General features: G+C 42.7%; 2 protein-coding genes and 1 long non-coding RNA gene across 6 annotated transcripts in view; 2 read left to right on the top strand and 1 right to left on the bottom strand.

Annotated features, from left to right (window-relative positions):
• Positions 1-1,112, top strand: part of PPA2 (pyrophosphatase (inorganic) 2) — a 35,042-nt gene extending 33,930 nt beyond the window's left edge. For all 3 annotated transcript variants that reach the window (XM_017833540.1, XM_017833536.1, XM_017833538.1), the window contains one exon: positions 930-1,112. In XM_017833540.1, coding sequence (XP_017689029.1) covers positions 930-958 — 29 coding nt within the window. In that variant the 3' untranslated portion in view covers positions 959-1,112. The remainder of the gene's footprint in view (positions 1-929) is intronic.
• A 4,476-nt stretch (positions 1,113-5,588) lies between these two features.
• On the top strand, positions 5,589-9,013 carry LOC108506479. Its single transcript, XR_001877775.1, has 4 exons — positions 5,589-5,708; positions 6,484-6,601; positions 8,198-8,421; positions 8,909-9,013. It is a non-coding gene; the product is annotated as an uncharacterized LOC108506479 (long non-coding RNA).
• Positions 9,014-32,471: 23,458 nt separating this feature from the next.
• Positions 32,472-104,135, bottom strand: TET2 (tet methylcytosine dioxygenase 2). 2 transcript variants are annotated; one of them, XM_017833534.1, is made up of 10 exons: positions 104,029-104,135; positions 52,786-56,170; positions 50,648-50,738; positions 47,049-47,142; positions 45,765-45,973; positions 44,826-44,976; positions 43,039-43,128; positions 40,333-40,470; positions 38,548-38,908; positions 32,472-37,234 (listed from the first exon to the last, which is right to left on the bottom strand). In XM_017833534.1, exons 1-10 carry the CDS (start codon positions 104,056-104,058, stop codon positions 35,817-35,819), a joined length of 5,967 nt encoding a protein of 1,988 aa, XP_017689023.1. In that variant the 5' UTR covers positions 104,059-104,135; the 3' UTR covers positions 32,472-35,816. The 2 variants fall into 2 exon arrangements, with proteins under 2 accessions (XP_017689023.1, XP_017689024.1); XM_017833535.1 differs by having other exon boundaries at positions 35,762-37,216.
• Positions 104,136-144,179: the final 40,044 nt, after the last annotated feature.

The following is a 144,179-nucleotide window of genomic DNA, read 5'->3' as shown; positions in this document are numbered from 1 at the left end:
CTGTCATATCATATCGCCTGTCCCCTGTTAAATAGAATGTAACAGAAATTCATGGATGGTTTGCGGGAGATTTCTTTTGAGTGAAAGTGTAGTCCACATAAAAAGATGAGAAGACAAAATTTTTCTGTCATTGATTATGCTAGGCAAATGCATGACATTTATCCTTTTAAAGCAGAGGAGATAGTTTGCTTTGCCTTAGTTTTTGTCATACCTCACAGTAGCTAACTAATCAAATGAACAGCTCCTTTTCCCAAAATTGGCATAACCGTACCTACTTTTCAAGTGTAAGTTCTAAAGACAAAACTTTATCTTTTCACTGTTATGACTATTTTTCTTGTTAACAGAACATGTGTTTTTCTTTAGGAAATAAGAATGCATCCTACATTTTCATTTTTAACTACTTTAAAAAAAATTTTTCTACTGGCAGGAACTATAGAGAAGGCATACATTCTTTTTGAGATGGAGGGAATTATGAAAACAGTAACTCAAACTTAGTCATGAGCCGAGTTCCAGATTGTGTACAAAGTAATATCTGTGTAGTCCATGTCATGGAAAACAAGTTGCATTCCATTTGCTTTTATATGGCATGCCAATAAATAGCATTTATTTACCAAAGTATTACATCTCAGACCTCTGACAGACAACTGAACATAATCTGCCTGGTCTTTGATGTTTTCCAGAGATGGTCACAACAATGTTGTAACTTATTGCAGGATTGTTTCATCCAAACTAATTGTTAGAGTGAACAGATATTATTTTGGGGCCCTGCTTTGCACAGGCTGGGGATAGAGCTCACCCAGGGGGATTGTTATGGGAGAGGAGGTAGCTGAATGAAAGTGGAGAATATTGCTTTTTCAAGTGTTTGTGTCCGGCTGGTTGTATAGAACTCATGTCACTCTTGATGTACTTTTTTTTTTTTGTTGTTTTAGTTGATTTCTGGTACTTTTGTCCCAAGTGATCATCAAAGTCTTCTGGAGGTGCATCATCAAATCTTAAAGTCGTCCCTTTTTTTGAAGATGGGAAAGAGCACTAATTGTTGGATTCCTGTTGAAACAACTTTTCAACTTGTGTAAACCTTCTCTCTTGTAAATAAACACTGCCATTATAATAAATGTTTCCTTTCCATGTCTATCTTTGTGTAGGGTGGAACAGAGGGAAAGGAGGGCTTGCTTGTTTGTTTATTTCTGCATCTCAGAACTCCAGAATTGCTTGTATCCACTCATGAAGTGTAGTATTGAATGAGATGGGAGATAAGTTGTCTTCGACCTTGTTCTCCAGATTTTGGAATAATCCAGCCATCGAGTGCATTGAAGACTGTTAATTTATATCTTAGGACTTTTCTGGCCACCCTGACTTTAATCTGTTTCAAGTAGACAGTAATCTTTATGTAATAGGCTTAGGAGTTTACCATGTTCTTTGATAGGTGACTATTTCCTGAGTTGTATTTACTTTTGTGTCCAGTTGTCTCTGCATGCTTCGTAGAGTTATGAGCAGAGCATACTTGCTTTAAAAAAAACAAACACAACATCATTCCAAAGATTAATTCAACTAGGAAGGGCTAATGCCATAACAATTGAAGTAAGGATGCACATGTGCTCTCTGTTCTGCATCCTGTTTTGATAAGTTGTGTGTTTCATCATACAGGAAGGATTTTCCTTATGGAAGGCTTCCATTTTTAGAATTGTGTATGCTTTTGACAGTTGTTCATTCAATGAGACAAGCTTAATAAAATGTACAGAACTAAGTTTTGTACTTTCATGGTAAAAATATCTGCCATTTTTTCCTACTGCAGGATTATATCTGGCTTGTCTGTACGACAGTGTTCATTAAAGACAAAAAAAGCCAACTGTTAAGTAGAAAGAGAGGAAATGATAATGTAGACAGACAACTTCATCCAGCTTGTTACTGAGACCAAAGGTGAGCATTGTCTGCTTTGTACAGAGTCGGAAACAAAAGGTTAATACTGCTGACATAGGAGGGAAGTGGAAGATAAAGAACTGAAAAAGTTATGCTGTGGCTTGCCATGGAGGACTAACTTTTCCTATACAAAGAATAAGTTTTTAGTAAGAAAGCTTTCACCTTTGGAAATGTTTCTTTGATTTTAGGATACGATATCCCTGGTTTAGAGACTCTTCTAGTATACTGTCTAGTGTATAGGCACCAGTCACTTCAGAGTTCTCAGTTTGGGCCACAGCACTTAGGAGCAGATGAAGTTCTCCCATCTGCATAGAGCTCTGCATTGTTTTATACACAAGAGTTCAGGTGTGGTATGAAAAATGCAACATAAATCTCAGATATTAAGGACTACTCTCATTTTTTGTAGTCAAGGGATGTGTTGCATCTAACATACCTTTACTGTACTGATTTTCTGTGTTTATTTTATAGTTTAGAATTCTATGTGCATGCAGCATTATAGGTACAGTCTTTCTTAAATAAAGTAAATGTTTCTTGAGTGCCTTTTGTTCACATGGAGCCTCTCAGGATGAGTTTCCTCTTGTTAGAGGTGAGCTCTTGTAGCTTGCACAACAGCTCCTGCATTTGCCTGTATGGCACTACACCTTCGAGGCATACTGTGTTATAAAGTACCTAAGGACAGCTGGACAATAAAGGGCACTGTGTAAAATCAAATTATCTTCCCTATACAGTGGTCACTGCTGTCCTTTTTTTCCTTTTTTTCCTTTTTTTTTTGAAGTTACTTCATTTTTACTTCAAATAATTTTAGTAGTGGTTTTTAATTTCTAAGTGTATTGCTGGAATGTGGTTATGAATTCGGAAGGAAAAATAGATTTCTAAATCAGATTAGACTTTGTGCAAGAAAATGACAAGGAGTACTTGGGAAAGCTGAAAATTGAAGTGATTGGAAATGCCTAATACTACCATAAATTTGAAAATGTTAAAATATTTCTTACATGTAGAGTATGTAAATAGATGACTGTCATGCTGAAAGTAGTCTGAAGACAAGTGTTTGTGTACATTTTCTGAAGATTTTTCCCAAGTGGGATATAAAGATGTGCTGTTACACATAGCCTTGCTGCTAGAATGCACTGGATGCTACTAATGTGGATCTCAGAAATTCAGTGTAATTAAATAGCTGTTGAGAGAATGTCTGCTTATAAGAGGATTAGAGGAATGGGACAGAGAAATTAGAATATTATTTTTCAGATCTCCTCAGGAAAAAGAACAGTCTGTGCAATAAACACATTATTTTATTTTGGCTGTTTTATATTTGTATGTTTGTATTTATATGCCTATATTGTTGTATTTAAAATTAGTTTCACTGTAGCAGGAAGCTAAGTGTAGCAATAGTTCTATGAAAAGAACTTTTTCATATCTGATACTAATATCTTCTGTAAAGAAGAGCATGGAGAGAAACATTTTTTTTTCCTTCCAGGAAATAAATCCATCTTAACTGTATTTTTTTCTGTGTTGAACATATAATACACGTACGTACTTATTTCTTTAAAGGATAATTTTTCATCTTGCTTTCCTCTTTTTGTGTGTTTTGGAGAGAAAGGAGAGGTTACCTTTTTTCCTCCTCACTATTGTGACAGTGAAGGTTCTTTTTACTTATATAATTAGCTGCTGCTCAAAGTATTACCTTTTACTGGCATGGAGTCCAAACATCAATCCTCCCAGTGGAAAGTGGGGTTTGAATTTTACTTATGTGGAAATAATGTTCATTATTCTTTATAAAGTGTGAAAATAAAAGGACTGTGAAAATAGCGTGATATTGTCCCTGTTAGGATGTTATTTTCATGCTGTTAGTAACAATGGACATCCTCTGAAACCCCCCGGAAGAATAGGAAGTAATTCTGAAATATATTTGGGAGAACTGTTCATAGATGTTATGCAAGGAGATGTTATGCCTTACCATAACTTGTCTGTGGTTACCATTTGTGTTAACGCTTGAGAACCACAGCAGAAAGCAGTCTTAAGCTGACCGAAGTATTATTTCATGCTTCTCTTTGCTTTTACTGGGATTGAATCTTTGTAATGGCTTGTAGTTCAATTTTAGTCCAGTGAGAATTGAACCCCAATATTAAGTCAGTAGGGTGTAAAGGTTGTTTTCCTGCCCTTGCTATGAAGTGTAAGATGATTTCCTGCCAGGTTTGACAACCTGGGTTCCGCTCTCTGCAGACAGGAGTTCTGGGACTTAGACAACGAATAGGAAAAAAGTTGGCTCGAAGAGGACAGAAAGAATATAAGGCAGATCTAGGAGGGTCAGGTGAATAAAAGTAATGAATAGAAACCTAAAGAGGAGTGACTGAAATGCTTTAAAACAGTTATGCCTAAATGTTAGAGCAACATGTAATAATGCTGATTACATGTGACTGGAGAGGTCAATAGGATGCATTTGCCAAGGAAGAAGAACACTTCCCTACCATACAAAAGTTGAAATTGCATCCCATAAGTGCTCAGAAATAGTACTTTAATCTTTGGTCTTTTGAGTGAGGGAAAATAATGGAAAACAGCAATTGCATTTATTGTTAAGTTGACTTTCTGAGAGTCTCTTGGGTTATGCAGAGATGACGTGGGTGCTCAGCAGTGCTGACGACTGATCCACACACAGTTGATGATTTCTCACAGCTTACTGTTACTGTTCTGTGCAGCAAGTACTCTCTTCCTGAAACTACAGATGGGGGCTAGATGGTAGACTGAAAAAAGCCAAGCTCACTGCAGTAGATTGTCGCTTTGTGATTATTTGTCACCTTTGGCTAATTAACTCTTTGCTAATTCTTGTGGCAGAAGTTTTTAAGTGTTCTGCTGCTGTAGGCAGAATTCAGGTAGTGCTGCATGGTTTTCTTTTTATTTTCATTCTCGATCTGCTGAGTTAAAAATGATTCAGTCTTGTCAGTGATTCAGTATGCTGGGTCAAAAGAAAGATTTTTGTTGATGATTTGGTCTACTTGCAAGGATCATAAAAGGGTTTCGTTTTGTAAGGGAAAATGCAGAAGCCAAAAATAATTTCATGAAGAATATGTCTTATGTGCCAGAACACTGCTGTCCATCAGCTTTTTCCCATAAAGTTTGTAGATTCTTCACAGATGTCACTAAATTTAATTCTAACTTTTTTGTTCATTATCTTTGGAAGAATAATACTTGCATTACCCAAGTGTTACCACACATGTGCAAATTTATGTGTTCAGTTGCATGCCTTGTGGTTTGCTTCTGTGTATATATTAATACTTGCCTGGAAATTAGGGGTTTTTTTCAGACCTGAAGATCTGGTTTGGTGTGCAGTGTTCAGTTCTAATAGATCAGTGTATGGTCCTATAAGCTTCTCTTTTGGGATGAAGAGAGTAAGTGTAGTTACTGAAATGGTTGCACTTCGTAGCTGTTATTGGCTTTATGCTCATTTATTGATGTGTGTATCAGGATAGGGATATCGGAATGTTAGGAAACTGATTTGTCTGTGACTGACTGCTGCCTGCTGCTATTATACCAACTACAGGTTTGGGGATTTTCTTAAGCATTTTGTATTTCACATTTTAAGTATGCTAAAGAGTAAACATCCATCTGGTGTCAAAAGCCTTGGGTTGGAATACAAAGAATTAACTTTAAATTCTGCTTCTCCTTAGGGTATCTTGTGGCCTTGGGCAGGAGTAGAAAAGTTTCTTTTATCAGTGGTCTGATTTCTAACAAAGACTTGTCCCAGCACTGAAGAGGGGAGAAAAACATAGGATACATCCAGCTTTGTTTACAATGAGGTTAGCTATACTAACAGGCTTTCTGAAGGATTGACTGAAGACTCAGGCTTTTCTAGTCAGACTGATCTGCCAAGGGTTGTTTGATGGGGTAATTATCTTAGGAGTGAAAAGAGCATCAGTGGTGGTAAAAGTTCAAGGTGTAAATTGGCATCTTTGTCCTTGTGAGTTCTTTGGGAGACTAGACTCAATTCTTAAGCAGGCCTTAAAGTCCCCTAATGGACCTATTCATGGTGGTTTTGGAGTGCAGAAAAGCCAGTTTCAAAGTGTAACTCGTGACCACCTGGGAGTTCTGAACATTTTAACTGTAAATCATAGGAGGCCTGGGAACAAAGCTGGTTTAAGAGTCAAAGTGAAAATATCCTGCTATTCAGAAACCTACTATGTAGTAAAAAAATCACGTCTAGCTGAGTGGCATTTGGCAGCCTGCTCTCCATGGAGAGCTGAGATGAGAGGGAAGGCACAGTCAGGTGAGGACAAAGTTCCCCTGACAGAGCTGTTCACTGAAATTTTACTTCTTGTCTCATTATTGCCTTGATTTAACTAGATTATTTATTCCTTGCCTGTGACAATTTGGGAACAGAGAGTTTAGGAATTCCTAGCTCTTTACTTGGGCAGTTTTCTGACTGACAAACCACACTAACCTCTCCCCCTTTTTGTATCTATAAGTAGGGATAGTATCTGTTTATGTTACAGTAATGTTGTGGGCATTAGTGGCCTAAAAACTTTAAAGGTCAAGGAAGTCTTATTACTGACAGATGTCTCTCTGACCCTGTAGGTTGGCAGCACAAAGCTTCTAAGTGTTCAGACAAGAGGAGTTTTGGAATCCTGTCAAAAAAACGTTTCTATAGCTCTATGTATGTGGAAGGGAAATCCTGGAAGAGAAAAGAGTCAGGGTAAGAGCTATTGTGAAGTGCATATGAAAAGAAAGTTGTAGCTAGTCATGCATCTGGGAGAGCAAGAAGACAGAACAAGGAGACACAAATGTGGGAAAGAAAATGGCATCTCCTGTCCTAATTCAAAAAGAAATTTGAGATTTGTGTTTCTGTGGACCTAAGTGTCATTGGAACATCTTTATCTGTTATCTACAAAGCCTGTAAAGGTGTTCCTCCCCAGTTTTGACTGCTTTGTAAATGATTCACTTAGCACTCTATCTTGAGCTGGAATGGTTGGAGAGACCTTCAACTGAAATGAAAATTAGCCTTAGATGTCTCTCTTCAATTCATACTTCTTGGAAGAAGTGACGCAATTCTTGAAAGTATCATAATGATGTTTCTGTGACATACAAGCTCTTTGTTATATATATAGTATAGCTACTCTGAATCATACCAATGTGCTTATGGTCTGCCTGAAAGTATAATGTATGCAAGTTGCACAGCATGTGATGTTTTTCACTGAACATGTGATCTAGTGATCTCATGTAGAAGAAATTTTTTCAGAGAAGGGAGAGAAATAGATATGGGGAGATATGCCCTTTACCAAGAAGGGACCAAGCAAACTGTAGCAGTTAGTGAACATATGCACACCAGCTCCTAAAAACTTCAGGTTTTTTTCATTTTAACTTAAAAGCCTAATCCCTTTCTAAATATAAGCTTATTAAAATAAGTGTAGCAAAAATGGTTTCTTTATGATGATTAGTTGTATAGTGAATAGTTGTAGCTGACTCATTCCCATTTCTCTTCTGTAATAATTGGGGTTTGCTTTCTGAATTTTTAAATTATAAATTTTCCTATTTAAAAATGTCTATTTTTAAATTATTCATTTCAAAACCATGTTGCACTGAAGTCTTCTGACCCATCAGATGACACAGAGTATACATAAAAATTAAATGCCTATTCTGTATAACAAAACTAGGAAGCTATTTTTTCTGATTTTAAAGGTGCTATTTTCTAGAATATGAATAATGAAAAAACCTAATTTTGCAGCCATAACCATTTTCTGCATCTATGAGAACTTACAATCACGATCAGAGGGCATTGTAGTAGGTACATCAAAATATATATAGCACCTCAAAGAGCTAACATTTTAAGTATTAAAAAAAGATCAGATATGGGAGAAAAATTAAATGCTATTCCTGTTCTGCCATTGAGAGAACTTGAGGAGCAGTGAACATTAGTGGGTTACTGAGGGGCAGTGGCTGGTATGTGAAGGAGGAGAACTCCAGAGACTTACCTTACCCATCAACTTCTGTGCTACTGTGTCATGGTGCTGTTGTTTTGACAGTTATGTGGAGGAGAGTGGCTGCTTGTAACACAGTCATGTAAGCAGGACTCAAGTTTAAGTGTTAAATTAGCATGCCCTAAATAGTAAAAATGTAGGATATTGGGACCTTAAATCCATGCTGTTGTATCTTCAAGTCTTGCTCATCTACATAGCACATGTTGCTGAGGTGCAGAAAAACAAACCTTGTGTTTCCAAAGGACATAAAAGTGCGACTCACCTTGAGGAAGTATTTTTCCCTGGAACTAAACCCTCTTGTGTCCTTTTGTCAGCTGAATCCTAGAGCATTCATGAACGACACCAACCAACATGTAGTTCTCTGACACGGAACCAAACTGTGAAGAGCTACTGCCTTCCAGGAGTTAAGTAGCACCACTGGAATTGCTTCTGCAAACCCTTTGAGCTGGTGTTTGGAGATTGCTGACCTACCCTGTGTTACTGTAAAACACTCCTACATCACTGACACAGAACTCTCACCTCACACCTGGTGGCAGGGGTAGGAGGTTAAAATCTTTTATTACATGAAGAAACTTCTGCACATAACACAGACCTACTGTGGTCCTGTCTTTCTTCTTACTTTCAATCTTGCATGTTGATGAAAGTATAAACTAGAGGCAATTCCTTTGGCAGGGTGACTGAAAATAATTTGGATGATGGGACTGTAGCCATCTAAGTTGAACTATTCATACAGTCCAAATAATTAACTATATTTTTAGCAGTTTTCCATTAATAAGAAATTCTGTTGTGGGAGTCTGTGTATTTAGGTTTTTATTCAAGCTGATGATGTTTGCTTCAGTAAAAGTGTGGTGTTTTGGACCATATGCTCAAATGTTAACATGTTTAATGCCAGCAGCAGAATATTTACATTAAAGGACATGGAGCCAAGTTAAACTCAATTGCAACTTTATTCACTGGATTACAGTGTTACCAGCAAAAAATAGCTGTGATATCTTGCTTTTTTTCCTCTTTCATTTTTCAAACAGGCTGAGGCAGATCTGCCCTTTTTGGAAGTTGTGTTCTAATTACTATTTTAAGCCCTAGTGCAGCAGGGTAGAGGGGGAATGCCAAGAGGTATTCTGCTTGAACCTGAAGCTCTTGAGAAGGAGGGATAGGAAGGTAAGTATATGCAGAATTTTATTCCATCCTCCCTCTTGTCGGGGGATTAGAAAATGTTGCATGTCTTTCTTTTGACCATGCACAATTTAGCTATGTTAAATTAAGTAGTAGTTCTGGAAGAGAGATTTTATGGGTAAGATTGAGGCAGTTGAGTAGACTGTCCCCAAAAGGCTGTGGATGCACAATATCTAACTGTAGCAAATGTCCCATGAGCTTTCCACCTCTCAGATCAAGCTTTCAGAGATTTACAGTTTTTTGACTGTGTAACTGAAGCAAGGGCATTTTGATAGAAACGGCCAACAGAGGGATAACTAGACTAAACAAATCAGCAGGTTTGAGGAAGTGGTAACTCTGAGCAAGGCATGGTGTGAACAGTTAGTGATGGACATCTCTTCTGCTCTGTTGCAGCAGGGGGAAATGGTCTGTTCATAGATCCTGTCAGAACTGGGACTGCAATGCAGGAGTAGAAGCTCTGTACGTTGTTTTAAACATTAAGGAACGGGGTGTTACCCAGTGGAGTCACTGCTAATGGTAGGATGATGTGACCATGAAATGCAAAATTTGAATAAGCACTCAGCCTTCAAAAAACCACCAAAAACCAACCCACTAACAACAACCTCAAACCCTGGATGACCAAAATGCCAGTTTGGAAAGAGGATCAGAAAAGTCTTTCTTTTTACAGTTCCCCTTTCCATCTGAAAAAGAGAACTATCTGAGAAGCACAGAAAGGAGAAGTTCAACGGAACTTTTATGGTTGGTTTATTGGCAAACACTTGGTCATTTTTTTCCTTCTTCCCCCCCTCCACCCCCTTTCTTTTCCCATTCTGAAGTTGTTAATTCTAGCTAGGCCCATTTCAGATGTTCTGGGAGAGGGCTGACAGGAACTTAACATCATAGTATGATCAAGCCACAAGTGATTCCAGCAGAAGATGGACCTTTGTCATCCCATGTGTATCTTGTGTGAAATATGTCTGCTTTTAGAGGCATTTTGACTTTTTTGTTGAGATAAGAAGGCAGCAGAAGGGATGCACAGTGGAGAATGAAAAGCTGAGGAACTTGCACAAAGGAAAATTTGATCTGCCGTGTGGATTAGACAGAGCTCTAGACTGTTTTCTCCTTGCTGAGCTTATGTTTCTGGAGCCAGGGACAGTGAGTGTTCAGGCAGGGTGAGGGCTTGTGCACTCATTTTTGTAGAGCACAGATTTGTAGGAAGAGTGTTGGAACTGGAGTTATCTGGGTGTTCCAGATGAGAGGAGTTGATATGCACTATGGAGGTGATACTGATGAAAACGTGAGAGAGATCAGGGTTCTAAGACAACTGTGGAGTTGAAGGAAACAAGTAGATTGTGAGGGATATTTTTTCCCACCTTGTGTGTTACTGCTCTGATTTTATATTTGTGAGCATGAATGAATGAAAGAGGTCTCTCTTTCCCTGGTTTGTTTCTCAGAGCCTATCAGTTTTTCTGTATTATTTGCGAAACCCTGTGACACACACTGACCACAGCAGCTTGTTTCTCATTCTGAGAACATGAGGAGACTGTGGTGAGGGGTTAGGGAGGTGGTATCCTCAACCTCCCCAGGTTAGGGGGTTACTTTAGGTCCCAACCACTTCTGAAAGGAGGATATTCTTAGGGGGAACAGTTGATTAATTCACTGCTTAAAACCATTCAGCTCTCAAGCAATCTTGTGTTACTTTCCTAGTTAGGGTGTCTTCTCAAGAAAATATCCTGTATGATGCAAGCACTGACCCAAGAGGAAAAACAGTAGTTGGAAATGTTGGGAGAAACAGAAGTACTTCCATGTTTGCAGAAACTTTTGGTCATGCATTTACCATGGTTTTCCAATTTTTTTTAGATGTTTGTTTCCCCCTGTATTCAGTGAGTTTTCCCAATTCCTTGTATCGAGACGATGCTTTATTTCCTTGAAGTAGTGACATGTGGAAATTGGTTGAAGAGCACAGTTCAGTGGTGCAGGCAAATGAAAAGAAGCTCAGGCCTTAAGGAAATATGTTGGGGGGGAGGGAGCTGCGGAAAGATTAAGTTAAAATGAAAACATTATCCAAAACAAACAGTGAGCTTCAGCCTGAGTTAATTTTCCCTCTTGAAGTAGGTGTGAAATTGTCTCTTGCATTCCAGGTCCCAAATTTAAAGTGTGGTCATGCTTTGTGAAACTGAAGACGCATTACAGATGTTGATTTCTATACGTGATTTAGTGGTTACAGCAAGTGGCAGATTTACAGCATCACGACTTTCAAGTTTTATTGCAGACTGAATCATTTAGTGACCTTTGGGTGGCTCTTGTTAAACACCTACAAGCTTGGTCTTGAGCAGTGAGGAATGGCAGCTGCTTCCCTGGGCTCGCCCTGAGCTTGGCCAAGACCCGAGCAGAGGGCAGAGCTGGCGCCCCGCACTTCTGCCTGCCATCAGCAGGGGTAGCTAAGCTGCTGCTGCCCGGGCAGTCCTCTTCCCTACTTTCCTTGCTCTTGCTTGCCTGGCAGAAGGGGCCAAGGCAGTAACCACAGAGGTTCTCCCCCTCGCTGCCTACACAGGGATCAGGACAGGAAAGGGGAAGTGGTGTAGTGTGTCAGCTCAGAGGACTGCTTTCCTGGAAGCATGCTGCTTCCTATGGAAGTGTGCATGGAGATGGGAGTTACTGTCATTGCTTTTTCTCCACCCCCCCCCACCATGCAAAACTTGGTTGAATGTCCTGAAGTTTGCTTTCTTGATGTTGGAATGAGATTGTGGCAAATGCTGCAATACTCTGAATGGAAAAATGCCATTTGAATCTCTATGAGACTTCCATGAGAAATGGAAAGAAGGAGGGTAAGATGAGGGAAATGACAGCTTCATCCAGATTAGCTTCCAAATTAGTGCCACATGGCAGTCAGATGACTCTGCACAGCTGCATGTCTGCAGTCACATTATCCTCATCCTCACTAAATAGTTGTTGGTTACTTCAGGACAAGTCAGGGAAAGGGAAGGCAGAGAGACTGCTGGACCCACTGTCATGTGGCACAGGAGAGTCTCTGGTGCTGTACTTCATGCTGAGAAGTGAAATTAGTGAATGGTGAAACAGATACCTTTGTGCACAGAGCCTGATTCTGTGAAAACCCAGGCTGAGAGGGCAAAGCAGCAGAAGAATTCTTGTGCAGATGAGTAATTGCTCAAAGATTGCTAATTTCCACCTTCTGCATTGACTTTTATCACACAAAGAGATGTGGTGGCAGGCCTGGGGCTGCTGGCAGGCACAGGAGGAAGCATTCAGCTGCATGGGCAGTGTTTACCGTCCTCATTTCCTCCAGAGAAACAACTGTGGGCGGGTCTGGTTTTAGGACATATCTCTTCAAACTGGCTTTGCACATCGTGCATGGTGTGGAAACCACGGCTTGGGAAGTCCTGACCTAGATGAAGGAAAGCCAGTGAAATTAGCCTGTTTGAAACTACAGTGCCACAAGTGCTGAACTCTAAAAGGAGTTGTTATCAGTAAGGTGCAGGAAGTCTATAGTGGTATTCCTTGTCTGATTATTTGAGAACTGCTGAATTGGACATGCTGTTTGCATTCTCTAAACTCAGTCCAACCCAAAATGCAGAATGCAGGTAGAGGAGGGAAAAGCAGACATTGTTGCTGTAATCCTTTTGCCTCATGGGATGCATCAGAAAAGGATGGAAGAGGCATGTATGGCTGGATGTCGTGATGGAGCAACTCTTGGAGAAAGTGTATGAATCTGAAAGTCACAGAATAGTTGAGACATCACTTCCGGTAGTTACAAGGAGAGAGGAAACTGGAAGAAGGGGTCAGACCCTGGCTAAAGGCAAGTCCTGTGAGGCAAAGGATATCCTCAAGGGATGCTGCCCTACCGGCAGCCGTGGCCACTTCTATGGAAGGGCAGGAGTGAGAGGCTGCATAATATTTCTCTGCCATTCTGGAAATGCTCCAAGACTTCATGACCTTATGTTGAATGTATTTAAAACAGCACTGGTTCTTTCATGAGGCTGTTGTGGTATGCCTACCCTGCTAGTTTTCATGAAAGGCTGTTATGCTTTGGTAAAAGAGGAGGGGGATTCTGTGAAATTGAAAGATCTCAAACAAGTTGGTTGTGAGCTCTGCAGTTTTTTTTCTTCTTTCTTGAAAGAACCACACCAAACAAACCTCCCCAAAACACAAGAAAACCCCCTAAAAACAAAAACCCTGAAAACATTGAAGAATTATGAAATGTTGAAACCAAGCAGCTGTTTTTTCAACTGTTACAGGTATTAAACAACAGCAAGAAAATCCTCTGCTATGACCTGTCATTGGAAATAATCCTTTCTTGATCATGCTGAACAGCTGGGTTCATTGCTTCTCCTGCAACTGTAATCTTCAACTTCTCGACTTGTTACCTGCACAATGATTCGTCAAAATGTTAAGCTAATGGTATGAAATGCAAAATAATGAAATTGCAGATGTTTAAGTGCATCCTTGGGATTCATAAATTATGGGAGCTACAGTGAATTGTTGTTAGGAATGAATTAGGTGTTTGGAAGTGACCTACTTTGAAGATACTTTTCCTTTTTTCAAAATGCTAAATGCTTTTGACCTTTCTCCCTGTTGCAATGCAAGTGACCACCTAATAACACCACTTCAACATTGTTCCTTTTTTTCTGATAATAAATAACATTTACTTTCAACTGTGATACTTTAATTATGCAAATCAAATTCTCACTAATGGCTTTTTTCAGACCCCATAAATCTGCAGTGTAATTTTTTCCTTAGTAAATAGGTCAGGGGAAATGCAGCACTGACAAAAGTGCGGGCAGATGCATTTTGGATTTGGTTTAACTACATCTATGCTGTGTAATCACTTAAAAAAAAAAGGCGAAAAAGCAAAAAAACCTGGTAGCCTGTATAAATGTTAAGAAATGGAAATCAAGATTGGAATTACTGTGCTTTCTATTGTTAGTGTCAATAAAAGGACTGTTTAATTCACTTTAGAAATATCAGTGGAACCAATCCTGAAAAATCTTGCTCTGAGAACATCCTGTAGGCTTCCTTTACTTGGACACCAACATGTTTATTTCTGGCTTGAATCTGCTTATTGTTTAGATTAAAATCTGCTTTGCATGGTCAACATAGTTAAAAGCAAGCAGATTGCCTTATGACTCCTACAGTATCAACATAAGAATAATTGCAATCACAAATAAAAGGGCAGGAAATAACATGCATTACTTGAAAAAGAACACATAGCCTTCATGTTCACAGATTTTTAAGGTTAACAGTTACTTTCCCTTCTTTTCTCCTGTTTTCAAATCAAAACTGAATCATATCCCTGAAAAGCACCAAAACATCAGGAACAAGCAAACCACCCCAGAAGCTGAGAAGCAGGCAGCTGTGATTTGTAATTGCTGGGACAAATAAAAATGGACTTTTGTTATGTCAGATTTCTAGAATCATATTTGAGAATTGTACAGTGATTGAATTGTTGCTGTGTTGCAGAAATAAAAGCACAGGGACATACTGAGGCAGAGTTGCCAGAGCCAGACAGACCAGAAACCCAGTGCACTGCAGGCAGGTTTAAATTCAGTATGCAGCAATACAAAGCAATTTCTGGATGATGTTTATACATGTACATCAGCCAAGGCCACTTCAGCTGGGTGGGAGTCTAGAAGATAATATGAGAAGTGCAGGGTCATGTAATGGGGACTTGGAAGGAGCATAGTGCTTAGCACCATCCTGTATGTTGAGGGTTGTGTGATAGCTGTAGCCAAAAAAGGTGCATTTGAACAGAGAAGATTAGATATTCTCCGTAGTATGCTTATACTTTACCATCTTTCTGGCATTCTAAGTTTTTATAAAGAAAAATGGAGTGTAAGAGCATGAGACACCTTAAAGAATCAGTAGGTGAATACCAGTTCTTTGAAGATAAGCACAGTCTGTCTCAGAGGACTTGTTGATTATCCAACAGCAACTTGATCTCGTGGTCTGTTGGTTCAGTGATTTGACACACTGTGTTGGCATTGTTATTTAGGGTGTTTTATGTAAACCAGTATGAGCTGGTTTATCCTGGTTAGAGTGTAAGCTAGTTCTCCCATTCCTGCAACTGAACCTAACAATTCCTTTACGGTGACTGCTTTCCTTATTTGTCTCTGAACTCTTAACTGTGATCACAAACAAAACAGCTGTGACCTCTGTCTTTGACATGAGGTTGTCAGACTTTTCTTAATACAATACAAGGAGTACTGCCTTGCCTGGCTTTGGATAGCTGTTCCCCATTACCCTCAGAAATGAAATCATCTTTTTAGAAAAGTATGGTAGTATCTGAAGAACCATCAGTGTTTCTCAGGTTGCAATCCTGGATTGCTGGTCAGCCATAAAACATAGGGCATTATCCCAGGAAGGATAGAAAGCAAAACACTAAAATTGTACCATGTGTGTGCTCTCACATGTTTCAGCAAGTCAACGAAGTGGGAGAAAATGGGCAAATCAAAATAGCAGATGTACAGAGTTTTAGCTTCTTTTTTTGTTGGGAGATTTTAGTAAGTAACAGGGAAGCAAGCATGGCCTTGGATATTGTTTGTTTAATTTTCTGAAAGGGCAGATAGTCCTAGGATTTATTTATTTCTCAGTTGTTGGGAAGCACTGTGCTTGGACTCTTCTGGTGGGTCTGATTATCGTAGACAAGAGATGCCGTCTCTCCTGCCTCTGATCTGGACCACGGGTGTTGCAGGCACTGGTCTGAAGGAGGAACTACTACAGCTCCTGTTGCAGCCAGCTGTGATCATCTAAACTTGGAAACTATACGATCCTAAGTTTTTGTACATAAATCCTTGGACTTGGACAATCCTGCTATTGCCATTCTCAGAAACACCTTTGTTTTCTTCGGGGCTAAGTGGCGTGGCATGTCTGTCTCACCTGAGCCGTAGACAGGCTGCTCTCCCTGCAGTGCTCGATCCAAGCAGCTTCCAGAGTGGTCTTTTTACACAATAGCTCATGGTGTTCAGTTCCCCAATTTCTGAGGAAATTCAGCCCTTGCGAAACTGAACAGATGGATCTGAGTTCCAGCAAGTAGACGCGGAACTGTGTTTTATTCCCACATCCTGAGCGAGTGCTCTAACCGCTAAGGAAGGGCAAGGAAACTGCTGCTTCCTCTGGTCACGCCGTGTGTTAAGGATGTTGCCCTTCCTCATGAGAGCAAAGAGGTAGGCAGGGCAGAGCAAAATGTGCTGAACTGCAGATGAAAAGAAGGGCCTCCTCTTGCCCTGCATGAAGAGCCTGAGCCCTCTGAAGAGGTGAGTTTAAGGAGCTCCTTCCTCTCCGGTGCTCCCTGGTGCTGGTTGAACCAGCTTATGGTGCAGTGAGCAGTTTGCATGGATTGTGCTCTGGAGCATCAAGCCCTTTCCTGCGCATTGCACGGGGAACCTACTTGCCGAAATCACAACTGTTGCTTTTGCTGCAAAATCTAGAGACTACAGTAGTTCATGTCCTTTTGTGTAGCCCTGCTGTGCCAAAAACCTAGGTCCACAAATAGATTAATAGCTTAATGTCCTTAGGGGACATTAACACCACAGTACCCTGAACGTATGTGCTTGTACAGAGGAAAAGTAGCATTTGGCACTGCTTTCTTCCCAAACCCTCCTCCCAGCAGGCTCTATATTAAATATACATTAACCCCCCCAATAACTACACAATTATGACAGTTGAAACAGAATTAGAGGAGCTAACATAAAGCCACACTCTGTGTCCCACCTGCACCGCAGGCTGCTGGCAGAGCACCTGTCTGTCGTGATTTGCATCTGTGCAATGGTTTCTTTCCTGGAAGAAAAAACCAAAAAGCAGCCTTACTTCCAGCCTGCTACCCTGAAAAGCTTATCAGTCACAGCGACAGCAGAGGCATAGCGAGGAGCGCTTCTAACGTGTGCATCGCTTTGCTCTCAGAAGCATCGATGACAGTGCTGACAGTCAGCTCCCTGCATCTTGTTGCACTTCTGCTGCTGGTGGGATGTCTACCAGCTGTTACTAAAAAAATCCAGCTGTAGCATGAGCAAAGCATGCACTGGTATTTGTGTGGATCTAACAATCAATTTCTTAGTCTTCCATTTGTATATAAAGTACATAATAAAATAGTTGTACAAGAAAAAAAAAAGGTCCAGTTTCTCTAGAAAGCTCGAAGCTCTCTGGGATGGTCTAACACCCTGAGTCCTGGTGATCTGTGCATTAGCATCATTCAGGAATGGATGGCATCTTTCTCTTGAATAAGCAGCAGGCGTAGCAGTAGAAATAAGAAAAAAGTACCTTTCCAAATGCCTTGTATAATGTATTGGTGGATCTGGACTTTCAGCATTTACTCTGGTAGCCTTAACTCTAAAAATTCAGTGTGTTGCATTCCTTGTTTCGGATGGATGCCTTCTCTCTTTCTAAGCTAAGACCAAGCACTGAGGCAGTTATAGTTTAAAGATAATAATGTCTTTAGTTAAATAAACCTAAGACTGCCATTGTTTTTAAATGTAGCTCTAACCCATTTGTTGCAAATTATGACTTTCTCTGTTTGCACTGCTGTGACTATGCTGGTTCCTGATGTGGGCTCATTAATAGATTATTTCATTGTTAGCTGTAGGTAAAGCTTTGACCTAGAGCTGATTAGGGAAAAGAACTTCTGTATCTATTATCTTTTCTCTTTCATAATTATTATAATTATGCTTCTGTGCCCCAGACAGCAGTCTCAGACAGACTGCTGTGGAGCCACAGAAACTGTCTGGACTCCCTGAATGGGAGTTTGCTGTTAAGCAAGAGATGGCTGGGTTCTATAATGTCAGGGAAAAGCTGAATTACAGCATTACACAGAAAGTAACCAAACCAGTGGAGAGAGATTTCCCTTCCTCCCCACCCAGTTAAATTTAATTAACTGGTAGGAATGCAAAAAACAGGTTCTGTCATTTCCACTTTTTTAAAGATAAATTGGCACACCTATGAGACAAAATCAGTCAAGGGCACAGTTTATAGGCATTTCAGTTTATAGGTGAAAATGACAGTCAGTGTTGCAGAGGAAAGCATCCAGCTGAAACTGCTCTGGTTTCGACACAATACTATAGCTATTTAGTAATGTGTTCACCTGCTCACTGTTGGCTTGGGCTGGTTGAGAGTGTTTGCAGCTGGGCAGAGTGGGTGTGACTGGGGCTAGTCCAGCACTGGGGTGGGGGCTGCTTTCCAGGAGTGAGAAGATGGTTTTGCCTTCCCAGAGTTCACTGGCTGCCTCTGAAGTGAGGTTACAAAACAAAAGCAAAGGAAGGGAGGACTCTTTTCAAGGTAGATCATAGGAGCCTTTAGGGGAAAACAAGGTAAGGAGGTGAATTTGGTTTAGTACCTACTACTAGAAAGTCTGGAAAGCACTGAGCAATGTAACTGGCAAGAAATTCTGAAGCTTAAACTTTGAAGGAGTTCAAGTGTGTGTTGGAGATCACTAAGAACTGTCCTTTTTATTGCCTCTTGGCCCTCCCACCATGTTTTCACCTTAGAGTACAAGTTATTTTTCTTTGTAGTGCAACTGGACCAACAAGATTTAGCAGAACTGTTGTTCTTTACAGTCATCTTGGGTATCATTGCTCTAGTACAGTGGAAGAATAATTCCCTTCATGAAAGGGCAGCTGTGGCTGAAATGCAAAGCTTAACAGAAGGAGAAAACAGATTGTGATAATGTGAGGCAGTAAGTACAACTCCTTCCATGGGCTCAGGGCTTGGAGTCCTCACCTAGTGCATCGCAGTGGAGTTCTCCAGTGAAGTGCAAATGGGTAGTTGTTCAGTGGAAACAGCCTTCATACAACCTTTTGAATTAATCTTGCAACCTCAGAGACTTACAGTCTGAGTGCCTGTATCTCAAGTGGAGAGGGAGGCTCTAGTGTTTCATGCTCTTCTCCATATAATGATAAATGCATGAGCAGCTGCTGGGAGAGAGAAGAAAGCTCAGGCTCTGGGATACTGTTGGCTTAAGTGTTAAGATGCTTTCTTGGGAAGTAAGAATTATAAATTTGAATCCCTTCCAGAACAGAGGGGGTTTAAGGCATAATCTACTACATCTCAGCTAAATGCCAAGCTAGTTGTGGTCTGAAGGCAATGACTCCTCCTCTTAAAGTAGGACTAGAGGCGTTTTCTTTTAAGCAGAGGATGTGCATTGTGGACCAGTGATGCTGCTTCTTAGTAAATGCCTGAAGGTCCCAGGGAGGCTGTAGAAGCTTCTGCCAGGAATCCTGGGCTGTGCCACTTGTATGCCCCTGCATCTCCTTCTGAGGAACCTGATTGTCTGGACTTTGAGTAAGCTCAGTGATTCTGTTAACACAGTCCCCAGCTCCACTCAAGGAGTGCTGCCTGTGGAGCTGCTTGAGTCCCTCTGTGGGCTGAATTCCTTGCTATTAGCCCTCAGCACTGTCAGGAAAGAAAACATTGAAACATATGAAAGTACTTTGACATAAAGTACCTGGCAACTGACGGGGTGTTTGATTTTTTTTTTCCCCCTTGTTTTTACTGTATAACTTCTAAAAAAGTAAATTAAAAAAATTATTAAGTAAAAACATAACCCAGTTGGGAAATGATAAAACCACTCTGGGTTATGCTGCTGTGTTGTGCTGTGGTGTAACTGTCCACATTTTTTCTGTGTTCCACATGTGATAAAATGACCCTGAGGGAGGATAGGGTGTCTGTAATACCGTCCCGGCCTTCTTGCCTGGAGGTGTTCCATAAGCAAACCCAGAGATGAGCCGTGATGTGAGGTTTGTCATCTGTTACGTTGGTGAAGCAAGGGAGGGTGTGTGAGGCTCTGATTAAAGTTATTGTGAAGCACTGTGAGACAGTAAAAGGTGTGTGAACCTTGTTGGGTTTTCGGTAGAAAAAGAAAAGTTTCTTGACGTTTGGACGAGTCTGCTCCTTCACTGAACCATTTTTGGGCTGTGATTAAATGCTCTTACAGCTAACAATTGTCTGATTTTTTTTAATAAAGCATTGGTAAGACTTTTGTTAGTGTAATAAGTAACACATTTTGGAAGTAAATATGTGATTGAGCACAAGAGCTTGTATGTCCAAGCTAAGTCAGTGTCTTGGGGCCCAAGAAAACAGGTAAAACCACCTGTCAAAAGGAATGATACTGTTTAATCCTGGGTTAGCAAACAGAAATTTGAGATAGTAAGCAAACAGCACTGCCTGCATCTGTAAAAGTTTCAGGCTTCAGCTAGATTTTTACTAACTTTAAGAGACCCCGTTCCCACTAAGAAGCAGGAATCGGCTTATTAATTGGCTGTTACTGACCTTTCTCTCTGTTTACTCATGTTGCTAATGCTTTCTGTGCATTACAGAAGAAATCACAGTTTACACTCTCTTCCTGTGGAGCTGGCAAGCATTTACCTAGCAGCGTGAAACCCCTCCCTCCAGCTGATAAGGAGCAAACTGTGTTAGGAGTGCAACTATTCAAACTGAGACAGCTCCCAGTTCTGCAGGGTGGAGGCTTCGGAGTGCTCATTAGCAATGGTATGTCCCCGATCCGATGGGGACAAGCCCAGCAGGAGTAAGGCTGCCACAGAGCAGGTGAAGGAACAAGATGATCTTAACCTGTTTACACAACTTACTGACAGTTTACCAACCAAATAAATAAGCTTGTATGCTGCCTGTATCCAGAATGAGTCAGACCATTTTACAAGATGTCTGTTTTGGCTACAGAAATGCAGGTGTTTTCTTCTTGTGAAAGACTTCAAAAAAGAGTGAGACTGACTTGCTTCTAATGTGTGTGGAAGTTCTGGCATTCACTCCTGGGGTTTCCTTACCTCTTGTTTGCTTGTTACCTTACAGTGTATTACTTTTCCCCCCAGATTTTCTGCATAAAATTTATTTTTATTAGCTATGCAGTCATCATGCCATCTTCCAGCCTAAGGGAATTAGTCATCCCCAGCTCCATTTTTCCTTTCTTATTTTCAAGGTACCTTAATAAAAAATGACCCCCTGCTTTGGGTGTGGCTCCCATGTGAGAGCACTTGAAGAGATTGTTGTTCGCTGAGTTCCCTTTCAAAGTATCCAAAGTGAGGGGCTTTAATTCATATATTTTGCTTCTCTTAAAATGAAAGACGTGAAAGGGTCACAATGCATATCAGTGAATTTTGAGTCTTATATAGCATCCTGATTTATATCCTGTTCCTTGCCACTTTGTGAGAAAAGCTTTTCTATTAATATTCTTACAGGTTACAACTATTTTTTTATAATACTGGTTTCTGTAGGCATGGTAGACAGGTTGAGTTGCTATGAACAGAGGTAGAGAGGATTGAAAAAAAAAAAAGAGTAGGGGAATAAAGAACGCCTGTAGGTATAATTTCTGATCTTTTGGAAACACTTTGAGCTACAAGCACCAAGAGATTGGCATTTCAGTGGCTGCAGAACGTGGTATGATGTTCCCTTCCAGGGTCCTGTGTGAGCTTCTGTTGAAGTTTTTTGTTAATTTTTTGGAATTAGTGTGGATGGTCATAGTAATAAACAGGAAAGTATCATGAAGGCATAAGCAGGTTTTTTTTTGGTTTTGTTTGGTTTTTGACTGCTGGAGGGCAGTGCACAAGCATACAGTTTATTAAAATAACCCTCTGTGAACAGAAATAACATAAAGACAAGTAGAAATCACCTAATAATTCTCAGAATGGCTTTTTGTATTTCCTCTTAAAGTTTCTTTGCCAGCTGATGTGTTGAGTCTGGGTGGTGAACCTGACAGAAGAGGGGAGAGCTCTGAAAGGGTGCTATAGCTCCTGTGAAGTTCCAGTCAGCATACACTGAGGTTTGAAGGTCTGAGACTACTGAAGGATGAGGAAAGCATGATTTCTTAGTAGATAGAAGAGGTCTTGTAACTGATGCATAAAAGTCTGAGTAATGGTGCTGACTAAAGACCCTGGTTATCTTCTCTATTAGAAGAAATCTGTTTCTAACATGTTGGGCAGATAGGTCTCTTCAGCACCTGAAGATGGATGCAGAGAAGCAAATCTTCAAATCCCTAGGGGAAGTTGGAAGCTGCAGAAACTCATGGGACCCTGAAGAAAACTGAGACTTTTTGCAGTCATTGTTGATGTCTTGGTACTCCCATGCTGCATGTGGTGCCAGCTCTGAAAACTGTGTTCTGGTTGCCTGGATCAGTTTCTGTGCTATTCCCATGGATCCACTTTCCACCCAACCTCCTCCTGCTCGGTTCCCAGGGGCATGCTCTGGAGATGGCACTATCTGGTCACAGCTTGTGTTCAGGTCCCTGCTCATGGAGGCCCGTGGTATGAAGGAGAAACCGATACTCAGTAGATTACCTTTGCATAAATGATCCTCTTTGTCTTGGCCTGACTCCTGCATTGCAACAGGCAACTGTAAAATGGCATCCACAGCAAAAAACAGTTACAATTTCTCTGCCTGTCCTTCCACTCCTTCCTCTTCTGTATTATGGCAGGATTATGCTGATTTTCACTTTTTCTGTTGTGTTTTTTTTTTTCTTTTTCTATAAGGGGAAAGTTGAGATGGAACATTTTCCTTTTTTTAGCTCTCTCAAGCCAATCTTTCCTCTCTCACATACGATCCATTCAGAAATCCCCAGTCCATATCTTGCTTTTATTGGTAGCAGTTACCAGATGGTGCTTCTAGTTCAGTACAGCTTGTGTGCATCTTGGAGTAAAAACTGTGGTGAACCTGGCTGGAGTTCTGCAAAGTTTGCCTGGTTGTTGTACTGCTGACAAATAGGCAAGGGTGAGTGTGGTTCACTCGCTTTTGTGCAAGTTCTCCTACCTTCCTGGGTACTCTGAAGCACTCTGCAGAATGGCTGCATTGTCTTGCCTTGAACTTTTCCACAAGTCCTATATCCACTGTGATCTTAGTGCTTTAAAAGGTTATTAATTGCCTTTTGGGAAGAACCTTTGGAGAACTAAGCTGTTGTGAGAGTTTCTTGGAGTCTTGAAAGGGCAAGAAGGTCAGGGCAGCACCATCCTAAATAGCTCTCACAGGCTGAGCTCAGCCTTGTAAGCAGTGCCCTGAGAAAATTGTTCATTCCATAAACCATTTCCCAGAATCTGTACTACTTAAATCCCAGGTTTTGCAGTGTACCTAGACTATTTTGTGAGCAATCAAAAATTGCATAAACAAGTTCTATCATTGTAAATCTGTAATTGGGGAAATTAAAAAAGAAGTTTTAGTAAGTATGGAAATAGATGTTACTGTAGTCTGATCCACAGTTAGACTGCACTCAAATACTTTCCAAAGTGGCCAGCTGAGTGTTGGATAGTTAATGTGAGATGTTAAAAAGTAGCTGAAGTACCTGCTTATATTCCAAGAATCAGGTGGCTTTAAAAGGTTTCAAGCTGTGCACGCTGAAAACCTGGGAAGGCTCCAAGAGTTTGTAGCATTTCTGGCCATGTACTTTCTATAGACTTAAAGATTTGCTTCATTCTTTCACAGAAAAATCACAGAATATTCTGAGTTGGAAGGGATCCACAAGGATCATCGAGTCCAACTCTTAAGTAAATGGCCCTTAAACCGACCATGACAAAGGAGGAAGTGAAAGTGTTTGCTTTCTGCATATATGGACTTACACTAAAGGAAGAGAATTTCAGTATCTTCACCTCCAATTATCTTACCCCCAGTGGACAAGAGAATGCATTTGAGTAGAAAATACCCTTTGCCCCAGGGTAATCAGCTCATTAGAGATCATGGGTGATTAGTTTGGGATAGGGCCCTTCTGTAAACCAACAGCAAGATGCACTTGTTGGCTTTACCTTTGGGACAGTTCACTGAAGGTCGGTAGAGTTTGCTTGCAGGCTGTTTTGTTTAGTGTTTTGTGCCGTTATTTCTGAACAAGGCAATACAGCATGTCTATAATGCTGAGAGCTAATCCTTTTGTGTTGCTCCTGCTGTCCCAGACAACTAGAAGCATGGTTTTTGAATTGGGTGTCACTTCTCCACCTGAAAGTTGATTCTGGCTGGTGGGTTTTGGTTTTTCCCCCTTGCAGCTAGCTATTACTTGATGTGATTAGAATCGAAAAGGAAACCATTTTGTATGGGCTTTTACTGGGAAAAAGCAGTAAGCAGATCTGCATCTCTGGTTTTGCTTTTTTTTTTAGTGTTTTGGGCTTTTTTTATTTTTATTTCTCCAGACCTAACAGAACCTTTCCCATCTTTTGATGCTGCACATAGGATTTTATGAGTCATAATGAAATATTTTATTGATTATATTATGAAAAATCAATTAAAAAGTTGCCCTGGCTGTCAATTTTGTGCTGCCTACTCTGTGTGCACTGGCAGGTTTGACTGCTCACCATTGTGAATGAGAAGAGAATACCTTGGGGTGCCCAATTATAGCAGCAGTGAGAGGAAATTCAGAAGAGTAATTTTGGCTTCCTTCATTGCCTTTATGTTGGCCTCTGAACGAGTGGCCGTTCTCCTCCTTTCAGATTTCACAGCAGTGAGAGCATTAATGGCAACTCTGTGCAATTTTGACTTCTCATGTCCATGAGATTGAATCAATGCTTCTCCTTCCACATTTAGTAAAACAATTTTACACGCGTGCTGAACAGCTATTCTTGCCTATACCTGCTTTGAGATGGGCTAGATGAACTGGAAGATTTTATAGAAAGCCATCTCTTTCATTCCTTCTCCCTCACCCCCCTTTTTTCTTTTTCTTCTCTTTTTTTTTTTTTTAAGTAAACTTCAGATTGACAATGGAACAATTCTGTAAAGGGAGGTATTTTTAAAGCAAAGATGAGGAAAAGCCAAGTGTTTTAATAGGGCTTATCTCATAGGGGTGGAAGTTTAAAGCAGGAAAGAAGAAAGTTAACATAAACAGAAAAAAAGAAAAGCATCTGAGCTCTCCCCGTTCAAGCATATGAAATTCAGGTGCTGTTACCACAGTATCTGAACACTTAAATTATTAATGTATTTATTGCTGTTACATTTCTGTGTGGTTTGGAGGAGACCCTTTTGGAAGGGAACTGTGACCCAGAAACTGAATTTAGGGGCTTGGATACCTAAAGTAGGTTCTAAGCAGAGTTTAGATGCTGAAATCCATGACGGCAATCCGTATATTCCCTGCTCAGTCACTACCTACCCCTGGAGGTGATGAATCTCCCTGACATCTATGAACAGATGGATTCTGCTTTTGCACCTGCCCAGGGCTGCTCAGAATGGGAGTCCCACAGCACAGCTGTGGACAATGTGGACAGTAGGGATGTGTGACCTGACCCCAAAGCAAAGAGTTCCTCTGCCTAAGTTCTGATCAAAGCACACTCATTTCTTGGGGAAACCGAGCTCCTGACAAGCATCACACCTCTGTTTGGGCCACTTTTAAATTGTAGCTGGGGAAGGTGCTTGCCTGTGAAGGCAAAGGCAGGGGTCAAGTGCTATCTCTGAGCACTGTCTTTTAATGTGCTGTTTAATATTAACATCACATCCATAAGCAGAAATAAGAACAGGCAGCAGAGCTCTTCTCTACTACCAAGTCATGCTTCTCCTTAGGCATAGTTGTCTCCCTCTGGCCCAGCACATGCATTATTATAATTTGGATTGAGTGGCAGGAGGAATCTCCTTCCTTGAGGACGGGCATGTCTCAGACTAACGCTTCCATGCTCTCTCGTGCACTGAAGGCTTGACTTTCTTCTGGCAGTCATTTAAAAATGGTAACCACGCTTCCTAACAGGAACCCAGATGTGTTTTGGAAGATGTTTGTGTGTGTGGCAGGGGAGAGATCCCTTTCCAGCCTCTGTGGCAAGAAGTTGTGTAATGTATAATCTCTCTTCTTATCTGTAATTGATCAGTGTTAACTGAACAAGCAAGAACTTTGTTTGCTCTTCTCCAGGAGTTTGGGAATACTTGCTAGCAGCAGGGCCCTCCATGGATCAAACAGTGTGCTCATTGCTTAGTCTGTGCTCTAGAGCCAAGCAGGCAGGCATCACATATGCAGCAGATCTTTGGTTAGTGTTTTATCAGCACAAGTGTAACATATAACCCTTCTGGAAGAGGGTACTGGCTTTTCTAGGGTGACAGTCCATGGCTTTCTCTTTAGGTAAATCTCCACAATGTCATTTAACAGCCATGTGTAACTTGTGACTATCAACTGGCAGCAAACTACTTTCTTAGGAACAGGAATAAAATGGCTGCTCATGTTCCCAGGTGGTCAAAAATGTCAGCTGTACCTGACTATATGCAGGGGAAGGAATAACCCCCTGCACCAGCACAGGCTGGGGGCTGACCTGCTGGAAAGCAGCTCTGCGGAGAAGGACCTGGTGGTCCCGGTGGACAACAAGCTGTCCATGAACCAGCTGTGTTCCCCCGTGGCCAAGAAGGCCAATGGTATCCTGGAGTGGATTAGGAAGAGCATTGCCAGTAGGTCGAGGGAGGTGATCCTGCCCCTCTACTCAGCCCCAGTGAGGCCACATCTGGAGTGCTGTGTCCAGTTCTGGACTCCTCAGTACAAGGGGGACATGGAGCTCCTGGAGCAGGTCCAGTGGAGGGCAACAAAGATGATGAGGGGACTGGAGCATCTCTCTTGTGAGGAAAGGCTGAGGGAGCTGGGCCTGTTCAGCCTCAAGAAGAGATGACTGAGAGGGGACCTCATCAATGCCTACAAGTGTCTGAAGGGAGGGTGTCAGGAGGATGGAGCCAGGCTCTTCTTGGTGGTGCCAAGCAATAGAACATGAGAAACTGATGTACAGGAAATTCTACCTGAATGTGAAGAACTTCTTTACTATGCAGGTGACCAAGCAATGGAGCAGGCTGCCGAGAGAGGTTGTGGGTTCTCCCTTGCTGGATATATTCAAGAAGAGTCTGGATGCAATCATGTGTCATGTGTTCTAAGACCCTGCTTGGGCAGGGAGGTTGGACCAGGTGACCCACTGTGATCCCTTCCAAACTGACCCACTCTGTGATTCTGTGATACTTGTACTTAGCTGTGTATTTGGGTAGTTCTATAGCACTTAACTGCAAATGCATGAAGAGAGCACATTGGAATATTTGTTGGATTCATGGAAACTTGTCCTCTTCAGACTTTTTGAAGTTTTCTTTTTTCCCTTGCATTTACAATGTGGTTTTTTGGGAGGAGTCTAAGAATGTGTAACTAAGCTGCTTGCCTGCCTTTCCCAAGGAAGCAGCTGCTGCTGTGCAGCAATAGAGAATGTGCTGGAGGAGGAGGTGGCACTGTTTTCTTCATGTAACTGGCACAGCTGCAGGAGATCTGAAACCTCGTGGCTACACTTGACCTGGTTTCCTTGTCAGAAGCACATCTGGTTTTCAATTTGATTTAACCTGGAAACTGTGCTCTGCCTGCACTGGGGCCAGGAGCCCTGAGACACAAATCCTTCTGTAAAAACCGGTGTGTTGCTACTGGGAAAATTATCAAGAGAGCAGATCTAAAAAATTTCTTCTTGGTGGTCCTATGAGAGAGGCTTATCTTTGTCTTGTCACCTTACATGGCTGGGATTTGTGCCTGGCAATTCGAGTGGTCCAGGAACTGTCAGACTCCCTTCTCCTCCTTTGGTTTGGCTGGTATCCCCTGGCATCTCCTCACAGTGTCATTGGCCTGGTACAGATGAGTTTCCTCTGTGCTAGTATTTATTGCCTGGCATTTTGGACAAGACGAGCCCAGAATGTCCTCTGCGAGGCATGTGCGCTGTGCCATGGACTTAGTCCCTGTCTTCGCTGGAGCAGCTCAGTTGAGGAGTTTCTGGAGGGTGCTACAGGAGCTGGGTCAAGGTGGAAACAGGCTGCTCTTAGTTGCATCCTGCACCAGAGATGTTGGAATGCTGTGGTACAAATGAGCAATCATTTTCATCTTCAGAGCTGGGAGAATAAATGCCTGCAAACTGCAGCCCTCTGACAAAATGCCTGTTTGTTTCTGGTATGGAGAGTGTTAACAGCAGAGAGACAGAAGGGGAGATTTGCCAGGGTTACTGATTATAAGAGTATAATTCCTTGAAGAGCAGGCAAGCTCAAGGTTTTAAAATTCTGCCTTATATGGTCCCTTCCAGTATCCTGTCCTGCCTTAGGAAGGCTACGTGGATGCTGCAAAGGTTCAAATACAGATCCAATATGTGGAGTCTGGATATTTTAAACCAGGGCCTGAACTGAAGGACTGTCATGCAAAGCAGATGTACCCCGGGGGGTGGTGGAGGAGGGAACAGCTAATAGATGTTTTCCCCTTGCTTGACATCTGTCACCTCCCCCCATGCCAACCCTTCCTCTGTTTATAGCAAACCATTTGCTCCCATTAATTAGAACTGGATTCCTGCCATCTGACCAGCTTTATGCCTGTACAAATATCAACAGAGCCAGGACTACACAGGTGGGGAGAAAGGCTAGTCAGAGGAGATCTGTTGCATCTGTTTGGGGAGGGATAGATGGGGGGAAATGCCATCCCCCCACACCCGCCCCCTCTGCTTTCCAAATCAGGCACATTAGCCTAGACAGGCTACAACAATAATTGAAATGCAGACTGGGAGCCCCAGGATGCCACTTTCCCCATTCCTTTTCAGAGCAAACTGCACTTTAAGCCATCCCCTCCAGTTAAATCTCTTTACCAAAGTGGTCTGTATGAAGGCTTACATACAAGATGATAATGGTGCTGTCATTTTTACAAATAATCACAACAGGAGCAGAAAAATAAGAGGAAGATGATTACGCCTGAAAATCCAAATGAAGTTCCAGTAGCTAATGCAGTGGAAACTAAAAGGAAGCTGAACAACAATCCCAAGCTGTTCTTGCCAGTCACTAGGCTGATTTTTTTGCTGTGATTTAGGAGTGTACAGCTGTGTTGCCATGACATTATAAGGAAGTGTACTTAGCCCGGGATGATTTTCCTTGTGTAAAATACTATGAAGACAAAGTACTTGATTTGTTAGTTGAAGCAAACCTTGAGTGGAAGAAACAGGTTAACCTAGATTAGCTTGGCTGGGTTGTAAAAGAAAAAAAACCTGAAAACTCTCCCATGGCCACCTTCAGCAGTAAGAGCTCTGGTTCTGCTGGGGTTATGAGTCAAGAGGATGGCACTGGTCTTAACACTGAGAAATAAACCCCATCTTAAAAGGAAGTGGAGCAGCAGGCTCTTCCCCCACTCCTTCAAATAATGATGGGAAGTACTTCTTTATGTGGCATGAGAAGGATTGGGTGATGTGATGTGCCTGTGTGTACCCCAGAGTACTTTAAGCCTTTTACATCCTGAAAGATGATACTCTGAATCTGTTCAGGCATTGAGGACCTGAATGCCAAGGTTTTGAGTACTCCACACATCCGAACTAATGGCAAAATGGTGTGGGGGAGAAAGAATGGTGCCTTGCTCCTGCATCTGAAAGAAACAGGTGCAGGCTCCAAGCTTGGAAGGAAGGAGGAGATTTCTCAACAGAAACACTTCAGGGATGTTTTTACACCATGCTGTAGGAAGTATGTAATTCCTTTCTCCGTGGCCTGGTATCTGGGGTTCCCTCCTTTGTGTTCCCCTGTGGACAGGGCCACCAGCCCCTGCTCTGCTGCAGGGGGGCTGCAGTGAGCGTGGTGCTCACCTGGGGCTCAAGTGCCTCATGTTGCAACGTGCAGGTCAAGTACGTAACTTCAACCTTTAGTGTTCTCTGTTGATCAGAAAGAGCAGAAAGGACAGCAGTAGATCTTTAACAGACCTTTTCCTTCTTTCTCACATTCGTACCCCAGTGCAAGGTTTTCCTTCCCCCTGAAAACAAGCTTTTTTTTTTTTTTAAATCAGTGACACTTTCTGTGTTCACTTCGTGTGTGTCAGATATTCCCTTCACTGGTTAGAGGTGGGGCAAATAAAACATAGAGCTGACTGACTTATCTCTTAAGGTCTGCAAGAATCTCTCCTAGCACAACATTTGCACTAATTAAACTAACTTAGGGAATAATTTACAGGTCAAAGTAAAGGGACCCACTTAATGCAGAAACTTAGCAGAATGTCTCAGAGAGTGATGGAGGGAGAGGGGAGAGCTGTTAATTGTAGCTCATGGGGTGGTGGGGGTGAAACTGCCAGTCCTCTGAGACAAATTGGGCGTTTCCTGAGTGTCTCAAAATTAGCAGTTGTGTCTGCATGAGGTAAACATACTTGAGTGTAACAGAAACTTGACAGATGCATGTTTTTCAGGAAAAAAAAGAAGTTACTTTGTCAGTTAAATAACAGAGTATTAATTTACTGCTGAGATGCTGATATGTGCCAGTTCTAGTATCTGTGCTGCTGGACTATCATCAGCTTTTACAAGTTTGGTGCGACATTTGTCGTGCAAGTGTAGGTGTAAGGAGAGCTCTGCTGGAGGTCCGTGCTCTTGTGAACAGCCTCCGGGCAAGAGTGTGTGCTCCTAGAATCTGTTTTACAGCCAGGTGTAAACCACAGGGTTCATGTTTAAATCCAAGGTTTTGTTCCTCCGCTTTGAGTTTTACCTAAATTGAAAAGATTTGATTTTTAAATATTTCCAATATGAAAGTGTGTTGAAAGTGTACATATGAAGAAACCACCATTACCCACTAGTCAATCCCCACCTTCTTCTGTAAGGTGCTTTGCTGCTTCAAGAGAGATCTGTTTGTTTTTCCTTTGCTCCCTCTTCCGTGTTGGATGCTTTACTGTATCTCTGAGTATCATCACCTGTTGCTCTTGGGGTTTGTTCACTCTGGTTTGGCTTGTCACCACAGGCTTGTCAGTTATTCCCATAAAAAAACCTGCATGGTCCTTTGTGAGATGACAAAAGGCAGAAAATGACAGAACAGACTGGGAAGTGAGGAGCGAAGGTGAGGCAGAAGCTGCCTGAAGGCTCGGCCGGGCAGCCCCAGTTGTTACTGACGTGCGGTGGTTCGGGTAGTGACTGTCGGCGGTGCCTTGGTCACGGCCACCGGCGGCACACGAGCGAACTGCCCCTGTCTCTGGGAGAGCCCCTGCTCGTGGGAGGAGCGCAGTGGGCACATTTGGCTCCTCAGTGGTCTTGGCCGTGAGCGTGTTGTGCCTGTGTCAGCAGCACCTCTGAAATGAGATCTGTCGAAGTGCACTGAGGAAATTATGTTGAAAGGCAGCCGATGGGAATGTTCATTAATGGCAGGATTCTTTTCCAGGGAAGGCTAAAGGGGTGCGAGACCTCTGTTAAAGCTTGTGCATCTGTCGGTTCCAGCTGTCTAATGCATGAAAGTGCACCTGTGCACAGAAAAGAGCAACACTTGGCTGCTGCAGTGTGCTCGCCTGCCTCAAGACATTTCCATCTGGGAATATGCTGAGAGCCAGGGGTGAACATTACAGGTCGCTGAGTTTTAAATCCCCGTGTCCCCAAGACCCTTAGCACTTGAATGTGCATAGCAGGGGGGCTTTTCCCAAGGTGCGTGGCATTGATGGATGGGGTAACAGGGGCTGACAACAAACTCGAGCTCTTAAAAAAGAAAGCTTGAGAAGCTTTTAAGTACCAATTGTCACAGAAACATTTTGCTACTGTGGAGAGTAATTTCTGTCTATTCCCACAGAATAGGATATTTCAGTATTCAGTCCTGATATTCCTTGAAGCTAAACAATGGGACCATGAAAACAAGCTTTTGTCTGATGCCTGCAAGAATGTATGTCCTGGTATTGATTCAGACACACTTTCTTATTGCTTCTGCTTTCCTTTAGCTTATGTGTGATTTAGATTATACCTGAGGTTTTAGGTTTTTATAATTTTGGTTTTTTTCTTAATCACAGAATAACTTAGGTTGGAAAAGACTCTTAAGGTCAATAAGTCCAACTGTAAACCTGCATTGCCAAGTCCACCACTAAACAATGTCCCCAAGTGCCACATCTACACGTCTTTTGAATACCTCCATGGATGGTGACTCAAACACTTCCCTGGGCAGCCTCTTCCAATGCTTGACAACCCTTCTGGTGAAGAAATTTTTCCTAATATCCAATCTAACCCTTCCCTAGTTCTATTTGTTGGAGCATCCTGCCATTTGGGAGTAATTTGAAATCAAGTAGAAAATGCATAACCAGATAAATACCCCAAAGCAACCAGTGAATCCCTAGAGTCTCCCCTTTGTCCTGGCTCTGCCAAGTGTGTATTTGTGGCTGTTACGTGAGCAGCGGGGCAATTCAACAGCAAATACACCATATTCATTTGTGTACACAAACACCAATAGAAAATCAGTAGTGACACTCTACTCCCTCTTCCTACTCACAAAAATACCTCCCTCCTTCACTGTAAACACAGATTTTAAGGAGCAGTAGCCTGGGCTAGGTAGCCTGCGCTAGGTAGCCTGCATCCCAACCTGTTAGAGTCAAAGCAGAACTAGGAATAAATGTGATGCCTAGACTGCCTGTTTTGGAGTCCCGAGTGATGCATTTTGTTTGACTGATGATTGAGCTGAGGGAGATGGAGGTGGGAGGAACTGATGTGGGGAGGTGGGCCTGCTTTGTTGTTAGCTGATAAAAATTGCAAGGAAAGACAAGTTTCTGCAAGACAGACTTAAAGTGCATTAAATAAATATAAATTTTATTAAAAACACCCACATCTCAGCGTTATCAGGAATGATATAATAATAAACAGCTTTCAAATAACCTGCATTACATTACAATACTTACAGTATTTATAACCATCCTCAGATTCTTTTTATAGACATACCAAACATCTCATGAAAATGAATGAAACTAAAGTAAAAAAAAAAAAGTAGAACATAAGCATAGAAAATGCACACAGAAGTTCATTACCTTAGTGTCAAACTGCTAAAGTTTCCTACACAAGTTAACCACTAGCTTTAGAAGTGAACTTTATACCGCTGTGCGTCAATCAAGATGAAAAATTCATTCAAGTAAAGTTGACACCACTCAGAAGCATCTTCAAGTATGGCTATAGTCAACCTGATAATCCTATACAAGCAACTCTGTCTGCTTTGTCATTCGTTCCAACTGAGGCAGGGTTCTGTACACCACAAATTACAGCTCACGTATGTACAATACAAAACCGATTCACCAACCAAGCTTCCTGTTCCTGCTGCCAGCAGTTTGGCAAATGACGGTGCACGGCACATTAACCAAACATCTACTATGGATTACGTGAAGTATATAGGACTTTAAAAAAATCACCAAAAGATGAAGATACATAATGATTTAATTAATCTGACATATAATCATTGTTATTTTTTTTTAAAAAAAAGGCAAAACTTTTGTTTCAATGCAGTGGGTAGAGTCACAGAGTGAGAATTAAAAACCAAAACTGCCATAATAAATATTTGACCATTAAACCCAAAGGCCTCCTTTGATTTACTTGAGTCAGGTTGTGATTCTTTTAGTTAGAATTTCTTTCGACCAAACTTTATCTTACAGTATATTGCACAAGATATATCTGGGACATGGAGGTTTGCATGTTTAGGGAAGCCCTTGTACAGACTGTACCTTTTTATATTTTATTTTATTTATTACAGTATCCAAGAAGCCTTGTTTAGAGAGTGACTTGAACAACTCTAGCAAACAGTCACTTGCCAAACCCCTGCCTTACATTTTTCCCTTTAATCAGCTCAGTGCATTCTACTTTCTTTTTGTTTATTCATTTGAAACAGTCAAAACATTCTAAATCTCTTAAACACTTCCATTACAATAAAAAGAGCTAACGAATTTACAAAATTAGTTTTAGTTACACAATACATGTACAAGAAAAATAAGAGAAGGGATTCAAAAGAAAAACATTAAATCCCTGAAAAAAAGAACAAAACAAAACAAAAAACCCAAGAATAATATATTTAACCTACAACAGCTTTACATACACACAGGTGACACGTTGGCATAGGAGAACATGAGCTGAAATATCCCTGAATTTTTAGAACCAAAAAAAAAGTAAAAAAAAAAAAAGTTGAAATTCAAGTTATACTTGCTAAAATGTCAAGTATCAAGAGTTTTTTTTTGTTTAGTTTTTTGTTTGTTTGTTTTTTCAAAGGCTGTTGGGGGAAAAAGATGGTATACAATATATAAACTTTCACACTCAGTTCAATATCCTATTGCCAAACTAGTGTTGAGGTATATGACAAGTAGGAACATCACTCAAACCTTTTAATGTATTTTTAGCTCACATTATGATATATTTGTAGCAGGCTGAGTAGCACCATGATGTGAATTCAGCTCAAAACCCAAATATATATAGATTTAATATTTTTACAGTACTAAAATACTAAAGCATTGCGTTAAAAAAAGTTTTGTTTACAATTTAATTTACTATACAACTCTCCTGCTTTTTTTTTTTAATAGAAATTAATGATTTAAAACCACCACAGCAAGCCAGCTGCCTATTTTTTTTTCTATTTAATCAACGGAATCACGCAGAACTAACCCTGTTTCATTCATCTTGTGTAGGCATCGGTCTGCTCAATCTTCCTGGAAAAGAGGACACTTGCACCGAGAAATGACTTGCACCACAATGTACATAATTATCAACACAAAAGCAATCTGCCATTCGATATTTGGGGAGCGTACAGATCTCTAAAAACAGCAGAAGCCCAAGCTAACTAGTTGTAGTTTGTCGCATGCTGCTAATTATTACCTGTGGTTAATATAAAATTCTTTCCTTAAAACTGTACATATTTGAGCAATGAACTTGTCATAATAATTGTAGAAAACAGTTTACAGTATAGCTGTGTGAGATGAGCACCAGAAAAAGATGTGTTTTGTGTACTAAAGTATTCCCTTATATCCAGTAAGCCCCATTTTTATCATAACTGACTGTATTAAAAATGGATATGTAGCCCACTAGCAGATGCATGGCTAAACCAAAAGTATTTAAAAGCTTTTTTAGTTTAAAAAAATTATCTTTGCATTTTAAAATCAAAGTAAACTCTTTTTTTTTTTTTTAATGTCTTAGTACCTTAGCATTGTTCAAGTTGCCAAGCTTAGGTAGACAAAGTGCTTTTGAAACACTATTTAAAAAAAAATATCTCTCTCTATATTTTATTGTCCTTTTCTAGGACTTGACTGGATGAGCAAAATCCAGAGGTCTTTGTAATTCCCATATGTTAAAAAGTAAGCTTATTTTAACACCAGGTAAATTCAATACATACATGAATGAAAAGGTCCTCCCTGTTGCTGAAGAACAGTTGACTACATCATTGACATTTTGTTAAAAGGCATTAACTGTTTGACTGATAAAATAAAGACACCATTCTCTTAGATAGCACCATGGTTTTAGAATATTCGAACAAATTCAGTGTTTTGCTGTCTATTAGTTATGTTTTATACTTACCTACTTTGTTAAATAAAATCAAAAGACTAATAAGATTACAGTAAAAACTGCATGTTAAAAAGCCATAATTCCAGTATTTCAGTACATCATAGATTCAGCACCAGATGTTATTTTAAGATTCCTGCAGTTGTAATACTACAGTATTTTTTTTAGGGTTTTTTTTTTGCTCCTGTTTCATGACTATGCAAACTTGATGACATTAAAAGTGGCCACAGATGTGCAAAACTGTAAGAAAAAAAAAATCCATTTGCAGATTTTCTCTTTCAGTAATGGAGCCAGTGTTTTCAAATGTAAATTGTGAAACACTTTTTTGTTGTTTGTTTTTTTGTTTTTGTTTTTGTTTTTGTTTTTTGCATAGGATGCTTTGGTCTTGTTTCCTACGTGCCATCTGTGACCACTTAAAAATCAGTGGAAAATAAGTGCGCTAGTGAGATTACCTCTTTTTGCTGGTGTGGTGAGGCTTTTTCCACCGATGAGTTCCATAAAAACACTGTTTTCTTCTCCACCCTTGCCTCCCCCAAAACCTAAAGAACTACTACCCTACTGACAAGGTATTTTTTCGAATGAGGTAACCAGCAAAGGTGTGAAGTCAGATATATTGGTTGTAAGGCCCTGTAACCCGTGTAAAGGCATATGGAGATGTAGTTACTGTGGAGTCTGTGGTGACCGACAGTGTCCTTTGTGCAAGAGACTTGATGAAGCGCACGTACGTTGGCTCAGAGGGTTCGTGTGGCTCCGTAGGCTCCCGCTTCGCTTTTTTGCCGTAAGATTTCTGAGGCACATAGTCTGGACCGTACTTCTCACATTCCTCTTCCTTCTCTCTTGCCTTCTCAGCCATCTTTGCCTCCCACAGAGCCAGACCGTGTTTTGGCTCATTCATGCTCTTGTGCTGGTAAAAGACAAGGGATATTCTGGTGGGATGGTTCCTGTTGGGGTTTTTTAAGGGAGTTGTTGCGTGGAGCTCACGTTTTGCACACTCTATGAGAATTGACCCATGCGATGGAGCAACTGCCACTCCTCCAATTTCTGGATCCAGAAAGTTCTGCTCACTATCTGACCAGACTTCATCGGGATCCTCTGTTTTTTCTGGATTCAGCACATCAGTTTTATCTAAACCACCCTGGGGAGTAGTCCTGTCATGGTTTTGACCTGGAAGCATGTTAGACAAACCATTAACTGCATGTGAAATAATTTCATTATCCTTATTTTGGAGGTGCAGTGAATTAGGAGGACTACTAAACATACTTGGAGCAGAATGGTAGTCGTGTGGTAAATGAGGAGGGGGTTGCACGTGATGATGTTCACTTGTTTTACTCGTGGAGGCATAATCCATGCTCGGGTTACTCAGATTAGATTTTAACCTTGAGGCAACCTCCATAAAATGACCATTGGCCTCATGGGTGGAGTAAGAGGAAAAAGACCCTACGTGGTGTACATTAGGTCTAATGGTGCAATTACTGAAGGAGTCTACCTCCATATTTTGGTTTCCATAATTCAAGTACTTGGGACCAAAACTCTGGTTATTCCCAAACCTGTGCTGGTATAATGTTTGAATGGGTGGTAGACTTAGTTTAGACATATAGTCTTGGCTCTGGCAACTATAGAAGTCCATGTGCTGATGCTGGGAAGGGTAGGAGCCCAAGTAAGAGGGGCAGTTGTCCATAGGTATGTTTCCATTGCATTGGTAGGGTGGATATTGGTTATTTTGACTTAATGATCCCGAATAAGGGTTCATGGGACTGGAAGAATTCAAATAAGACCCCACAGGCTGTGATGAGGTTGTATAGAGGTTCATGGGACTGGACCCTCTGTAGGGATCTGAAGTGTATGATGAGTTTGGATAAGCATTGGCTGAATTAGGCAACCTTACATAGAGATTTGCAGAACCTGAACCCGAGTAAGAATTAATAGGATTTGACTGAGAGTTGTTAGGGAGAGTGCGCTGTGGATGTTGCTGCTGCTGCTGCTGCTGTTGTTGTGTGGCTGGTCCTGAAAGACGTAAAAGATCTGTAGATGTGAAAAGGAAAAAAACAAACAACCACACAACAAACAGCTTTAGGAAAAAAAAACACCAAAAACCCAAACAACAACCCAACAAGTAACATAGTTTATAAGACTTTTCATGACATGTATCTATGAAATATCTAAGAAAAGTATATCATATGATGCATTAACAGAGACTCCCTTTCTCAGACCTCAAACACAATCCTTTAATTAAAAAGCCGAATAAATACTAAGTCTACTCTTCTTTTTTGGCAAATATCCAGTGAGATCAGATGTTAGTGGCAACGGGGAAAAGAGGACAGTGCAATCTGTTCAGAGTCACATGCACAAAATCCAAAGAGTTGAATCATCTTTTAAGTCCATGAAAGGGGGCATCAAAGTGCTCCCAAACAGCCGTGCACAAAATTACTTCCTTTCCCCCAAGAATATCTAATTCTTCTCATCTATATGAATAGAACTGTCTTTAAAATATGTCCCTAACTTTATGTAAAAAAACAACATTCACTGATAGACAGAACAGTGCAGTAATAGGTGAGATTAACTGAAGTTGTAAGAGCAAAAATATAATTCATTAAAGTGCAATGCCATCGTTTAATGGTCACAACCCTATCCTGGGTCATGGGACAGCTGACTTCTATTCATAGGTATTTCAGTGACCTTCTGGGTGGCCTTGGATGTATTGCTTTTTTCCTCTCTGAGAAAACTGCTGTAACAATAAATTAGTCCTGATGAACCCCTTTGCTCAGGACTCTCAAATCTACTGATGAAAACTGCCAGGGATTGTTGAGTGGATTTTTAAACTCTTACTCCACTAAGGAAAACCTGTTTTGCTTTTGGTCTTGAGGCAGAGTATAAATACTGGTAAAGAGGTTATGCTTGAATCCCCTCAAATTAGGAGGTTCTCTGTTACAGTGGCAGACATCGAGTGATGTGTAGGTCATTCTTTCTTTGGCAGCAGCATCGCACACTTCTCTTCATGGCTTCTAGCACTACTAGTCTTTTAAAGATACTTTACAATACACTGGATGACAAGCAGAGTTTGCTTCCAGATTTCTACAGGTGTTAACTATCCAACAGTAAAGGATTTCTCATTGCAACTTTTCTTTTTTTTTCTTCTCCGGAGTTGCACCAAATTCAGCACTCTAGTATTTATAAATATACATTATTGATATTCACTTTCAAGAATTCTCTTGCCTTTTTACTTCAATACGTTCTTGGGCTGAATAATGGTTTTCTTGAGATTGATTACAAATGGCCCTGGTTTCTAGGAAGCTTACCGCTGTTGATAAAGATCCTGACCATATTCACGTGTTTACCTGCTAGCTGCTTTGCATGACCTCCCACTTCAGAGTTGCCTTGCTTGTTGCGTGCTGCAGCAGACTTCTCTCTCTCAGCTTTGCTAGACCCATTCTCCAAGGAGGAAAGCTTTTCTGCAGCTGCTTTCTTTGCTTCCAGCTTCCTTTGCCGACAGGTCTTAACGGGCTCTGCTAACATCCTTACTTTTCGGCGAAAGGAGGTAAGGACCTGGATGCTGCCGTTCCTCTTCTTCTCCTCCTGGCCTTCAGCACTTCCAAACTCATCCACATCAGAGACTTTGTATAACGGGAGCACGTGGAGCTGCTCATCTTCTGGTGTTTGGCCAATTTCACGATTGTCTTCTCTAGTTAGTGTGCAAACCTGTAGGAAGGGTGTATTAGAGATCTGAAACACTGTCTCTGCATTTTGCCTTGCCCTGCCAGTGTCAGCATTGGCATCTGGCAAGCTATTTGTAAACTACAAGTTTCTGTGCAATTTATGCATATCACAAGCCTGCAATTTCATTCCTTCCATTACTCTGTTGGATGGTGTTAAGAGAAACAGAAGGTACATGTATCTATTTCTTTTACTTGTGCTGAAATGGACATTATAGTTAGGGACTACCCTCATGTGAAATAAACTGTAATCCATCGTGCTGTGGCCAGAGAGCTAAAGCAGTGGGACCTGGGACTTTGTACTCACCTGAAGATTTTTTCACTACAACACATGAGGTAGCTACCTATTAGAGATAGCGTGCAATATAACATACTGGCATTGTATTTCATTCCCAGTCAGTGGTAGCTTCCAAGACTTTGCGAAGGAGCCAACTACTGTAATGTTAATAATAAGATTTAAGAAAGTTACTGTTGTGTCATGCAGCAAGCTCATTGTGTTAGTTCCAGCTAAAACAGGTATTGGGTGGATCTTGGTGGAAAAAGATGCTGATGGACATATTCTGTGGCAAAATCATTACATCAGCTGGTTTTAGGAGGAAAGTTCAGCTGGAAATGTATAATGTATTGGTGGTGATTAACTTGACAATTAAGTCAGACCCTGGAAACAGGAAAAATTTAGTTGGAATTAAAGAGGCAGATGCTCTATTTGGTTGTAATAAGAGCTGCACTGTGAATCTAGGTAGTTGCTTCAAACTACAACTATGATGATTACTCAAAACTGAAGAGTATTCTTTCTCATATTTGCCCCAACTGTATTGTCACAGAGATAGCAGGCAAGGAACAGAAATAATCCAGTACACATGGAAAACCAGCTTGCTTTTCTAGTATCTTCTACAGCCTTTGCTGTACATGCTAGAAATCAGAACTGAAGAGAGTAAAGAGTGCATGTACAATGCAAAGGATGGCAAGTCTTGCAGACTTTCTGCTCATCCCAAGCAGGAATAAAATTCAAAACTTTCAAAACCCTCTTGGAAAGAAGTTGTTTGTTTCCACTTTATTAGTAGATATAATCCAAAGTTGTTAGAAAAGAAGTATTTCAAGGGGACAAATATAAACCATTTTGTGCCAGCAACACAGAAACAGCCATTTCAGCCCTGTTGAGATCTTCTTTCCATTGTCTTCACAGTTCCTCTTTCACCAGTTCTGTATTAAACCTTTCTTTAATACAGTATCTCAGTTGAAAGAAAAATTGTGTAGGGGATAATAAGCTAGCTCAGTTATTGCTTAATGTTTCTGGGTTTTTTAGCAATCTGCATTAGGCAGGCATAAATTTAAACAGGCGGGAGATAACGTGTTGAAGACACGAGGTGAGTGCTGGAGTAAGGAGGCTGTTACACGTCACAGACTTACCAGTGTGCTCCCGTTCTGCATGTTGTGCAAGTCTCTGTGAGCATGAGCACAGAAGTCCAGGCAGGCAGTGACCCCTGAGAATGGGCGACCTTCTTTTAAACCCAGGCGACACTCAGGTGCTCTGTGTTCGTACTCGATCTGGAGAGACAGGACAGGTTTCACTGCAGCCAAGCTGGATGCTCCAGAATTAGCACCCAACTAGCAACGAATGCTCCGCTGTGACAACGTGCAGGTCTCCCTAACGTCTTGGAGGTGACAACAAACAGATCTTGAAGGCACATCAAATGAAGCAATTTGATGGCAATTTCGTATCCATGCTTTATTCCTCACTGCTTTGTTCCCTGTTACCTTCTCTGGCATGATTGTGAAATTAGCCAATAATACTTTTCCTCATGTATTACTTTTGATTTTCTGCCAGTGGTTGGTGTTTTAACATGACAAATGCAGCGCACAGTTTCCGTGACTGGCACTGTGAGAGTGATATGATTGTGTAGACTGGAAGTATACCAAGCTATTAAGGGAAAATGGCTGTAGAAAACTGACTTCAGAATTACTTCATGAAAAATAATAATTTGCTTTTTGATTTGTAATATTTTGGCATGCTAAACATGTATTTCATTAACTTAAGTACAACTCTAACCCCTGACTAAAAAGAGAGAGAATTCAGTCCAGACAGTATTTTGTACCCATGCACTCATTATTAAGGAGATTTATAAAGAATTCATAATGCAACAATAAATCTAACATAAAAAGAAAGGATTTTTTAATGGAAGATCAAGCCTTAGAAAAATGATGGTTTCATATTTTATTTAGAAAATTAAAAAAATGAAACCACATTTGTAAAATGCTTTGCTGAAATTCCTGAATCTTTCAAGTGAATACACAAAACATCTACACTTAGTGCAACTTAATGGATCCCATTTTAAGTTCAGGTTAAATCAGTAAGTTTTGCCAAGTCTTGATTCAACATCACTAAAAATACATTGTTTGCTCACACATTTAATTTTTAAATTTGAATTATTTACTTCCCTGGAATTTGAAAATAAAAGCAGAGCAAAACTTGAAATGTGTAAACTTCTTTGGAATTAAAAGTGAGTGGTCTGAAATGTTAGCCAGACTATAATTGTCTGATTATACTATATTGGTGCAACTGCTCTCTGAGATGTTGTGTTGGGTCCAGTTGGGAAAGCAGACCCTTTAATCCAGAAGCGGTCCAGATTTGGATTAGAATATATCCAAGAATTTGAAATTTCAGAATTTAAAGAGTGATTGGTTTTAGGGCTTTTTGTTTTTAGAACCTTTTACAATATCATACAAATTAGAACTTGATAATCTTTCTTTAAAGCCACTGACCATAGCTTGATGATGGTTTCCCCAAAAATACAAGATTTATGGGAATCTTCTGAAATAGGCCAAACTATATACATGCCTTATTACATAAGGTAAAAATTGAAGCTTGTACAAACATGTATTTTCAATAAATGTTGGGGAGGACCACAGCTTACTTGGAGAAAAGTTCTCTCGTGAATTTTTGTGGGAAAAGAAAAGCAGCCCAAGCAAAGAACCATTTTATTGTTCGCCACCCCCTCATTTTTTCTTCTTCCTCTTCCTTTTTTCTCTTGCAGAATGTCTCTCAGATATTTGGACAGATAACCACAGCTAGTGGGCACACAGCCATAGTTTTCTCCATAGCGAGTCTTCAAATATTATCTGATCAGGTAAGTAAAGCTGGGTAAGTCTGTACCGAATCTGCTTACCCTGTCTAGCTGCTACTAAATATGCAGTAAAGGAGTGAATTTTACAGTAGATAATAACGGACAGTTCTGCGTTCGTTTACTGTTTCTGTTACAGTTGAAAATCTGTCTTGTGCTGGTTGCATAATGCTGTCAACAGGGAAGCAAGATGATGTCACAGGTTGCAGTAGATGTTGATAGTTTGGAAACTGTAAATTCTGTGAGTGTTCATAATAGTAGGGAACCCGAGCAATGAAAACGAAGGCTAGCAGTTATATGTTTGCAAGTGGTATGTTGTCAAATTTTGATGTAACTGTCTGAAAGACGTTTGGTAATGAAATGTAGATGAGACACAGCCACACTGGTAACATCATCAAGGCTCTGAATGTGCTTGTGTCTGCAAACAGTTGATACACAGAAAATACACGCGCACAATCCCCTCACGCAACAAGGCTGGTACAGGCACTCGTGTGCGTACACAGGGCTCAGTGTTCAAATATAAAACTTCCCTTAAAAAGCATGTTTATCATGGCTATTTTGGTGAAAACTAAATTCATCTGCTGCTTGAGAGAGCAGAAGTTAAACTGTGGCTTCAGGACTGGAGTGCAGTATGATGCACTGCCTTCTGGCACTGTTGCCAATCTCACGCCATCTTCATGGCAGTTTTGCTAGTTTAGGTGGTAACTCCTGCTAAATCCAAAAATTTATGTGTTAGAGCTGAAGACTGAAGTAATTTTACTGTGTTGATGTAGCGAAATGATTAGTTCTATTTAGTGGACCAAATTCTGCTAGTTTTACTTGTGAAAGCATTTTTAGTGGAATTGTTCATTTCCATTTGTCTTTTCCCTCATGACAAAGAAATGCTGGCACAAAATATACATAATGGTTTGTTGCAAGGCTGAAGCACTAGGAAGTGTGGTAAAAATCAGGTTATTTCCATGACTTCTCCATTTCCTTTTTTCCCCTATCATACCTGGTTGTTATATGCATCGGGTGCAAGCTTCTTGTAGGTGGGTGCCATCAGGGTTGACAGATTCTGCAAATTGGATTCTAGTTTTTCTTCCTGTTAGGAGATGAAATAGAATTCAATGACATTTCCATACTGTATGCCTGGGATCTAAGCAGTTAGGCTCTTTACACAATTATGTTTACTCTGATGCTTGTGCAAAGGTCTAGACCATTATCATTCTTGATTAGACAGTAACTGTTGTGAATCTCCTTTTAATTTTATTGTTCCACAGCCCTTAAAGGAATGAAGCAATTAAAGCAGAGTAGTAGGATCTTTGCAAGAGGATACTGTAATCATAATTTGTTCTGTGTTAAGAAGAATCACATTCTTCATCATGAAGGTGTTTTAGATCTAACTGTGGTAATCCTCATTATTCTCCCTATTGGAGTTTTGGGAAAATAACATCCTTCAGAAAGCTTGAGAGATATAACATCAGAATGGTCCATCAAGTAAATCTAGCTAATTTAAGAGTTTTGCACATTGCAATGACAGTACTTTGAAACCCTGAAATATCTGTATGTGCAGCAATTTAAAAATATTGTAATATTTCAGCCTTCAAAAACTTCCCAGTTCTTAAGCAATGAAGAATCACGGATGCATCTAGTAATTGGTGATATGGAGGTAGGAATTACCACATTTCTTTTTTTCTATAAGATGTACACTCTCAAAATAAAAGACTCTTTAAAAATAAAGAAATCTAATAACATACTCCAGAGTTTTTCCCTATCCTCTCAGGATGAGAATCCCAAATTCAAACCCTCACTTTGCAAGGCCCTTATTTTTAATTTCAAGTGCATAAAGAACAGTGGCATATTGGAGTGATATACTTGTTTTTAGGAGTGTTTGTATTTTAGAAGGGTGTGAAGAACTGTGAAAAAACAGGTTTCAGAGAGGCATGTGTTTGGTTTGTAGCTCCTACCATGGGACCATATCCCAGTTTGTGAGTCTAAAATGACATTATGAAATTGTCAAAAAATATCTCGCTGTGACCTTGTGGCTGCTGCAGGAATTTGGAGCTTTTATATGGCCTGTAGGTTACCATTTATTAATGTAACTTCTAGTTTTTATTGGTGAGATTCCTATTTGTGCTGACTAAATTTGCATGTGTTTTCCAGAAAACAGACTGGGCCACTGGAGCTTCACATGAATCGCTGGAGGTGTCCAGGAGTTGCTGCAGTCATAAGTTTAGAGGTATATTGTGTCCAGGCTAAGGTCAATGTCTGTTACTCTGACGCATTTTAAACATGTGCCAGTTTGCTGTGACACAGAGTCCAGTCTGGAAACATTCAGTGGGGCAGGACTGTATGTAGAATGAGTCTTCCCATCTTCTTCCTATTATCCTCTCAGAGTTTCATCATGTTTGTCTCCATTGAACCAGTCTGCTCTGGTTCCCAGTGGCAGTGTCATGTGCCATTAGCTGGTAAACCTTCCACGGTGCCACTGGGGAACGCCCAATTGCAGGGCTAATACAGCCAGAATTATTCAGGCCGTGCCCTCTCCTCTAACTGTGAAAGCCTGCAAACATAGTTTCAAGTCTCAGGGCTTTTACCAGCTGTCAGAATTTGGACAGTCAATTCAGCTGGCTCAGTGACTGAAATCAATCGTTTTTGACTGGCAGTTATTTAATTATCCTACTTATACACCATCCAGGGAGGCCTCTGGCCCCTGCTCTCTGGTACTGTATCTCTATTTACAGAGTGACAGACAACATTTCCTTGCAAACGAGGCTCATTTTAGAAATGGACACCAACCTCTTTTGGGTCGTCCCCCATCAGCTTAAACTTTCTTGGAATCTTGCTTCTGGCAAACTTACAACCATTGTAATACATGCTCCAGGAGCAACCAAAGGAAAATGAAGCACCACAAGTTTCAGGGTCCAGCCCTTGACATGCACAAGTCCGTCTAGAAGAGAATACAGCTGTTAGCAGCAGACAGGTCACCCTGGAGCATTCCCGCAGTGGGCATCGGCGTTCTGCCAGCTCTGTGGGGAATCAGGGGTACAGATCATCTTCCATCAGTAAAAAATGAAGAAATGGAAAAGGGAGGTGTACACACTATAGCAGAAAAATTTATCATAGTGAATAATTTCATGGTTACAAAGCAGGGTCTATGGGGTTTGTACACTTCTGTGAGAAACTGGGCTTTGCTTGGAAGAGGATATGTTTGTGTGGTGCCTTGTTAGGTACTGATATTCATGGCACCTGAGGGGCTTATGCTGACAGCACTGCAAGAATGTGGGAGCCCTCTGGCAGGGGCTGAGCAATAATTTTTGAAATATGACTCTACCCATGAAGTCAAAGTAACACACAGTGACAGCTATGGTAATTTTGGTCTAAATGTTCTTCTCTCTCAGAAAGGCATGGGAAAATGATACAGTGCAATTTGCTTAGACTGAGGCTGGCTTCTCTAGGCTTACAGTATGATTCAATGCATCTAGCTTTTATTTCAGGGTTGAAGTATCTGCTATCCTGGCCCCTGCTGAGATGCTTCACAACTCTGGGAAGATGTTTTTTCCTATTTATAGGAATGTTTATTTTGCTTCTCCTACAAGGTTTGTGGGCTTCCAAACCACCTGAAATAGCTGAGAAGGTTATACATGTTTCAGGGTAATAGCATGGGCATAGGTGTTGGGTCCGGGGCTGACGATGGTTTGGTGCAAGTTTGGTGAGCACCCCCTTTGCTCCACTTACTCCTCGTTTAGGGCACACCGCCGGTTCGTGAGCGTGCCGTACTTCCTCAGGGTGTCGGTGAGTTCGGAGTAGAGCTTGTCAGCCAGGCTTGTTGGGATTCCCTCCCAGACCAGGATGAGAATCACGATCACGGCCGTCTCACACGTGTGGCCTGCTCGCTCGCGCACCAAGCAGAGCAGCTTTTCCTCCTGACTGCTTCTGCGGACTACCTGCATGCACAGCAACACACACCCCAGAGCCCCAACACAAACAGTGCATTTCTTAATGGGTAGAGCAGGAGAATTGGACACCTCAGCATAAGTGCGTGTGTGTGGAGGTTACTTCTACTTTTGTCTTCCTCTTTGTTTCTGGCACTTCGTGATGTAGGCCAGGGCTACCCTTTCTGTTTAACGAAGCTGACTCTTAAGAGGTTGACTGATGGCATGGAAAGCCATGGTGGTGGAAAACAGCTTTGTAAAGGTATTCCCTATGCTCTGATTCAGCAGGAGTACTCTCCTGAATCTGTGTTATGGTTGTGGCCCAGTTTGATTGGTGAGCAAAAGGAAGTGAGCAGTGAGGTGTCTCCCAGCACAGAACTGGATTGTGGACACCTGTTCTTAGGACATGGAAGCTCTCTCCCCTTCCAACTTAAGCAGCTAAATTTGTAATCAACCTCACTGTTTTGTGACTCGGTCTTACTACATATAGACATTACAGTGATGAGAGGAAAGCAGTAGATAATTTTAAAATAAGACAGGATCCTTCCAGTAGCATAAGCAGTAAGAGCATTTCTGAAAAAAAAGGTGCAGTCTGGCATGCATAAAGATTATAATAATGCATCAGTTTTTCCTCATCTTGTCTTTCCCCAGCCGATCCAAACCACTCAGTAATTTGTGCCAAAGTACAACAGTGTTTGACAAGAGGATGCCCTAACACCTCTCTCAAACTGGGAGTATTTTAAAATACCCTATTTTAAAAGCATTACAGTGTGCACTTACTGGACATACTTGTAAGCTAAAATTAAACAGCAATGCAAATGTCTGGTGTTGTGAATCTTAAATCTAAGCAAAAGTGCCTTTTTTCTTAGGTTTTCATATCTTTAAGCCACATTTTAGTCTCGCTATTCACCGTGCAACAAGTAAATGGAGTGAGAGATGGGTGGGAGCAGGCTACGGGCATCCTGTAGTACTGCTGCCATCGAGCTATTTTAAGTTTCATGGTGTCAGCTCACAGAAGGACATGTCACTGCTTTCAGCTTACATAAACCATCATACTGAACTGGATTAATTTGTGTACATCACTTACCCATTTAGCAATTGGACATCCTTGAGAACTTTTGCCTTCTTTCCCAGTGTAGACAACTCTCTCAATCCTTATAGCTTTACCCTTCTGTCCAAATCTTAAACAAACAAAAATATGTACAGTAAGCAGATTCATTTGGTTCTGCATGAACACTAAAAAGATGGAGCACATTTGCCAGTCTTATGTTAGAAAAATAAACTATTAATTACAGGGAAAGGTGTGCAGTGTGGTTTATTTTGCTGATTTTAGTAGAGTAGTGTATTGATATATTAAGAGAAGCAAATGTCTTTATATATCACATGCATGGGTAAAAATTTTCAATATTACATTAATATTCCCAAACTTCTTTGGAGCATTTGTTATAGATGACATTTTGAAAAGTGGATTTTTTAAAAAAAAAAAAATTTATTTTGGTGAGGAATTTTATATTTTTCTTTTATTTCTGGGTGAAAGTTTTTTCTCTGAAATGTACATAATTAAGTTGTCATGGAACAGCTGGCATGCAATAGTCACTCTACTGATTTTCTGTGCTTGTTTCTGGCTTAGATAAAGTGTGAATCAGTTAAATCATTAATTTGCATCATATCTATTTTATTTACTTCATCATCTGCTCATAAATTGTTACTTATTTACTTCTACCCGACTTCTATACTTCAGTTAAGATCACAAGGTGCCCTCAAATGATGCCATTTGTGTGTGTCTTTTAGTGACCAAGGGGGGCAAGCTCAGTTCTTGCTGAAGCTTTTAGTCAAGGTGATTATGCTGTCAAGGCAGAATCCAGCTCCATGTGCAAGGAATGCTGTTACCCAGAGCAAATGGGATCTGCTTTCCATGTCCTCTAATGGATCAGGTGGAAATATGTGGCAAACACCAAGTGAAGCAAATCTTAACTCAGTAACAAGTGTCAGACCTGTTAGGCTGTTTGCATCTCAGGTCTCAGGGGAGGCCAAGAGACAGAAACTGCAGTGACTGCAGCGTTACAGACTGAGCTGTGAATTACTTAGTGTTACAGACTCAGCTGCATGTTGTGGACTGGGCAAACTGCACTTCCATCACCATTTCTTGAATTCTGCCACTCTCATTGGCGTTACCCTTTTCTTTTTAATAGCCAAGAGTGGAGACTAAATTACAGTCTCCTTGTTCTTTGCCTGTTACCTATAAAGCAGTCAAGATAGTTCCTTCCTGTTATGCAGCCATTTAATGATGCCTTGGGAACTTCTGACCTTTTTTCCCTCTTGTTTTTGCACTAAAATCTTGGTGACATATTTAAGGGTCAATATTTGTATTTAAAGTTTTGTCCTGCCAAGGAAATGAAAAATGCTTATTTTTAGATGTGATCTCATTGTGAAGTTTCAGTGTCACAGGAAATTATACAAATAAAATCTAGTTGTAGTGCACATGTTCTGCAGGCAACTGTTAGGTCACTTTTTCCTACTTAGGCTTGCATGTTAGTATTTTTTTGCTTCTTTAATTAACCACATTAAAAAAACATTTTTAAATCTTAACATTTTCTATCAGTTTTCTCATCTGGATTGCAGGACAACTGTGCAGATGCCTCTATAGAAACATGTTGTACATTACACACTAGAAATGAAATGGACTTTGTCTCAAATATTTTCAGCTGTCACAAAGGAATTTGTGCCTGATGTTTGTCATGCTTGCTTTCAGGCAAAAGCTGACTGGCTTTAAAACTGGAGCAAAACTCACTGAGCATGAAGTAGGAACTGGGAGAAGGAAGAGGTAAAATGTATGTATCCACTGTGGATTCTGCAAGAAATTAGTTCTGGTATAACTAAAATATTAATTATAAGTCTAAATCCAAATCCTGGTTTGTTTAGCAATGCTGATACCTTAGAAGTCAATCCATATTCAAGGGAAGCCAGGTGAAAAGTACTTCAGTTGTGATTAGTGTCACCAACTGCACACATATCTTTATAATGAAGGCTTTTTTTTTTTTTTTTTTTTACTTAGGGATACAAAATTAACTGTTGAAGAGTTCTGGAGCTCTTCAGTCAGGGAATTACACAGTTCATACCATGTGAACAGTTGAAAATTAGCCATTGTTCAAGTGGCAGCCGCTATACTCTCCTGAACCTGGCTGAGAAGATGCATGCTATCTACAATCTCTCAGGATTTCCTTCTGCCAACATGAAATGAAATGAAAAAAAAAAAAAGAAAAAAGTGAAGTCAATATTAAGGATGAAAAATTACATTCCAAAGTAAAAAAAATGAAAGAGTTTCATCTCTAATAATTGATGTTATGACAGGAATGACTTTCCTCTTATTTATTATTTGTAAATACTAAAGAATGAACCAGTCAGTGGGAGCTCTGGAGATAACAAATTGTAAAGAGCTTCTCCAGAGAGTCGGTGTTCACCCTCTTTTCACAGAAAGAAGCTGATTTATGTAGCTTACATGCATCTGAGCTGCTCTCAAAGCTAAAAACAATTATTGGGGCAAGCCCTGCCCAGGAGTCACAGGGAAGGAAGTACTAAGAAAGAGAAAGGACTTTAGAACTTAATCTGAAGGGTTTATAGGCTCCAAGTGGCCCATGGTTGTACAGTGATGAGCCAAGCCAACAGACTTTGCTAAGAAATGGTGCTCCTTAGCTCAGACACAGCAATGCAATAATGCCCAGTTGCTTTTGGTTCTGCAATTAGCTGCAGCTTCATTGCAGTTCTGGAGTCCAAATTTTTAAGGTAAAGGTTCCCATCTGTCTCTGACTTACTGAAGTTTTTTGTTTGCTTCTTTGTTTAGGGGGAAACTGAGTTCCCAGATACCTCTAAAAATCTGGTCATTACTGTGTGCCCACCAAAAGCTACAAGTAATGCAGAATTCACAGGGCAGAAGTCACTTTTCTGAAAGCTTTTAATTTAAATACCTTAGAAAGGGTGATGGTTTTTGCACTTAGTGTTTTTAAATAGCACAGATCATGTATCTATTCTGTGCCTTTAAAAATTCCTGATTTGGTTGGCATTGATGTAATAAATACATCACGGGATGAAACATGATAACAGGGATTGTCCTTAATCAAGATAAGACTGGGTTTGTGCAATACTACAAAGAAGGGGATGTTTTTTCACAAAACCACTTATCGATTCTTGGGCTGAAATCCTATCCAACAATTTTGTGGCACTCCTCTGGACGTGACCAAGTCAGATTTAGCCCTTTAGGGATGTACTATATATTTAGTAATTTAGTGAGGGGGAACTAATGTTGAAGTTTGGTGTTCTGCTCTTCATCCTCCTTCTACATTCTGGCATTCTCCTGCCCAGAGGGAACCACCAGCTCCATGCCCGCTTTTGCAGCCATTGCCAACCGTCCTGCTTGGCAGACTGGCGAATACTTGTTCCGGCTTGGCTTTGCTGGCGTCTGTCTCAAAGTGTGCAGCCTGTGCCAGCCAGCAGACTATTAGCCCTGTCAAATATTGTGACTCTCTGGTGAATAGCACAGTGCGTCATGTTGGCAACACTGGAGTAGCTAAGCCTACAAGTAATTACTTGATTTGCAGTTGTTTATTTCTTTATGTGCAAAAGCTGGAAAAATTCTGACATCCACAAAAGGATAAATGTTAATCTGCTCTGTGCCTTTGCACTAATTACCTTTCTTCCATGATTTCTCTAATAGCTGCCACATTAGGACCGGCTCCTAGATGGGTATAGAAAGGACCTTCATCTTTTTCAATAATTTGCTCTGTTTAAAACAAAATAAAGGGTTATTACTTTGAAGCTTAATTCTTTAATGTAAAATGTCACATTGCAAAGCTTACACCTAGCTTGTTGGAATACTGCTGTATGGGTCTGGGGTCAAAGTTTTCAAACACTAAGGTCTAAAGTATGCCCATGCAATTTGTACAAGACATGCAAAGCACATGGCTAATCGTGCAAATAGCCGTGATAGGGACTGTGTGACCTTTGCCAGCACAAACAGTCATTTCATGTCTCAGGCTCTACACTGAAATTCAAAAGGCGTTTTCCTGTTATCAACAAACAATTGTTTCTCCTTCTCCCACTTCCTCCTCTCCCAGTATCTAAAAAGGAGGATAAATGGGATACCAATGGTAAATATTGACGTTACTGAGCTGTACAGTACTTGTTTTTCAGCAGACATGTTACAGTGTAGGAACCTACAGCTTGAGAAAGTGGCCAGTAAGGTTACATAGTGAATTCCTGCCACCCACAGAAAAACTGTGAAATGAAAAAAACAGTTTGCTGAAAGAAATCCTGCACAAGGCTTGGTCAAAATGCTCGTATGCTAAGAATGTGGCCTCAGTTTTCAGTGTGTAGGTAGGACCATGCCATCAGTCACAATACATGCTACATGTTTGGTTTGATACCAGGAGGCAGGCTCCAGCAGTGAGAAAGAAATGGCCAGGCTCTGCTTGGGATCAGGAGATGCTGGAGCTGTGCTGCCTGATGTCTGAACGTTGCCTTTATGTTTTCTGTCGTGCTAACTCCAAGAGCTGGACGAGGTGGTGCTGCTCTTGATATACAGCCTCGGGAAGTATGACAAAGGCATGCTATAAACTTGAACATGTCAGTGGGGGGATGGCTTAATTTAATCTTCCTAAGGGCAAGTATTGATAGGAAAGAGCAATGGAAATGATTCCCAGAAAACTTGTGCCAACTATATGGGAGAAATTATATAAAAAAAACAACCAACAAACAACTGTGTTTTCAAAAACCTAAATTTTAGAGGTTGTTTCTTATAAAACAACAAGGAACAGCAAGGAACTGGCTTCCAGTTTTCTTCCTGGTAGCTTTGGAAATACACTATCTCCTATTTTTGTTCCCATGGATCATCTCTGAGACATAGCCCCAAGCAAGGTCCATTTTGCAATTCTGGAGGAGCATTGATTCAACTTTCCTCTTTTATAGTTGGTACAAAATCCAAGTAACTGAAACTATAACAAGGATTTTTATTTCCTTCCCCCCCCCTTTTTGTTGCTGAACCTTTTGTCTCAGCCTGAATAGTTTATCCACTAGAGTCTGAAAGTGCCTGTTAGACCTGGCTGTGTGCAGTGTCAGTACTGTATGGAAGCTCAGGCTATGGGGCCATGCCTATCACTCTACTTTGCTTCCCTCTGGTTTATTTTTCCAGCTTTTGGAGACTGGGTATGCCTATGAAGAAACACTGAGGGTTCCCCTCACTGCTTTCTTTGGTGCTGCTTGTGTAGCTTCTCTAAGAACTGCTGATCTCTTTAGCCTTACAGGAGACAAGTGCATGAAAGAGAGGATAAACTCTTGCAACAAGTGAGGAATAATCTGACATCTGTTTTTTTGCTTAGGCTTTGCTGAGGGAAACTTCAGCAATTTCACTATTAGAGCAAAAAATGGCATAAGGATCTCAAGTTTTGGATCCAGGATATGTTTATAAATGCTATCTCTAACCTTGACAAATAAATTAGGTTATAAAGTTATGACCTACTTTTTATCAGTATGTTGTTATTATGTGTCTACTGCTCAAGGAGAATGGATGTGAGGCCATAAGCATTCTGACTGAAAAATCAAATAGGTATTTGCTTTATGAAACGAGAAAGGGCCCATGCGTAGGGTTGGTAAGTGGAGTAGGGATAAGTGTATAAAATTCTAGTTTTGTAAGTCTTCCCTAATTACTGTTCTAAAAAAACCCACCCAAAAAAATCTTGCAACAAAAACATCCAACTAACCCCATGATCCCAACTTGAAGGTTCATTTCCTTCCTGTGAACTAGCATGTTTTTAGTACATCTCAGCACTTACCAACACAGCTGCAAGATGGGAAATCATACTGGGTTTTGGCAGGTGTGTCCAATAAATTTTTTACAGGAGTATCCAATAACTTGGAAGGTGAGTCTAAAAAATTATTGAGAACAGTTCCAGCTGTTCTTTTGGTCGGGGTTTTCTCAGCAGACAAGTTTGCTTGCTGATCTAAGATTGGAGTCTGAGTGTCAAAATCTGCAGCACTGGTATTTCTTGACAGAATGGTAATAGGGCCTGCTGTTTCAACCTTCACTTGTTTGGGTGATTTGAGAGTAAAAGTCTTATGATCAAACAGTGATTTGACCTGTATCTGTTTTAGCTGCTGTTCCATTGTCTCAATGATGCTCTTTTGTTGCATGTTCTCGCAGCCAAAGTGCTGATTCTCTTGTTTAATTGTTTTTTTCCACATTTTGTTTTCCAGCTGTCCAGCTGATGGACGCATGCAGACATTAGACTTTGTGCCAGCCTCAGTTTTGATAGGCTTGCGTGCTGCACTGGGACCAATCTCAGTTTTGGGCTGCTGGTATGCTTGCTGCTCCTGTTTTTGCAAGAGGTGCCACCTTAGAGCAGCATGCTTTTGAAAATCCTTAGGAGTCTGGGACTGCAAATGACAGCCTCTTTGATCTTGGGAGTGTGGGGCAGTTTGGCTGTGTGGTAAGTACTGCTGAGGAATCTGTGGAGCTTGTTTGCTCGGGAGGTCTTGGTTCAGACTAGCACCATAGCATTGTGATGGCTGGAGTGGCGGTAGCTGTAAAACTGAGGCTTGTTGTGTCCGTTGCTCTTGTTCTTGAAAACAGTGATTCACATCTTGCTTTGTGGTCAAGTCATTTGAAAAATACTGAACATGTTGCAAGTCCTGCATTTTGTTGGCTCCAAAGCGTTCTGTATTGGCGGCGCTTCCTTTCTTCTCGGAAACCAAGTGCATGTTGTTTGGGCATGGGTGCTGGAGACTAGCCTTTGCCTTCTGAGTGTACAGGGGAGCTTTGTTGTTCATGGTACGCACCTGCTCTAGGCCTAGCTGAGGGTGAGGCAGTGGGAATGCACTTGATTTCATATACTTATTCCCAGCTTGGAAAGATTCCTCTACTTTAAGCTGATTGAAGGATGTCCTGTCTAGAAGCTGCTCAGCATTGGTTTGGGAGTGGGATACAGTTCGGGGCAGGTCTTTATTTTTCATTTGCAGAGACTGCTGATGGTTTGAGGTTACCTGTGGACTGCATGGCAATTGCACCCGATGTGTCTGTTTTTGAAGCATCTGTTGCAAAATGTGTGAATGCAAGAACTGCCCATTTTCCCCTGGCTGGGGATTCAAGTGCTGCTGTTTCAAGGGGGCTCCTAAAGGCTGTTCAGCTTGTTTTTCTGGTCTTTCCTGGAAATGGAGCTGCTGTGGAGGGTGTTGCTGCACTTGGGACTTGAGTAGGGAATCCACCTTTGTGAGCTGTGGCTGTGGTGAGTGTTTCTGGAACGGCAGCTGCTGGTCAGCTGGGGGATGCGGCTGCAGCTGGGAGCTCTCACTTTTGTACAGTGAAGGAAGTTGTTCCTGTTGCATTATCTTCTGGATCCGGGGCTGTCCTGAAGGCCCCTTTAAAGAATCAGGACTTCCAGCATACTGTTTTGTGTAGACTGTTTGGGCTGTGTTTGGCTGGCACTGAAGAATTGATCGCAGTAATGCTTCGCTGGGCTTCTGGGGAGGCTCTCTCTGGCGGAACTGCGTGGAAACCAGTTCTATCCAGGCTGGTTTTGAATATTGTTGAGCCTGTTGGACAGGCTCTTTCACTTGGTCCTTTTCTTTGTCGGGAGGAGTCTCAGGTTCTCTCTGTCCTGGGAAATGCTGATAGTGTTGTTGCAACTCACCCTCACTTCCGCGCGCGTGCAGGTTTTGGAGGGGAGGTTCTGACGCCAGCGTCACTTCTTCAGGGCACTGCTGAATTGAGGAGGCCACAGCAGCTTGTGGGTTGCTTTCACTGACACCTTGTTGTGATGTTTGTGCCTGCTGCAGAAGTCTCTGCTGAGGGTGAAGTTGTTGTTGGCTGAGGTTGGGACTTTCTGACATTGGTCCCTCCTGTTGTCCTTCATTCTTTATCTTCCCAGGAAGAGTTTCACATCTGCTGTCATAGGAATGGTGTCCTTCTTGCACCACGGCAGACAGTGCACTGTTCATTTCTGGAGCAGGAGGAGTGGAGGAATCGTTGTGAAACGTTGAGTTCTGTGTAAAGAAAGCACCATTATTTTCTGCTTGCTCAGAGTACCTTTCCAGAGCAGTGCTCTGAGCTTGCAGGTTACTGCTGGAACTTAAAGAGAGGTCTTGTTTGGGAACCTGCCCTATGCTTCCATGAACGTTACTGCTTCCTACGGGTAACTGGTGTGGATCATAGCCTGGAATCTGTTGCTGTAGCTGTAGTTCTGGTTTCTGAAGCAAACAGCTTCCCGGCAATTCAGGTGGTTTACTGGAGTCTTCTGTGTTGTAGACCTCAGTAACCACTACAGCTGGCACTTGAGGCAGCTCAGAGTTTGAGGTCTGTGGGGAAGTGATCTGCCCTGAGGTATGGGATGAATGCGTTGTCTGATAGGACAACTCATTAGTAGCCTGACTGGTAATGGCATTGATATGAGATGTGTTCTTCTGCATTGCTATGGAAACATGTTCTGGATAATATTGAGACAGTGTTTTCTCCAGGAGTTCACCATGCATGCTTTCCATGGAAGAGGCAGAAACTGTAGCACCATTAGGCATTGGCACTGCCTTGTTCTTAAGTAGTAAGACAATGTCCCTGTTGTGGCAATGAATGTTTTCCTGCTCCTGCTCATCCTGAATCAGGAGGTCATGAGAGTTTTCTGAACCACCACTGTTGTATCTTGCAGATGGTATCAAATCTGAAGCTTCATTTTCTTGTCTTGTAAAACTCTCAGGTTTCTTCTCACTGTAAGAATTGGAGACGCTTGATTTTTCACTGTTATCCTCTGGCTCAGCTTTTTCTCCGTTTACCTCCTTGTCTTGTTTCACTTTTTTGCTCTCATGAAGTCCATACAGAGAGGGCTCACTAAAAGTGCGTTTTATCCCACCATTTTGCATATATTTGGAATATACTTTCTTGTCTTGTAAAAGGTCGGGGCTCACGCGGTTGTTTGGACTTCCCTTCGGGTGGGGCACTCCATAGTTGCTTTTAATGGATAGCGGCTTGTGGTCTCCGTTTACTTCAACTCCAGGCCTCTCTGCTGCTGGACTTCCATTCTGTAGCTTCACCGCAGAAGGCTCTGGCTGGCACACGTGAGAAGGCTGTGGTATTAGAAATGGACTCAATCTATTGCCGTCAACATGGTTGGTTCTGTCCTGTTCCATCTGGCCTGCTCCGGGGCCATCCACAAGGCTACCCTCCAAATGTATCTGAGGGAGAAAAGAAACGGGAGAGAATCCAAGTCAATTTTAGTTTCCACGGATGGACAGCCAGTTACCAACAATTCCTGCAGCATTCAAGCACCCGATGCCCCGACCAGCTCCCATACACAACGTGAGCTTGCAGGCTCACCTGTAATAGTGTTTCACTATCCTACTGCATTTTGCAGCCCATGTCTCCTTTTTTCTTAAAGGCTTATTCTTGAAGATGAAGAGTAAAAATACAGAGAGGCTTCCTTACCCCCATTTAACACACAAGCAGACATTTTACCAGAAAAAATATCTCATAATGGTGCAAAAAATATTCTCTGCTTTTGAATGATTTGCACAGACTCATCTGTCATCACATTTTGCCCTTGGTAAGGCAGAAAGTCATGCTGAAACCATGGTTCCCAGACTTGGTGCTAATCCCTTCATTTGATTAAGTGTGCCAAACCTCTTTTGTCTGACTTGAAGGATTATTGCCACCAAGTTTGTCAGTTAGAGGCGAAAATGTCCTTTTTTTAATGTCCTCAGCTGTCTGACAGGGTCTTTTAAAACTGGCATTCCTAAAGAGCATGTAAGTGGCACAGTACACATTAGAAAAAGCCATGCTTGACTGCTGTCCATAGGAACTCTTACAGTTCATCAACACCTTGGTAGTATTGGCAGAAACAAGCTGAGTGATTTCTGAAAGGTTTGGTGGAAGTGGTATTTTTTCAGGCATTAATATCCTTTAACATTTACATATAGACATCACGCATGGCTTAAACTATGCATTTGGGTTTTGAACAGCTGTGAAGCTAGCATTTCTTTCTTCTTTGTTTGGATGGGAAAACCCATTTTCTCATATACTCTTTATATTTTATTTACAAAGTGAAGGTTTTAGCTGGATAGAAGTACTGACAATGTGCAGTCAACAAATTCCATATAATGACAAGCTAATCCTGTTCACATGGATCTTCCCAGGATTCACAGTCTCAGTTAACACAGATAAAGCCCTTGTTTGACTCTGCTTGTAATTTATTCATTGTTGGCTTTATGACTCCCAACCAGTCACAAATGACAGAAGACAGACTAACAGTGGGTCTTACAGATGTGAGGTTGCACAGAAAAAAATTTGGACATGTAAATGGCTTTGTTCTGAAGCTTTTACTTTTAGTTTGCGTAAAGGGGAATCTGAATGGTCCTCCATTCCCACATCCCTGGTTGGACTGTCAAGTCAGGAGAAACACTACATGTGGCTGGTATTGCCACGACATAGGAAGGGCTACTAAACTGAAAAAATTCTCCCATCATGGTTGCTCTGCTTATGTATTTATCCTACATTAATATTTTTATGTTATTAACATGTAATTTTAAATGTTATTTAAATGTAATTTATACCGTTTTCAGTGCAATATTGCTTTAGTCAGTTGAGTAATATGATTTTAAAATGATTTTAAAAGTAATACTAATTAATGAAATTTATTTCATCCAACAGACTCCCCTCTGCTTGCAGCTCTGATTTCAGTAGCAGGATAATTCAAATCTACATTTTGACTGGCAAGCACCTATACAATGACCTGTATTCCCTTCCTCCATATCCCAAACTTGCTTTTAGATTTACTTTTGACCTCCTGAAGTTCTTTTTTGTTTTCTTCCTTTACTCTGTTTATGTTTTGTAAGACAGAAATAGAGAAGTTCTCTCTGCAAGTAAAAGTACTCCAAAATAGAGTTTTTGCAGGGAAAGCTAAGAACAGGGAGATGGAAAAGAATGTTTGTCAACCTGGCCTATTTTTTTGACAAAGTAAGGAAGGCTTCTTCCCTTCTAGATATATTTCAGTATATTTCCCATCCTAGCTTTATAGTACCACAAGACATGAGCCTGTGGAGCTTTCCCAGGGAGATGATGTTTCGTGTTTAGCAGAAAGCAGTGTGAAAAGGATTCCTCTGATGTGTCATTCTAGGCCAGGCAGCAGAATGATGCTCCCAGAGTATCTCAAAAATAAAACGTCAGCCTAATTTGGAAGCCATTCTTTGCCTTCACACCTTTCATACCTAAAAATTGCAGGTGAACCGCAACTCAGACACGAGTGTGTGGGCTGCTGTATTTTGCAACTATGAAATGAAATAAAGGGCATCATAGTAATTAACACTGTGCTGTCAATCTGATTCTACAAGATTTAGTCCCTTTTAAAAAGTTTTAGTCTGTGCGAGTGAGCCATGACAAACTTTCTCTGGCCCTCAAAGTCTGCCTTGCTGCTTGTGTTCTGGTGTATCCTGTGGGTTGCAACTAAATTCCTTCTGATAATTCCCAGGCAATCTTTCTTTTCAATTCCTTACTGATAGGTAAAAATACCTTTTTGTTTAGAAGTGGGGGCTCCCCAACTTCTCTAAACTTAGTTTGCAAATCTCTCAAAGGAGCACATCTGTGGTCCAGAAAAGAGTCTTAGGTTCATGCTGTCCTCAAAACCCACAAGGTTATCTTCAGTGTGTGACATGGACTATTATTCACAGTATTCTCAAAGACTTCATGGTATTAGTCAAGCAGTTCCCCCAAATTCTGACCATCTCCTGTAAAAGGCACTGGCATTAGGTATTGCTAACACCATGGGAATAATTTGGTTAAAATACGAAGTCCATTCTTCCATTAAAGTGCCATATTTGCATTCTTTGAAATGCATCTAGGATTATGGTGACTTTGCATTACACTTCTTTGTCTCTCTCTCTACACTCAAGTATCACTATCCTTATGTGACACCTGAGTACAAATCTTCCTCAAGCAGCTACAAATCACAGCAATAATTTGTAATATAGAACTGGAAAAAGATAAATGGCAATGATACCTTTATTACTGGTTTTAGCGGGGACACCATGAAGATATTCTTACAGCTTACTACTAAGTAGACCTGGCTGCTCCTTAAGTCTTTGTAGTCTTCCTGATAATTATTGTGGGGTGAACTCTCTGCCTCTCAAAGTAAATCTACCTTTCCCTACATGTAGCAGTTAGTCTTTTTTCTCTTTCCCATAACCGTATTTTATCCAGACCATTTGGAAGCTCCACATATTTTATTTCAGCTATAATCCATTAGAAATTCAAGTCACATCAGCAGCATCTGTGAAACAATTACTGCATCTAGGACTGACTCTGCAGTCTAATCCATCATAATTATGACTGGCCTCTTTGAAGATGCCACGATGCGTGACTTAAATATAGCACATTACTGTGCAAATGGATCAGCATCTCATCCCACCAATATGCATTCAAGTTATAATTCAGACTACCACTCTTTGATTTTTTCAGAAGCAATTGATGTATGTACATTTATTTCTTGCCACAGATGGGGCACAAACTGGAAATCAGGTACTGAGCAAGAGTTTGAGATTTTTTCATAGTTTGTTTTATGGGCAAGTTTGGCATATTTTTACCACCTCTTACCAGTACAATACTGTGGAATGTGTTGTTAAGAGAGCACCATACACTTCTGCAGCAACAAACGTACTCTAAGTCGTCATTTTCTTTCATGGAAAATCCTTTACTTTTAGCCAGTTCTAGAGGTTCATACCTTATTTTCTATAGCACCCGTATGTGGGGAGTTTGTGAATGCAAAGCAGCTCAGATGAATGAATGGACAAACAGACCCACTGCAGGGGAGTACAGTCTTCTGCAAAACTAGGCAAGATTCCCAGGAGAAAAAGTAGGTGGGGGGATGCTGTGGTAGAGCACTTGTGGCCCTGAAATGATCAAAAGTTGGGATGTCAGATGGGTTGTTTCCCCTTCTGGGGTTAGCTCAGATAGACATTTATCTCCTCAGAGGTTTTTCTTCCCAGTAGAAATATACCTCCTCAGATCATGGCTTCAGCTGACTTGTGCTCAACTGATTATCAGGATGAGACTCAGGAAAGCAATAGTCAGACACCTGGAAGCTTGTTGATGGCTCACTGGGTTGTTCCTGGAGTGGTGCCACAGCCTCTATCCTGCTGGCACCCTTCTGCCACTGCCGGATGGCACAGAGGTCTAAACTGCTTCCAGACAAGAAACCTCTGTAGCACTTTCTAGACAAGAGGTGAATTTACCTTTATGTCTTGCCAGACTCCAGTTTGGCAAGTCGTACTTTCTGCTTACACTCTCCTGCTCCTATCATCTGTGTAGAATAGCTGGGTTCACTTGTGGCTTGATTTGCTATGTGCTCTTGTGCAGTTGCGTCTCTCCTCTGAAGCTTACGCCTCTGGCAAAGAGTTCTAAATCCTAAACTTCCAACACGTGGAGTTAAGGGGTTTTCTTTTCCTATTTAATTAATCAATGAAAATTTGAGAAAAGCACGAGTGGTTATTCCTAAGTAAGGACACTCATACATGATATTATCAGAAAGCTCAATATCTGCTTTTAACCCTTAAATCTTCTGGACGTGCACACATGTGAAATTGTTTCTGATTAACTCTGTGTCAAAGTTTTCTCTAATTTAAAATTGGAACAACATGTGTAAGAAGTTATAATGATGCTCAGCACAATGATTTGTGGCCACGTGGTTATTGTGGGATGTAATTTTTCTCTGGCCTATCCAAGTACCAGCTGCTGCAGCAGTGCCCCAGGTTAACACCTGTAAGCAGATGCCAGTGTCCCTAGAGGAGAAAAGATGAGCAGGTTACTCAGATGGCTGATGGGTGACATAACACATCACACCTCCTTATTAATGAGACATTCCCATTATTGCTGGGATAAAAAGTTAAAAACTGGGATATAGTTTAAGGATTTCCTGTATGTTTTGCACTTAAGGTACTCCAAGTTTATATACTGAAAAACAATACAAGCTTCCACATGGAAACTTTAGGGCAGAGGCAAGAGCAGGACAGATTCAAGAGACATTGCATTCATACCCAAGGTGAATTGAGGCTCTAAACCCCATAACATGCCCTAAGGATTTGCTCTGCTCCTTACCAGCATCACTGCTGCCCCGCTGCAAGTGTGCTGGCTTAGGAAAACACAGTGAAACTTCAAGGCAGATGTAAAGGAGGCCCCAGAAGGACAAGGACACTCTGTTGTTAGCTGGGCTATATGGCTTACAATAGAGTCTTTTTGCACTACATTCAGCTGTTTCTTCATTTGGACAGTTTATTTATTCAGGACATTAGCAGTACTTTGGAAAAAACTTGCATAAGGATGCCATGCCTTGCCTGTCCCTTGAAGATTTTTAGCTAAGGCTATATTTCTTTCAAAAATATCTAAATATCTGAAATATCTAAAATATCTAAACTTCTTATTGTAGCTCCAAAGAGCAGTTAAGGGGTTAATCTAGAAATTCCTGAAGGAAACTGTGACTGTATTCTGCAGGAGGTCATATTACATGAATATAATTGTCTTCTCTGGCATTTAGATCTATGATAATCTGTGTCAAACAAAAGAAAATGTGGGATGGATAAAATTTGTTATCTAATTTATGGCTAATTTAACCTTAATTTACAGGGGAAAATGGTGACTAGCAAATATAGATATAAGCAGACATAAGGGAATGAAGAGCATGGGATTTGTGACATATGAGGATTAATAATTCATTAAATCTTATCCAAGCCAGAAGCTTCATAATTCATGCATTTTTAAAATCAACTAGTGCTAATCCCCCCCTCAGTTTACTGACATCAGTTCTTGCATTTCAGTGATACAATGGTCTAACTGCAAAAGCACTTGAATTAGTTAGATTTTTGACCTTAATACAGAGGGCATCATAGTAAAGATAAATTGCTCTGCACAGTGATTTCCCTTTGCTACATTATACAACCATCAACAAGACTGGATACTGCATAATATCTACTCAGATGTGAAAAATGGCACTATTCTAACAATAGCATAAAATCAAGAGAAGTAAAAATTAAATGCCTCTACAATACGGGTGAAAAAAACAATTATGCAAAGGAAATTAATTCAGGAATATAAAATGCAGTAAATAGAAATAATAATGATACATCACACAGCTCTCCAACTCCTATTTTTTATGATTTATACCCTATACAAACTTTGTACCTGACTGTAAAATGTAGCACTTCCAACAGAAGAACACAACTCTTCAAGTAGTTGCTTGTAATGCCACCATAGTGTGACTAAATCAGAAATGTTTCCCAAAAGGTGAAAGTTTAGAACCAGGTTGGATTTAAGAGACAAAAGCACCCTCTCGCTGTAATAAGCAGATCATTCAAGATGAGGTTGGCACCTATGCTTGTTCTTGCCAGTTGTAAGCTGTTTTCAGTAGTTTAGGTTAGAAATGTGGTGGATTCAGATGGATTTGCTCCCCCAGTTAACCTCTTTGACATTATCTTGGCTGCTGGTATGCCAGCATACTCTAAGACCAGTATTGCTCAATTTCTTGAGCACCACCTTGACTATTAGACATCTTTAACAAATGGTCAGGGAAGCTGAACTAAAACACCCTTTTGTCTTTGCTGGTTTGAGAGTCTTTGCATCTGATGATTGTAATATGAAGGCTGTGGGAATGAGAGTTACAGCTGTAAATCCCAGGGGGGCTCAAATAAATGTGTGCTGAGTGAGATCCTTCTATGCTTGGGTATAATGAGAAACTTCTCTCATATGCCTGTGACATTTGGACCATCAAGACTGTTTCAAATTGTGACCCACAAAGGGTATCATTTGGGTAATTCCCCAGTGCCTATGAATTCAACATCAGCAAACATGCTGGGGCTGGAAAACAGAACCAAGTCTCTTTTTTTTCTTCATCTCAGTCAGTTACTGTGCTAGGTTAGGTGTGTTCTGGAAAGGCTGGGCAGTGTTGTCAGTGTACGACTGGTGCTTAGACCTGTTTTTGATTTCTGGAGAAATGCTGTAATTTGAGGGATGATTTTCCTCTCGGTACTCAGGTACCCCATGTGTCAAATGGTAATGATGATACCGGCCGCTGATTAACATCAGCTCCCCGAGAGCAAGAGCTGACGGCTCTCGCTATCCCGGCCGAGCTCCGCAGTCCATGAGCCTCTGGTGAGCACGCCAGGATAAACAAGCGTTGGTGGCTGAACCGTCCTTCAAGACACACTTGATGTTATCAACCTGCTGTTTAGGGAAGGTCACCAAGAGGTCAGTGTCATCATTATCTTCCAGTTTCTGTGATCTTTGTCCATCTGGCTTCAGACCTGGATACAGCATGGATTTCTTGGGTTGATGACTTCCTAACACCAGTCAAAGGTCAGTTATCCATGATGATTTCATCACAGCTTTTGGCAGAGTGAAAAGCCACTGGAAGGAAAAGGAAAAACCACTGTCAAGCTGAAGATTTCAGGGTTTCATCGTGTTGGGACAGTAACATTAGAAAACAGGAACAAAAACGGTCCTGTTTGGCATATGAGTGGAAGAACTGATAGAAGGGAGTAAAATGTTGTGGGCTGCAGTGTCCTCAGAAAACCTGTTTACACAGCTCTGTTTTCCATTATCCTTTGAACTTCAAATCCTGTAGGTCTCCCAGTTCTGTTGAAAACAGAATTTTTGATGAAATGCAGTTTTCTTAAATTTCTTCTCCAAAAGTTGAAGGTCGTACTGAGAGGAGAGGGAGGAGAATGCAAAGAGAAGGGTTGATGACTCCAAGGATTACTCTCACTGGTGCTCCTGCACATCCAGATGATAAAGCATAGCTTTCAGCCCCTTCACTGGCTTTGCTATGGTAGTAGCCTTTACACCCCTCTACACATTCCTCCTCTGTTTTTCTCATGCTTCTGCCACACCTAGGCTGGGATCCTGTAGTGAACTCAATTTTCAGCAACTGTGCTTTGGGAAATGAGAGGTAGCAGAGGCAGCTCCCACACTACACACTGTACACTGTGCATGCCTACGTGCCCCAGGGGCAGGTGCTGGGGATCCCTGCCAGGGGCGGTGAGCCACGAGATACCTCGTGTCCATATGCGAAATGCTGCATGCCACTGCATGTCCTTCTGGGGATTTGCTTCCAGACAGTGAAGGTGGAGAAGCTGAGCCAAAACAAGGGTACCTGCTTTCGAAAGATCTTGTGCTGTTTTAATTTTTGCATGGTTTGATTTAAAAATGTGTTTTCATGCCCACTTGTGATTTAGTTTTATTCCTTCCAATTTGTGCCTTTCACGACTTACAAACAAGACCAACTGCTCATAAACACATGGAAAAAATAGGTTTGTTGGTGCCGTGTTCCTTGGCTTCAGGGCAACACTAGCCAGACACATACCAGTCCACTCCAACCTGTTTTCAAAAGTCTCTAATGATGAGGGTTGCATAATAACACACAGTTACATGCAGTACTTTATTAATCTTACTTATTAGAAAGCTTCTACCATTTAAAACATAAGCTTAGACCGGCTCATCCCATCTGCCACAGACATACGGAGCAGGTTTTTTTCCTTCTGTGCTACAGCTTCTTTCTCCCTATGTAACTGAAGACTGTCATTAATGCTCCCCTCTTAGACAGAATAAACAACCCGGTTCGTGACATCCGATCTCCTCCCTGGGTGGATCTATATCCATACCATTTGTTCCCTGACCAGATGCACAGAGGTCACAAAGCAAATCCACAGTCTGTTCTTTGGAGGCATTATGCACATGCCACAGTCTGCTAGATTTTCTCCAAATTCAGATGTTTGATATACAAGCAACTATAATATGTGCCTATATAATCTTCCAAATACCTGTATGAATTACCTTGGCTTTCCCCCCAGTAACTAAGATCAGTTTTATTCCTTCACTGTGTAAATCACTGAAATCAAAAGAACAGGCTTGTTACTTCTAACAGAGCATTACAGAGGAGGTTGTTTCCTTAAAACCTGACTTCCGTATGCTGAGGCCTGTGAGCTACTAGCACAAACATATTTTCTGACTCCCACTGCTGCTGAGGAACCACAGAAGATAAGAATCTAATGCATTTTTAGAGGTCTATTAGAAGGTGCTCCCTAGAGCTATGGTTGCCATTCAGCTTCTTTCTGCATTCGTGTGTGGTCTTCAGGAGCAGTCTTCATGTGGGTTATTGCAATCTACACGCAACAATGGCATGGATTATTGTGCTGAAACCCAGATCTGAAAAAATAGTTACAGTTGCCTCTCCAGATGTTAAAGAGATGAAAGACAAGGTGCTTTTGATGACCAGAGCCAGCTGACAACCTAAGAGCAGTCGAGGTCTAACCTTGATAAAAGCACAACTCTGGGAGAGGAATGAAACATGGGAGCCGGCACTGCCTTGCCACAGTTCTAAGCACACAAGAGAGCTTGGCATGAGTACTGTTGACATCCCCTTCAGTTTTAGGTTGAAGACGTGGGACAACTTTTCACTTTGAATAGTCAGCATAGAAACTTGGAAAGAACTTGGTCATTGGCTAATCTCAGATAAAAGGGCCCAGGCCCAAACAAATTTTAAGTCAAGAAGACACCCAATTCACACCACCAATTCAGCATTTATTCAGCCTAGCTTCTTAAGACTGCCTTGAAAAACAGATTTTCTGTAGTTACCATCGTGGCTACAGTAAGTTCCCCCCCTTTCTAATTTTAGCTTTGTATCACTTGCAAGAGAGTTTTCAGGTTTTTCTTTAGAAGGCCACTATTAATCTTGTTCTGAGAACTAAGTGATAGGCTCCAGTTCATGCTTCTACACAACTGAGGCCATTTCCAAGTACCTTTTTATCTTGTTATATCCTTGCTTCCAAAGAATGTGGGGTTAATGTTTAGCCATTTAAAACTTCATAAAATTTAAGTAAAAATGGGCAGTGTATGGGGAGTTTTATGTATTTTGTGGCAAAAAAACATTTAAGAGAACTACTAGAGAAAAAAGCTTATTACAGGGAGACAGGCTTTTTCCTTTCTATGGAATCTCCCTTCAGTGTTTCAGGGAAACTGGAAACCAGTAACAAGCCTAGATGTTTTGAATGGGATGTTTGCTTAAAAACACAGCTCTAACATGGAAGTTTCTCCCTTTAACCAAAAGACTGGATAGAAACTTGGGATTCCTGTGCCAAGAAACAGTTGGGATCTCAGAACATGCAGGCATCCCTGCTTTAATTTCCAATAATTCAAAGCAACATTGTTTCTCCTGTTCAAATTTTCTTCCTTGTGGCGAGATGCAACATGAAGAGGCAGAAAATTCACTGCTGCCAAGCTAAAAGGAGCGGGAGGAACTGGCAGATTGTGTTTTAACTCTCACTACGACTTTTAGACTCCCACAGCTGACACTTGGAAGAGCGGTGTTTGAGCAGTCCTGAAGGGAACTGCAACACTTCTCTCTCTGTCCTTCCTTTTCAAATATTTTCAAAGCTTTGAAAACAGTCGGTTGTTCTTCATTCTGGCAACGCGCCATTTGCTGCCGGCTCACATCAGTTCATGGTCTTCTGAGGTATCCAGTGGCCTGCATGGATTTGAGAGAGTTTGAAGCTCTAATGAAAGACCTTTGATATTCTGGGATATTTAAGAGACATACAGAAACGTGTGAGCTAAAAGAGCTGTTGTCAGTTCCCGCAAAGCCCACTTCATATTCCCAGTCACGAGATACTGTTTCACTAATTGATTATTGTCTGTCCACAACACAGTCATGCTCTTAGTGCACAAAAAAAGCACTGTGGATGAAAAGCTCGCCATTATAAAGTACACACTCAACTGGATTTAGAAAGCTGGGAACTACAGACAAATGTTAAGATATGGGACTACTTTGAATGAAACTCATAAATCATAGCTGAGACTTTTTTTTCAGCTTAAGTAAACTTCTTTACTACAGATAATGAAAATTAATGGAAGCCCTTTAAATGCCTCCCTTCAGTCTTCCTAAGAAGACCTAAGCAGGTGAACTCTCCTCAAAAGGGTGAGGTGACTTTTTGTTCTTTAAATCCACACCTCTAGCAATGAGGACCTGATCCCACAGGTCCTCTAGAACTGCTCCTAGCTGGCAAGGTTATGCAAAGTGTTTGCCAGGCTAGTCCTTCAGCCAGCAGCCTAACAGCTGCAGTGGTCTTAAGCTGAGGAATGCAGGTGTAGGTAAGAACGCCTTGCGTTGTGCTGGTTGAGTTCTGGTTGAGTTCCCGTAAGCGTATGGGTGTCATTGTAGGTGAAGTGTGATTGCACAGTGCAGTCACTGCTTTTCTTGCCAACACAAACCTACACTCCCTCTTTCACCCCTGCCTTCCCCAAAACACACCAGGGAGAGAACAGTTTGGGGGCAAATCAAGGCTGATAGGCATTAAGCTCTGATATATGCAACAGTTTTTGCTCAGAAGAAAATAAAGCACAGTCTGGGATTGGTAGTATTACTTCTACACAGCCTCTGGGGGCAATGGGCAGCTGCTTTTTCTTAAAAAAAAAAGTGGCGGGGTTGGGAGAAGCAAGGACACAGCTATCGGGATACTATATGTCTAATGCAGTCATTTAAGCTAACATGCATGCCACTGTCAAAATGCATATAAGGGCATTTTAGTTTGGGTTTGTTAACAATTGAGGGTCAGCCAGGTTGATTATGAGAAAATGAGCTAACAGTTTTACTGTGGGAAGGGTGGGGGACAATGATGAATGGCAAAGTTTACCTGCTCATTACATTCACCAGCAAACAAACCTTCCTAACAGCCTCATTTAGCTCACAAAAGCTTGCATGGAAATGACGTTTAAAAAATCAGATGCGTGCCTCAGTTCCCCAAATCAAAATTGCCTTAAAAGTCTATGATAAGTATTGATGATTATGCAAATGTTCTGAAAAGTTAGTTGCACGTAAAATTAGAACTAAAAATGAGATAAGCAGAAAAAAATATGCTGGAGTACCTTCAGTTAACCTTTAAAAAAAACCATGTGAAGGACTAAAGCAAATGAGGTGAATGCTAGAGACAGGGCTGTGTTGCCGTACTGCTGTGCACCAACTCTGCAGCATGTCTTGTCCATCACAGAAATGATGGCAGGAAGCTGTTTGGAGTTTGTTTTCAGGGTGCTGATGCCTCCGAGCCCATCCTGTTTCCTGCCTTCTCCCTCTAGCACTTTTAAGTCCTTTCACTGACCAATCCAAACAAAACCATGCTCCTCTCCTCAAACAAAGGGGCCGGCTGGGCATGCAGTGGATGCAGGGCATGTGTCAGCACTGTCCTGCAGGGCCCCAGTCCCATCCTGGGAACTCCAGGGAATCCCAGCAGCTCCTGACCTCCCCCTGCCTGAGCTCCTTGCCCCAGCCCTTGTTCCTAGAGCTGTGGAGGCAGAGATGTCTTCAGACTTGTCATAAGTTTCCTCATACACTGCAATATAACCAGGCAGCACAAAAGTCTTAGTCTATGCTTCATTTTTTCTGGCTTCATTGAAAAAATTCAATGTCTTGAAAACAGCTGGTACTACTTAATGATCTTTTGGTAACTAAGGCTGATTTCTTTTGTTATGTTCTCTGAAGATTAAGTTTTGCTCTGGACTCTATTGCCTGAAGGAGGCTATTGTAAAACAAGATACTCGGAAATCAGCAAAAAGATGTTAGAGCAAAAACAGAACACCAAAACATTTTAACTCTAGCAGTGCTGCTGTCAATGAGCTTGAGAAATGATCCTGAGATTATGCTAAAACCAGTCTGGTATTGTGGGCTGAGGAACTGCTTTCTAACAATGTACACTGCCTTGCAAATGAATCAAACCTTCATGATACAGAAGACGCTGCTTTGATGTTTGGTTTTAAATCCTGACTTATCAAACGGGCTATCATGGAAATAACTAAATAGTAGTAAGCATTGCTATTGCTTTAAATTTTGAGGAGGGAAAATAGAAAGCTCAAGGATTTGCAGTCCCCTTTACAACAGACCCATTGAGGACAACCTGCATCTACCGAATACTAAAAAGCTCAATCAGGATTACAAAGGAAATTGCTAGAAAAGATTAAAATATGCAGTCAGCAGTAATAATTCTCCCTTTTTTTTTTGTCTCAGATTTTTGTTGTCTGAGATTGTATTTGTGTTAGAGGAAAGATCACAGGTAGCAACAGGGAAGAGAAAGAGAGGTTTAGAGAGGTTTAGAGAGAGATTTTCCACTACAAGGTTAACTAGAGGAAGTGGATGGGGATGAGGGAATGTGTTCCACAGAACTGCAGGAAGCTGAAGCTGGAGGAAGGCAGTGCAGCACCTAGAGATTAGAGCTAAAGATTTTAATGGGTTCAAACACCAAAAGTAGTGTTTGGAGATGAAATTACCAAGGACTGCCAACAGACACGATCTTCGAGTCTCCCGTTGTTGGGATGCTCCTGTGGCACCTGCTGAGATTGGCATGTGCACCCTGGAATTGGCAGGCAGTGACCTTTGTGAGGTGTTTATTACAGAGGCTCCCCGTTGATCAGTCAGCTGATCTGATTCAAATCAGTGTTTATAGGACGCTGCCCACATGACCCTCTGTATCTCCCAGTGCAGAGCAGCTCTGTATGCTTTCTTGATTCTGCCAACTTGCACTGCAATCCTCTCCTTCCATCTAGCCTGGTATCAGCAGACTTACTCATCTGACCTGAGATTCCAGCTATGGCATTTACGAAACCACATCTTTAAGGCTAACACCCTGGAGAGCCCTCCCATTCCCTGCAGTGAGTAGTGTGCCACTGAATGATACTGGGGCTTGCATGTGACACCACTTTGCCTTCATTTACGTTCCAGCTTGAACAAGGCAGCAGCCCTTACCATTTATTTTGCTTGTACAGGTCACAGCCACAGATACAGATTCACAAGGAACTACAGTAACCAATACATAACAATGTACGAAATGCAGGGAACACATTTTTTAAGCATTCTGAGTATCATTGTTGCCTCTTTCTGTTAAGGTACAGATACATATTTATAATATATGGAAACAGATTAATTAAGGCAAGTACTCCCAACATTATCTTTCAGAAGCAGAAGACACAGAAGACATGAGAACAGTAACTAGTGCATGTTAGGCTGAGCAACAACTCTCCCTGAAGGATTCAGGGTAGCCAGACTGCTACCACATCCCAGACTGACATGGCTGGGAAACCCCAGCACCTTTCCATCCTCAGGGAATGCAGCTTGCAAAATGCTATTCCCACCTTTGGTTCCTCTTTGGGCACTATGTCTGTATCTGTGCACCATTCTTCATTTGAATACTTAGGAGACTTAGGAGTAACATGAGAAGTGAGAGGCTGTGCATTTGCCTGTTCAAATTGCAGCTTGTGTGTCTGTAAAGGAGTGGCCACAGGCCATGAACTGTGTACAGCTTGGCATGGCAACATATAGAGCACATAGTACAGTATATAAGGGTTTTTTTCTGACCAGAAGTTTGGGGATAAACTATTCACAGGCATTGTAAAAGCAATAGCTATACTTCTGAGTTTTAATGAACTTTCTCAGCTTGAGACTTAGTGGGTTTACAATAAGCAGACTGAAAAGAGGAGCAGCTGTAACATCTGTTAACTTTTTGTACTTACTTGTGGCCTTATAATTTAGTTTTAGTTTTAGGTGCAACTACTCAAATAAGTGCAAAGTGATTTGTTACTTTGCTTACAGTTGCAGGGAAAAGAGGACTATAAACTTTTGCATCCATTGCAATGGACTGGAAAACTGACACTGTGTGGACCAGACCCGATTTTACACAGAAACATTACAGACTCTAGTAACTCAGAGGTGCTACAAGCAGTAACAGGAAAAGTAGTCGGTGGTATTTTGTATATTGGTCATGCCCCAGTAACTCCCACAGAGCTCTTCTTTTGTAATACTGAGTCTTTCATGGTTTGACAATGTTTATTTGCATTCTTTGTGTTTTTTGCTTGAAGGGAAGCTCTTCTGTGAGCCTTTTTAAAAAGTAACGAAAAACCCCAAACCTTTATTTTTGAAGTCTAGTTTATGTATTTCTCATCTTCTCATCTCATTCTAATCTTCTCTTAAAGGGAAAAAAACAGATTTATAGTAGTTGAATGAAGAAGACAGATAATATTAAGTACCTGACACCTCCAAAGAGCAAAGATCATCAGCTTTCTCTTTCAGTGTTACAGTTAGTGCATTTGACAAAGTTACACTGTCAAATAGATCATCTGCTGGGAAGATTTACACAGTTCTGTCACTTGTTATCTCCTAGTCATGACACAATGCTCAGCTAAAGTCAAGTCACCCAAGATGACAAATGAGAAACTGTGCTTTTTCACTTAAAATCTTTGGTGACTTTTAAATGCACAAAGTAGTTTCATTAGTTTCCTGCCCTCCACAATGTTGCTCCTGAATGCGTATTCTGAAATCCTGCTCCTCTGTGTTGCTGCATTTTTGCTCATGACAATTTAGCACCTGACTCAAAGCCCAGGAAAGTCAAAATGACAGCACAGGGTCTTAGATAAGAGAGATATTCCTGAAAGATTCCCCACACCCAGAAAGATATGTATATTCATACCCCATCTGACTTCGCTCCATGATCAGTGTCTGTCTTACAAACAAAATTGCAAAATGCTTTACAGTGGGAAACTGAATCAGTAATGGATGGGCAAAAATCCTTCTTTCCTCCGTTCTACAGTCCTCACAGCTGGTTGCTTTATTGTTTTCATTTCAACATTAGCTGTATTTGAGAGCTGCTGAGGAAGAAAGAAAATCTAGGCAAATCTCATGCTTCTACTTCTTGTCCTACAGAAAAAGTTCTATATTCCTTTTTCTTTTATTCTTCTCAATTTTAAAACAGAGCTAAGATTTTTCTTGGCTATCTTTAGGGGTGAGAGAAAGAGATTATTTCTTAGCTTTCAATGGCATTTTAGCAATTCAGAAAAACAGGCCTTTCTCATAATAAAGAGCAGTATCTTCACCTTGTAGCAGGTGATACAAGTGGTGTAGCAAGATTTTTGTTTTTGAAAGGGTAAACCCTAGTTCTGTAGTTCAGACATAGAATAGGAATCTTTTTAGATAGAAGGAGTTACAGAAATGCATAATCCTTGTCACAGTTGACCTTTTCTCTCCTTGAGCTTATGGGTGTTTTCTCAAGAAGTAGAAATTCTAGTTCTTGCTGTGCATGGAGGAGATAAGGACAGTATCACAGGGGGAGGCAGTTGTGTTTTCCTAAAAGGTAAATTACTCTTTAAGGAGAGAAGGAACGAAACTCTTTGGGGGGGATATAGTATCAAAGCTGAGACCAATTACACCAAAAAGACACAGAAAAAGAAACAGTAAGAGTGAAGGGGGGATCCAAAGTTTGTAGAAAAAAAAAATCCACCCACCAGGGGTAGAATGGCATAAATCAGCATTCAGATACAAAAATGCTGGCTTTCTAGAGAAAAAAGGGTGAGATGAGGGTTTGTTGTTTTTAATGGTCAGTTAATAGAGAAGAAAAATGCAAATACAAGAAATCTTCCTGTGCCTGGGTTAAGAAAACCCTCAGAGTCACTAACACATTGAAGGAATCCTGTTTTAGGCAGGTAATGGCTTGAAACTCCCTGCCGAAAACAAAGCTGGTTCACAATGAAGCATGACAGATGCAGAAGCAATGTGACTGTGAGATGGCACAGTTATTCCAGTTTCAGGGACGATGGGAGTTTATCTAAGGATAAAGGAGGGAGGGATTCCCTACGCAAGGTCAGTGTACGGGAGAGATCCAGCGGGAGACCAGCTGTCTGTACTTACTAACCTCTAATCCAGGAGGATGGCTTTGCTGTGCTGCTCCAGTACAGAACAGGTTAGACTGAATGCCGATGAGGTACCAGCCATCCAGGAAATAATTTTCTGTTTCGCTGATTTTGGTTCTCGTTGTTTTGTGTTCCTCTCCCTTTGTATGTAAAGCAAGCGTTGCAGGAGTTCCTGAACAGAGGTCGCTCTGCTCCTCTCTACCAGCGGCATTGCGAGCACTGTGGGTGCCGCTGGCCCGGGGGCTCGCTGGCACTTCACAAACAGCCCCGATAGTACGGAAAGTCAGAGCTTCACCAGACAGATAATTTTATGTGGTCTGCAGAAGAACAGGCCTTTGTCCGAACGAGATGATCGCTGACTTTAATTGGGAGGGGGAGGGGAAGGAGTTTTCTCATTTTCTGTGTATTTCTATTCAGCTGCTGCAGAAACATCCCCATCTGCTTTGAATCTACATTTTAATTCCAAACCCCAGCAAGAAATACAGCGAGCTGGCTTGCTCTGCCTGGCAAAGTACACACATAGCAAGTTGCTGAGCTGAAAGTTGTTCCAAAATCTAGGAATGTAATGAACTTAATAGCTAAGTTACCTGGCTTTGTGCTCTGTTTAACTGTATGATGATGATAATCAAAAAAATAAATTTCATTTGTCAGTCCTTTAAATGTTGTCACTTACTCAAGAGCATGTTCTTTCTTTGCTATCTGCTCTGTCAGGAAAATTTGGTTTAAGGAAGTGACACCGTACGTATGAAATGGGTTTGAGTTTTCTCTGGTGAAAGCAGGCAATCGAGCTCTGCCTGCTTTTTCTGCACGATGAATGGGTAGTGAAACAGAAGGTGCAAATGAAATTGTTGATTACCCTTATTTATAACACCTATATCTGAATTCATGTAGTATGACATGATTTTTGCTAGTAGCAGTGAAATCTTGCATGTTTTATACATATGTATATGTATACATGAAAGCTCAAGGGCTTATTTTAGCTTTAAGATCTTCACAGTTAGAGTTTTTGCTTGCCTTTCCTAGTGCATAAAAATGTATTCCTAACTGCCAACAGGTGTCAGAAACAGAAGCAGCTGAAGCCAGAGCTGAGCAACATTTCTGTTCTGATCTGATAAACGTGCAGATAAACCACATGTAACTTCTGTTATGGACACCCAGCAAAAGCTAATTATGATGCAGACCCTAAGTTAATGTCTGTGCCTGTTTCGCAAGCTGTAACAGGGGATAGTGAGTGATACACAGACTAACTCACAGGCTGATAAGAGGCAGAACTGCCTCTAAATTGTTCCTGCCTGAAAGGAATCATAGAAATGCAAGTTATTTGCATCACATTCTAGAGTGGGTATAATTTAAAGGATTTTTTTTTGTGATGGAAAGAAAATGGACAAGCAAAACTGTTCAAGCAAACTTAAGCTGTTGTGAGAAAAGACAGAAAAGGAGAAGAGGGTTTACTGTGAGCTGAAAGGGAAAAAGAATTGAAAGATGCCCATTCAAATGCTTCATCTGCCTGCTAATTTTAATTAAGATTCCTCCTTTGTAACTATGCCACAGAGCCTGAGTCCTTATAAAAAAAATAGTCACTAGGCAGATTTCCGAGAGTCTCCTGATTGAATCATCATTTTAATCTCTTTACTGCCAACCCCTTCTCCTGAGCAGAAGCTACCCGCTGCACTGTGTGACAATTAACACGCTGAGAAATGCTACTGCACTCCTCAGGGAGTTTCAGTGATGCAAAACACGCTTCTGCTGTGTGACAAAAACACCAAAACTTTTAAAATATTTCTGTGGTAAAATATCCTGTGTTTTTTGAAGCCTGGATGCATACGTTGTTTTCACCAGGAAAAAATACTCTTCGTTAATTTTCTGAATAAAAAAATATTCCTTTCCTTCAATTCTCCTTCAGCCCTCCCCTTCCCAGTATTCCCTCCAAGTTTGGAGAACTTGATAAAAACAGTGGTCTTTGCAAAGAAATACCAACCAGTGACAAAAACTGCTGTCTGGGTTTGCATGTCTTTGCTCAGTGTACTTTTACTTTCTCAAATCCCGCCTCATCCATGTCTTACTTCTTCACATTTCACCTCTCTTCCCTAACAAAGCACTAGAAACAGCTTCCTGCTCCATGCCTGGTGGGGTCCCACAGCCTGCTCCTGTGCACCACCCCACTGCAGTCCCACAGAAGCCAAGCCAGGTTTACTGAACTGGGTCACTGCTCCCAGTCAGACAGCACCCACTGTACCAGTCTCCTATCCTAGCAACACATAAAAGAGGATTCTCTCTCTGCCACCTTTGTAAACCACAGATCAGCCCAAGCAAGGTCTGCCCACAGGGACATGCTAATTGAGATGCTGTTTGGCAGCAGACTCTGTCCTTGCACAAATGTTCACAAAATGACTAATTAAAAACAAGCCTCTTGCCCTGCTTCCTTCCCTTGACAAGTTAACATAGGCACGTTTTTCCTTTCATTATTTTTTGGACAACAATAACGAACACACTAAGGAAAGAACACTTCAGGAACAGTTTTGTCTGAAGAAAATACCAAGGGTGGTTGTCCCTTTCTTCTCTCACCCTGATGGCTGCCTGCATTGCTGGGAGGGTACAATCCAGGAGGAAGTCATTAAGAGGGGGTGTATGGGGAAAGGTGAGTCATTCCAGGCAACTCTTAATTATAGTGAAAAAGGAGGAACTATGCTTAAGCATAAGAATTCTGTTTCTGTTGTCCCAAAAGTATTTTGGGTATTCGTAAGGAGAATAAACAGATTTTCCATGAAGCCAGGAAGGTAGGTCTCAGTGAGAAAACCCTTTGGGTTCTGCTCAGCTGAATGTTTGTCCTCCCATGGCCTTGCTTGGAAACCAGAAGGTACCAAGTGCATTACTCCATAGTGCACACATGATGCCAAATGGGCAGAGCTCTTAATTACATCATAGATAATCGTGGGGTAATCATGGAAGCATGCAAGGAATGGGAGTAACTTTAATTCAGGAAAAATAGCTAATCGGGTTGTGTAATGGGGAAAACTAGCAAATGCAGGAGAAGAATGCAATGGTGAGGTGACTGCTGCAAACCAGGCAACAGAACGATTTCCACAGTGATCAGAGATTGTGAGGCAACAGGCTGGATTTTTATCTAGCTGTTGTGCGTGACTAACAGCAGCTCTGTGTGTACATGGAGTGCTGAGGAACTGCTTTCACTGTCACTCCACTGCACATGGGTTCATTGTTGTCTAAACCTGGGAATAATCGCTGTGAAACTTTCAAGCGCATAAGAGTTTTCCTGCAGGCAGAATAGGCAAATCCCTAAGGGAGAAAGGAGTTGGCTCCTTGTGAGGACCTTGATCTCTAGACTTGGAGAGGAATAGCTCTGCTGTGCTGGAAAAAGCTGCATGTGCATCCACGTGCTTTGGAGGCAGCCTCCTCGCTGGGTCTGAGCCAGCTGCCTGATAGGAACTTGCTGAGGAAGCAGCTCTCCACTCCACGCACAGCCAGGCTGCTGGTTGAGCACCTGAAACGTGCAGGGACATGGAGCAGAAGCCATGTTTATTCCTGCTGGGGCTAGGAAGGGGCAACAGTGTGGCACTCAGCAAACCTTGAGTGTGAGACTGAAGAAATGATCAAAAGACGGGCTAAAATGTGCAGTGGTGTTTAAGCACGTAAGACATGCAGAGAGGCACGTCATGGGGATTTACAAAGGTAATGGAAACTTTGTGGAATTACAGAAGCACCCATCTGACTCTCTAGACTTCTAAATACCTCTGGAGAGATGGTCCTTAGGGCCTGTTTTATCAGAAGTCAGGTGTGCAGGTTTGGTGACCACAGGATGCACAGGTCAGATGCCTGGATGCAGCTCTCCCGCAGGGCACCTGAGCCCTGTGTGTACCGCTGGTGTTTTGGTAGCCCGCTCCCTGTAATGCCAGCCCGTGGCATTTGATTGCCAGTCCCATACGTGGCTCATGGGACTGCTGCTGACCTCCACAAGATCGTGCCAATATGTGGACAGTCGCCAGAATCAGCCTTATGAAGCTGAGGTCCAAGTGTTATGCAAAAAAAAAAAAAAAAGTGCAGTAATTCCAAAAAGTGCAATTCCACCTTGAGCTGCAATACTGGACCTCCCTTGCTAAGCAGATAAATTAACTTTGTTACAAGGAAAAGCCAAATGCGGCAGGAAGTGGGGCTCATATTTCCAGGTGTAAAACCACCTTCCCTTTATGCCAGCACCAAACCCTCAACACAAAAAGATGAAGTAACTTGATTTACAGGCACAAATTCTGTCTTCCTCTGAAATAGTTAACTACATTTTTGTTCAGAGTAAGGAAAGGGCAGGAACGGAAAGGAGCGATCTTTACATGTAGGGTTTTTATTTATATAAACTGTACAAAACACCTTGACAATCTTGGGGATACACAGAGCTATATATAGAAATGTGAATAACTGTACTAGTGGGCATGACACTGTGTGCAAGCCAAAATATTTCTGAGTGTTTTCAGCCATGTGCTTTCCTTCCTCCCTCGAGCCTTGCATAGGTTATTCTAAATCACTTCAGCACTATGTAAAAGAGTTTTTTCTTGCCTTTTATGGTAGTTGTTTCAGGATGAATACATAGTCTGAGACTTCCTCAAGACCTCTCAGATTGTCTTGCAATTTCTACTGAATAAATACCTTTATTAGGATCCTGTAAAGCTGTACCTCTATCCCACTGAAGTAGGTTATTCTGCAGTGAGCAGGTTATACAAAAACCTCTGTGCTGAAGAAGTATAAATACTATGCTGAAGAAGTGCTATGACGTGAAAATTAGTAGATCAAACCCCAACAGGCTGATGGTTTCTCCAGAATTGGTACATATCTGTCATTAGCCAGAATTCCTTACAGAGCTTTTTATACCTAAACACTAACCTAAGAGATAACATCTTTCCAAGGGGTTTCAGTACCATTACTTGTATTCTGAGATTTAAGAACACATGTTGTGAACTAGTATTTGTTACTCCTGAGCAGAAATGCAAACGCTAAATGATTCTGACTGGAGTGGGAACTATTCCTGATTTGGGACCCGGGTCATGATTTCCAAGGAGGTAGTTTCAGGAGCAGCAAGCCTTAGGAAGGCTGGGTTTGCTTTCCTTGAGTGACTGAGAGTTTCAGCAGTGAAACTCTCCTGCTTCCGGGAAACTTCTCCTGTGGCTGGAACATGTTTAGAGGCTCTCTCCCATGAGGGTTCTCTGGCGTTTAATAACATGGGAAGTTATGTATTGGTTGTTCCATTGCTGGGATGTTTACAGGGCTTTTTTCCTTTACCCGGCTTCCAATCTTCACAACAGTTGGAGCACTAAATCTGTCACATATGGCTGAAAACTGAGAGTTGCACTGGACTCTCTTTGGGGGGGATGGGCAGGTGCATATGCACAGTATCATCCCATATTACCCATTTTGCTGGGACACTAGCTTAATATGTATTTTTCTAGACACACAAGGGATATATGACTGCAGTAGCTTGTGGTAGTGAGCAGAATGGTTGCTGGTATTCATGGGTGAGGGAAATATGTTCAAACCAAAAAGCAGAAAGCTGTCAGACATACCACCTTAACCACAAGTCAGAGGACACCAGGGAACACTATCTGTAAGAGTTGGAAGTGGAGAGGAGACAACAGAGAAAGCCAGTTTTTAAACAAGCCTGGACAGTAGTTGACTCCTGGACCCCACAATCCCTGGTAAGGATTATGTAAGGAGCTCTTCTGGAGGCAAGTGGAACAGGTTCACAGAAGACACTCCTTGTTTGGGTTCACAGAAGGAGGTGAAAAGGTAAGAAGTAAAACCAAGCAAGCCTTTTTGAAGTGACAGACATACTGTAATTTGGGACAGGCTAGAGGACAGTACTTTGGATTGACAGCTTTTTTGTCTTCTATGGAGAAAAACTTAGTAAGTGATGTTTTGGGGACAGTAAATCAGAAGTAAAGGCCAGAGCAATGCTTCAGAAAGGGGTAGGGCAGAGAGGTGGTGCAGTTTAGAAAGATTCTGTGTTGTTTTAATGCATGCTAAGTCATGCTAAGAATTTCGTGCCAGTCAACAAGTTTTCCCAGGGAACATTTCACACACATCAAAGTGACACATATGTGAAAGGCTGGAGAGCCTCAGAACCAAAAGGGGCAGGCAGCTGGGAATGTGTTAGAAGTCCCTGCCTAATATTTAATTTGGGAAGGGAACTGTTTTGGAAACAGTTGAAAATAGTTGCAAAGTTTGGTGGCAGGAACTGAAGAGAGAAATTTGAAGGACACGAAGGGAAGCAGGGTTGTCACACAAGCAGAAAATGTGTAGGTGCTTTGGGAGCAAGCAGGCTGCCAAGAATTGAGTAAGGAGAGTGCTGTAGGTATCCAGATACAGATGCAGTCCTTGGTTAGATTAACCAGATGGCTGGCCTTCTTTGGGAAAAAAAGCAGTGAGATCAAAGGAAGGATCTTAAAGGAGGGCAAGAATAGATGAGTAAGAATGTGAAATGGGGAAGGCTAGATATGAAAAAAGAGGTTCTGGGTAGTGGAAGAAAAAGCTTACCAAAGTAAGTTTTGAAATAAAGCAGTGATGTTTTTCAAGTTGCAGAAAGTGAACATAGCAAGCGAGAGGTGAAACAAAGTTTATACAGGCAAGAAAGGAGAGAAGAAATAAGACTTTCTGATTTCTTCCTTTTAAAGCTAAACATTAACAAAATTGTAAACTACAGCTTTCTGTGAATGACATTCTTGCTCTTACTTCCTTCTAGAGCTAGCGTGGTGTGACCAAATGGTAACAGTGATGGACATGATGAGAAAAACATCTCTAGTGACTATACAGGCAAAAATACCCGAGGATGAATTTACCCATCTAGTTAGTTCATAATAGCTGCTCTGAATGCCCCATTCAAAATGATCAAATGGCTTATACGATATCTCTTCTGTGACCCATGGAACCAAATCTGTGTCATGGAGTAAGGTCACTACACTGTCAGCTGGGTGACAAACCTAGTTTGAGCATTGACTCGGGATTGCAGGCCATGGGCCTCGGGCCAAGGGATGTCGAGCGTGCCACAGGGGTGACGTGCGTACTCCCGGCGGAAGGCTTCCAGTCCATCGGCACGGTGCCATGCCATCCCTGCGCCAATTCATGGAAAGGCAACCGGGCTGCCTTCGAAGGGAGTAACTTGTCTGGCTGTCCAGATGGATGTGGCGCTGTGCTGGCAGCAGTGAAAGCCTGGCAGGGAGAAGGAAGGGAGTCGGTGGGGTAGTCATAGGTGTTTGCGCCAAGCTTTATAAGGAGACTGAACACTTGCTAAAGATGCCCTGTTTGCTTTGCCAAAAATATCTGGTAGTTTTGGAAGAAATGGGGAGACAAGGGCAGATGTTGCACTGTTGTAGATCAGGGTAGATCCACTGATATCAGCAGAGCCCCACTGGTTGAGTTTTGGCTCAAGGTCTGAGCAGTGGCATTAGCACAGTGAGACGGTGTGACTGCGCTGCTGTAAAATGGTACCATTCCAGATATTCCTGGTGTAACACAGAAGTAAGCCTGTCCCCTCGTGCCTTACTGCTAAGAGACATTGCTACTGAGAGTTTGTTTGGGGTTTCTGCGTCAGCTTGAAAAGTAGCAACCTCCTTGCTGCAGTGTACTCCTTCAAACGATGCCACGACAGCTGTACCACACGGTGCCTGCCAGGTTCAAGCAAGGACATAGTGGAGCACACGTCAACAGTGGAGCTGCAAATGAGGTAATGTGTTATCAGCAGACAGGTCAGGGCTCTATGTATCAACTCCTGCAGCACAGAGTGACTAAAAATAACTTTCTATTGCAAGTACCCATTTCCCGAAGAAGGAAATGCCCTCGTTTAACACCTTCCACCCCAGACAAACCAGGAATGACTTATCATAGTTTCTATACCCTTGGTATCCCAGTGGTCTAGCTGGATGCCTGCTCTGCTCAAGTGCTCTGCTTTCACCTCCAGAAGGTGACCATAAGTCAAGAGTAATATAAAGACCTGAGCAATCCCAGCCACAACCATATCACCTGACTGTCACCATGGGTAGTGTTACAGTTATGCACTAGCCTCTCTCTGTCAGGAATGTGAGTGTCTGGAGCAAGTGTGGAACTGAACTATTCCTCGTGCCTTTTAGGTACACATCATCAGATCAGGATCTAGACTACTAAATTACCTCACATGTCAACTTCCCATTTGGGTCTGAACTGTGAACACAGAAGCCTTTGGCTTCTGTTATTAAGCCAGCTTTATACCCATACACAGACATCAGAGAGATCCCAAGGAAGTATTTCTATTATTAAAAAAAAATAAAATTTAAGTCACTATTTGTAGCTTCTGGTGTGCTCTAAGAGGTTTTATTTTATCCACTAAACTGCAATGGATGTTTTGGTCCTTGCCACGTATGAAGAGGTCCACAGAACAACCCTTCAGTGCAAAGAATGTCGGTCTGTTCTCCCCAGCACTGTGGAGCAGCATGGGTTCAAGGCAAGGAGAGAACTGAAGTTCAGTTTATCATTAATACTGGACAAAAAAGGTTTCAAACTTATGTACTCTAATTGTATTTTTGCATCTTCATAAAAAATGTTTATCTGATTTCTGCTGGCAGTATGTTTCACTGCCTTGTCCATCAGCTCTGATGCTTTCAACTCTGGCCAGGCAACTTCTATTCCCCCTGGTCTCCTAATTATTACTTTTCCAGATGTTTACATTAGTAAGTCATGGAGTACGCTAATCCTGTCTAATGAGAGTGACAGACCATCAGTTGTGCCACTACAGGCCAATGCAGTCTTCTCCTGAAGATACTACTGCTTTGAGAGCATGCAATAAAGGGCAAAAATGAATACGCAAAAGAGTTTTGAAAAGGCAGGTACTAATAGATACACCAGAAACAAGCATGCTCAGAGGCAAATGATTTACAGCACATGTCCTAGGGACCAAAACCACAGGTGTTTTATTAACACAGAAAGGCACTGAGCTTAAGCAGGGCCATCAGATCAGGCAGGCCAAACTCCTCTGCATTTGCATTAGTTGACTCAAGATTGGGCTTTTTTTTTTTTCCTGACTACAGACAGTGCAGTGAGTATAAAAAGGACAATTAAACACCACTGCTGAGCATGTCTCTTCTTCCCATGTTGCACACCCTGGCAACAAATCAATTTTGTCCTTTGCTGTGAGACTTTTTCTCTCTCCCTCTCTCTGACGGCTCAAAATTACTCTCCCAGAATTCTCTAGAGCAACTTTTTTTCCCCTCCACAGTTCATCCTGCCAGTTGCCACTTCAGTAAAAAGCATATAGCAACCAACTTCATGTTTTCCATTCCCTCTAAAGGTTAACTATAGGTGAATGTTTTATTCTTTGTAACAAGTAATTGACATGCATGAGCCAACTTTCTGTTCAGAACATAATTTGTATTCTTGAGAGATCTGTGCATGTTCTTGTTCATATTGCTTCTTCCCTGAAGGGATCTGGAAGGGGGAGGAGAAGGAGAAGGAGAAGCTTTTAAAGCTTGGCTCATAAAAGTTACAGAGAAAGATCTAGGCTTTCAGCTCCATCAGATAAATGGCAATTGAACTGCACAGCGTACAGTACACTGGCACATACTGATAGGAAAAGAACAGAGTAAAAGGGGGAAGGAGAAGGGGAGAACTGAGCAGGCAGAAAAACCAGAATACTCAGTGTCCAGGCAAGCTTGCTGCTAAAATAAAAATAATCGGAGACTTTGATCGCAAAGGTTGTTGGGCTCATTACAAAACACAATTCAGGTGGGAATTTAATGAGAGCCTTCTACTGAGAAGTCGATAGAGTTCTTCATATACTTGCACCTGGGCACTCAGGCAGCATTTGCTTAATGAAACTTAATGATTTGATTCCAAGACCACTGAAATCAGATTTGTTTCAGTCACTTAAGTGGGTTTAGGATTAAGTTCAAAAAAGCACCATTTTAATGGGGGTGTGGCAGGGTCATTTACAGAGCATACTTTTTTCTTTTTTTTAATAGAGTCTTCTCATGTGGTTACATCTTCTTGTGAGAAGGTCTTTTTAGAATTTTTGTAAAAAAAAGAGTGTCAGCACATATGCAGTGCCTGTAATTTAGAACATAGTTGGTGGGTTGTGGTCTACTCGGTCAGGCTGATAGGTGTGGTGGGTACAGCTGTGTAATCCTTGTGATGCCAGAATCTGTCAGCTGCCACTTCAGGCCTTCAATTTTACCACACAATAGTAATTTTTTCTTTCATAGTAAGGATCTTCAGCCCCCTTGCATGTAGTTTTTTCAAAATTAAACAAACTTAAGACCCCTTTAGCAAACACAGAATATATTGAAAAGTTAATGCGAAATCAAACACAGAATATATTGAAAAAGTAATGTGAAATCACATTTAGGGACTTGATATTCACACTTTCACCTATGAGGGTAGGTCCTGCTTACCAGCAGTAACCCCCTTAGCTTGTAATATTCAAAATTGTGGTTTTAGAAGAGTGAACAGTATAGTTTTACTGAAGAAAATATAATTTACAGATGGAACTGGGACAGGATTATGTATGCACATTATCATAGCAATTTATGAGATTTAGCTAGTGGAGAGTCTTCACGCTACTTAGGTTACAGTATCCTCTTGTAGCCCCCTCCCTGCAGTTTCCCACTGTATCCACTAATAAGCATTCTCCACACATGGATACCAGTTGTCTAGTAAAAAATTACTCTAAATTCTAAGTAACTAAGGCGACTTAGGCAGAGACAGCCACCTATCTTGTATAATGAAAGCCTGAAGGAGCACCATGAGGTTGTTCTTTCCACTCACACTTTATTTCAAACAGGTGTGCAAAGGGAACATATCAGAGAGATTTAAATAGAAAGTCAAGCAGACTGTAAATTTCCATTTATGCTTGGTCTAATTAAAGTTATGAACATACGTGAGACTGAGAATTTTGTTTAGAGTAATCCCCTTATCAAAACTGTCATATGCCAGGAAATCTTAGAAGCAGAGTTGCTTATTCCCCATGTTCTTGAGCTACTGCGTCTGCCATTTAAATATCAACATTTCTCAACATCTTTCAGTTTAACCCACAGAGGTTTTCCCACAGTAACTTCTGGCTGACTTGTGAGCCCCTTACTCATACCAGTGATTAGTTAATTCCACAAATAGCTCCACTGTCTGCAGTGGGATCACATTTAATTATGACTACATCAATGTAAAAGGTTTCCAGCCCTTTAGGACTAACGCAGATAGTGCTATGAGATAATCTCCCAGGGGTTGTGATCACCAGACTTATTTCTACTTCTGCTTGTGTGAAGAAAAAGCCAATGTCACCACAGACAAGTGGCAAAATGTCCCTATTACAAGCCATGCTAAGCCTAGGTTTGGGGAGTATTTTATTGTTATCGTCTTACAAAGAACTTTCTGCCTCTTCCAACTCTTACATTCTACTATAAAAGGAGAATATTAAGGTCTAGGGTGCAAGGATTTTCTCAACTTTACACTGTCTCACTTGGTGCAGTACCTGAGCTTTGTGCCTCTACCCAGTATTTGCATTTACAAATAATTTAAAGTCTATACAGAAAAAATAATTATGTGGCATTTATGCAGCACAGTAATGTCTTCAGACACTGTAAGGATATGTAATGGGCTTATGATTCCCCTCACTATTATCTGTTTCTTCCTAAAGGGCTATATTCTGAGTTTCGTACATGGATGCATGTAAGATCTTACATGTGATCTCACTGCAGCCAATGACATTATTTCTGAGATTAACTAATGACCACTGTGTAAAAGTGCTCATGTTCATGTTACTGTTAACGAAGGGAAAAGGGGAAAAGAGCTTTTCAGTGCAAGGACCACAGTCCTGCGTGGAGCAGCAGTCACGGGCTAGGACTGGAAACAGGTGCTCATGGATCAAGCAAGCCCTCCTGAGGCCATTGAGTGGGTCCAGGGCTTAATCTTCATACAGACCACAGGGCTACCCATTCCCCTATAGCTCTTCTTGCTGGTGTCCGAGGGACAGATTTCCCTGCTAAGCTTTTGCCTGAATGTTACAAAGCTTTCTTTTTTAAGAACTGCTGTGTAATAACCTAAAATAGCCTGCCCCATCCATCCTGAGTGCAGCTGGGCAGAGTTCCTTCACAGTATCTGTCATGCCTAAAAATATTCCTGTTATGAAAACAGAGACAGAGATGTCTGTTTTTGTGTGCTGTGCCTGTATGTTTAATGTATGTGCAAGTGCATGTGGAGTAAGTCTGAGGTTGAGCTTCCTCCTCCACGGAGCATGAACGCTGTACTGAAGGATCATCTAATGTCATAGTGTCATGAATAAGGGCTTGATACTCGTTTCTGAATATCTGTCTCTAGCTCTACTACTGCACTATAAATACATCTAAACCAAAGCAGACAGTATGTAAAGCAGGGCAGGGAATACCTCTGACTTCTAGACTTGCTAAACTTGCAGAGCTGTGGGCAGTGCTGCTCGCAGTAATACTTTACAGGCGTGAGAGAAATACAGTGAGCAATGAGGCAGGCTAAGCCTCACAAGTGAGATGAGGTATAATATTTGAATGTTTCCAAGGAAGGAAACTAAAGGGCAGTGCAAAGTAGGTAAGATGTACTTTGGTGTGTAGAGAATGTCAGTGGTAAGGGCCATAGTGACAAAGCACAAAGGTGGAAGGTGTTTTAGACCATATGTGGTTTTCCTTCTTTGAAAGTTTTAAGTCATAGAAAAAGCCCATAAAGGATTCAGATATGACCATACAGAAACAGGAACCAATGAAAGAAATTAAGTCTTGGGGTAGAGGAAAACCCTATTAGTTGAGCATTTCTCACAGCTTTTTTCCCCTTCTTTCTTTTGAAATGATGATGTGTTCAGCTTCATAACACAGGCAAACCCTGCAACTGAACCTGCCCAGTTTAGGTGTTCTAAAGTGCAAAAACATGCAAGCACAAACACCTGCTGAGTTCAGGAGAACAGAAAGAAACAAAAGAAAGGACAAAACAGAGAAAATGCCCAAGTTATCTCCAGTTCCCTCTGAACCTAGTCCAGGTCAGCACTGTTGTGCTGGCTATACTGCAATATATGAGTTTCTGCAGGATGCCCACATTTTATGGAATAGATTTTATTTCTCACAAGTGCTATCTTTACCTGAGGTTAGTGTTACTTTGAAACCTTCTTTGCTTCATAGTTTCCACAGTTCTACAAACAGTATCTCCATGTACTCATCCTCTGTGACTGCTGAAAACTACTTCTAAATTTCCTGGAGGGAGAGAGTCAGTCAGATGAGGCAGCACTTTCCTGCCCAGTTCTGCACAGCAGAACTAGTAAGTCTTTCAAAAAGACTCTCATGTACCCCCCTGAATATCCTGATTTAGTGCAAACTCACATTCATATATATAATTAACATTTTAAAAGGATTTCTAAAGTGTGTGTCATAGCCTATAAAATTCTTTGGCAAATGCAGAGGAATTTAGGTACTTTGAGGTTAAAACAGTTTTGGCAGAATAAAGAAAACTAGAAGCAGTAATAAAAACCCCAAATCCCTGAAAGTACACAATGTGTCCTTCCCCATGCACTAGGCTGCAACAAGTGTGTTGATAGGCAGCATTGGATATGCAAGGATGATGTAAACAAAAAGCCTGGGATTGCAAAGTAAATATTTGGGTGTATTAGCTAACTGTTTATGGGGGGGTTTTCCGCTTTTAAATTTGTTTGTATTAATGTTTAAGTCCAACTCACCTTCTAAAAAAAGATAACTGCAATGATCTGTCTCCTGCCCACAGTCATCTCTTCATCAATATTTTTGCTTATCTCTCTTCTCATGTTTCATGTTGTTTCAAAGCAGCTCTTTAGCAATCCACAAAAATGTTAGCTATCCAGCTCAGTTTAAGTGGACCTCAGCTGAAGTAAATACTCCATACAGGCATACTATCTTTTCCATTTCTTGGTTAGTCCTCTTTGGGCCTGCTACATGTAGATCAGGAGTCTTTAAAATGTTTAGTGAGGAAACCATGCAATACAGAAACTATTGCTTTCACAGTGCTGTGTTTCTATAGTAACCATCTTATTAAAGCACTGCAGCCATCTGCTTTAAATACTAACTTCATAAGACCATCAGGACTAGCTTAAAACAATATCACATGTTCATTAAATATTAAAACTAGAAACAAGAGGACAAGAAGAGAGAACTACAGGAGAGAGCTTTTTCCTGTTCCTTCAATCTAATCTTTGAAAAAAACCCCACACTTGTTTGCTCTTTTTAGATAATTTAACAGTTCATGCCACTGCTTTAGAAAAAAATTGTGACCACACTAGCTGCTAGTGGTATAAACTACAACTTTCTGGGATGTTGCAATTACAAACAAATGAAGAGTGTAGCTTCCTGGGGTAGGTGTTCAGCTTGTGTATGTTCCTAATAACAGATTTTCTGGACCCTGTTTTTGTAGCAGTACTCTCAGACATACGAAGTCTTTGGAGGAGGAAGCACGCAGGGGAAGAGCCAGCAGCACCTGAGAGGTGCCACACTGAAGCAAATAACTGTCTTTTTTTATCATAGTCTGCTAAAGGGCAAATGCCTCAGAGAAATGTATAATCACTCAGTAATGCATTCAGCAACCTCCAGCTCACAGCCAAAACCATGAGACTTAAACCCCCTATCACTTGTATCCTAAGGAGCAGGCGCCTAGACACAGTCCTAATTCACAGAAATGCCTGCCACCTTCAAAAGAACCTGCATCAGCAGCAGGTTGTGACAGCAAGGTCCTTAGATTAAGCACACCCATCATATTTGTTTCCTTTAAGCAATTTGAAATCCATTGGCTGTTACCTTCTTCAAATACTGTCTTTCTTCAAACTGTGCTAGAGAGCCAAAGGTAAGCTCCTGAGACCCCTTCTCTGCCTTTAGCCCATGGTATCTAGCTACACTCCAGAGTTATTTTCACTGTGTTCCACTTCTTGCTCCCTCATACTATGCTGCCCCTTTTGAGGCCCGGACCCCAGAGTCAGAATACATGGGAACATCTGAAAATTTCACTGGAAGAAGAAAGAATAGGAGAATTCAGATTTTCCCAATGGACAAACCACACACCTCTGGCACTACAGCTCAAGAGAAATATTTTCTAGTGTTTTGCATTCTCTCAAACGTTTCTATCTTCATCCACGAAGACAGCTTAACAAACCCATAAATAATACTAAGATTAAGTACTGTATTGGATTTGTTTTTCCCACTTCTCGTAACTGCCACATTGAGCAAGTGCCTACACTTAAGCTGTTCGTTATATTGTCCAGATCTTCTGCGGCAGAGAGCATTTGCATCATGCATGGAATAGCGGCAGTGTGCCCAGATAACACTGACATGGTCCTTGGCCAAAAAATTCGCAGTCTAATGGATCACCAGATCCTCACAAAAATGTGTAATTACTTATTTTAAGATTCCCCCAGTATGCAGTTCCTCCTCTTTGATGACGCCAACTTCTCTGTTTCACACACCAGCTTTTTTTCTGAAGTTCTTCTGAGGTCTCTCGAATACAAAACCCAAGGGCAGTATCTCAAAAGGCAGGAACAATTGTAAGCACAAACACTGAATGAGGAACAGGAGTTCCTGGAGTTACACTAAACATCAAGCTGAACAGTTAGTGAATCCTTTTGAGAAAAAAAGGCAATTTTTGCACAGGCTGTAAGTCCTCTTTGTGTGGCTTTGTCAGACATTGTTACCTTTCTTCTCAAGCCTTGGCAGGGCTTCAACTGGAATGCTATATCTGTCCAAAAGGAAAAAATGTTCATCAAAATGAGAAGACTTGGCAGAGTACAGAATCTCCTTTAGCAGAGGTCTTCTAGAGCAGATTATCAAACTATTTGTCAAAATGACAGTTATGATTTGGCTGACTTGGGAGAAGAAGATGGAATAAATGGTCTCTTCCATGGCTATTTCATACAACTTTTAGGAACAACTTGTCCATCTTTCTCACTGCTGTGCACTGGTACAGGGAAATACTATTTAGTATATCCCGATGAGAATTTTCCTGGATAAGGGTGCAAGCAAGTTTGCACAGACCATAAAGAGGCTCGCAAAGGAAACATGCCGGCCACTCTTCCCCTGAAAATTAAACTAACCTAAATTTTCCACATCAAAACTTTACACTGGAGCATGACATTCTTTTACATGGAATTTCATGGTATTTGCTGTGCTTGAGACAACCATACTCTCCACATTTGTGGACCTTCAGCAAGGATAAATAATTAGGAAAAAAAAAGGCTGCTAGGATAGTGGAACATGAGTAGAAGAGAAGGTCTGATTTTGCTGCTTCCAATGTATCTCTATTGAATTCATAAATCAGTATTTCTGCAGCTTGCCTGTTAAATAGTAAAGGCTGATTTCTTTTATTGATGTATAATTTGACTATTAGAAATGGAGGTTTCATCCTATTTTGAAGCTTTGGAGGTTGGCCATGGCCAAAGTCAGGCTGGTGGGCAAAGCACAGTAGTGTTTCTTGTACGACTGAAAGACAGAGGAAGAAACCTCAGCACCTCATTGGCTTAATCCTGTGAACATGAAGAAGCCATTGCTGGTATGGCTCAGACAACTTTTTTTTTTTTTAAACTTACTCTGTAAGGTGTTATTTTCTTGCTTTCCTAAGAACATCTCTGGGCATTTTCCCCTCTACATTCCCCAGTACTGTAAAAATCTAAAATGCTGTTTTTTTCTTTCATTGTTTCTATTCTCTTTTGCACACATCATAGTTCTTGTAACTCTTGAATTAACAGGACTTGTTATGTTTTTAAGGTGACGTGAAACATTTTCTGCCTGTGGTTTGTGCTGAGCAGATATTCTGCAGGTTGGTTGCATGTTCCCACCTTGCCTTTGAGTGCTGTGGGCAGTTGTTAACATGACTTAATGTACTGTCAAGCAGGTGTTTTGTAAGTTGTCTTCTCTCTGCACAAAAGCAATAAGCAATCGGTCTGTTAAGGAACCATCTTCTGCTGAGAAAACAATGAGGAACAGTGTGACCCCAGTCTGTGTACCTCTCAGGTCAGGAAGTCCTCCCACTGCCTCACTCAGTGCTGCAAATTTTGGTAGCGCGATTCAGATCCTATCCAAGATTCCCAGGTCCAAAAGACATTAATGACAAATCCCTCAGGTAAATACCAAGGTGCTGTTTCATCTCTTCTCCACTTCCCCTGCTTTTTTGGCAGATTGGCTTTTTAAAAGGGTGAGGGAAGAGGGAGATTGGCAGCAAATTATAAACTTGAATAATCTCTCACATCCGGCAGAGAAAGCTATGGCCAGGAATAGTTGTTTATTATGCCAAGGGATTTTCTTCCCCAAACTATGCACTGTCATGACTGTTGATCACCAAATCTCAGTGTAAGAAAAACCAAAAGTCCCAAGTCTGTTCTTTGGGAGTTGTAAAACTCTTTAGTAAGACTTGCACCCATGCATCTGAAGACATAATTAAACTTTAGGTGTGCCTTTCGCTGAACTTGTTAAACAAGATTTCCATTGCTTTTTTACCTAGAGGACAAACCCATGACAGAGTCTGTATTTATTTTGAGATACTCATCTAAACTGACACAATGGCAGCATTCACCCTGTAGCTACAATGGTAATCTTACAGTGTTCCTTCCCTCCTGATCCAACCGAAAGCATGGGAAAAAATAATCTTTATCATAAGCAGCATTTCTTCCCTTATATTCTCTTCACTGGGTGGCTAAAAGAATCTCTTTGTATAACATAAGAAAATATCGTAAACAGTAACAGTAAGAAGATTCTCTGAGTCAAAGATGCACCAGATAGAATTTGTGTATCTGTATGGACCTTACACTGTTTAAGTTAAACGTACTGGTGAAGCCCACAGACATCATAAATACTAATAATCCAGTCCTTATAAACCTCAGTACTTTCTGATTAAGAACAATTTAAAAAGTGCTTCAGGGCTTCTGAAGAAAGACTCCAGAAGATGTACAATGACGTATCCAAGAGAAAGCTATAAACATTAAGGGATGATTTTACTTTAAGGCTCTAATTCTCCTTTCTCCAAGTCTGCCCATACTTGTACAGTTTCACAGTAAGGTGGGTTTGCTTTCCTCAGGCAGGAGAAACGCTACAAAGAGCTCTTAAAATAGGAACACAGCAGTGACCTATTTTCAGTACTTCCATTCTTATTTCTAGGTCCATTATATACAGTGTAATGAACATTGTAATGAACATTCAACAGTGAAAAGACATCAATAACTGACCAAGTACATTTGCTCACATTCTCAATGCAAGATTAAAAATAGCTAGGAGACTGGGCAAAACCAGTGATGGGCTAGAGGCTGACCTGCAGAGCAGTTCATCTGCTCAGAGTAGAGCTGTCTGACCACAAGAAATGAGTTAGTGACCAGGCCAGAGTGGACATGTGTCAGCCTCTCTAGTTTTGTTTTGTTTTGTTTACACAGCAAAAAAAGTCTGCATAAACTCTGACAACTCCAATGCAGACCTGCCATGGGTATGGTTGGAAAAGATGAAGACTATGGACTAGCTTTATACTTACAAGTTTTATTCAGTAATGGCATTGAACTGTATTGGAGGAGAGGGATGGAGAAGCTCATAGTGTATCTTTCCCATGGGCTTTGTCATTATGATTATTTACAAACACTGAGATGTATTATAGCAACTAATATAAAATAGAACTACCATCTTTTTACCATCTCATCTGCTTCTGAAAGGTCAAACTTTCTACTTGAGAGGAGAAAAAGAATTTTTCATCATTTAGTAGGCTTTTGCAAAGCTGAGATTAAATTCTTTGATTCCAAAAGTGAAACCTGGAACTGATTTATTAACAAGTGTTGGTTATTTTTGCTCATTTAGCAGCTTTTTCAAGAAAGCTCTGTTTATCTTTGGAAACTACTCACAGTTATAGAATCTGTCTTCCTCCACATAAATGTATTTCTGAGTCAACTACCAAGAATGCTAGAATCTGTCAAAAACTAGTTGTCTGCCCATATACTCCACTTCAGTATAAACTGCTAACTTCTAGGAAGCAAACTGCTTTGGAGTAATTTGGCATAGAATGCAAATGTCTTTACAGAACTTCAAGGGTAAAGAAGGGATTTTTTTTTTTTTGGAAGTAGACATCTAGTGTAAAAAATATACATGTGAAGATAATGGACATGTGCCAGTTGAGCATACAGTCCTTGGTTTGCTAAAGGAGAGCTTCAGCTATGATTTTTTCCCCCTAAGGCCCATGTCAAAAAAACCAAGTCAGTCATAGAGTGGTACTCATATTTTGTAGATGGAGGTGTTTATTTTGAAACTACTAAGGCATCTTTTTCCTAAATGAATGGTTATATCCTGACTACAAAGCATTCATTAGTGCCCAAGTGCAAGTGTTAATAAAGGAATAAAAAAGGAACGGTCAATCAGGAGCCACGCAATCATGCAGTGTTCTTTTCTTTTAGCCAAAGTAAGTCAGCTTTGAAGTTCCTTCCCGTTTCGAAAATTTTATGTACTTTCTGAGTTACTTCAACAGACTTATGGTGCTAAAGAACCCAGTCAGTTCTATCCCCAAGCTGCTGAATCACTTATCCGCCGCTCCTGCTAGCTAATAGTAGCTATTTTTAGTTTATGGTATAAAATGCTCTCATGGTGGCAATGATATTTCAAAAGAGTTTGGGAGCAAATCATCTGCCCTGAACGTCTCTCAGCCTGTGTTCAGTATGAGTGCCTCACTATTCACTCCCAGCACTGGCAATCTAGGTCGCCCTGGCACGCGGGATGTGGCATTTGCTGGCTCTTTCATAACTGCCCGTAAGAGTTCTGGGGTCATGTTTGTAAACACTGCTGCCATGTGCGCGTAAGCACGTGGCGAGACACCAGCATGACCTGGAGTGCCAAGACGGGAGGTAAATCTTGGCGCCAGTGTCGATGTCGCTAAGCCAACTAGCGCCGACTCTCCCGCTGGAGCGCACCCCTCACAGCCCTGTGGAACACCGCGGCGGGTGGTTTGAAGGGCAAAGGGGAACCCTCTTCCTGTTCGTGGCACATGTGGACATGTGCTAATGTTGATGATGGCCCAGCAGGTTCATCTCTCAGTGGTAAGCAAATGGCAGTGCTGAATTGTTCTCGAGAAAAATAAAACCGATTTCTGTCCTAAGTCACTGAAATTGGAGTCCACATGGTCCCACAACACAATGCAAAACTCTGGCTATTAGGGAAAAGAACCGTATAAGGGCATACTGCCACAGTTTCCAAAATTACTTCAAAGACACATAACTGAGACTTCGTGTCTGTAACAGCTTTTTGCTGGCTTTGCATTGATGAAATTAAGACCACGTTTCAGGCATTTGAGGAAGTAGCTCCTAAATTATTTCTGTTTATCAGCAGAGGTTGCATGATACGGCCAGTACAAACAAAAGTCACAAGTCTTTCATTTCCTCTTAATGAGAAAAGAGCAGATCCAGCCACCCAAACCTATGCAAAGTTTCATATCACCCTGGCCATACACTTTATATGCTTCAAGAAAAAAAAAAGTGGGATAGGGGATACAGTCTGTGGTCAACACCTCTCTCTCCTATAGCAGCTCTGTCTCAAGTGCAGCTGTCTCATTTGCTTTGACCTTTGCTGAGAGAGCTGAGAATAGGACAAAGAGTTAAAGTGTTACCAGTCCCTGCTGAGTCTGCATTTCTCAGCCAGGCAAGCCAGAGAGGCGGCTGGGAGAGGGTGTGCACACAGCAGAGGGTGAGAGGGAGGGTGAGTGGGGAGGAGAGTAAAACAAAAGGAGAAAAATAAACTGTGCACACCCCGAAACAAAACAGGGGAACAAGTACAGAAAAATGCTCGACTTTGAAGAACAGGAACTTTTCTGTTTGTTTCCCTCCATGTAGTTATATCTTGTTATCTGAACTCAAGGTACAGTAGATATATGAGTCCTTGAACTCTGAACTGGTGAGGAGAGCAGCAAAAGTAAGTCAATACAATTTTAGCTGAGCGGTTGGAAAGAAGCAGGCTTTGTCTTTTGTGCCTCAGCTATGGGAGGCCATTTAATGCAGCAATGCACAGCTGTTCAAACCTCCTTCTTGATGTATGCCAATGGCCTGCTAAAACAAAGCAAAACCAAGGCAGTCTTCTCCGAGTGATAATGCAACTGTGGTTTCAAATACTAGCTGCTCCAAACTACTTGTGTTTCATAAAGCCCCATCTCTTAAACCCGGACAAAAAGCGGTCCCTGGTTTGTTAGTGGGAAATGAAAAAAAATGTGCCCATTCACTTCCACAGGCTTTTTGAAATCCTGCCCTACTGTAAATGTTACCCAATTCCCTAGCAGTGTCTCTGGAAAGCAGAAAAGTACCTTCCTCGCTGTTGCGTGTATATCTAGCTAGCGCTCCCCAGTGCTACGACTCTATCGAGCAATGATGTTTCTATTTTTGACTCACTGTGGACAACCTTGCTCTAAACCCCCGGCCTGAATATTGCTTGAATGTAAAATGAGCAAACCCAAACAAGCCAGCACTCTCCACTGTCACAGCCCTGCTATGAGCAGCCACGAGCATGGGTGAGAAACAGGAGCTCAAAGAGGAGCTCTCGCAAGCTGCACGAAAGGAACCCGGCCCTGCAGCGGGGCACCCTCAGCCCATCGCTGTGCCTCGGGACACCTGGGAGCGTGTTTGTAAACAGCAGGGCCACGTGCACAGGAGCTTGGCCGAACCTCCAAACCTAGGGAGGGGAGCAACGGGGGAGGCAAGTGCGAATGCCCCCACTCCATCATCTTCCAAAGTAGTTTGCAGTGCTATTGGATCCCTAAACATAGCAGGGAAAAATCCACCTGTCCCTCATGGTCAACTGCCTCTGCCAGCATCCAGAGAAGCTGCATGAGCTAAATTACCAGATGGATTTTATTTTCAAATGCATTTTATCATGGATTGTATCACAAGTCTGTGAATGTGCTAAAGTTAAATAGGGTAGGCCCTTGGTGAAATGCACTCTGCACCAGGCAGGCTGAGCTGTGACTATCACCCACAGCACAGGAACTCTCAAAGGCCAGAGGGAGACATTAAAACTTACCATCTCCATTTCAGGTCTAGGAGATAACAGGTGACTGTTACACAGAAAGGTATGAATGCTTCTAAGGCTGTGTCACCTGCACAGGTTTGTGCATCTCATCTCCAGCAGAGAGATTTCTGACAACAAATTAAAGTTTGTTTTGGTTTTTCCCCTCCTTTGAGCTCTGCTACCAAGTATGATGTCAACATGAGGGCTTGTGAACCCTGACACACCTTTAATTGGTAAAACAGATCAAATGGGAGTTGTGTCCTAGGTTGAAGCTGATGTACATGAACAGTTTACAGACTGTGGGAAATCTTGCCTGAATGATTAGGAGGACTGAGGGCATTAAAGGGAGTTATTAGAATACTTACTTATTGAAATGACATTACATAACTCTTTCACACAGTGTGATTAACTGACACAACATACTATTTTTAATTATTGTTACTTTAATTATTTGTTTGGAGGTGCATGGAGACATCTACAGTGCCAGTAAAATGGAGATAACATCCTTTCCTGCACCCTTTCTCACTTGGAGTGGGGTTTAAACAATGCTGCAAAGCAGTGCACAAAAGGAGCCATCCTCTTCCCTGAGGAGATTTATTTTATTTTAATTTGCTAAATTGTTTTGGATGAGCACTGCTGATTTAAAGGTCTGAAGGTTTGTGCAGCAAAAAGAGAACACCTCAATAAACAGAAAATGCTACTGAAAACCAACTTCTGAAAAAAAGTGAAAAGTGTCTAGTTTCTGTTTCTTAAAATTGATACTTCTGTTATCTTAGTAAGCAGAGAAAACTATCTGTAAACCTCTGAATGAGCAGGAAGGAGGGTATCATGGGTAAAGCACTGGGGTTTAGGAGATATGGGTTCAGTTCCTAGCTATACCACAGCTTTCCTGTAGGTCTTTTAGGGTTAAAAAAAAAGACACTGAAATGAATTACTCCAGCAGGGTTTGTACCACAATGCGTGATCTCTGTGTGCTTTGGCTCTCAGTTGTTTCTTATTAATTTTGTACCCTTTCTCTTACTCTTTTCGTGTTTTGCCTGCTCATTAACATTAGCACCCTTGGGAAAAGACTGCAGCAGTGCTGGTGAGGAACTCCTCTTACACACATATACAGACATAGGTACACAGAGCGGGCAGTAATACAGCTTTGCTTTATTTACTGCAAATATTTAGTTTTTTTGAAGGGAGCTGCCTGCCTCTGCTATACGCAAGAGTTACTAACAGTCTGACCCCTTGTGTGCTGCCAGACCCCTTTTCCCTGCCTCCTTTACTGAATTAAACAGTAAAATGGAACAGAAATGGCTTATGTTTGTACAGCCCCAAGCACAGTGGGATTCTGTTTCATGGCTGGGATATGAGGTGCCTCCTAATGTGCAATAATTAATTTCACTCCATCCACTCTCCTTATATTTAGAAGCATCAGAGTTGCCATCCTGAATTAGACTCATGCTTCAGCTTGTCCAACAGAGTATCTTCAATGAGCTAGTTGTTTCAAGAAAAAGCATAGTAGTTAGATTCAGTCTTCCAGAGGCAAAACTTCTTTCTAATCCATCAGCTAGACTTTATATTTTATTGGAAAATACATGTCAACTTGCAACTGCTTTGAAAACTTCGCGTTTTTTTAAAAGTAAAAATCAGTTTTTAGCTTCTATGCCTGCCTCTTAGCCTTTCCATCCACTTCTCTCCCTGTCCCCTCAAAGAAGAAAAGAATAGCTCCAAAACTACTTTTTTTTTCCAGTTACTACAAAATATAGGCTGACTAGGTGCCTCACTTCTACAAGTGCCTCTGTTACAGTTCTCTGAGCCCAAGGAAAATGAACAGGGCTTTGTGAAAATGGCAGGGGCTGCCATCAGTTTGCAGGATCACAAGCCAGCTGACAACACTGGGGGGGGGGGAAAGCCACCTATACTTAACATATTGTCAACTGCACACATAGGCATAGTGGAAAAATTGATAGAAATCTGTGTCTTCCTGCCTGGTCTCTCACTTTTTGGGCACTACACACAGTAACAGAGAGAAAAAAAACCAGATCAGCACAATTTTTCTTTTTGTACTCCCTTCTCACACCTACGGAAGTTTCTTCTCTGCATTAAGGATTATAGGGAAGCAGAAAAGCACAGGTCTAAACTTACTTAAGGAAAACAAATGTTCCATGTAGAATATGGAGAGCACCATAGAAACAACAGAGAACTGAAAGGCTGTATTTTTCTGGGTTTTGCATTTTTTGTATTTATAAATATAAAGAGTGTTTTCCCCTATTTGGTCAGTATTTTCACTTGCTTCTGGGTATGTAATGTGTACACTTGCAACTAACTGTGCATGGAATGGAAACTCACTAGCACAGGTTTTCTTTCCCCCAAAATGTCTACTAGTTATACTAAGTTAAATAAGTGTCAAATCTGACCCCTTCTAGTTGTTCAGCTTTCATGTTTTTGATTTTTACTATTGCCATTTTAGTAGTAATTCAGAGCTTTCTGGGCAGACAAACTTGAAATCAAACAGACAAGCAAGCAAAGGAGTACAGAGGGAACAAAATTTTGGTAACTTGAAAGTATGTTAAAGTCTGTAATACATGCATACACTCACCCCAACTTCTCCATATCCCAGGGAGAGGAGAGTCCAATGTATTTTCCAGATTTCATATGCTCTCTTTTAGGAACAAATGGCATTCCTTTTATTAAGCTGTACATGCACTTCAAGCTTCACAGAAATATCTCACTTCTGTGAACTTTAACTTTGGGAGAATGGAAGAAACTCCTGCTTTACTGCAACAATTCCTTTTCCTCATTTTACCGTGAGCAGGACAGTAATGCTACTTGCACACAAGAGGAAATATGCAATCATTCTTTTCTCCTTTTTGCTTACATAAGAGCTGAAAGAGTTTTGTGTCCTTTGGCAAGTATAAAAATTGTATAACTTCAAAGAATGTGACTTCAAACACAAGTGAAGTAGCATTGAAAGAACAAACAGATTAAACAAAGATGAAAAAAACCACCAGGGGCATGAAATGGGGGTGAGTACAGCATGAACAGTTGTTGTCTCTCATGCAAAGGGACAAATATAGAAAGATACTAAAGGACACTGAAGTTGAGGGCAAAACTCTCCTCCAGCATCAGGCCCGGGGTTAATGTCTACCCTTTGATCTCTCCAACAGCACCAGAAGTGGCAAGAGAAGGAACAAATACTCAATACAAACTCAGGAATACCTTTGTCACATATTCTATCATATATTCTTTACTCTCACTTGCTACCTTCTGCCACCCAGCTGCTGCAAGAGTAATGGGAACTGTGGGTCAAAAAGAAGTCAGAAAAGAAAAGGAAAGGCAGTAAGGAAACAATGGATATGGATATGACACAAAAATTGTGTCTCACAAATGAGACAACAGGTGAGCAAGAAAACACTGCAATGTAATACCAACAATACAGTGATGTAATAAACATTAACATAAAATGGAAGCGACCAATGTGAATACCACTGCTGGCAGAAGCCATGGGTATAACAAGATCTGTGGATCAGCCTTCATACTCTGTTGCATGACTGAATACTATGATTCATCTAGACAAATTCAGAATATGGAAGAGACATTTGTACCAACTGCTTCCTCCCTATGAGCTAAAAACAGATCTTAGGATTCATTTTGCAAGGCAAGCGATGTGCTTTGCACACTGTTCCGAGCACTTGCTGCAAAGCTGTGTAAGAAAGTCTGAAAAACGTTCATGAGACTGGATGAGGAGCAGAACATCTGACAACGAGGTCCCACAGTGCATGCAAGAGCACAGGCTTCAAGTGTCTCTGGAGACTAAAACCTGTCTGACAGCTTTGGTTTAGGTCCACAGAGGAGAGCATGAAACACGTTGCCACTTGGGTGCTTCTGACCAGCTACAGTGCGTTTTCACAGAATCACAGAATTTTCATCTGTGCAAGGCATCCCCGGTAACTATTACCACTTGTCCCTGATCCTTTGGGGTTTTTTTTTGAACAACAGATCGGTGGCGTTATTCATTTGGATGAGTAAATGAAGAAATCTCCAGCAAGCTTCTTGTGTCTAATGGAGATCCAAACCTTGCCTTACAGTGGTATCAGCTTTCGTAACAGCAACGCCTCTTTGTGTCAACATGTCTAATTAAGTAGTAAAGACTTTCACCTATTTGATTTTACTTATAAAGTTAGTAGGATTCATGATTTCTTTTTTGTTCTTTAAAAAGGGAATTGTTCTAGTATCCTAACAGGCAGTGAGTCATGCCTAATTAAGGAAAAAATATATAACCATTTAGAGTGGGATTCTTGTATTGCAAAGAGCTGTTTTGTCATAAAAGCTTTTGGGGATTGAATTATAAAATTTTTTAAAAGGGAAGGAGGGGCATAAAAATAATTTGAAACCTTTGCAACAATTCCCTTAACCCCCATCTCATAGTTCAGGTCAGTCCGTTCCAGACAAACACGTCAACACAGCCCAGACTGCGTTCGAGTGCTGAGGGAAAAAACAACGGCATCCGACAAAGGACCCAGAGATCCAGAATGCAACACAGATGCAGAAAGCTCAGCCAAAAACCAAACTGCGATATGGGTTCTTAAAACTGTGCATTTTTTTATTTCTTTTCCCCTCCTCCGCCGCTTGTGAGGACCAGGGACATTCCTAGAACTCTGTCCTCACTGGCTGCGTCAAGGCAGCTGCCGAGGATGCTGGGACACTGTTTGTAAACACTGTAACCACGTGCGCGCAACCACATGGAGAGTCATCGTCCTGACCTAAACGTCTACCCACTTGGTAAGCCGGGGTTTTACTGCAATGGAGCCAAATCCTTTCCCAACACGATGTGACTTAAAGTAGCTCACGCCAGGACATTGGAAGACAAACTTGGACTGCTTATGCATTATTAGAAAGGAAATTAGGCAGAGAAGTTGGTTAAACTTTAGTCATTGAAATGTAAGTTTAAGGACAAGGTAGCTCACATAGAGTAAAGAAGTTATTCTTTATACATCTGCAAAAAATTCAGCTTAAACCTAGAAACTTCTCCTTCACCATGCACACACCTGGTGAAACCAATATTCATATGCTGGGAAACCACATGGAATATATTTGAGGTTAGAGGTAACGCTGTAGAACATGTGAAGGTTATTTCAAGTTGTCTAAATTGCATCACAGTAATGAGAGTGCGGGGGCTACTGCCCTGTACCTGGGGAAGACACTTCCAAGGGGTATTTGGTTATTGAGCTATTCCTGGTTATCTTAGCTATCTAAACACTCACCTGCTCACTTCTCTGCCACTTCTTTGAAACTGTCTGTTGTGGTTTAACAAATCTCTGTACTCGATTAGGGTTAAAATGCTGAATTATCCCTTCTTGCTTAACTTGAGCATAGAACGAGCCTATTCCTTTCCACACTGCAATAGAAATGCCTCCTTTATTTTTTTATTTTTTTTTTAACAAGAGGAAAAGCACACACACCTGGAATTATGTCAAATACTGGAAGCCTTTATTTATCTGTCAGAATAATCCTACTGGGATTTCTTGCCATATGTATGTTACAGGGCAACAGCACTCCAACTTGGAATCCACACCTCCACAGAAAACTTTGCTTTTTAAGGACAGCCTGAATTTTGTTCAGGTTCCTAAGATGATTCAGAGTTCTGGAAGGTGTTTGACAGAGATGAACAAGCCTACTTGAAAAGACAGACAGGAATTTAAATCTTTATGGCTTTTATTCGTTAATGTTTTTTCTCAATTTTTTCAAAGCATGGCAACTTTCTTTAAATTGACCCCAGATTTAAAATCCTTTACTATGAAAAACTAGTAGAACACTCTTTCTGATCCTCCTATAAGTTAGAGCATATTTTTTTCTTCATTTCAAGAACAGTGTGAGATATGTGGGTGAAATTAGTTAGCTGTTCTATTTCTCAAACCTTATTTTTCTCTACCTTCCTTCTGTTACTCCCTGTTACGTAATGCAAGGCACATTCTCAATATTTTAATCAAAACAACCTTTTTGGGTCAGTCATCAGCTGTCCTTGGGATTAGTCCAGCTGATGCTGGAGGTTCAGAATTTTATTCCTTAACCCCACCACCACTGTGTGCACCCACAGAGCAATTCCTTGACAAAATGGGTGATTTTTCCATATATAATTTTTTTTTTTAAACAGACTTATCTATCCTAAGGGAAGGCAGAAGTGACTTCTTTTCAATGGGTGACAGAGAGGGTGATTACTCATGGTGCTTTCCATTTGTAAGGTTTTATTATCTAGGATATTGGGACAAGCTGTGCAAATTGAACGTGCAAGCAGTGATGATCTGAAAGTCTAACAACCGGAACTATGGCAACTTGTTACTAGTTATTTCTTCAGTGCTCAAAAGCATATTTTTGCTGCAGAATATCATTAAATGAGTAAGATGGTATTCACTGCCTTATGGAGTAAGGGATGGGAATAATGCTTCAAGTGTGATTGATTCATATAATTCTCTTTTTGGCTTTCAGCCATGATGCAGTCATATGCTTCATCTCTGTTCAGACTACAGCTTTCTTTTTTTTTTTTTTATAATGAATCATAGTACATCCCACTCCATTTCAGAACCAGCACATTTCCTTTCAAAATGATGTCACAACACTTACTGCTGCTGGCTGACTGCCTTAACAGCAATCAGAGAGCTGGACTAAATAAATACTGTATATTATTTGGCAAAATCATTTGTGGTTGTGTTCTCCAACACAGTTTCCAATATAACCACCAATTCTACTCGAAACTTGGCAACTTTGTTCTACCACTTTCAGGCTCCAGTTGTGAAGCTGGCTTACAGATGCTGCTACCATGCCTAGTGCTGCTGTGCAGCAGCCCAGTGAGAGAGGTAGAGGGGTCACTCAATATGACAAGCCAAATTTGACACCTCTTCTGAAATTCCACCTTGAAAAATTATCAGCTTTTTAAAAAGGACCTTATTTGGCTCCTGTAGAAGCACAAAACATCTCCCCTCAGACTTAAATGGAGCAAGGGATTTAAAGTCATTGCTTTGGCACATCGAAAAAAACTGTCCATGCAAGTAACTTAGAAGTGAAGCATTCCCTGTAATCCTGAACAAGGTTGGTAGCATTAAACCAACCCAAACTTCACATTTTTCAACATCTGAGCAGCAGACTTGTTCAAAAAACTGATGAGATGGTTTTTGGTTGGTCTTTTTTTCTTTTCTTTAGCGCTGTCTGGCTGCTGCTAATATTTAAAGGAACTGTATGGAAGACAGAGTCCCAGCAGCATCTGAAGTGCCTAGGGCAAGAAGGAACAGTCCCATCCAACTCTGGCAGCTGAAATCCCCGTTCCAGCAGTAGCTACAGGGTCTCCCGATTCTGCATGCAGAAGCCAAAACATTTACAACCTCCTGTTTCTGTTACCCAGTGCAGCGCTGGTGCCAACAAGAGACCTTGGAAATCTGTCCGTCATAATAACTCCTCAGCAAGCACACGTTTCTTGTTCTTTAAACAATGTTGACATGGTAAAGTCTAGGACCACGCATACTATATCAAAACAATACCAGTTTCCTGGCTAAAAGCCAGGAATCAGCACAATGCCAAAGTCCTCGTTAAAAGCCTTACTACAAAGAGTGACAGTTCGGCAAATTTGGGAGCCTCAGTGTCTCCCGTTCAACCTTTTCTTCTTTTGAAGATTTGTTAAGAATTAGTTTTGAAATGGGCAATAGAAAACCACTTTCTGAGGTTCCCTGGATGCATTCACTGAGGTTTTTTTTTTTAAGTCACTTCCCAAAATGAACTATTTCCACTGAAAGATGACTTGAGTTCTTCATTTCACGTGAACAGTTTAGTCCTACCACCAAAGCACTCTTATTTTCCACATCTTTGCCCTCCCTTTTTTTCCTCCTCCCTACACCCCGGTTGCTCGACTTAAATGTTTTCTGACTTCACTGGCAGGATTCACTTTCCGTGAGAAAAAGAGACAAAATACTGCCCAACGGTGATTTATCTTCATTGGTTCCAAGCTGTTTTTTTTTCTGCGGGATAAAATCCAAAATGGGTACATTCTTTCAAAGTGTTAACAGCAGCAGTCAGATAGATCCCTCTACAACTCCAATTTATGCATGACTATTAGACATGAGTTTATACAGGACTAAGACCATTGACATCTCTCCGTTGAGTACCTTCGGCAACCACGTCCTGTTTTGCACTTTACAACCTCCAGAGAAAGTGCCGTAGTGGAATACACATGCAGATACGCGAGTGAATGTACGTGTGACTGCACTCACCCCCTGCTGCAGTAAGTCAACCTGCCATTAACATGCGAATAGAATGGCCTCATTAGCCGACAAACAACACCCACTGACCTGCTTTCACTAGGGACAGTATCTCCTCATCTCTGAAACTCTTAAACTTCACAGCGAAAAGAAGAAACAAAAAAGAAAATGATGCCGAACTGATATTCAGTGCCTCTGATCACTGCTCAAAGCTCGCACATTGGCACGCCGCTCATCATGGAAAACAAATCTTGTGATGAGATTTTCGGCTGCGATAAAGGCACGCTAGAGCACATCACTTCTCCCTTCACCTCACTCCGAAAAGGAAAATTACTTAGCAGAAAAGAGTCTGCCGAATTTCCAAGATTCAAACCGCGAGCCGAAAAGCCTCCTTTTAACTCGGGGCTGCCGGTGTCTAAGGGGTGATTTAACGCCGATCAACGCCACGATGCGAGCGAGCACAAGCACACACCGCCGCGTCCGACTCAGGCGTGGGGAGGTTGTTGCTCTTGTCTGTCATCTGGCGGGGAACAAGCCCGACCTCGCCGACAGCGTTATTTTAGGGGAACACGCTCGGGAAAGTGATTTCTCCTTTTCATCCCGTGGCCACATCGTGCAAGTGGCCCCGACGGCGGGGTTCAGCAACGCGGACAAAACGCGCGTGTTGGATAACTGCACGGAAAAAGGGAGGCCCCGCACCGAGTCCCCCGCCGAGCCCGCACCTCTCCCTCCCGAGCCGCCCGGGACCGCGCTCCGCTTCCCGCCGCCTCGCCCCCGCCAAGCCCCGCACGACCCTCGCCTCTCTCCCCCTCTCCCCGGGGCTGCGCCCGCCTTTGTGTCCGCCGGGGGCCGGCGAGCGGCACAAAGCCGGGACGCCTCCGGCCGCCGTCCCCGTGCGCAGACAAAGGCGCGGGGAGGGGCGGCGAGGCGAAGCCCGGGTCCGGCCCCGCGGGGAGGGGGCCCTGTCAGTCAGCCATGTTGAGGGACCCGCGGCGGCGCCCCCTCCTCGCCCATCCCCGGCGGCGCCGCGCGGCGCGGTCCCCGCGACACCTCGCGGGGGTGCGCGCCGGAGAAGGCGGCCGGCGCGGGGAAGCCCGCTCTGACCTCAGCCGCGTCCCTCAGCCTCGCCGACATCCAGCACGCACAGCCCGGGCGCCGCGCTCCCCGCTCCTACTGCGCCGCCATCTTGCTTCCTTCTGCTCCTTGGCGAGCGCGGCCGGGCCCCCGCATCAATATGCGCGCGGCGCCCTGACGTCGGCGCCCGCCCCGCGCACCGCCCCGCGCGCGCGGCACGGCCCCCCCCTCGGCTCCCCCCGGCACGCGGCGCGGGGGCGCCCCCGGCCCCGTCAGCGGCCCCGTCACCGCGGGCAGCGCCGGCCCCCGCCGCGCGGGGCTTTCTTCCCGGCTGCTGACGCCTTTTTTTGGTCTTTTGGGGGTTCCCCCCCGCCTTTCCTGCTTTCGCCGGCGGGTCCGCGCGGTGCCGCGGGGCGCGGGGTAGCGCCCGTCAGCGCCAGCCCCCGCCGCCCCCCGTGGGACACCCCGCGTCCCCCCCGTGCCCGCGGGCCGGCGGCGCTTTCCCACGGCCCTGCTGTCCCTGGGCTGCGCTCTCCCCCGGCTGAGGCGGGGGGACTGGGGGAGCGGCTCGGTAATGTTCGGTAGCCAGCTGACAGCGTAAAAGAAAAATCGACAAAATCTCCCCAGGTTTCTCCAAAACGAAGTCCCGTGCCCGCAGACACCGGGCCGCCAGCGGGGGTTGCTCAGCGCGGCGCCGGCTGGACACCCATCCCGGGAAGCGCCCGCGGCGCCGCGGCTCGGTGCGTGACGAGCGGGACTCACGGCACCATTCACCGTCCTGCGGTTTCGTGCCCGCGGCAGCTGGAGCCCCAGAAGGCGGTCTGGCTACCGATCTCAGCGCCGCAGCCCCGGGAGCGGCGTTCGGTGCCCCCCATTCCGCCACTCTCGCCAGCGGGGAACAGGGTCCCGCTGCCATCCCCGCCGCTCGCCGCCCTTCTTCTAAGGAGCTGGAACTTTCCCAGCCGGGCAGCTGCGGGGAGCAGAAGTAAGAGTATGCAAACCTGCCTCTCTGGGAACTAGTGCTGGGCTTTCACATCGCCGAGACACTGCCCGGAGCCCCGAGCGCCGGACTGACCCGGGGGCCTCCCCCGCGCCGCGCCGTCCCCTCTGCACGAAGTTACTCCGGCCTGCCCAGGACGCGTAGGGGGCTGGGGGCGATTTCAGGAGCGCGTTAGCTTCCCGGAATGACCTGGGTCCTTCTCCCCAGGGGTGGCAAGCTCTGGGTTCATCAGTGGTGCCCGGGAGATGCTGAATCCCCATCTGTCACCTGCCCGGCAAAGGCAGGCTGGTGAAAAAGGGATTTCAGAAAGATGACAAATCCAGTGCATTCGATGCAGAGCAGAGTGATTTCTAGGAAGTTCAGGTCATCACTGAGTAATTTGTTTTTCACATCACAAGTTGTTCTCTGAGTTTTGGTTTTACTTTAATTTCTGTGAAACTTTTCAGAAGCACGATGGAGATAAAAGCCCTTATGGCTTGCTAAAACAGTTCTGCGCTGATGACAGAGAGTCACTTCTGTACCTGTACCGGGCAGCTCGCTCTCTCCAGCCCTATCCTGTAGGAAAATGCATGGGTTTTCTGACAAAGATCATTGCATTTGTTTCTGCAGAGCTGACTTCAGCATCGTTTTGTGCAGCCTAAATCTGTGCAAATAGATTCAGGTCTCCGTCTGGTTTTGGAAGAGTAAACGCAAAAGAAATGCAAAAGATGCAAAGAATGGTCAAGGTCTGTCTCAATTTTGCCAGTTTTTTTTTGTGCTTTCACAGCACTTGCTTGATTTCCAGCAGGCTTTAATCAGTATCTCGAACTCTTTTAAGTCTGTGTATTTATTAAAGCCCGGGGTTGCTTTTTCCACTGGTGTGGCACATCCAACTGACATTACAAGGAATGAGCATGCTCAACCTCTCAGCGGGTTCAAAGTGCTGCCTTGTCCCTGAGCTGCTCTTATAGCACCTTCAGAGACACCTCTGTCCTCTGCACCGTCTTGTTCTGTTTAACCAGGGCTCTCTCTCCGTGCTTTTCTCCAGTATTTGCATTGCACTGGGAGAGGTGACCCTCCTTTGCATGACTCAAATCCCTCTCGTGCCCGCGCGCCCTTTCCGTCTGGAAAAAGCAGGTGGCTAGTTTTGGCAGGACCGTGCCACACCAGCTCCCGGTTTCAGCAGGAACACATTTTTCTCTTCCCTTTGCATGAGCAAGCTGCAGACCTGGGTAACTGACTGGGTAGGTAAAATGGAAAAAAGAAAGAAAAAAACTTCCAACAACCACTAACCCGAAAGCCACAAGCAGGAGTGTGAAACTGAGCTGGGATTCTTTTGTTTTCTGATTGTGCTACTGTGCTGAAGATAAGGGACCACTCATGCATATGCGATCTGCACGTATGAATGTGAGAGACGGGTGCATTTTTTAAATGCTTCCTGTCATAGGTGTGGTTCTCTCTCTCTCTCTTTTTTTAAAACTTTACTGCCCTAATGTCAGCCTGTTGTAATCACCAGGCTCAATAAACCCAGGAGCAGTCTTGCTGAACCAGCAGTACTGTCTTGCCTCTCGGAGCACAAGGCACATTTACCGGAGCCTCCCCTGATCTGCGGGGTTGTGCTCAGCTATCTTGACCTACAAGCCTCCTAATTGACCTGGTGCCATCCCATAGTCCTGCCACATTTTGACAAACCGCAGGATCTTTTGGCTTCCAAATCATTGGCTTTCTGTTGCACGTCTCTGTCAAATGCAGCTTCCTCTACAAAGCACGTTTCTTGGTGTCTGTTAGCAGCCTAATGAGAGGGACATGGACATAATTTCTCCCTTGGGGTAGTTGTGTTGGCTTCAATGTATTTATTGAATGAAAAATTTTGATCCATTTTGCTTTGCTGTATCTATCAAATGGGGAGAAAAAATGACTGAACATGACCCAAGCGAAAAGTGGCTTAAAATCCCCCATACCCTTTCACCCTTAAAGATTTGGGGGGGGGCGGGGGGGAAGCCTTCTACCTCTGACACGTGCTATTCCCAGCCTTCAGTTGTATGCATTTTTCAAAACAAGTATCTGCTGTAAAGAAACAGATATGTGGCTTCCTCGGAAATGTGCTGAAATGCAGTTAGCTCAGGCGGTGTTTTGGATCTGTTTCTAGAGCTATCCCAGGGACACCATTTTTCTTCTTGGTTGGTCTTTGCATCTGTAAGCAATGAAAAAAAAAAAGACATCTCAACTCATTTAAATGCATGGAGTTAGGAATCCTACCAAAAAAAAAGCCCACTCCAGACTATGTGTATTTACTGCTATTTTTTTCAGGAAAAGCTTTTGCTCCTTTCAGGATCTGTTGGGAACAGAATAACCTGCAGAGAGTTAATAGCAGGACAGTCCAGAGGCTGATCAACACATGGTGTGGTTGCAGGACTGTGTTTTGGGGGGGTCACTGAAGCTCATGGCTGGAGCACTGTTTTGTACTTGGCCAATAGGCACTGCAGCAGGGGAAACGCTTCATGGGCAAAATGACAGGTCAAGAGATTCCTGCCACTTGGCAATTGGAGTATTTGTGTGTACAGTATTTAATTAGACACAATTAGTCCAGTGGTTTCAAAGAGTGTGGGTCTTGCCCCTCTACTAGAGGGAAAGCTTGCTCCCTGTGAAGAGTGTCAGGGCAGCCAGGGCACGAGTTGCTGCCAGTTTCCCCCTAAAGCTGCAGTGAGCAAACCTGATTGACTTACTGAAGGAATGTAGTGTACTTGGCCCCCTCAAAGCCCCACATGAAACATTCAGATAGATGTACAGTGCAAATAATATTTCATCCTGTACCCTGCATTGAAGAATAAGATAGTTTGTATTAACTACCTGCTTCACATAGCTTGCTGGGCCAACTTGAATTCTGACTTAGAATTTCTGTGCAAAAACCAGTTCAGAGCCATAATTAAATTGCTTCTATTGAGACTGCAACTCTTCGTATTGTTTTATTCATGTTTTCTTCCCCCCATGATAAAGTGTGAACAGCTATGTGAGATGAGAGGAAAGAAATGTGCTAGATAGCCCATTTCACCTCCTCAGGAAACCTCTGGAGTCCAAAGGACCGTCCACTGTGACATGATGGGCCTGCAGAAAATCTCTCTTGTCCTTTCTCCACATGGACATTTTACTCTGTCATGAGGTACACTGATTTCTCATGGGGCCATCTGCATCACAGCATCATCCACCAGAAGCCCTAGGTGTGTGAAAGGCAACACGATCTGTTCAGTGATCTACGTTTTTGCTTTGGCTTATACTTTCAGCAGGACTTTTTCAGGTCCTGAGACATCTGCTTGTCCATGAGCTCAAGAGCCCAGCCTCAGAGCTGAGAGATCACACTGATGCTGGGGCTGCTGCCATGTGAGCAGACAGCTGGGGGTGATCCTGAGAGACTCATGTCTGGCATGAGTCAGTCTCGTGTTGATGACAGGACACCACTTCATTTTTTTCCCCTGAATTCATCGAAGATCACTATTTGTCATTTCTTTGCATTCCCACGCTGGACAGGAGGGGGCTGTTCCAGGGCCACACAGATAAGTGCAGGAACACATGGGGAGCCCAGTCTGTTTGCAGGAGTTTTGGGAGCCAGGTGCCCAATGGCTGGGATGCCTGTTGGGATGATATCAATACTGCGGTGTGTTATCTGCCAGTGCTGTCATTCCGTTGGTGGGAGATGTGTCTCTTGGTGATGGGGAAGAGCTATAGATGGTTCAGCTTTTAAGCCCTTGGCTTTTGCCAGTGGATGTAGATGTCTTTATTCTGCTCTTCGGTGTTTATGGCTCTGCAGGTGACCGTAGCCTTGTGATTGCTTGAGCATTTATGGCTGGAAAGCCTGAATCTGGGCACTTCAGACACCCACTGGGCAATTCCTGCCCCCAGGTCTGTGATTGGGATTAATGCCCCAGGGCAAGGAAGCCTCTGGCAGAGGAGCAAGGGTAAGGGAGCCAAATGCATAAACCCAGTGCCACAGACCAAAATATGCAGAACAGACCACACAAGAACAGAATGTGTGGTTTCCCTTCCTCATGACCTGCCTCCATGAGCAGAGGGCAACTGCTCTTGCTCCATCAGTCAGGCTTGCTGTGTCTGAATGCTCTGCTGCAGGAAAATGCCTGTCGTGGCAAAGTGTGGTGAGCTGTCCTGTGTTTCTGTCGAGTACATTACGCAGCTAGCAGGGACTGATGAAACAGTAAATGGGGTGATACACAGAGACCTGGGCTGCGATGCAGCAAATGCCTGTCTTTGGAAGGAGCCTTAGCTGTGTGCCTGGGCAGGATCTAGGAAAGGCAGGAGCTGCAAGGCTGTGTGACTCAAAGAGCTTTACCTTTTCATTTTTAATCATTTGCCTTTTTAAAAAGCTCAGTGGGACTCTGCTTGTTGTTTTCCCTTCTCACAGTAAATCTAGATGAGAGCCCAAACCTAATCATGGGGTTGCCATTGCCGCCGTGATTCAGAAATTCTCAGCCCCTGAGCAGAAGCATACCATTTCTGCATTTGTACCCTTAGTGCAGGCACAATTATATTGAGTTAAATTCTGCTTAAATCAATTTTATCCTATAAATAAAAGCTATATGCAAAGCTAACTGCTTTGCAATATGCATTTAAGCAGCTAAATAGCATTCAAAAGCAATGTAGATGCGTGCGTACCCGTGGTCTCGTTAGTGCGGATTTTCTGATCTAGAAGCAATGTATAAAGAAGAGAAATGTTATAGCTGTCTTTGTCTCTTTTGATTTCCTTCTGTGACAGAGCAATTTATACATGGTCCTAGCTGAGCTGTCAGCTTGCTTTGATTTTTTCTTACGTGCTGCTACTGTTTCAGGCAGGGAGTTGGCACCGTAGCTCCATGGGGGCGAGAGACGTTTGGATATGACCTGGCAATAGCCCGAGGTTTTGCAGCTCAAGGAAGGAGCTATGCATTCAGTCCTTTTTCTTTGGGTGAATGTGGGGTTGTTATATGCAGTTGCCTTTACGCCCTTCTTCGAAAAGCTATAGAAAAGCTCTACTGAAAGATGCAAACATACATCAGACGCACAGTTGCCACATTATATTAAGAATTACACTTTTATCTGAGGATTTGAAGAACAAGAAGTGTAGACTGATGGGGCTCAGCAGCTCTGAGGCACCAGCAGAAGCCCTTGACACCCTGAGCAGCTTACAAAACTCCACAAATTCTCTCTTCTACCAGGATATTTGGACAGTGAAGAAAAGGAAGCTGCCTTTCCTGGCTCATTGGAGAAGCTTTCACTCCTGCAAGGTTTACTCTGTCATCAAAACGTACCAACCTGTGTCTGTATTTGAATGGCAGTGGAGTGATGCAGATGGGACTGGCTTTTGGTCGCTGGAATCAGCGGGTACTTCGGGACAGGGCTGAGGCCTCGAGGCCAAAGTGTGTTGGGTGGTCAGCCTTAAACTGGCGCTGTGCACCTTTCCACGCAGCCACAGCCTTCAATGCAACGTGCCACTGGCTGCCAAAATGAAAAATCACCGCAGCGCTTCTTGGTGGTGAAAACCTGCCCTGTCTTCTCCTTCTTTTAATGGGATGTTGAGAGACAAGGAAAAAATGATTTTATGAAGCTGGTAAAACTAAAAAAAAAAATAAAAAAAATATAGCTATTGGGATGATCTCTGCCTTGCTAATTCCATCTCTGAAAAAATAGGAGATATATTAAAAAGCAATTGCTGTGATAGAAGTAGACTGTCTGTGACCATGGACTCTGATTGCCACATAGCCTGCAATGTATTATCTTATTTTGTTCCAGGAAAAAGCTGAGGATGAGCTCCCAATCTCTGTGACAGCATCCTCAGTTTTCTGCGGTATGAAGGAAGTGGGGAGCCACTGTTCAGAAGTTCCTAAACTGAAGCAGCTTAAGTGGCACAAATTTTAGGGGACACTTACTTGACATTTTCAGAAAATTCAGCTGCTGGATGCTTTTAGGACATCTCAGATGAGGAATTTTTACTTCGAGTCCCACTTTGCTTTGCTTTTCTGTTTGTAAATAAGAACACTAATACCCTTATCAGCAGAGGGATTTAGCAAAGATAAACAGATTTGGTTTTAATTCCTTCAGAAATCATGCCAGAAGTACAGAAAATAAACAGGAGGTATTTGGACGCTCAGCACAGAAGCAAACCAGGATTTACCAGGCACCACAGAGACTCTGGGGGCAGATTACAGCTTGGAAAGATGGATATGGAAGGGCATGGATGATTTAGGAAAACCAAGCAGAGAAAACAGGGGTTAAATTTTGTGACAAATGCCGGGAAAAGCTGTTCTTCATCTGACATTCACAAGAAAGCAAGAGGAAGATTTATTGAATTTGTTCGGAGACAGATGAAGAGGGAAGAGAGGAGGGTGTCAAGAGGAGGGTTGTTACAGCCCACTTGGTTGGAAGGGAGATGTTTAGGAAGGTGCTGCATAAGCAGGTGCTAAGCAGTCACCCATTGGTAATGAAGGACCCCAACCTGCGGGTCAACAAAGAGTCCCCCTGAGCACAGGCTCAGCATCAGCAGCACAGGCTGCTCTGGGGCCAGCAGCCAGATGGTGCTGTCCAAGGGCTAAGTGTTTGCCATTGGGAGGTATCCTCTGTTGTTCACAGCTTGGTGAAGCTTCAGATGGAGAAATGTAGCCAGCTGGAGAGCCGTGCTTCCAGTAATATATTAGATGAGGGAGTTCAGAGATGGTCTGCAGAAATGACAGCTTATACAGCGAGGCTCTCCCCTGAGCAGAAGGGTTTGGAATTGCTGAATTGGGATTTTGGCAGCTGCAAGGACATGGTAAGTCATCTGGTCCATGTTAAATTCTGTTAAAATGCTGAGCATCGACTGCCCTTCACATCCACTGGAAATAAAGCAAGGAAAACCTGTGCTAATTGGCAGCAATGCACATCTATTGCCAAGATAGTAATTTCTGACTGTAAAGATTGTTCTGCACTTAAAAAAGTTGCCTGGTCCTTCTCAGACTCATGTTTCCATCATGCCAAGAAAATAACGGACTTTTTTAGGGGTCTCAGGAAGAGCAACAGCATCCTACTTGGAGACCATGCAGAAAATAAAATCTGGTTGCTCAAAGTAAGATAAATAGTGGAAATGTGCCATTTGCTGGGCTGTCCATACTTACAGAATTACAGGACACATTGTCACAGGTGAAGGAGGGGGCAGAACTTTCATTGTTCTTTGCTAGGATGCCGAGGAGTGAAGTGAACATGGAATATTAACCTATACATTAAAAAAATATGACTGGTTGTAAACTGAGGAGTGACTTGAATAGAGAAGGTTCTTTGATGTATAGAGATGGCAGTCCAACAAAGCTAAGCTTCAGAAGTATTTTAAATTACTTAAATACAAAAAAAAATAATAGATGTAAAGTCAGATTAAGGAAATAAAATTCTGATGGGAATTACACAGGGAAGCAGGGAAATTCAAAGTAATCACTGGAAAGTTATACGCATTTGAAGGTGGGCGATGTACATCCAAATGCTGCTAACAGGTTGGAAAGGTTCATAGAGGACCTGCAAACTCCCCATCAGTTTCTGACCTTTATTTTTTCGAGGTCAGAAAAACTTGTCTCCCTCTGAGAGATGCAAATAAGTTGAACCCATTTATTTTAAGAAAGGCAAGGTTAAGATACGGTCCTCAAATGTCTACAAAGGGAAACATTCTCAATAGCTGCAAGTTCTTTAATCGATTGGACAAAGACAAAACAAAACACTGAAGATGGGGTTAAAGCTAGAGAAGTTCAGTACAGAAGGTTCTCATTTTTAAGAGCAAGTGGCATTCTTTTCCTAAATTGTGGAACAATTTATCAGTGGAAGTTGCAGAGCTTTTCCATCAAGGATTTGTCTAAAAGATGTATCATGGTGCTTCAGGTGGTTACCTACAGGCTGTGCTCTATGAGAGGTCAGAAAAGATGATTGTGTGGTCCAATTTAGTTTGTGGATCACGCTTTTAAGTTCATTTGTGCTGTTCCTGTGATTAAAGCATGACACAAGCAGTTAACCTGAAGATGTCTGCCCTGTTGCTGGAGGTCTATCCAGTGAGCAGACATCTGGCATTTGAGAGTGAAGAGATAAAGTGCAAGATGTCCCATGCAAAAGAATTGTAACGATATTACTTGCACAGTCCTTCCAGGGCTTTTGAAGCCAGAGATTGATGTAGGAGTCAAGAGAGGCGGCTGCTAGCCCACTAGTGAGCTCATGAAGCTTCCACCTATGTCTTGCTTGTAAAAGAAACTTTGTGGGCTATTGCTGCAAAGCTCCTGTGGCTTTGAGTATTTCAGCTGGCTGTCCCTCTCTGCCAGAGCTCTTCTTAATTTTCAAGCAACAAAGAAAAGGGTATTCCATCTGAGGGAGGTCAAGAGAGCAACAAGTTTATGAAAAGGGCAGGACTCAAATTAATAAATGTGGGTGGGACAGAGATGGTGAGGTGCATTTGTCTTTCACTTCTAGTCACCCATGTTAATCTGTTCTAATTGCATTAGAGAGAATGAACAGGCAACAGAGTTGATGTTTGCTGAAGCAAATGCTTGTAACAGCTCTGGGCATCTGTTGGGAGATTTTGCCAGGTCAGCTGCCCTGAAGGCAAAGACACTTCTCTCAAGTGAAGGTGGACACCTGTATATGTACATATGTGTCTATATTAGATTAGTGACAGGAGTGTATACATATGTATAGATACATATACTCTCAGGAAAGATATCTTAGCTTAAAAATTTTCAGTTGATGAACATAATACCCCTTCACCCCAAACTTAGGTGAGACCCACACTTTGCATGTTGACAAACAAGGTCTTAATTTCTCATTTGCTCCTCTTGCATTTCAAACGCAATCTTTGCCCAGAAGATAACATTAATTCTGTCCCACATAATGTGCTGGCCCTTTCATACTGATCTGCTTTGGCAAAGCTCTTGAGCAACAAATCGTGTCTTGTCAATGGAGGCTTCAGTGCAGGTGGGAGTCTGTGAGTCTCACTGAAGAGAAGCTTTGCCAAAGCAAGGAGGACAGAATCTGGGAGCTGAACATTACTCAGCAATAATATTGTTTGCATTTCAGTCCATTTAAACTCATTGCGACTTTTCTCCCAAGTCCATGGTTTTGCTATGTGCAAATTAGCAGCAGTGGGGAGGTAAAAATCCCTGTTCCCTCCTCATGCTATCCCTGTGCCTGAAGTGCATCACCTGGTGCGTGGAGGGGACAGTGTTTTAATGATACCTCCAACCCCTTTTGGCTTTTGCACGTCTGTTGGCAGTACCTGTGTATGAGGAAGTGTGGAGAAGAGCAATATGGGAATGCAGAGACCTTGTATGCATGTTCTCTTGATCCAGCAGCTACAAGGAGTTTGCATTTTTTTTAACAATTCCCTCATTACGTCCTGTCTTGCTTTTCCGGCTTGTTTTCAGTTCTCAGGTATGACAGCAGCGAAGGCAGAGAGCTGCCCCTTGGCAGAGCACTGAGGGGCAGAGAGCAGGAGTGGTGCCACGCTCAGGGATGCAGCCTCAGCTCCTGGCTGGTGCTCTCTGGGTGATAGCACTGGGTATAGGACAGTGCTGGACAGAAAGACAAAAGGCAAACACTCACCTGCCAGCATGAGAGGGAAGTGTGTAGGCATGGCTTGCTTCTGTTTAGTAGTTGAAGACAATTTGAAGGAAAGCATTGACAGTCTCCTCATCCTTTGGGGCCTGGAAGAAGCATTTTCCTGCTCCAAGTGGTTTTCCCATTCTCTCCGTGGATGGTCCGGTGCCCTAGAGGTTGATCTTGTCTGTGCTCCTGGTGGGACTGCCCATGGCAGAAGCCACCAGGAGGAAAGCCTGGCAGCAGCCTGGAGCATGATACATCTGCTCTGGGAGGGTTTTGCAGAGGCATGTTGAATAGAGTGTTATTTCCTCCTAGCTGTGATGAATTGCAGCAGGGGAGTGTACAAGTGCCCTGTCGGGTATTAAAATAGTACAAACCTCCATGATCTGGTTAACAAAGGCCTGTGAGATTTGTTCTGGGGTTTAAGCATCTTGGGTTTGGGACTGCTTGAATTTTCTCCAAAACTGGCATCTTGAGTTGCAGCTTTCTGGGCCCCCTTCAAAGGAGAAGATGCTGGGAAACAGATGACTCCAAAGGTTTAGCTCTTGGGGTGAGTGTGGATCACAAGTGGGTCAGGGTTGGTTCCGAGGTTGTACAGACTGGGTATGAAGAGTGAGGTGTAATGAAACCTGCCAGGTAAAGGGCTTGTCCTGGTCCCATCTTCCTTTGGACTTCCCTCCTTCTCATCCCTTCCTCCCTTTCTCAGTCATCTTTCCAGTCCACCCTCTGGTCCCACAAAAAAGCAACAACCTTTTCTTTCTGTGGAGAGGGCTGGCATCCATCACCACAGCTGTAACAGCATCCACAGGCTGCAAGCTGTGGAAAGCTTCTTTTTAAGGCATATCCTCCCTAGGGGAGTTGGGAAAGCAGGAGGCCTGCATCCATCTCCTTTTCCTCATGCTCTAAAACCATCCCTGTTTTAAGATACCACAAATTTTGGCTGGGCTGAGCGTGGGGAAAACAAGATGCTGTCAGCACTACTGCCCAGTGAGGGGAGGAGAAGCAAACCTGCTCTGGGTAGGATGCTGCAGGCTTCTGAGGGGCTAGGGCTGTCCCCCCAATAGATTTATTTTATTACATGTTGTGTTATTTTCAAGGTTTTCAAGGGGTTTAATCCTCCCCCAATGCACTTTTCCCTACTTAAATTTTGGGCTTTCTTTCTGCTAGTGGATTTTGAAAATATACTCGCAGTATGCCAGGCCTCATCCCAAGGGAAGTGCTAAATGAGAATTAACGATTAACATCTATTTCCAAGCCTCCCCAAAAAGATGTTGACACTCCTCCTGCTGTTAGGTGCTAAACAATAGGCACTGAGCTGTCTTTACTTGCCTTTTGCATGCTAATTAGTCTCATACATGTGCTAGGAGTGTACACATATGTGGCCACACCCACGTGCCTACTGTGTTTGGTGCTCCTTCTCCGGAGGTGAGGGTTTGGGACCTCTTTCCAAAGCACCTCTGTGCTGGTACAGGATAAACCTTAAAGGCAGAGCATCCTGAGAAAGGACAGGCACCAGCTGGTGCAGCTCAGTGAGCAACCAAACTTACATCCCAAGCGTGGAGAACTACTTTTAGTTTAAATACACGGGCACTTTAAAGTCAGGGGAGCAATCTCAGAGAGTAACAGTGTGGCCCAGCCTGCCTGCACTGCAAGAGTTGCAAGATGGGCAATTTAGAGAAGGATTTCCCTGCAGAGAGAGGTAGCCCTAGGCAGCAGAAACATCTTCTTTTGGTGCTTTTTGTGGGATTTCAATTGCACTAAATCCCACTGAGTCCTGCAGGTGTGTTTTTTCTTTCATAGTAATACTGCTGGGTGGAAAATTGCCTAGAAAATGTCCATCCTTTGAGAGGGCAATTGAGGGAGTTGACTTTTTTTGGGGAGGAGGGAGTGTTTGTTCGTTTTGTTGATGCATTCATTTAACATTAAAGTGTTGAAACTATACTAGAAAGAAGCCATCAGATAGTCAGTAAAAGCCCTGATGGTCTCTTCCAGTTTTGAACGGAAAGTATTGTTCTCTACACACATCAAAGCCAACCCAAATCAGTGCAAACAGTTGTTAAGTCATTAGCAAAGGCTGTGAATGCCAGTAGTCCTAATATTAAGCCTTCTGGTGCTCTCCCTGGAATTGTCTGACTCGACTGCATTCTGTTACACTTGCAATCTGCTTTCTGCTATTAGCAGATAGGCTAGCAGACATTTAAATTCTCATCTAGACAAGTCTGAGAGCGCTTGGGTTGGGACATTTTGATTATTTCTCTGGCTTTTTTTTCACTCTGACAAGAATGTCGTGGTTCCCAGAGGGCAGATTGGGGAAGGGCTTTATCTCCCTTGGGGCTGAGCAACAGCAGTCTGATTTTGGGCTGGTGTAGTCCTCAGCAAGGACAGCCAAGAGGAAGGGTGAGCCTTGTTAGGTGTGGGAGACATCAGTGTGCTGCTCCCACCACCCTCCTCATCTTCTGTCCTTGTCCCTTGTTGTTTTCCAAGGATACATGGGAGAAGGAGATGCCAGCATTTCTGCAGCTTAGGGAAACACAAGCTTTTTTTGAGGGGGTTTCCTGGTGCAAGGGGACAGCACGAGGGACACAGCAGGGAGCTCCCTCTCATGGAGCTGGGGTTTGAGTTAGGCACAAGGATAAACTTAAATCTTCCTGGGGAAAGTGAGGTGAAGAGAAGGTGTTTTTCTAAGATGAATAGTGAGATTCTTCCTCCTCAAACTATTGCGCTCCTCCTCTTGACACAAAACAAGGGGAACAGGGAGAATCCCCTCTTCCCATCAGCCCCTCCTGCAGCCACTGGTGAAATCCTGACCCTCAAGGCCACATCCCAGTAATGAACCACATCTTTCCTGTTGACAGCCTCCTGAGAGAGGGCTGCACACATCCCTGGTTGAGGAGAGCCATCATATATGCCTAAGTCGTGCTTGAGGACTTGCAGGGTGCTTTGCTGAGTATATTTCCTCCATGGAAGACACTTTTTTTGAAGGGGTTTGGGAAGCCACAAAATGCAGATACATCCTATGACCTACTTCCCACCAACATGTGAAAACTATCCTCCCTCATTCCTTCAGTTCTGTGCACTGGGGATGGGCCTGGCCTCGGGACTTGTTCCCAAGTGCATGGTGGGATGGAGAACTACTGGGCGGTTTAGGGGCAGTTTGGTTTAATATCATCTGCCAAAAATGGTCTCAAGGGAGGCTGAGGGGACAAATGAGTGCTGGGCTTGCCTAATGGCTGTACTCACAGGGGGGCATCCACTAAAAATCCTCAGGTAGATGTAGGAATCCTGGGAGAACCAAAGGGCATTTTGGTAGATGCTCTGAAGTGCTCCAAGAGCAAAGTTAAGACCACCAGTTGAATACAAGGCTAATGACTTCAAGATACAGCCTCAATATGCTCTTCCTCAGACAGACCACAAATTTCCTGCAGGGTCAGCCTCTTCGCCTCTCTGTTATGTGGAAACATGAGAAGTAGATTTGATCTCTCAGCTTGTGAAAAATCAGTCAGGGTGATGGGGGGCAGTCAGGGATCCCCCCCAGGATCAGCAGAGATCCCCCATCTTCATGAGGGTGAGACTGCAATGTTTTTACCTAAAGCAGAAGCTAGTGTGAGATATGGGGGTCCTTTGCCACAGGTGCTGCCATACCAACTAACCTAGCCATCAGTGACATCAAGGAAGAAATGCCTGCTATTTTCAAGAAGGCTGTTATTGGCAGTGTGGGGAGGGGAAACTGGAAAGGAAAAGGAAAATCTGCAGAAGTTAGATGACTTTCCTCCAGGAAAGCATCAAAGAACAACACCACCTGAAAAAGAGGCAGCCTTCCTGTCAGGATTGCAGTGTCCTAGGGCCAGCAGGAGAGGTGTGGGCCCAGGGATGTACTCCAGGGAGGGACAGAAAGGGAGCTGGCCGTACTCTCCCCCTCTCACCAGTTTTGCACCTCCCTGCTTGAGGACACCAGCAGTGACAACAGCTCTTACTTTTCATCCCCATAGCAGCTCTCTGGGGAGGAGAAGAAGCTAATGGAGCCATCAGGAGGGAAGGGTTGCATACTTGCGGTGTTGGCAATGGAGAACATGAAGGTAACTCAAGCAAGAACAGTGCAGGTATAGATGTATATAAAAATACACATGTATTCTAGGCCCCTTACCAGAAGAAAGATGTTGAGGTGCTCAAGCATGTCCAGAGAAGGGCAACAAAGCTGGTGAAGAGGCTGGAGGACAAGTCCTATGAGGAGAGGCTGAAGGAACTGGGGTTGTTTAGCCTGTGAAAAAGAAGGCTCAGGGGGGACCTTACCGATCTCTACAACTACCTGAAAGGAGGTTGTAGCCAGATGGGGGTTGGTCTCTTCTCCCAGGCAACTAGTGATAGGACAAGGGCAAATGGCCTCAAGTTACACCAGGGGAGGTTTAGATTGAATATTAGGAAAAATCTCTTCACTGAAGGGATTTGCCATGTGGAGCCCTCCTCAGTGTTTCCCTTTCCCTGCTCTTTGGGCTCCTTGGGCTTCCTCGCTCTGCTCCACAAAGGACTGGACTGAAACACTGAAACAGCAGCTCCTGCACCTCTCTTCCCTGTTCCTTCCCATCTCCTTGTGGTATTGCTGGGGGAGAGGGGTGCTGGTGGTGCCCTCACTGCCACAACTGAGTCTCTGGCTGCATGGGCAGGTGTGGGGGCTTCACACCTGCAGCTGTGCCTAGAGGCCAGGCTCATTCCTTGCAGCATCTGTTTGGGAAGGAAATGGCTCCTGCCACGGGAAGGGGCCCATCTCCCAGAAGGAAGGTGCTTTACCTCACTGCCAGCTCCTCTCCAAGGAAGCAGATACCTCAGGAGCACCACAAAACTCTGCCAGGGAAATTAATCCCCCATGCAGAGACAGGACAGGGGAGGGTGGCTGGACCAAGCCCTCCCAGGAAGGCTAGGGATGGGAAGCTGCTTGTGTGCCCTGAGGGGAACTCCTCTCCATCCTCTGAGTGATAGGTTTATGACATGGATGCTTAGTTTCTCAGAAGTCACAAACATCTCTCAGTGCCAATAGCTGCCTAATTATGCATGCTGTCTATGGGTATATGTATGACTGCATAGGCAACCACACCAATATACATGCATATACTTGCATATATGCAGATTTATGTGCACACACATATGCATGTGTATAGCATGTGTGCCCAAAGCTTTTATCAGTGAACAGAGTCTGACTCAGTCATACGCAGATGTCACGTCAAGACACACGTGCCCCACCATCCCTGGCTCCCTCCCTCCCTCCCTCCCTCCTGGGGGCTTTAGAGCGCTTTTCTCCAGTGTGTAGGTGCAGGGGCTCAGCAGCACTGCCTTTGGCACTGGCTGCTTCCATGGCACGGCCCTGAGTCAGCGCAGGTGGCAGATGATTCATCTCCAGCATCAGTACGATGCTCATCTGCACAGCTGCAGGTTAGACTGGTTTTTTTTCTGTTTTGTTTTTGTTTTTGTTTTTGTTTTTTCCCCAATGCCCAGATGATTAAACTCCTCGTGCTGGTGCTTCAAAAGTTTCAGTCCCAGGAATGCTGTCTTCCATGGTCAGTCTTCCAGGAAAATCATGCCACTGCTTTCCTTCCTCCATGCTGAGCTGCACTATCTGGGCTTTTTGCACTCTTTGCTCTTTCCTTTCATATTGACTTATGGTTGTTTTTTTGTGGCATCCAGATAGCATTAGCTATCTTGGAGTGACAATTTTCCTTACCATTTCCTTGGCAAGAAAATTTCCTTGCCCTAATAATTTAGGAGGGCAGCGATAACCACAGCCCTGCGCCCGAAGTCTTCCATCATCCCCATATCACCATTGGCCAATCAGAGCTTAAATCAATCCAGAAGTTTAATTACCTAGGTAGCCTCATCTCCTTGGACGGTAAGATTGACAGAGAGATAGATGACAGGTTAGCAAAGGCATATAGTGCCTTCGGAAAGCTTCATAAAAGAGTTTGGCAAAATAAACACTTGAAGAAAAGTACAAAGATCAGTGTTTACAGAGCCACAGTGCTGTCTACTCTCTTATATGGATCTGAATCATGGGTCATCTACCGCCACCACCACTCTAGAACGCTTCCATCAACGCTGCCTCTGTACAATCTTAAATATCCACTGGTCAGATTATGTGACCAATATGTCTGTTCTAGAACAGGCAGCAGTTACAAGTATTGAGGCCATGTTACTGAGAACACAGCTGCGTTGGGCAGGGCACGTCTCCAGGATGAAGGACCACCGCCTCCCTAAGATCTTGCTTTATGGTGAACTTGCCACCAGCTGCCGCATGAGAGGAGCCCCAAAGAGGAGATACAAGGACTCCCTGAAACAACATCTCAGCCTTGGCCATATTGATCAACATAACTGGTCGACTCTGGCCTCCAGTCGGGACGTCTGGAGACACACCATCTATAACGCAGCTGTCTCCTTCGAGAACACACGCAGGATCACTCTCAAGGAGAAAAGACAGTGCAGAAAGAATTGTACCTTGCAGAGTATACCACCTAAGGAGTCTTTCTGCTGTGCCTTTTGCAACTGGACATGCCTGTCTCATATTGGCCTTTTTAGCCACCAGCGTGCTTGTAATAATCGTGGGTAGAGCCCTCCTCAAATCTTCGTTCATGAAGCCTAGCCACGAGGAGTGAGGATGAGGATAACCACAGCATCCTCCAGTCTCACTGCTGCAGAACTTGGCTGAAGGTGGTGAAATGGTTTTGCTGCAAATGTCTAATACTACCAGAAAAGTCTCTCCAGACACCTCTCCCTGGATTGAGTGGGCACGCTCCCGCTGCAGGAAATCAAAGTGCTCACCCAGAGTGACAAAACACGTAGTCAGCTTTTAGTAGCACAGAGGTGAAACCCTTTCAGCTGCCAGCAGTAAAGTTAGCTAGATATTGGCCCTCTGCTCCTGAGGTGGAAAGAAAGAGCTTCTGGAGATAAGGAGGGTGAGGCGTACAAGGGCTTTAAACTGGGTATTTGCAAGCACTGGTTGGATATGGGAGATGATGGAAGATGATGGGAAATGGGCAAGTGGACATCAAAGAGCCATGAAATTGGTCCAGAGAGTGAGAAGACTTCAAAAGTATAGATGTATCCAGTGGAAGGAAATATCCTCTCTTCCATGGATGTGGAGAAGGATGAGGGAGAGGGGGGAAAGACCAGACTCTAGCATGGATGCGGTAGAGACTAGGTGGTTTTCTGGCTTAGATTTTGGCTTTAGCATTTCTCAAAAAATAGTAATGGTTTCTCAGAATACTCTAGCAGGTGTGAAATGTGTCCTCACCACAGATACGTTTTCACTGCTTGTGGTGTTCCCTCTGAAGTGCGCTGTGAAAAGCCTGCCTAATTGAGTGTGTGTGTAGATGGAGAAGGTACAATCTAAGATAATTAATGCTAATTAATTATTGCATGGTCAAATGAGCAGGAAACGCATATAGAAACTTGAAAAAATTAATTATATGAAAATAGGATAATTGCTTGTGTGTTCAGATGCACATTTATCTGAGCAAGCATATACTCAGCATTTTAAAAAGGGTTACTAAAGGACAAAAAAAAAGCTATGAAGATAAAACATTTCCTAAAATACTCTCTACTGCATATTAAAAAAAAAAAAACAAAGCTAGCAAAAAATAGATGAAGTTAAGAAAAAGAGGCTAGTTTTAGTATCACTCGCCTTCGAAAGGGAAAACGCTGACATTGCACAGCCTACTGCACTCTTACTGTACAAATACATCTGGCTGGTGAATGTAGCCATTGTTAAAAAAAAACAAACAGAAAAGGCTAAATTTTGGTAATTGTTTCACAGTGTGCAGCATTTTATTTTGTAAGAAATTGCAGTGAGGCTGGAGAAAAGCAAGGTGAGAAGGCTGATGAGGAGTGGCTGAAACCCATGGGATGGGAGAGTGCAGAGGCAAACTGATGGTTTTTACATCTGCCATAACTTGGCCCAAATAACCATTACAGTTGCATCAGACAGAAGCGAGTTTTCTCACAAATATAAAAATACTTGCCTAGAAAGTCTCCAGAGCTATCAGGATCCAGGTTTTCTTCCCATATGTTTTTTTCCGTGTCAGCTCCCTGACTGTAGTGCATGAGGAAGTGCTCCTCCTTAGCAGCTGAGGCTGGGCTCAGTGCTGGTGGAGGCAAGGGGAGATGGTGGCTGTATCCTGGGAAACTGACCTGTGGGGTTCACCTCCTTGATCTCCACAGGCTGTTGTGCATCAGTCATACAGCGTTGCATTGCTAAGCAGGTGCACCTCCTTCAAGCACCACCTCCAGGGTTACTGGTGGGATGTGTGAGACAGTTTGTCATGGAAAACACAGAAATATCTGCTCAGGGAACCTGAGATTGGCTTTCAGCTCCTGAGAGAGATAGATTTAAAATATAAACCTTTATAGCCCAAATTTCTCACTTTCTCCCTCCTCCTCATCCAAGGATTCTCATTTAGATGTTTTATTGAAAAAGCAAGCTTGCCAAATGTTTGCAAAAAATTGCTTAGTGGAAAATATAATTTTATCCTCAAACTGTGTTTGATTCAGCAATTCATCCTAACCCTTGTCTGAAGACTTGCAGTGCCAAGATGCATGTGTTTATCTGCTTACACCTTTCCTCTGAGAAGCGAGTGGGAGGAAGATGAACGGAGCTTGGACTTTTCTCCAAGAAGGAGTACCACACTTTGCTGTTGATGCACCTCAGTGCACTTTCTATCTACCTTTGTGGAAAAAGGAAGAAAGATGGAGGAGCTATCCTTGGAAATAGATAATGGGCTCAGCATTTTCTGAGACCTGCTCTTGTCCAGAGGGCTGGAGGACGAGGTCAGTGCTGCACCTAAAGATATAATGAACTCCTTAGAAATATCTAATAGCTAAATTCTCATCTCTGAAAGGCTGCAGCAACACTGATTTGGGATTCATCAAATATTTCATCCAGGCACAGGCATCATGTTCACCTCTAGCAAGAGAGTGGATGAAAGTGTGAGGGGGAGTGTGTGATATGAATTAAATTAGAAATAATCAGTTAAGCCAACAGCGGTTCCAGGGAGCCCCAGCACACCATTTCATCTGTCCCTCGATGATTAACTAATTCCTCTAACAATTGCATCCTTTCTGAAATGACAGTTTCATGGCTTAGAAGTTACCAGGAGCAGCTCTGATTACACTGCCTGTGCAGGTTACACCTCGGGGCCACTCCCACCCCATCCCTCCAACATCCCCATCCCTCTCAGCCCTGGCTGTCCCCCAGGCTTGAGTCCCACGCTCCATCCTTGGAGCTGCCTGCTTGCACGTGAGAAGCTCATTGTAACATCTGTAAATGTGACATAAAGACAGGGCAAACAGCTCACACCCTTGCCCCAGCACAAGGCCCGTGCCTGGTCTGACACTGCGTGCTAAGGCCTCCGAGGCAAGAAGGGAGGTTTTGGCAGATGCCGGAGCGGCTGGTGAGTCCAGGAGTTGGAGCACAGGCATCTCATTTCTCGTCAGGAACCTCAACATCTGCTGACACTGGAGATCCAGTGATGCTGTGCAGTAGCTCAGGCAGGAGTGAGTTGTTCTCTTTCAGCAACTGTAGGGTCATGAGTGTTTTCATTTGAAAGTGCAACAACTCATAAAAGAAGGGTCTTAAACTATGTGCAGGGCCGAGTGTGATGCAAAAGGGTTGTCTGGATGCCAGTGTTGTGCACTGTCCATGCTGCTCTGTTTCAAGGTGTATTTTCAGCATACCTAGGAGACAGCAGACAGATTTCTCCTACTGTATTTTATTTAAAACTGCCTCCCTAACTCTAATACAGTTAATAGAGCATGATTATCCACTTGGTCCATCCTTGAGTGGGAGCTGCACCGGCACATCTTTTCCCAGAAGAAAGCTGTAAACTTGAGGGCGTACAATGGAGGCAAATCCCTGTGGCCACTGGCCAACAAGGTATGATTACAAACTAGCAGGGGCACTCACTTCCTTCAGCTTCATATAAACCATATAATTATCCTTTGGCTTTAATGCTGGTATCATCAGTGCAGTGTTGGCTCATCAAGTTGGCAGCAGCCTGTTCAGTCTAAGCAACAGGAAGTTTCCTCTGTGAATGCTTAAAACTTTAATAATTATTTATTGAATAGGTAGGATGAGAGCCAGGACATAGCAGAAACATGAGGAGTTTCCCAGGTGGCTTTCCGAAGTCTTTGAGATACTAGCAGGTCCAGCTCCAAAGTTATTAAAAGAAATCTTCTGTAAAGAGCTTTTCACTATTCTTCTTGCTCTCTTTCTCTCCCTCATTTACCTGGCCAAATCTCTTCAATCTACCTGTATTTAGTAAAGTTAAGGAAACAATTTTTTAAAATAAAATAAATTTTTAAATAAAATTAATCCTTCTTGAGTGATCTTGGTGGAAGAGATAGAAGAAGAGAATACGAATCACAGCACCACATTTATTCCTGACGACGAGAGCTGTTGCTGCTAGTCCCGAGACAAACAGATAAGTCCAGTAATTATAGATAAGTGCTTTTGTTTGATCTGTATAACAATTTCTGCATTTTCAGGTAATTCCCCTTAGGCGTTCACAAGCAGGTAGAAAGCTGTTCTTATACAGTCTGTATTTTAATGTATTTTCAACTGACTTTTTTATGAGCAAACAACTTTCTTCCATTTTTAGGACTAAACCTTTTCCTGAGACTTTGTATTAGCTGAATTTATTTAATATTATACTTTCTGACTTCTGCCCTTTCTTTCAAGTAAGTCAGCAAATAAAATAAAATAAAATACCCCATTGTTTCATCCTTGATTTTCCGCAGTAAAAAGAACTTCAACATGCCCTAACATCTTAAAAGGCCTTCTTAGAACTTGGATGCCAAAAGCCCTAGCAAAGATTTATCCTAAGTCTGCTAGATGCTATGCAAACTTCTCCAGAGAAGTGAGAGTAGTGTGAAAATAACTCAAAACCTTCGATTTCCCAGCCTTCAGATTCCTATGAAAGCCCACTGGGATGTTTTCCAGAGGTATAAACAGACACAGATGCCTTGCTAAACCCCATGCACCCCACATGCTTAGCAAGCTAACACACAAGCAGAACTTCAAGGCTGCTTGCAGAAACATTTCCCTGGCCAGGATGTTTGAAAGTGGGCATGAGTCAAAGCCAGCTCCACTACTGAGTGATGAAGCCAAGAGTTTTGACATCCCAGCTTCAGCTCCCTGAAACAAAGTGGAAGTGATGGGGCAGGTTTGTGAGCCAGCAGGATGGCTCATGCAGGTGTTCAGAAAACACTCGTCTGTCTGAAATCTCTCAGCTGTATTGGTGGGTTGAGGTGATTGTGAGAAACTTCAGAGGCTTCAGCTAGAGAAGGACGTATTTTTTGATGTGTGAAGTGAACGCAATAGGAGGTGGCTTGTCAACTTGACTGGAAATTGTTCTTTTAGTGGTCAGAGAGCAGCAACTTGAGAAGGCCTAAAGCAAACCAGGTATGTTGAGCTTTGCATCTTGCTCTTCCTCTTCTCCATTCTTTATGGCCCTGAGAGGAGTAGCCTTGCTTCAGTGCAACAGCATTCAGCGCTCATACCTCAAGGCTCAGTTTGGCCCTAATGGCAACCTCGAAAGGGGTGGCCAGTGTGTCTGGCTGAAGTAGAGGGTAGGTGGGTGGCTTACTTCTGGGGGTTTTTGTGTCTAGCTGATGCTGGGAGTAAGGGTGGACTAAATGATGGTGCAGAAAGGCAATGGGAGTGTGGTCCAAGAATCACAGAATCATAGAATGGTTTGTGTTGGAAGGGACCCTAAAGACCATCTTGTTCCAACCTACCACTGGACCAGGTTGCTCAACACCCTGTCTAACCTTGCCTTGAACACTCCCAGGAATGGGGAAGAAATTTTTTTGCTCTGAGAAGTCCTTTGTGGCCGTGTGGTAGCTGCCCCTTGATGAGGGGCAATCATCCCTTGGCAAGGCAAGACCTCTTGTGGTGAAAGGAAACATCTATCTTGGCAGTGCTGTGACTGAAAGCCACATCTGAATGGGTTGCAGCTCTGCTTGCAATGAAGCTTCAAGAATGTTTCAATGAAGTTTCTAGGGCCTGATGAACCCTAGATTTTCTTAATCATCTTGTCTGTGTTTGGGTTACTGCTACCACCTTAATGAAAAAGCTGATATTGAACTGGATGAAGAAACATCAATATAAGGCAAAATTGCTGTGTTTGTTGCCATTCTCTTGATTGGACAGTGAAGGACCTCCAAGAGGAGGTTTCTCAGCTGCTGGGACGTGGGGACAGGAGCAGAGATGATTGCTTCTGGGGGCTCCCCATGCTATCTGAGAACAGGGGTCTTTGAAGGATAGTCACTGCAGCGTGACAAGGATATGTGCACCATATAGCCAAGTGTCACTGCTCCCAGACAACGTTGAATTGCAGTGAGTTTCCTGGGTTCAACCCTTGTCTGTGCCCATCTGTGGTCCCTGAGACAGCGCCCATGGAGCAGGCATCCATGCTGCCTGGTGGGAAAGGAGAGCTCAGCTCGCAGGCTTGCAAGCCTTTTGCCATCAGCTCATCCATTTACTACCCCAGATATCACCTCAACATCTCCTTAAGAACAATGTGTAGCAGAAACCTCCAACCCAACATGGGTGATTTTTCTCCATGTCACTTTTGACACTGACCTTTCACTGATGGTTTTGGCTATTTCTGGGCATACCAAAGCCAGTTTGACGAATTCTCATCATATTTTCCCTGCTTTTTCCTTTCTTGGACAATTTCTAGGACCAGACAAATGGAGAATGACACATGTCCCATTTAGGAACAAGGAATATCTGGTGAGATCAAGTTTGACAGCATGATTGTGCCTGGCAGTGAGAGAGTACAAGTGTTTAATTGTGGGCCATGTTAGTGTCAGCTAGGTGTAGAGGGAATGAGTGTCTAATAAGTATTTGACACAGTTCACAATCAGTCATGGTAGATTAAATAACAAGACATACATTAACTCATTTAATAATTAGCTACCATCATATCAACTTGATAAAAGAGTACTATTAAGTAAGTCTGACATTGTATTTATACAGTCTTTAATTTTTAACATGAAAGATGAAGATAAAGCAACTGCCAAGGATCACATCATAACACCTTTTCCAGCTATGTTGGGGTAAATATCTTTTTGACAGTGTTAAAGCTTCCTGGGAGCAGTTAATGTTAACCCCCATGTCTGGTATTTTTCTGAAAACTCGTATTTGTATTAACTGCTGCCTTGCCTCCCTTTCCTTTGGGAAAGAGCAAACTGGGAATGGGTACCTGCTGCAGAAGAGCCAGTTCTAGGGGAGGAAAGGTGAGGACATGGTGAGGAGTGGTGACTTCCCATGTATGAGAGCACAAGGAGGAAGCATGGAAATCATAGAACCGTAGAGTCAACCAGGTTGGAAAAGACCTCTGAGATCATCGAGTCCAATCCTTGATCCAACACCATGGTTACTAGACCATGGCACTAAGTGCCACACCCAGTCTCATCTTAAAAACTCCCAGGGACGGTGAATCCACCACCTCCCTGGGCAGCCCATTCCAATGTCTGATTACTCCCTCTGTAAAAAATTTCTTCCTGATACCCAACCTAAACGTCCCCTGGCACATCTCAAGTCTGTGCCCTCTTGTCTTACTGATAGCTGCCTGGGAGAAGAGACCAACCCCCACCTGGCTACAACCTCCTTTCAGGGAGTTGCAGAGACTGATGAGGTCTCCCCTGAGCCTCCTCTTTTCCAGGCTGAACAGCCCCAGCTCCCTCAGCCTCTCATCATAGGACTTGTGCTTGAGTCCCTTCACCAGCCTTATTGCTCTTCTCTGGACCTGCTCCAGCACCTCAATATCCTTCCTGAACTGAGGAGCCCAGAACTGGACACAGTACTCCAGGTGTGGCCTCACCAGTGCTGAGTATGGGGAAGAATCACTTCCCTGGATCTGTTGGCCACACTGTTCCTGATCCAGGCCAGGATGCCATTGGCCTTCTTGGCCACCTGGGCACACTGCTGGCTCATGTTCAGCTTCCTGTCAATCCAAACTCCCAGGTCCCTTTCTGCCTGGCTGCTCTCCAGCCACTCTGTCCCCAGCCTGTAGCTCTGCAGGGGGTTGTTGTGGCCAAAGTGCAGGACCCAGCACTTGGCCTTGTTGAACCTCATCCTTATGTTGGAATCAGACCATCTCTCCAGCTTGTCCAGGTCCTTCTGCAGAGCCCTCCTGCCTTCCAGCAGATCAACATGCCCCCCCCACTTGGTGTCATCTGCAAATTTGCTAATGGTACACTCGATCCCCTCATTCAGATCATCAGTAAAGATATTAAACAGAACTGGGCCCAACACTGATCCCTGGGGGACACCACTAGTGACCAGCTGCCAAATGGATGAAGCACTGTTCAACACCACTTTCTGGGCCCGGCCCTCCAGCCAGTTCCTAATCCAGCACAGAGTGCCCCTGTCCAAGCCATGGGCTGCAGCTTTTCCAGGAGTATGCTATGGGAGACGCTGTCAAAGGCTTTGCTGAAGTCCAGATAGACCACACTCACAGTCTTCCCCTCATCCACCAGGTGGGTCATAAAAGGAGATCAGGTTGGTGAGACAGAACCTGTCCCTCCTAAACCCATTTGGCTGGGTCTGATCCCTTGTCCATCCTGTAGCTGTTGTGTGATTGCACTTAGGATGATCTGCTCCATAACCTTGCCAGGCACTGAGGTCAGGTTGACAGGCCTGTAGCTTCCCAGGTCCTCCTTGCAGCCCTTTTTGTGGATCAGCATGATATTTGCCAACTTCCAATCATCTGGGACCTCTCCAGTGAGCCAGGACTGTTGGTAAATGACGGAGAGTGTCTTGGCGAGCTCTTCTGCCAGCTCCCTCATCACCCTTGAGTGGATCCCATCTGGTCCCATAGACTTTTGAGGATCCAAGTGGCTCAGCAGGTCACTAACTGTTTCCTCCTGGATTACAGGGGAAATTTGGCTTCCTGTCTCTGTCTACCATCTCTGGAGGCCAGTTGTCCTGAGGACAATATGTCTTACTGTTGAAAACTGAGGTAAAGAAGGTGTTAAGTACCTCAGCCTTTTCCTCATCTTTGGTGACTATGTTCCCACCCATGTCCAATAAAGAATTGGAGGTTTTCCTTGCCCCTCCTTTTGCTATTGATGTATTTGCAGAAACACTTCTTGTTATCCCTAACAGAAGTGGCTAGATTGAGTTCAAATTGTGCCTTTGTCTCTCTAATTTTCTTTCTACATGACTGAAATATATTCCTAAACTCTTCATGAGTAGTCAACCCTTTTTTCCATAGTCAGTAAGCTCTCTTTTTTCCCTAATTTCCTTCAAAATCTCCCTGTTCAGCCAGGCTGGCCATCTTCCCTGCCAGCTTGCCTTTCGGCCCATTGGGACAACCTGCTCCTGTGCGTTCAAGACTTCCTTCTTGAAGCATGTCCATCCCTCCTGGATGCCTTTGTTTTCAAGGGCTATTTCCCAGGGTACCCTCTGAACCAGTCTTCTGAAGATCTGGCTCAGGTCTGTTGTGGGATTCTCCACGGTGCTCAAGCTCTTCATTCGCCTCTCTTTACATTACTTTATCTGTGTAAAAATAGTAATATTGATCTTTTTTCCATGTTGCTTCATTTGCTATGTCACTGCTAGCATTGCCGTACTACGTGTAGGGTTAACTGCATTTCCTGGGGTGGCTCAGGAGGTGCCGAGAACGTAAGAGCTGCTGTGTGTGCTGTCCTGTGTGCATTTCTGTTGACCACATGGAAAGTCTGGGTTTATGCTAATGTGGCAACCAAAGCAGTGTGTGGTTTGTGAGTGACTTAAGCTGGTTACACCTTGCAGATACCTTCCCCATAGTGCAATACTGGTAGGAAGTCAGATAAGAAACAATTGCTTTGGTTTCAAACACGTTGTATGAATTTGCTGTACGTATATTTTGTGCTTTATTTTGCTTCTGTTGATGCTGGGGGTTTTTTTGGTGCTAGCAGTGCTTGTCTGAGCCCCTCGGGTAGTACCTACCCTCCAGCAGGATCTTTGATCCCTTGCCTATACTTCTGGATTTAAAAGCCATGCAAGAGAGGACCTGCTGGTGGAAATCAGAGCCAGCAATAGGTGGGGGCATAGCAGCAGCAGTCCTCTGGACAAGGGACCCAGGGGAAAGCAGAGCTACAATGGGCTTTTCCAGCAAAAACTTCCCCAGTAAAAGTGCTCCATAATGGTGCTGGAAGGATTTCTCTTGTAGGAGCTCATCTGATCCTTTTTCAAGCCTATGTAAGCTTTTGGCACACAAGAGATGTGCTGCCAGGTTTGGCCAGCCACTGTGCAGAGGAGTATCTTTCCCATTTTCAACACACTGCTGCTGGTTCCTTTCCATTCCCGCTTAGCTCCTGTTAAAATGAGTGTGAACAATCCCTGCCTGTTGATGTGTACCAGCTCATTGCCTGTGTTGTGTCACTGGGCAAGTCACTTCATATTAAGGTGGAGGCTTTTGGGGGTTTAGTTTCAGTTTAACTTCAGAAGCCATATTTAAGTTCGGTTGGCTTGTGTGTTTTTTGTTGTTTGTTTTTGGTTTTGTTTTTCTTCTTTTTTTTTCCTGGGGAAAAACTGCTAGAAGTTGAGTATTTCGTTTGCAAATAGATATCGAATAACTTGAATATTAATTTCTGTGTTTATTGCTGTGCTGACATGAAAGACTAAGTGGGCATGCCATAGAGGGGTTGCAGAGACCTTTATGAAAGGGATTTAAGTACTGTTATACTGGTGCCTTCCTTGTTAAATACTGCAGTAATACCAGTGGCCAATAAAAAATAATAGTACATTCAGAAAAAACAGAAGCCAGCTTAAAATCATAAGAATGAATGTAAGAAAGACAGATAGATATACACACACACATATATATATATATACACATACATATATATATAGACACCATTTTAGTTCTTATTTACCCTTCAGATTTTGAGACTGCTGTTTATGCTTGCAAGGTCTTTTCCTACACTCATATGCTATATCAACACTTTTTTATTATACTGAAAACCAGGTTCACATGATATTACTCAGCTGGAGGGCTAAGGCTTTAAGGAAAGTAAATATGATGAAATTCTTGATAAAATCATGGGAGATGGCAAGCTACTGTAGCTGCTTAAAGCATCTTTTCTGGTGAAACAAATTGAATAGTCAGTTGGGAGTGGGTACAGGTAATGATTCTGAAAAATCACATTAACAGTGTTCATGCAGGAAAATGAGCTCTTGATGGGAGGTGCTAATTGTTATTAATTAAACAACTTACGGATGATATGATTAGTATTGACCCACAATATTAAAACAGTAAATTACTTACAGAGTGGGCAAGACTACAATACGGGAAATTGAATAAGTTAATAAATCAAAATTAATGGGTGTCTGGACCAATTATAGTCATTAGTGGAACTACAGTCACTTTAAATATGTAAAGAGAAGTTCATAAAAGCCAATAATGTTGCTCTGGAAAGGAACTTCTTGGACTAAAACAGAGACAGAGACTACCCCAGATCCCACATAGTGGGACCATTAAATGGTGGGTCACCTGTGGAAGGAGAGATATTTCTTCTCCGTGTCTTTCTTAAGGTGGCTCAGAGAAACTGTTTCCAAGATGTATGCAATATACACCTCTTCACTGAAGCCTATGTAAATTAATAACCCTAAATATCTCTCAAGATCAGGCTTTGATGTGATGTCCTCCCAGAGATTTTTAAAAAAATAAAATGGCACTTAATTTAATAAGCTGAAATCCTGGTCCACATTCATAAAGGCTTTTTAAAGTGCTCTAAAACTTGGAGACTCACTAAGGGTTTAGAAGACAAACTACCACTTGTTGGCTGCTGCTGGCACATTAGGCTGCCGGTGATTTGTGTTACTTTTACTTTCTTGTCAGGCTATGTTGGTATGGCTGCTTTGCTCTGCTTCAGAGCCAGGGCCTCAGTCCATAAACTTTCTCTCTCCCTCCCTCTGAGCACAGCAACCATCTGCCTAGAGAAATGATCATTTTCTGCACCATGGAAGTGTTGCACTGCCCATGACAAGAGGAGCCTCTCACAGCAGGCACAATCTGGAAGAGGGCTGTGATGTGTGTGAAGCCCTTGGCTACAGTTGGAAGGCAATCCCTGGGAACTGAGGTACCTGCCCACAGCTGGCATCTAGGGATATCTGTGCAGGTTGCGTTGCCTTCCACATGGAATGAGTGTGTGCATTGGCAATCTGCTTCCTGCAAACTTCTCTTTTGAAAGTACAGCCACAGCATTGAATGCCATTCACAGCAGGGCATGTTCCCTGTCCCTTGTCACTACAGCCTAAAAGAGGGAAGGAGCCCTGCTAAGTTCAACAGCAATGCCTTCATTGACTTGAGTAGAACAACACGCGTAGTCTCCAACTATGAAACTCACTATGAAACCTATGAGATTTCCACCTGGGGAAGAGAGAAGGGCTTGCATTTGTGGGATGAACTATTTCCACCATTCAGGACACAGGACCTCGTGTTTAAAGGTGATCTTCTTGCTCTTCAACATGAAACTGTGAGTCCTGGTCACCTCTGGAGACCATGGCCACTGGCTTCTGACCTGTGGGGTTATCAGATACATAGGGCTACTTTTGAGAAGAGAAAGGGACAGGAACACACTTTGAAGCTAGCATGCTATGGATCTGCTCTCCACTGTTTTTGTTAATTCATGTGAAAACGCAGCAAAGCCTTAACATCCAATAGCAAGGAAACTGAATAACTGCAGCCAAAGTTGTGCTCTGTTACTGAGGCAGATTTAATCAACAGGAACCAGTGCTGGAGGGCAGTGACAGATAAGCTGAGAAATTATTCCCAGAGACATTGTAATTAAAAACATCTGGGTGATGTCAGCCTGCCTAAAAGGCCATTTTTGTGAAGAGTTTGTGAGTACTCCTCACACTAAAACCCTCACACTAATTGGAAAGAGCAATCCTGGTCATTACCTGCCACACTTTTTTCTGTGTGAGTATGTGCATGTCTGTGCAATATTTATGGGTTTGGATATTCCCACAAATACAGTATCCCATTTTTCAATGCTGGAAATCCAATGCAACTTAAGAATTTAGAAGGACAAGTTGATGGCCAGACTCCTTAGCAGATGGAAATGTTTAACAAATTTCCACATCCACTGGAGAGACTTCCACACAGGTATCTTACCCGGAGACTTCAGCCAAGTCTTTATTTGTACATGGGAAATGTTCTTTACATATATGAGAATTTTTTTTTTCACTGACACTGAGCAGAAACAAGTTGTACCTTTCATCCCCACCTCTGGCACAGCAGAACTGGCTCTGATGGATGCAATTCAGATGGAAAACAGGCAGAGTTCAGCTTTCCTTCCTGGAATGTATGGTAAGACTTTCAACATCAGTTCCCTTCAATTGGAGAATATGTCCTTTGCCTTATTATTAAGTAGGGCAAAGGCAAATGGGTTACTTCAGGGTCCATGCTGGAGAAGGAGTTTTCTACCAGGACACTGGGAGGGTTGAGCTGAGAGCTGAGCATGGAAAGGGATGTTGAGCTAATGAGAACAGGGCGCTGCTCTGGTTTTCTCCAGCATTGGAAAGAAAGAGGTGGCCACGCTCCGTACCCTCTCTGCCTCTCTCATGCATTGAAATCCCCATCTGTTAACCTGAGGGAACAAATGTAACCTGTAACCTGCATTTCCTGCTTAGTGTCTTTGTTCCTTACCTCTGCCTTTGTCTTCAGGTGCACCATAAATCCCTTCTGTTGGAGGTGCAGATGCGGTGGGGATGCTCTCATCAGGCCACCATGGTGCCCAGGAATCACAGCTTACTGCAGGCAGGTACCCGTGCTGCCTTTCTGGGGATGGGCAGCTTAGGGACATGATGAGGATTTCCCCACCAGGGAAACTGGCCAGAGCAGGTACAGACACAGGATTTGTCTGTAAGACTTTATGATGAGGAAGGACTGGTATGCTTAATGTATGAAAGGGCTTATTATTATTTTTCATTATTAAGTTTAATTGACAGCTGATCATGATTTTTATTGTTTGTAGGACTTGCTTTGCCTCTGCCCATAGCTAAACTCCACAGCTTACCCATTTGGTTTACAGTCTGAGCAAGAGTCATCCTCATTAATGTAAACGTGAGACTGTCAAATAAAAGAGAGCTCAGGCCTTTATCAGAAGCTCTCCTTGTTATTTTATAGGATTTGATGCAGGGGAAGGGATGCTTCAATGCAAACTTGCTGCCGTTACAAGGACTGGTAAGAGAGGGGCTGACGACAGTCACTGAGAGCTATTGCAAGACATACCATACAGTAAAATGTCACTGACATCTCCATTAATGGACTGCTGCAGGAAATTTTCACTGCACTAAAATTAACCTGGGATATTATTTAAGCATTTTATCAGACTGATCTAATCTGCTTTTCCAGGTGTTTATTACATAACCATAGTTGGGATATTTTTGCATGCTACAAAACTCTCTGAAACTCTGTGAACATGTTATACTAGACTCTGTGTAAGTGTCTCCCTGGAGCAGAGAGGGCTTGCCTTGTCTTTGCTGTACAAAAGATTATAAGGATTTTTTTTAGGATAAGGCCACTATAATACATTCCAAGCTCATTGTGACTGATTTTATGGTTCTCTGCAGCAGAGAACTTGATCCCTTTAGCCCTACTCTTTCAGGAGCAGCCTCTAACATGCGGTGCAGTGTCCGTCAGGGCCAGTCATTTTGGTGTTGGCTCACAGAGGTGCAGAGCTTTGGCTGCCCCGGGCCCTGGCAGGATCCTCTGCAGCTCTGAAACAAGCCCGCAGGCTGAGCACGCCACAACTGATGCGTGAGAAAAACAGCAGCTGCTTTTGTAGATGTTTAAAACAAAAGGGAGGAAAAAAGCCACATTCTCTGACCTCTTTGCTGCAATGTGCTCACCATATTATTTCTCCCAGCCCAAAGGAGGTTGTGTTTTCTAAAGTGCACAAATAGGTCCCCCAGTAGCCAGAGCTATTTTGAAGACAATTTTCTATTTTTTTTTCTTTTCTGGCACGCAGTGTCTTGAATATATTTAAATTTTCTGCTAAATAGAAAACAAGTTTTCTTAAAGTGATTTGTGTTGTAGGAATACTCAAGAAGGAAACCTAGCCAGGTATTAAAAACACCCAACCGAACCACTTCAGTTTGTATCAAAATGTGTCATCCATACCATGAGAGGAATGGACTGCACTGGGGCGAGGTCAGACAGGCTGTCTTTTTCTAACCAAGCTCCAAGACAAGCCACATGGTGGCAAAGTCCGCCTAAGCAAACCCTTAAAAGCAAAGAAATGGCCAGTGAGAGAGATGCTTGTTGTCATCCTTGCTGCCTCATCCTGCTCTTGCAGCTCCCAAAAACTTCCTCTGCAGAGGCAGTGAGAGTGTCCTGCCAGCAATGCTGCATATCTGGGATGGAACAGGGTTGTCATTTACCCTGTCCTCCCAGAGGTAATTCCCACCACAGGTCCCCAGGTTGACTGTGATGCATCCCCAATAAAACAGGAAGGCCAAAGTTTCCACATAGGACAGGGTGGTGGAGCTTGTCCATCTGCATTTGCTGCTCCTCTACCTCCCAAGGCAGTGGTGGATGAGAGGTGCGAGCACCTAACTTTTGTCCAGCTCCAAAGCCTTGTAAAACATAATAGAGCAGATCAAAGGCCTCTGCAGCTTAATAGCAACTTCCCTCCTTCCCTCCTAGCTTTTTGCTAAGGCTGTACCAGGAGCACAAACCTGAACCAACAGGTTGAGAGCAAAATCACATGTTTTCGTGGGGAATGACGTTTGCACTTCAACAATCAGGAATAAAAAGCCTGAGACCAACAATTTGCTGAGTGCAACAGCTTACCAGTTATTAGGCATGTACAAACCTGAGGGAATGGCTGCTCCCACAGCCTCATGCCCTTTGCATCGCTCATCAGCCTCAACCCTCCTTGCTTTGGCAGTGCAAACCAGTGGTACTCGCTCTGCTGGGATCTGTGATCCTCCATTTCTAAGAGCAAAGCACCGTGGGGCCTGGTGGTGGTGCACTGGGGGAAAAGAGATGAAACTGCATGTCCTTGCCACTGGGATTAACTAGAAGTGTCTGTGCTGGTGCACGGGAGGCAGGAGATCTCTAACAGGTGTATCGCTTGATGAAGGGCTGTTGTTACCCCATTGCATGGCTCCCAGGAGCAATACCTATCTCATGCCTTACTGTTTTCCCTGCTTCCATGCTCCGTAATACTATTTCCAAACAAGTCAGCCCATTTACTGTGGATGTTGATTGTCAAGGAGCTTATTCATCATCCCAGCTGATGCAGATGCTCTTGAAAATTAGAAGTTTTAAACTTTGGAATGTCACCGCTATTTCCAGTTTTCTTGTCAGGCTGGGCTGCATTGGAAACAATAAGTGAAACTTCTAATAATTACCCAACACTTACTGAAAATAAAGGTGTGGGGCAGCTTAGTCCTTGTTACCTGCAGAGCAAGGTGATAGATCATCATCAGAGGAACAAGTTCAGGATTTATGGAAAGACCTGCTCTATAGCAAGTGGGTGAATATAGTGTGATGCTTCCTATGAATATTCATTCCCATTTAAGAAATGACTTTGCATTGTCCATTCTGTGGTAGTTGGTGTCTCTGGAGACAATTACCCACTTATGGATCCTGGCTAATTCATTTGCCTTGAGTTTTTTAAAAGCAAAGCTGTCTTGAAGCATGTTTTCCAAGTGAGACATTTTTTACGAATAGAAACAGTCAACAGTGCCTGGGCAGCCCATACAGTAAAAAGCAGGGGAGGCTTCCATCAGTCGCAATTTCCCTTGGCTATTTCAGCAACATCAGTCTGACTTTGGTCCTTGGAAGTGTGGCAGGGGTAAACCCTGAGGTATTTGCTGTGATAACATGCCTTTCCCCTATAGCCTGCCCCTGTCCACACACCTACCCCCTCCCCCCCATATACCACTATGAGAGCAAGCTCTGGCAGAGTGCAGGTACCTTTGGAGGTACCATTTTGTGGACTGGGTCTATGGGGGAGTTGCACACTGGGTCAAGGGGCCAGTGACTGTGACTAAGATGTATGAAGCGCCTCCAAAAATTGTTTTTGCCAAAAGCATGTCACCACCAGATATCAAACCACCATGGTCACCTTCAAACAAAAGACACCACATATGCAAAAGACACCTCCATGAAACATGGTCAACTTTGTGCCTCTACAGGTGGAGATGGGACCGGTGGGAAGTGGGGGAAGATGTCACGGTAATACCTCATGCCCCACACTGCCCCATGGTGTCCTCTCCCTCAGCCTGGCACGGTGCAAGAATGAACCTTCCAAAAGCTGGGGGCTGTGGAGAAGGCTTTTTACCATGGTAGTGAAGGGAACTGAGAGTGAGCCAGATTACGGCTGCTACCGTCATTCTGGATTTGGAAGGAAATTATCTTAATATCAGCTGTTTCATAGCACACCTCAAACTTCATCCAACTTTTTTTGAAATTTTATGCAACAAAACTTTTTTTCCAAATACAGACATCAGAATTTAGATTGGTAACAGTGCCGAGTCAGGGCTGTGTCCAAATATAATGCTGAAGCTGAGTAATATCACTTTGCTAGGAAGCAGTTTTGCTCTTGATATCCAGGAGTGTTGCAGAAATGGGAACACACAACACAGATGAAACGGCTCTCTCTGGAGGGGGCTGGTTGCCAGCATGCAGATGACCAAGTGCAACCTGCATGAGTTGTAGGAAAGGCATCTCCATCACTCCAGAAAAGCAGGAGATCTTTAAAAACTAGAGGTGCTGACCATCCTCTGGAGGCCCACCTGGCTCCCCTCCCTGCTCCCCACAGCTGCCTGGCAGGCGGTGACAGTTCTGACAGCTGCTGGGAATGCATTTGGTCTAAACATTCCCAAGCTGCTGTTTAGATCGTTAAGAGCCTGTTTGCATTAGGGCAGGAGAAAAGGGGCCATGCACTGAACAAAAGAGCTCCTACAAATCTTCCAGTGCTCTCCAGCTTGTCTGCAGGTGGACTGGTTAGAGAAAACACACATGTAGGACCATGTGTGACTAAAAGCATGGGGAAGCCTCTACTCAGTGCCTGGGAGATGAAAAGCACATGTGGGACTTGCCAGCCCTGTGAGCATATCTCGTTGAACTGGTCCTGTCCCACACTGCAGTGAGCCAAAGCTTGGGACCCAGAGGAGAGGATGCATGGAGAGGAAGACTGGGACCCCCCAACCACCTCTTTTTCTTGGAGCATCACTGTAGGTTGGTTAGTTGTGTTGCAATTTTTTTTTGGTCAGACATGTACAGCATTAATAAAGAATGTTTTGCAGCACTCAACTTTTAAAAGAAAAACCAAAGTAACTTTGCAGGGTGTTGCCAGCCCTACCCACTCAACTACTTTTAGCTTTAAAAGACCTTATCAAGTTGAACACAACTGACAGGTCATATTTCAAGGAAGCGAGCCAAAAATGTTTTCACTATTTAGTTGGGTAAATTTGAGTGCTGAGCAGTTTAACCCCCAAAGTACCCTCCTCCTCTGCTCCCTGTACACCTTTTAAAATTGGTTTTGTAAAGCACAAAATGTAGCTTGGCTATTTGTTCACTGAAACATGAGGAAAATTCTCTGTTTTCCACAGCATTATAGGTAGATGGATGATCATTTGTTAAAAGGTAACCAGGGGGAAAGGGAAGAAAATCCCCACAGGTGATTTCCATCAGTGTTTCCAGGCTCCACTTCCACTGTTATGCAATTAAGTCCAATTCAGTTGATGCATTGGTTATCCAAAATGGAAAGACATAAGGTTTATATCTCTTTCCATTATCATGGGTATGATGAAAGTACCAGAGGACCCAATCCCTGATAGAGACCGCTATTGTCTGAGACACAAAGCTGAGTAATAAACACAGTCCCCAGGGGAGATTCTCAGCTGGTATAAATTATCACAGCAATTAATGTGCTATTTTGAAGTATGACAATTTACAACAGATGATAATCTTCCTCCTGGCCTGGAAGAATTACTGATTTTAGCACACCATTCAATAAAGCTAGCTACAGTTGCAAACTGCTGTGATTTACATGCTCTGCTAAAAACCATCTTCTCTGCCATGTTCCTCTGAGTTGAGAGGATTAAGAGCAATGTTTAGGTTTCCCCTCTTCCTTACAACAGATACCTGTTGAGCATCTGTCTTCCAGGTGCAGCCAGCAGTTTTTAGGCATTGCTTTTCTAGTGGAGAGCCCTCTCAGCCCCTTGAAGGCAGCCTGGCTGCATCCTGTCCAGCTTACCCTGCCTGTACTGTCTTACTGCCTTGTGTTACAGGGGTCTTTTGCCCTGGAGGTGTAAGGTTTTACAGTTGCTGCCTTAAGGAATCTCTAAAATTATCTTTGGAAATGGGATGGGAATGCAGACTCTGAAAAAAAACCAAAAACCATCAGACAAAGGTGGTGTATTTCTGCAGCTGCCTCCTGGCCTGAAGGATGAGGAGTGATGAGGTTAGAGGGAAACAATTCCTGAGCCCCCTCCTTGTCACAGGAGCTGCCAGCACTGGCTTCTCTTTGCCTCACAAGGTATACTCATCCATCATCTTGGGGCACATGAGATTTTATCAGCTATTATTTTGTTACCCCACTTGGGCCCTGCTGCATGTAGGACACCAACACGATCTCTGCCACAGCTGAACTACTCCTGTCTCTCTGGAAGACTCTTGACGAGCACTGCATTTTTTTAAAGAGATGCATGCAGAGCTTCCACAACATCTAAAGGGAGAATTTCAGGGTCTGGCTGTGGATTTAGGCACTTAAATAATCTAAAATACTCTCTAGCAAAGTGATTTTCTTAGTTTTTTTTACTTTCTGAGGGTTGGGCTGCTATTGTTTCTTATGTAGACATTTATATTTAAACCTATGAATTACACCGAAAACTGAGAAGGGTGAGGACCCCTCACGTGTACTTAACATCTAACACAAATACACACTAGATTGAATTCTGGCTTGATTTTTTTTTTTCTTTTTTTTTTTTTTTTAGCCTGGAGACGTTCCAGATGCCACTGCTGTTACATGTGTGTAGTGAAAACAGGATTTCTTTATCTGGTTAAGCACTTTTGGATCCTGCAGGATGTAGACATTACTATTATAATAATGGTTATGGTAATTTCCAAGGTAGGTGATAAATCTATCACTTAATCCATCTCTTCCTTAATTAGACAGCAAGCATAACATCACTATCTGGGATAGAAGAAGTCTCAAGTGAGATCAGTGTTTAAAATCTAAAATTCAAATTATCTTTTCCTTTCTGAAGATGGGGTTGAGGGCACTGTTTAAAAATAACAGGCTCCAGTGATTTATATGGTATCCTCTTGTCTTATCAAAAACCCATAGATTCAAACTGAAAAAGCTTTAGTTGTCCTAATGGAGAAAAATCTTGAGTGTAAGCCTACTAGGCATTTTAAAACCATGAGATGATACAGAGCACAGATTTTAAGAGGCAAAATGAAATACTTAATCTTCATCAGTTAAAAAAAGGCCACTTAAATAACACAAAAGATTACGTAACTTTGAGGAGAGAGTTTAAGTGGTTACTACAACCTAACTAAACCGGGATTGTGAGAGCTGGCAACAGAAGATGTGAGTAGGGGTTTGGGGTTTGACTCAGTGTTGGGGTGGGGGGTTCAGTGCATGTGAATTCTAGACCTGACCATGTAAGTTGAGATCCTGGCTCACCAAGGGCCCTACTTATGCAGGTAAAGCCCGAAATGTTTCAATAACACAAAGGAATGGGACAAGCCACGCATGTCCCTGTGATGCTGAAGCAGGGTCCAAAGTGCTGCAAGGAGGTGGGCTGGCTGATAAGGCTCATGTGGTGGTGGATTGCTAGTCATGCTCTGTATTCTGTTTTACTGCCCTCATAAATTAAAATGCTAAAAATAATTCTTTTGTAAAGGTTTTGCAGCCAACTTTACTGGTTCTCTTAAGAAGCCCTTCAGGTGCTGGTTTAGAGGTCTCCTGCCCATGAACTGGAGCTCTTGTAAAGAGTTCTGTGCTCTTGCCTATGGCTTCTGGATTAGTATTATTATTAGTATTACAGGGCACTTGGCATCAAACCTACATGAGCTGCTTTCTCCAAAGGGCTTAGAAGAGAGAATAAATTACAGTTTTTGCGGGAGAAAAGAAAAAAGGTGAGTCAATCTGATTAAAATGTCACCCAGTACAAGCTTGCAGATGCTCTGCTAGTGCTGCGTAACTTTTTATTCCATGAACTTTTAACAGGATGTGCTTGAAGCTGAGCTGTAGTTGCAGTGCATCCTTTCCCCTCTTATTTTGCACTGCTCTAAACTTTTTCTTTCATAATAAAAAAGGTACTCTCTACACACAAATCTGAATGTTAGACTCTGAGAGCCTCTGATGTAACAGGTGGTTTTGAGAAGAAAAAGGTTTGCATTTAGGGTATTTTTAGCTGATTTGCAGCATAACAAGCAGCTTATGCCTGTGGCCTTAAACGTGAGTGGCAGGGGCTTGTCACTCATAAAGCCTTGTCTGATGCAGAAGATTTCCTCCATCTGGAGCTTCTCTGTTCTGCCAACTTTTATTCTACTGTGGAAAAGCTGTAAGAGTTGGATCATTAATGAATAGTATCCTAAGGATATTATCTTAAGCAAGTGCAGTAAAACAGAGCACTTAGTTATTGAGTTGTTTCTTTTTCCTGCCTTAAAAGACTTCGAAAAAACTCCCCCACACACCAAAAACCCCATGCCAAAACCCAAAAAACCAAACCCCACAAGTGGGGGTGTTATACTGGCAAAATCTAGACATAGTGAAACTGCTGTTTGTGCTGGAGGATGGGGGAAGAGGGAGGAAAACCCCATCCTCCCTCTACCAGGACCATAGTGTGTATAAAACAGCTAAACTAGTTTGCAAAAAAACCTTTGCAAACAAGGCTGAAAGCAGCATTCAGCACTGCCTCGGCAGCAGCCATGGGACGTCCTATGTGACCTCAGTGGGCCTGGCTGCGACAGTCAGGGTCAGTCTCTGCAGAAGGACTGTCTTCAGAGGAGAAATGCAGATTAATACCAACTGTGGACCACCCCTTACCAGCCACCAAATTTTTTTTTATTTTTTTTTTTTTTACTTTTAATTTATATCGGCTTAACTCAGATCAAAACTGGGACTGGTATGCCAATAAACCCACGACCACTGTCCTGATGGGGTATGAATTGGTGGCCTATTACTTAGACCTGTTTGCATTCATTTCATATACCAACATAATCATCTGGCATTAGCATCCAGATGAGGGTATTAAAAGAGGAGAATTAACACAACGTATCAGAGGTGACATTCAAATATGAAGTTCCCATCATTTTCATAACTAGAATTCTGGAAATATGAAAAAATGAGCCCATTACATGCTGGGAGTCCTTTTAGAGTGCAGGATGGCCTTGCAGGCAGGGAGTATAGCAATAACACAAGCCATACTTTATGCTCAAACAGTATTTGACAGCACTAAATATAACACAGGCTCATCTAACCTTCACGTCTCCATTCAGGTGCCTAACAATGGCAGTGGTGTTGTTTTATTACAGATTGAAGCGCATTTTCCTTTGACTAGCTTTCCTTTCCCCTTCAGAGCATGCTGGAGAGATCTAAATATGCTTTTTTTCATGTGTTGAGAGAGCTGAGGGTGCTCTCCTACATAAGCTGTCTTTCCCACAGCAGGGGCTGTACCCTGCAGGCAGCTGTGGGGGCTCAGCATCTCTGTAGTGCTGTCGGGAGCCGAGCCCCCTGCTCCCAATTTGAGGGCAGCATTGAGTATCTGGTGAGTGGCAAGAAGCTGTGTGGAGGGGATGGGAAATGAAGGTGCAACAGATCGGCCACACTGGTGTTGTTTGACTTTTCAGACAATCAGCAGCAGCATGGAGGGGATGCAGGGGTCTATCTGGCTGTGGGTTAATCTATCCTGACAGCAGAGCTGCCAAGGTATCTTTCCTTAGTGGGACCTAGAGATAATTGGATTTAGCACTTGAGGCCGAGCTGTGAACTCCTGGGGTGAAGAAGCTGGTAATTGGGATTACCTCCTGTGGTGGGGTCGGGGTGTCTGCCCGGCCAGGAGGTGGCTGGGGTGAAATCCTTGTTACAGCCCCCATTGCATTCTGGAGAGCCTGGGGTAATGAGCCAGAACCCAAAGCTCCCTCCTGAGGGAGCCTTTCAGCATCACCTTATTTAGCTCCCCCTCATCTCAGATGACTTTTCCCTTCCCCCCAATGATTAATCTCAAAGGAATATTTTGAGAAAAAAAAATTGATATAAAATTGTTTTTTTCTTTTTTTTTTAATTGTAGTCTTATACAGCATTTCAAATCATCCTTAGGAAATAATGAAAGTTACAGAAGTCAGAGTGAAAAGAAAGATGAAACACAATTATACCAAAACGTAATTTAAAATGCAAATTCGCTGGAGAAACTGCGAGCCCCTAATTGCGGTGTTCTCTCTTATCATTGCTTCAAAAGCTCTGAGTGCTCCCTTCCTCCCTCCGGGAAGGGCCTCAGCCGCGGCTGTGCTGCCACACTCTGACCTCTCCAGTGAAATACGGGTGACCCGAAATAAAACCGAGAGGGGAAGGGGGGAGTGGGGCGCCTGCCCCTCCCTCGGGACTCGTA

Source organism: Lepidothrix coronata, unplaced genomic scaffold (assembly GCF_001604755.1).
Source record: "Lepidothrix coronata isolate B3197 unplaced genomic scaffold, Lepidothrix_coronata-1.0 Scaffold215, whole genome shotgun sequence".
NCBI classification, from domain to species: Eukaryota; Metazoa; Chordata; class Aves; order Passeriformes; family Pipridae; genus Lepidothrix; species Lepidothrix coronata.
Note: the sequence above shows the minus strand (reverse complement) of the source record. Positions and strands in the feature narration are given on the sequence as shown.

What these genes read in the sequence shown, in the direction of transcription:
- TET2 (XM_017833534.1), bottom strand. Translation starts at nt 104,058, where the DNA reads ATGTCGGCGAGGCTGAGGGACGCGGCTGAG. An exon ending in CCCATCTTGCAGCTGTGTTG is followed by an intron (nt 50,739 to 52,785) that starts GTAAGTGCTGAG and finishes TGTTTTAAACAG; the next exon opens with AGCAAATTATTGAAAAAGAT. An exon ending in CCGATGCATATAACAACCAG is followed by an intron (nt 40,471 to 43,038) that starts GTATGATAGGGG and finishes CTGTCTCTCCAG; the next exon opens with ATCGAGTACGAACACAGAGC.